This window comes from Zosterops lateralis, assembly GCF_965231275.1.
Source record: "Zosterops lateralis genome assembly, chromosome: 18".
Lineage (NCBI taxonomy): Eukaryota > Metazoa > Chordata > Aves > Passeriformes > Zosteropidae > Zosterops > Zosterops lateralis.
The window spans coordinates 616,589-752,097 of record NC_139778.1 but is presented as its reverse complement, the minus strand read 5'-3'; the positions used below and the strand labels follow the sequence as shown (position 1 = coordinate 752,097).

At 58.6% G+C, this 135,509-nt stretch overlaps 9 protein-coding genes and 1 long non-coding RNA gene across 12 annotated transcripts in view; 7 read left to right on the top strand and 3 right to left on the bottom strand.

Moving 5' to 3' along the window:
- Positions 1-18,235, top strand: part of PIK3R6 (phosphoinositide-3-kinase regulatory subunit 6) — a 20,457-nt gene extending 2,222 nt beyond the window's left edge. The window contains exons 4-19 of the mRNA XM_083874704.1: positions 2,010-2,078; positions 2,600-2,732; positions 4,807-4,876; positions 5,237-5,420; positions 6,218-6,356; positions 7,479-7,565; positions 8,132-8,630; positions 10,146-10,239; positions 10,789-10,905; positions 11,351-11,461; positions 14,553-14,643; positions 15,280-15,350; positions 15,568-15,658; positions 16,034-16,104; positions 16,402-16,514; positions 17,163-18,235. Of these exons, the coding sequence (XP_083730830.1) occupies positions 2,010-2,078; positions 2,600-2,732; positions 4,807-4,876; positions 5,237-5,420; positions 6,218-6,356; positions 7,479-7,565; positions 8,132-8,630; positions 10,146-10,239; positions 10,789-10,905; positions 11,351-11,461; positions 14,553-14,643; positions 15,280-15,350; positions 15,568-15,658; positions 16,034-16,104; positions 16,402-16,514; positions 17,163-17,319 (2,097 nt within the window). The 3' untranslated portion in view covers positions 17,320-18,235. The remainder of the gene's footprint in view (positions 1-2,009; positions 2,079-2,599; positions 2,733-4,806; positions 4,877-5,236; positions 5,421-6,217; positions 6,357-7,478; positions 7,566-8,131; positions 8,631-10,145; positions 10,240-10,788; positions 10,906-11,350; positions 11,462-14,552; positions 14,644-15,279; positions 15,351-15,567; positions 15,659-16,033; positions 16,105-16,401; positions 16,515-17,162) is intronic.
- A 6,182-nt stretch (positions 18,236-24,417) lies between these two features.
- LOC310916964 (bMERB domain-containing protein 1-like) lies at positions 24,418-33,760 on the top strand (the record flags this gene model as incomplete). The annotated part of the gene is made up of 6 exons (XM_083874876.1): positions 24,418-24,493; positions 29,181-29,301; positions 31,246-31,319; positions 32,379-32,493; positions 32,624-32,697; positions 33,642-33,760. The coding sequence occupies 6 exons, from the start codon at positions 24,418-24,420 to the stop codon at positions 33,758-33,760; spliced, it is 579 nt and encodes a 192-aa protein (XP_083731002.1).
- Positions 33,761-36,103: 2,343 nt separating this feature from the next.
- CCDC42 (coiled-coil domain containing 42) lies at positions 36,104-39,536 on the bottom strand (the record flags this gene model as incomplete). The annotated part of the gene is made up of 6 exons (XM_083874703.1): positions 36,104-36,172; positions 36,774-36,932; positions 37,387-37,608; positions 38,280-38,477; positions 38,900-39,233; positions 39,472-39,536. The coding sequence occupies 6 exons, from the start codon at positions 39,534-39,536 to the stop codon at positions 36,104-36,106; spliced, it is 1,047 nt and encodes a 348-aa protein (XP_083730829.1).
- A 5,907-nt stretch (positions 39,537-45,443) lies between these two features.
- On the top strand, positions 45,444-51,934 carry LOC310916963 (TBC1 domain family member 24-like). Of its 2 annotated transcripts, XM_083874875.1 has the most exons (9): positions 45,444-45,529; positions 46,673-47,708; positions 48,723-48,881; positions 49,220-49,283; positions 50,225-50,320; positions 50,410-50,662; positions 51,537-51,695; positions 51,758-51,791; positions 51,902-51,934. In XM_083874875.1, exons 1-7 carry the CDS (start codon positions 45,472-45,474, stop codon positions 51,680-51,682), a joined length of 1,812 nt encoding a protein of 603 aa, XP_083731001.1. In that variant the 5' UTR covers positions 45,444-45,471; the 3' UTR covers positions 51,683-51,695; positions 51,758-51,791; positions 51,902-51,934. The 2 variants fall into 2 exon arrangements, with proteins under 2 accessions (XP_083731001.1, XP_083731000.1); XM_083874874.1 differs by lacking the exons at positions 51,758-51,791; positions 51,902-51,934 and having other exon boundaries at positions 51,537-51,716.
- On the bottom strand, positions 51,582-52,022 carry LOC310916965. Its single transcript, XR_014591374.1, has 3 exons — positions 51,997-52,022; positions 51,784-51,822; positions 51,582-51,686 (listed from the first exon to the last, which is right to left on the bottom strand). It is a non-coding gene; the product is annotated as an uncharacterized lncRNA (long non-coding RNA).
- Positions 52,023-68,433: 16,411 nt separating this feature from the next.
- On the top strand, positions 68,434-78,415 carry USP43 (ubiquitin specific peptidase 43; the record flags this gene model as incomplete). The annotated part of the gene is made up of 15 exons (XM_083874702.1): positions 68,434-68,904; positions 68,950-69,366; positions 70,439-70,579; positions 72,272-72,372; positions 74,316-74,408; positions 74,591-74,726; positions 74,892-75,015; positions 75,537-75,699; positions 75,785-75,896; positions 76,050-76,153; positions 76,495-76,572; positions 76,649-76,778; positions 76,916-77,264; positions 77,500-77,640; positions 77,808-78,415. The coding sequence occupies 15 exons, from the start codon at positions 68,434-68,436 to the stop codon at positions 78,413-78,415; spliced, it is 3,168 nt and encodes a 1,055-aa protein (XP_083730828.1).
- Positions 78,416-80,657: 2,242 nt separating this feature from the next.
- ARHGAP44 (Rho GTPase activating protein 44) lies at positions 80,658-103,745 on the bottom strand (the record flags this gene model as incomplete). Its single annotated transcript, XM_083874701.1, has 21 exons — positions 103,647-103,745; positions 93,656-93,695; positions 92,673-92,777; positions 92,481-92,557; positions 91,122-91,233; positions 90,764-90,840; positions 90,001-90,118; positions 89,352-89,420; positions 89,200-89,281; positions 88,204-88,331; positions 87,886-87,997; positions 86,987-87,068; positions 86,579-86,659; positions 86,365-86,478; positions 85,868-85,959; positions 85,454-85,634; positions 84,823-84,840; positions 84,372-84,593; positions 82,579-82,658; positions 82,134-82,469; positions 80,658-80,812 (listed from the first exon to the last, which is right to left on the bottom strand). The coding sequence occupies exons 1-21, from the start codon at positions 103,697-103,699 to the stop codon at positions 80,658-80,660; spliced, it is 2,334 nt and encodes a 777-aa protein (XP_083730827.1). The 5' UTR covers positions 103,700-103,745.
- Positions 103,746-110,011: 6,266 nt separating this feature from the next.
- On the top strand, positions 110,012-114,945 carry LOC310916870 (cytochrome P450 2C5-like). The gene is made up of 9 exons (XM_083874738.1): positions 110,012-110,436; positions 110,919-111,081; positions 111,417-111,566; positions 112,168-112,328; positions 112,462-112,638; positions 112,725-112,866; positions 113,270-113,457; positions 114,153-114,294; positions 114,407-114,945. Exons 1-9 carry the CDS (start codon positions 110,245-110,247, stop codon positions 114,598-114,600), a joined length of 1,509 nt encoding a protein of 502 aa, XP_083730864.1. The 5' UTR covers positions 110,012-110,244; the 3' UTR covers positions 114,601-114,945.
- A 2,234-nt stretch (positions 114,946-117,179) lies between these two features.
- On the top strand, positions 117,180-125,774 carry LOC310916831 (F-box/WD repeat-containing protein 10-like; the record flags this gene model as incomplete). Its single annotated transcript, XM_083874700.1, has 11 exons — positions 117,180-117,273; positions 117,365-117,492; positions 118,425-118,553; positions 119,050-119,162; positions 119,546-119,746; positions 119,973-120,094; positions 120,590-120,738; positions 121,602-121,744; positions 122,536-122,694; positions 123,559-123,767; positions 124,644-125,774. 11 exons carry the CDS (start codon positions 117,180-117,182, stop codon positions 125,480-125,482), a joined length of 2,286 nt encoding a protein of 761 aa, XP_083730826.1. The 3' UTR covers positions 125,483-125,774.
- Positions 125,775-128,300: 2,526 nt separating this feature from the next.
- On the top strand, positions 128,301-133,232 carry LOC310916749 (Golgi apparatus membrane protein TVP23 homolog B-like). Of its 2 annotated transcripts, XM_083874539.1 has the most exons (7): positions 128,301-128,366; positions 129,099-129,181; positions 129,361-129,505; positions 129,928-130,017; positions 130,592-130,723; positions 130,807-130,935; positions 131,574-133,232. In XM_083874539.1, the coding sequence occupies exons 1-7, from the start codon at positions 128,364-128,366 to the stop codon at positions 131,604-131,606; spliced, it is 615 nt and encodes a 204-aa protein (XP_083730665.1). In that variant the 5' UTR covers positions 128,301-128,363; the 3' UTR covers positions 131,607-133,232. The 2 variants fall into 2 exon arrangements, with proteins under 2 accessions (XP_083730665.1, XP_083730666.1); XM_083874540.1 differs by lacking the exon at positions 129,928-130,017.
- Positions 133,233-135,509: the final 2,277 nt, after the last annotated feature.

Below are 135,509 nucleotides of genomic sequence, written 5' to 3'. Positions count from 1 at the left end.
CATCACCTTCTGGTCTGGTGCCATCCTTCAGCAGCCTCTGCATCCTGCTGTCACCTGGGCTGGGGACATGCCATGAGGAGAAGCAGCCCCTTTGCTTTCTCCTGAGCCTGCCTCAGTTTACCCCAAACCCTTGTCCCCCTCCTGCTCCTCCTCACCCCACAGCTGAACCCCACCCCTTGTCCCCTACTCAGAACCCCCCCTGGACCATTTTCTCTGCATCTTTGCTATTTCTCCTTTGACCTGGGAGGCTGGAGCAGCCCTGCCGAGCCTGTCACCTCCCTGAGGACCCCCCTGTCCTCCACGGGCTGTGCCAGCCCTGCCCAGGTCCCTGTGTGCACACCCAGCACTGATCCCAATTTCAATCCCAATCCCAGTTCCCAGTCCAGGCCCCTGTGCACACACCCAGCAGTGATCCCAGTCCCAGTTCCCAGTCCAGGGCCCTGTGCACACACCCAGCAGTGATCCCAGTCCCAGTTCCCAGTCCAGGCCCCTGTGCACACCCAGCAGTGATCCCAATCCCAGTTCCCAGTCCAGGTCCCTGTGCACACACCCAGCAGTGATCCCAGTTCCCAGTCCAGGGCCCTGTACACACACCCAGCAGTGATCCCAGTTCCCAGTCCAGGTCCCTGTGCACACACCCAGCAGTGATCCCAGTTCCCAGTCCAGGGCCCTGTACACACACCCAGCAGTGATCCCAGTTCCCAGTCCAGGTCCCTGTGCACACACCCAGCAGTGATCCCAGTTCCCAGTCCAGGGCCCTGTACACACACCCAGCAGTGATCCCAATCCCAGTTCCCAGTCCAGGGCCCTGTACACACACCCAGCAGTGATCCCAATCCCAGTTCCCAGTCCAGGTCCCAGTACACACACCCAGCAGTGATCCCAATCCCAGTTCCCAGTCCAGGTCCCAGTACACACACCCAGCAGTGATCCCAGTCCCAGTTCCCAGCCAGCCCTGCTCCCACCCGGTGCTGTGAGCATCCAGCAGTGATCCCAATCCCAGTTCCCAGGCTCTGGAGCAGCTCTGGGGTGATTTGCAGGCTCCCCCTCGTGTTGTGCCAGTTCAGCTCCCCTCAGTGCCTTGGGAAGGGATTTTATCCAGTGGCTTTCACAAATCCAGGCAGGAACAGCCACGTCACCCTTGGCTGTGGGTTCAGGGGTTCTCCCAGAGGGTTTGAGGGCTGTTTTCCTGTGCAGAAGCCAGGCCAGTTCTCCCCTGCAGCTGTTGTCACTCTGTCACTCCTCCCTTCCCTTGCCCAGGAGGGGTGGCAGCCCTCCTGATCCCTTATTCCCTTCATCTCCCTGAAGCTCTTCCAGGAAATCCCTGGCACTTGGGGCCTTTGTGGGTTATTTTTTTTTTTTTCCACTCCTCAGCAGCTCTGAGCCATCAGCACCAAGCAGGGATGATCATCTAGCAATTTCACACCCGAGTTCCTCCAGGGCTGACATCCACTCAGCAGTTCCCTGCTATTCCTTTTATTGATGTTTTCTCAGGCTTCGCTGCCAGCAGCTCCATTTAACTTGGACCCATCAGCCCTGAGGAGGGGGCCAGGATTATCTTTGGAGTGGGAATCTCTTTCCCGGGTTTCTGCAGGGGCATTCCCCAGGCTGATGCTGTTGCTAGAGGCAGAGCAGGCTGCAGGGAGGGGCTGGAGCGTCCCTGGGATTCCCATGGGGACACGGGATGGGAACAGCTCCCTGTTCCCTCTTCTCCCACCCCACCAAACCCAACACAGGCTTTCCCCAGAGGTTTTGAGTCCCCCCAGGAGTGGAAAGGAGCTCTTCAATGAGCTCAGTCAGAAACCTGTGCTTGCTCTCTCCCCCATCCCCTGTGCCCCTCCCCAGGGCCATCCTGCCCACCCTAAAACCCCGGGGAGGGATCCCAAACCAGACTCAGGGATCACCCCCTGAGCCAGGATGAATCCCTGTGGTCAGAGACAGAACCTGCCACACCCTGTGGCTGCTCCTGCCAGAGCCTGAGTGTCCTTCCCTGCCCTCTGCTCCCGCAGGCAGAGCGAGGAGACCTTCGGCACTACATCATCCCCCTGCTGCACACGCTGATGTACACCCTGATACAGGTGAGCTGGGCCTGGGGACAGGTGAGCTGGGGCTGGGGACAGGTGAGCTGGGCCTGGGGACAGGTGAGCTCCAACCTGCCCTGGGCCTCCCTGGGGCAGCATCCAGGGACATCGAGGGGTGGGGTGGTCCAGGGACACCGGGGGCCACAAGAGAAGCCACTCACAATCTGGAACAGCCACTCAGGACCAGAAAAGCCTGGGCTGGGCCTGGGTGGGCTCAGGTGTGCATTTCACATGTCCCTGTGACACCCAGAGTGCCAGGTCCTTCCTCCTGGCCCCTTTTCTGGAGGTCTTTCAGTGTGTGGGGGTGCACAAAGCCACCACCTAGCAAATAAAAAACAAAAAAGGGTCCCTAAGCTCCAGTGGGTGTTGCTGGAGGTTCCCAAACCACTGCAGGCCCTGATTGTGCCCATGTTTTGCATTTAAATCCGTGGTGAATTTGGTGCCCTCCCAGACTGGAGGCTGTACAGGTTGGAGCAGGTTTGGGGGTCACTACCTGTCCCCTCCCTGTCCCCCTGCAGGCTCCGTGCGTCCCTGACGAGCTCTGTGCCAGGATTTATGACTTCTGCAAGAGGCTGCTGACCCTGCCCAAGCCCTTCTGCACCATCGGGCTGGACTATGCCAGCAGGCTGCAGGTGGAGAGGACGGCCCCAGGTGAGGGGGTGCCCCTGCCCCATCCCAGCCTGGCACTGGGAAGGGCTGGGCCCTCCAGTATGGCATTTCTTATCTTTTTTTCTTCTGTTAGAGGCAGGATTAAATGCTCAGGAGATGCAGTTTTTGCGTTCAGCCTCAGATGTTTATTAATAATTATCTACAGTACAGTCTCACAAGCTGTGAGTTCTAGCTAACAAGATGAAAAATGGCTCTGTCTCTATATTTTCCAAGGCCTTTTAAGCACAAATTATCCAGTTATGAAATGACACCTGAATTATTTTTACTTTTAACTCAATACCTAACCACCCGTGGCCCACAATGTGGATTTTTCTACCCAATTACAAAACACCACCCAGACCATGAAGAAGAAGGTGAAAAAGAAGGACTCAGCCTCTGCCCTAAAACCTCAATCTTGCTTTATACATGTATTACTATATTCTAAAACCTTAAACTCTAAATTTTCCACCCTGTGATATCACACAGTTCTATTCAAACCCCACACTCACAACCCCAGTGCTGTCACTCAATTTTGGAAGCCTTTTCCATGGCCTCAGTGTTTGCTTGGAGGTCAGTGCCTGTCAGCACAGAAATTCTCAGTGCCCAGGGCTCCAACACTCGAGGGGTGATGCAGAAATCAGCTCTGCAGCAGCCCCAAGGTGTCAGTGAGACTGCAGGGAACAGCCCCATGTGGGAAGCAAGCCCAAGGACATGTGCTTTCCTTTTGATTTATTAAAAAAACTGTGGATATTGATCTAATACCAATATCCAACTATGACGGACAAAGACTCTCTAACAGTTTAAAGTTAGAAAGTGTATGTTTATTACACACCTCAATTTACAGATGGTCACAGGGTCTTTTATGTCCAGGAGTATTGAATACCCAAAACACAAATGCACATTCATAACTCTGGTACATCCCATTCCCCGCTCCGTATGGTAATTAGCCCAGAAAACCATTAAGCATCCATAGTTTGTTCTTTAAAATGGGTCGGTGGTCTTTTTTATGGGGTGGGGTCCCAAAATGATGAAGTAAGATGGGTCTTCCTCCCTTTGACTTTTTAACCTTTAGTGTTAGTGACAGCTGAATCCTGTTTTTTCCAGGACTGTTTGATTTATGATTGTATTGTATTGTATTGTATTGTATTGTATTGTATTGTATTGCATTGCATTGTATTGTATTGTATTGTATTGTATTGTATTGTATTGCATTGTATTGTATTGTATTGTATTCATGGGGTCTATTGATTATTCAGGATGCAAAAGCCTGGTTTGACAGCTTCCCTGATTTATCAGTTCCTTCTATGATTTATCAGTTCCTTCAGTCTGGCTTCTGTTAGCAAAAGGGAAGTCCTGGCTACATTATCTCAGCACTATCTATTTTGACTACAGTCTTTAATTCTTCTAAATCAATGCCTCACTTTTTTTCCTCTGCGTTCTTTTGCTCTGTTCTCATTAAAGTTCTTCTGGTTAAAGCTTTCTTTGATAGGAGCCCTTCAAAGCAACCCTTCAGAGCAGAGCGAGGTGCAGACACCCCATGAGGGGGAGGTGAGACAGGAGAAACCTCCTGGGGGATTTTGGTGCCGTTTTGAGGAGTCTCAGCCCACCCCAGGCAGCCCAAAAACTCCTCCCCAGCACTCCAAGGGGCACCTTTATCTCCCCTGATTTGGTCCAGGAATGGCTCAGTGAGCAGGATTGTCTCTGAGCCAGGACAGGGGGATTCAGCCTCTTTCCTGATCCAGAGACCCCTGGTGCTCCTCGGCTGCCCCCAAACATTGTCCCCATGTGGCCCTGGGGACAGCGCTCCTCCTGCTGCCTCCAGCTCTGCTCCCGAGCTCAAAGTGCCCTAAAACTAAGGAAGGGAAACACAGGAAATCATCCCAGAATAGAAGGGGATTTCTTTTTCTGGAGCCTGGCCTTTGTTCTTGACTGTTTTTAGCTCTGGCCCAATTCTTGGCTGTTTAACCTTGTCTCAGTGGGTGTTCCCCGGCTTGGCAGAGCCACCTGAGCCTCTGGAGCTGGGAGCAGCCCTGGTTATTCCTGCAGCCCTCACTCGAGGTGTTTGTGCCCTTCCCAGGAACCCTGTACCAGAGGATGGTGATTTCCGAGCACAGCCTGCCCAGCGCCCCGTTCCCGTACCAGGAGAGGTGAGTGCTCCCCTCGGGAGGGGTCGGTGCTTTCATTTCCTGGGCTCCTGGGGAAATCTGTCCTTTTCCAACACTCGGAATTAATCCTGGTTGGAACAGACAGCCTGGGCCTCAGCCACGTGAGGGACGCAGCTGGGTGACATCCAGCACCTCACTAAACTTTGATTTGGGAGGGCACATTCCTCCTGTGCCCGAATTATTCTGGGAGCCAGGGAGCTGCCCTTGGTGGGGAGACAGGGTGAGAAGGGGAACGCCACAGCAGCAATGGAAAAAGTGAAATGTGAGCTGCTCCTGCCAGCCCTGACATGGGTGATGTGGATCTGCATCTCTCCCTTCCCCCCTCCACTGCTGCCCCTGCAGGATTTTCATCTTTGCTGACCCGGAGCTGCTGCCCGAGGCCATCTGCAACGCGCTGCTCACCGACACCGAGGCCGCCCGGCTGTCCCAGAGCCCCGGGGGCTGCATGAGCTGCGTGGTCGCCCACGCCCTGCAGGCGGCCCTGGGTGACTCCTGCGACATCCACGGCCTCAGGGCCCGACTCCAGGTACTGCAGCAGCTGCTCCGGGGCTTTTCCAACGCTCCTGCTGTGGCTGGATGCCTTGGAGAAACAAGAGGTGGTTTGGCAGGTGGAGAAACCCCCCAGGCTCCTCTCCAGCCCCAGCAGCCCCAGGGCTGGGCTGGGCTGGCACTCAAACATCCTTCAAAGGGAAAACAGTGGTACAGCAGAGCCAGAGTTTGGAACCTTTAGTCTGAGTGTTGCTTTTGCCCAGCAGAGCTGAAACAGAGCCTCTGTTACCTCCTCTGTGAGCCCCTGGGCACTGCAGGGGTCTCTCAGGGGAAAGATTTCCATCAGTTTTCTCCAAAACCTCCTGGAAGGAGCTGTGGGGTCACAAATGTCCGGCTCAGAAACTTTGCAGAAGCTCTGGGCGATTTCCACTGCCAGGCCACCTCTGTGTGCCTGCTGTCCCCATCTCCCGAGAGTCACCCCAAGCGCTGAGGGTGCCCCAAGGGACATGGTGCCCATCAGAGGCAAAAGGAGCTTTAAGCAGCCAGCATCTCTCCCGGGGATGAGAGGACGTTCGTGTCCCCATGGAAGCAGTTTTTGCAGGGCTCATTTGCTCTTTCTGCTCGTCCCGCTGCCGTGTCCACGGCACATCCCGTGTCCCCGGGTGCTCACAGCCGTGTCCCCACAGGGCCTGTCCCCGGGTGCTCACAGCAGTGTCCCCACAGGGCCTGTCCCCGGGTGCTCACAGCAGTGTCCCCACAGGGCCTGTCCCCGGGTGCTCACAGCCGTGTCCCCACAGGGCCTGTCCCCGGGTGCTCACAGCCGTGTCCCCACAGGGCCTGTCCCCGGGGGACGTGGAGCGCTGCTTCCAGCAGGTGGTGGCGGCCGTGGAGGGCGCGGGGGGCTCGGAGCGGGGCCAGCACACAGCGAGGCTGGAGAGCATCTACCGCAGCCTCCTGGGCCCCGAGCCTGCAGGTGAGCCCCGGGCAGGTACTGCCACATTCACAGGGAGCTCTTGTGTCCCTGCTGTGTCCCTGCCACCCTGACAGGGAGCTCTCGTGTCCCCGCTGTGTCCCTGCCACCCCCTTTGGCAACAGGAGCAGCCTGAAGTGACCTCGTGGCCAGCAGGGAGAGCTGGCCCTGGCAGATTTCTCACTGAGGAAAGGGATCAGTGGAAATTCCTGCTGTTGGTTCAGCCTGGGCCTGGATGGGCTTTAAGGTCCCTTCATGCCTAAACCTTTCTCTGACGTGCAGGCCGGTGGCACTGCCATCCCTGCCAGGCTCTGTCCCAGCCTGGGGCCACTGGAGCTGCACTATACAAACTATACAACTATATATATATATATATACACACACACACATATATATACACATATACATATATACTATATGTATATATATACACAACTATAACAAAATCCCAAAATCCCAAAATCCCAGTCCTTGACATCTCCCCACACAGATCTGGAATAGCCAGAGGGAAATGGGGTCATGGTTCCTCCCCTGACTCCTTCCTGTGCCCCAACCCCCTCCCCAAAAGGTTGGGGAGTGTACCTGTGCAGGATTTTGGGAGCCGGGAGGGGCGTGGGACCATCACCTTTTGGGGACAATGTGGGGGGTGGGACCATCATCTTTTGGGGGCAGTGAGGACATGAGACCATTGCCTTCTGAGGGCAGTGAGAGGGGTGGGACCGTCACCTTTTGGGGACTGTGAGGGTTAAGATTGTCCCGCTGTTGTCACAGAGCTCTCTGGGGGTAAAAGAGCCGGTGCCGATGGGATCGGAGGGTTCAGATCATTACATTGCAGGCCCACGGCTAGAGGAGTGTTAATTTATTCTGCAATCCCTCTGCTGGCTGAAAGGAGAGGTCCTTCACTCCTGCCCGTGCCTCAGTTTCCCCCTTTTCATTTCTCCCTCCCACCAACGGTGTGGACACCTGGTGACGGCTCCGTTTGTGGGAGGAGAGGCCTCCCAGCCTCACACCTGGCCAGGAGCAGTGGGGTGGGGGAGCCCCAGGGCTGCCTCAGCCAGCACTCAGCTCCTGCTCCCGAGTGGGGAAAGGCTCCCATGTGCTCCATGTGCATCCTTCTTTCCCCAGGGAATGCTCCCCGGGAGGGGCTGCAGGGGACCCCTCTGCCCAACCCCAACATCAGCTTCCACCTGTGGACAGAAGAGGAGCAGCTCTGTGAGTGCCCCGGGGCTGGGGGAGCTGGGTGGCTCCAGTCCCCAAGGGGTCACTCAGCCTGGACCCTTGGGCAGGGGATTTGGGGACCATTGTCCCAGGGCAGGCTGGTGGGGATTTGTGCTGGCTGCCCCCCTCCCCAGGGGCTGCTGGGGCCAGCTGGGGGATTGGGGCTCTGCGGGGGTGAAGGAGAAGCTGGGGCTGCAGCAGGATGTGCCCAGAGTTCCTGACTCGGCTGTGGGTGCCCCTGGAGCCCTGACAGTGCTCTGATGGGCTCTGAGCAGCCTGGCCTGTGGAAGGTGTCCCTCCCCATGGCAGGGGATGGGAACAGGATGATCTTCAATCCCCAGCAGTCCGGGATTCTGGGACTGGAGTGAGCTCTGTCCGTGGGAAATGGGCCCGAGGACCCGCCGGCAGAGATCTCAGTTTGGTGGTTTCCCTGGGAGGAGGGAAGCCGGGGCAGGGCCGGGCAGGGCCAGGCTGAGCCCCGCTGTCCCTGCTGAGCCTGGGGGAGCCCCGCTGTCCCCGCTGAGCCCCGCTGTCCCCGCTGAGCCCGGCCGTGCCCGCAGGGAAGGAGCTGGTGCTGTTCCTCCGCCCGCTGTCGCAGAGCTGCGAGCCCGGCTGCCTGGGGCAGGACCTGGAGATGCAGGACATCCTCGGGGACTGCGAGTGCTGCGGGCAGAGCCGCTTCTCCGTGCTGTCCACCGACAGCGGCATCGAGCGGGACCTGCCCGCGCCGGAGGAGCCCTGCGCCCGCTGCGCCCCCTGCGCCCGCTGCGCCCGCTGCGCCCCCTGCGCCCCCTGCGCCCGCTGCGCCCCCTGCGCCCCCTGCGCCCCCTGCGCCCCCTGCGCCGCCGACACCGAGCGCTCCCGGCTGCACAGGAAGGGCGGCATCAAGAAAAAGCTGTCCCCGCTGGACGGCGTGGCCTTGCTGCAGGCGAAGCCCCCCGGGAAGCCGCCCAGGGGCTCGGGGACGCCCCCGCCGCAGAGGCTGCACACCGCCCGCCTGGTGCTGCTGGGGGACGATCGCATCCTGGGCCGCCTGGCGCGAGCCTTCCACTCCCTCAGGTACCCGCGGCTCTGGGGACAGCGGAGAGTGGGGCTGCCCTGCCCCTGGGGCTGTGGGAGCAGCCAGGGCGGCTGGGGATGGGGTTGGGTGTAGAAACATCCGTGACTTCCAGGGACAAGGGACTCTGCACACCTGAGATATTCTAGAATATGTGGGTTTATTGCAGGGCCGTGGGTAGAAAGGGCTTTGCCTTCAGCCACCAGCCTGGGCTGGAGGGAAGTGCCAGAGAGAGAAGGAGAGAGAGCAAGAGGGTTTGGGCTGAGGAGAGGGGAGAGAGAGAGCAAGGGGCAGGGTCAGAGTGCAGGGGGAAGAGAGCAGAGCTGAGAGCAGGGAAAGGAGAGCCAGGTCCAGAGAGAGAGAGCCAAGAGAGCCAGGTCCTGCTTACAATCCATTCTATCTCCTTTTGTGATGAATATTCTAATTTACAGTGACCAACCAACACAAGACACAAAATCCTATAGAATCTCCATACAGCCTATAAGAACTACTACATTACCATGTGTTATATTTTAAACTCTAAAAACTCCTCTTTAGACTTTTCTGTTTTGCTCCATTGACCTTTGGATCCCTCAGGCAGCAGAAGGGGATTGTTCAATCCAAAGGGATTCTCCTCCAGCTGCCCAGGCTGTTGTCTTCAGGTTATAGAGTGACTAAGGCTCGGTATCCTACAACTCAAAGTGAGCTTCCATTTCTATCTCGATTACAGGTTTCACATTTTCAGAATCTTTTGCCAAGCAATCATATTTATAAGGTTTCCCTGATTCATCTTTCCCAACACTTGGGCTCAGCCTTACCAGGGTGTTTGGCTCCCAAACTCACCCGGCTGTCCCCGGCTGCTCTCCTGGCCCGGGTGACACACACAGAGTCCTCCTGTCTGTCCCTGGGCTCGCTTCAATGAGCCACCAGCGAGGCAGAGTGTTTCCCCGGGCCAAAGGGAAAACTCTGCAGTTTCCCAGCGGCTTCCCCAGGGTCAGTGACAGTGTGGGTAGCCTCAGGAACAGAGCTGGCTGCACAGGTGATATATTTCCTCTCCTGCCCTCCTCCCGGGGGCTTTAGCTAGCTCAGTTATTAGGAGGATTTGGAGAGAATTATATCAAGGACGAGGTGAGAGATCTCAGAAGAGGCCCTTTGTCCCAGGCGTTTATTCTTCGAGTTTCCAGGGGGGAAAGAGGGCGAGCAAAGGAAGGGGAGACAATTTACAGCCTCCCAGCTCAGAGGAGAGACAGCTGGACCACAGCCAGGGGGGTCAGAGAAGGAAGGAAGGGTCACTCTAAGTGGTCAGGGAGTCCAGGGGGTCAGGAGGGAGAAACCATTTCCCTAGAGAATTACAACACACAGGGACACCAGGCCCTGCCAAAATCCCCTCTGAGGGTCCCCATCACCTCCCCTTGCTCCGTTTGGGAGCCTAGGGCACGTCCAGGGGAAGGAGGGCACGTCCAGGGGACAGTGGCCTGGCACTGCCCGGGGGCCACCTCCTGCCCCCTCCCCTGGGGACATCTCCTTTGTCATTTCAGGAAACGAGAGGCCCGGCGGGTGTTCCTGACGGCCAGGCTGGACCTGCAGTTCTACCACATCCCCGTGGTACCGGGCCAGCCCTCGGGCACCGCGGTGAGCGCCTGGCACTGCCGGGGCTGCGGGGGGAGAGCAGGGATGGGATGGGATGGGATGGGATGGGGCGGGATGGATGGGATGGGATGGGGTGGGATGGGATGGGATGGGGTGGGATGGGGTGGGATGGGATGGGGCGGGATGGATGGGATGGGATGGGATGGGATGGGATGGGATGGGATGGGATGGGATGGGGCGGGATGGATGGGATGGGATGGGATGGGATGGGATGGGATGGGATGGGATGGGATGGGATGGGGTGGGATGGGATGGGGTGGGATGGGGTGGGATGGGATGGGATGGGGTGGGGGTATGTCACAGGTCTATCTATCTCCTTATGGCTCCTGATATGGTGAACCCCCCTGTTCCTCCTTGGCTACAGGAAACTTCACAGAAGTGTCAGCCAAGTCCCATAGGAGCTGGATTTAGGGCTGGGAGTAGTTGGGAGGGGTTCTCCAGGAGCTTCTCTTCATGTTTTGGTCAATCCAGGCCCAGGAAAAGCAAACAATCCTCAGGCTGCAGTGAGTGTGAGCTGTGTTTGCCCCACAGGAGCAGGCTGGCCCCGAGGAGCTGTGTGAGGTGGCCGGGTACCTGGGCAGGGCTGACCCCTGGTACGAGAGCAACATCAACACCCTGTGCCACATCATCCCCAAGCTGGCCACCATGGTACGAGGAAAACCTTCCCATTTCCCAAAAACGCCTGCAGCACCTGAGGAGGGCTCTGTGCCCTGCAGGGCTCTCCACCCCCAGACAGAGATTTTCCCCTTCAAACTCTCCCCAGGCCCTGCCAGGAGTGCCCGTGTCTGGCACTGCCCCAGCCCACAAAAGCCATTGCTGTGGTGGGGTTTTTTTTTGACCAATGGGACAGGAAATGGCAGATTTTAAAAAAATACTTTTTCTGAAATCCGCCCCCCCCCAGCTCTCATTTCCCGGCAGTTTGAGCCACCACTGACAGCCCACACAGAAAGGGCTGAGCGTGGGGGCAGCTCCCACTGCCTGTGCCAGGCCAGAGCACAGCTCATCCCTCACCCTGTGCCCAGCGAGGTGTGAGACTTTGTGGCAGGATTTCTGGGAGGTGGCAGGGCTGACCCAGCCTGTGATTTGTCCCCAGCCCTCGTCGCCGAGCAGGGCCCTGGTGACCGACCTGTTCCTCACCGATGTCATCGCCTACTACGCCCGCATGGGCACCCAGCCCGTCCCATTCCAGGTGCACTCTGTCAAGGTGTGTGGCACAGCTGGCACAGCCCCCGGGCCCTCAGTGATCCCACAAGGGCTGGCAGAGCTGTGCAGGGCCAGCAGGGTCTGGGGGCTTCCCACAGATCTGAGCCTGGATCCCCGTTCCCCCAGCCCATCCCTGGATCCCCATTCCCCTCCCCTGGATTCCTGGATCCCCATTCCCCCCTGGATCCCCGTTCCCCCAGCCCATCCCTGGATCCCCATTCCCCTCCCCTGGATTCCTGGATCCGCATTCTCCTCTGGATTCCTGTTCCCCCAGCCTGTCCCTGGATCCCCATTCCCCCCCTGGACCCCCTGGATTCCCCCAGCCCATCTCTGTTCCCCTAGCTGGAGCCCCTGATCCTGGCAAGGCCATTCCAGGATCTCAGCTCAGCAAAGGGAGCTTTGATGTTCCCCCCAGGGTGACAGAATTCCTGCTCTGCTGGGCTCAGGGTCCTCAGGAGCCCCAGTTCCTCCTCCTGCTTTTGCTGCTGGGAGCGAACAGGGCTTTGCTGAACAGCTTTGCCAAAAGCTCCCTGTACCTGCAGGGGCTTTGCAGGGTTTCCTGCAGCATCGTTTGATTTATTTCCTGTCAGCTTTGCTCTGAAATGCAAGACCAAGGCCTGTCCTTTGATAGGAGAGCAAAGAAGGGCTGAATTTGGGCATGCACCACCAGCCCTGCCCTCCCTGCAGCCCCTCCACAGCTCAGGCCGTGCACAGGGCTCCTTTCCATCAGCTCACAGCCACTGTGGCGCCTCTTGCAGCACAGAAGAAGCCCCTGCATGAGCAAACTGGCATGGGAGCTTTGGGAATTCCTGGTGGAGCATCCCCAGGATTTATGTTCACTAATAACCCACGGCCTGTCGGTCTTTGGAGCACCCAAAGGTTGGATCAGAGAGAAACTGCGTCCCCTGGAGCTCAGCAGCATCTCGGCCTGGCCCGGGGGAGGGGCTCGCGGTGGTGTGGGTGGGAGCTGACTCATCTCTGAGGGCACAGTGGCATCCAGTGGCAGGGGGCACTGCCCGTGGCTCGGCTGGACACGTCCCCGGGGCTTCTGGCAAGGTCTGCCACACTCCTGGAGCTCAGGAATTGGAGCCAGGGCAGCTCCCCCATCCCACAGGGGATGTTCTCTCAGGGATGTTCCTGTATGGGATGTGTCTCCCAGGGATGTTCCTGTATGGGATGTTCCTCTCAGGGATGTTCTCTCAGGGATGTGTCCCTCAGGGATGTTCTCTCAGGGATATTCCTGTATGGGATGTGTCTCCCAGGGATGTTCCTCTCAGGGATGTTCTCTCAGGGATGTTCCTGTATGGGATGTGTCTGTCAGGGATGTTCTCCCAGGGATGTTCTCTCAGGGATGTTCTCCCAGGGATGTGTCCCTCAGGGATGTTTTCTAAGGGATGTTCTCTCAGGGATGTTCCTCTCAGGGATGTTCTCTCAGGGATGTTCTCTCAGGGATGTTCTCCCAGGGATGTTCCTGTATGGGATGTGTCTGTCAGGGATGTGTCTCTCAGGGATGTGTCCCTCAGGGATGTTCCTGTATGGGATGTGTCCCTCAGGGATGTGTCCCTCAGGGATGTTCCTGTATGGGATGTGTCCCTCAGGGATGTGTCCCTCAGGGATGTTTCTGTATGGGATGTGTCCCTCAGCGATGTTCTCCCAGGGATGTTCCTGTATGGGATGTGTCTCTCAGGGATGTGTCCCTCAGCGATGTTCTCCCAGGGATGTTCCTGTATGGGATGTTCCTCTCAGGGATGTTCCTCTCAGGGATGTTCTCTCAGGGATGTGTCTGTCAGGGATGTTCTTTCAGGGATGTTCTCCCAGGGATGTTCCTCTCAGGGATGTGTCCCTCAGGGATGTTCTCTCAGGGATGTTCCTGTATAGGATGTGTCTGTCAGGGATGTTCTCTCAGGGATGTTCCCTCAGGGATGTTCTCTCAGGGATGTTCTCTCAGGGATGTGTCCCTCAGGGATGTTCCTCTCAGGGATGTTTTCTAAGGGATGTTCTCTCAGGGATGTTCTCTCAGGGATGTTCCTGTATGGGATGTGTCTGTCAGGGATGTTCTCCCAGGGATGTGTCCCTCAGGGATGTTCCTCTCAGGGATGTTTTCTAAGGGATGTTCTCTCAGGGATGTTCTCTCAGGGATGTTCCTGTATGGGATGTGTCTGTCAGGGATGTTCTCCCAGGGATGTTCTCCCAGGGATGTTCCTCTCAGGGATGTTCTCTCAGGGATGTTCCTCTCAGGGATGTTCTCCCAGGGATGTGTCCCTCAGGGATGTTTTCTAAGGGATGTTCTCTCAGGGATGTTCTCTCAGGGATGTTCCTCTCAGGGATGTTCTCTCAGGGATGTGTCTCTCAGGGATGTTCTCCCAGGGATGTTCCTGTATGGGATGTGTCTGTCAGGGATGTTCTCTCAGGGATGTTCTCTCAGGGATGTTCTCTCAGGGATGTTCTCTCAGGGATGTTCCTATATGGGATGTGTCTGTCAGGGATGTTCTCCCAGGGATGTTCTCCCAGGGATGTTCCTCTCAGGGATGTTCCTCTCAGGGATGTTCCCTCAAGGATGTTCTCTCAGGGATGTTCCTCTCAGGGATGTGTCCCTCAGGGATGTTCCCTCAAGGATGTTCTCTCAGGGATGTTCTCCCAGGGATGTTCTCTCAGGGATGTTCCTCTCAGGGATGTTCCTCTCAGGGATGTTCTCTCAGGGATGTTCTCCCAGGGATGTTCCTGTATGGGATGTGTCTGTCAGGGATGTGTCCCTCAGGGATGTTCTCTCAGGGATGTTCCTCTCAGGGATGTGTCCCTCAGGGATGTTCTCCCAGGGATGTTCCTGTATGGGATGTGTCTCTCAGGGATGTTCTCTCAGGGATGTTCTCCCAGGGATGTTCTCTCAGGGATGTTCCTCTCAGGGATGTTTTCTAAGGGATGTTCTCTCAGGGATGTTCTCTCAGCGATGTTCTCCCAGGGATGTTCCTGTATGGGATGTGTCTCTCAGGGATGTTCCCTCAGGGATGTTCTCTCAGGGATGTTCTCTCAGGGATGTTCCCTCAGGGATGTTCTCTCAGGGATGTGTCCCTCAGCGATGTTCTCTCTTCCAGGTCCTGTTCCAGGACCCAGCACAGGACCCAGCTGAGGACGTGTTCCTCACGGAGCTGCTGACCCAGGTGCAGGACAGCCCCTCTCACAGAGGTGTGTGTGTTCCCCCAGCCGCAGCCTGGACAGAGCTCCTGCCCTCCCCAGCCAGCCCAGCCCATCCCCAGCCTGCAGAGCTCCAGGCCATGGGCAATATTCCTCATTCCTGACAGGATTTCCCCAATGCCTTCATCTCCCTCTGGGCCCAGGAAATCAGGCTCAATGGAAGCCCTGGTGGCCACGGGTTCCTTCAGCCAGAGCTTGCAGTCTGTGCCTTTGGTTGGCCCCAGGGCACTCAGAAGTTGGATCAAAGCCCTGATTTAGTTGAGGAGACAAGCTGGGCTTCACAGCCAGAGTTGTTTCCTGTTAGAAATCCAGTTCCTCGAGTTGCCAGGAATGGAACAAGAGTGCTTGAAGGCTGGGCTGTTCCAGGAGTCCCATCCAGCTCCTCCCTCAGTGCACTCTAGTGTCCAGTCCAGTGGATATTTGTCACTGAGGTTGGGCACGGAGCCTGCAGTGAGTCCATCCCTCTGGCACAGAGCCCCAGCCCCCACGGCAGGGACGGAAGGGACAAAGTTTGACAAAAGGCTCCTGTGTGACCCCGGGGTGGCTCAGCCCGTGGGGGGATCCCTCTCTGCTGAGCACAGACAGTGGGATGAGGGGAATTCATCCCTCCTTGTTCTCTCCTTGCAGAGCTGAACACGGCCAAGAGGAAAGGCACCCTGGATGGCCCTGGCATCGACCTCACTGTCACCTACAGGAAGGTGAGTGGGGCTGCCTGCACCCCAAATCTCTGCTCCCAGGGATGCCCAGCAGGGCACTGATCTAAAAGGAGGCTGACTCTCCCTCTCCTCTGGAACTGCCCTCCAAGCAAGGCCAGAGAGGCTGTTGGCTCACCCTGTATTTGTGACAAGCTGTCTCCAGCCCTGTCCACACCCAGCCCTGCCAGGGGCACTGACAGGACACTGTTCCTGCCCACAGGTTGTGCTCAGTGACAGGCAGAAGGAGCTGGCCCTGTCCCTGCGCTCCACAGGCCTGCTGATGAAGGCCATCCCTGCTGAGGAGGTTCAAGGTGGGTTCTTCCTGCTTTGCTGAGGTTTCTGGTGCTCAGTGGAGTAAATCTGGCCATGGTCCCTGGTGCCTGCTGTGTCTGGGCACTGGGGGTGGAATCAGTGACAGGAATGTTGGTGTCCCCGTGGTCTGGTGGGGTTTTCTCACTCAGGAATGATGTGTCTGAGGCTCAGACAGGATTTAAGCATCTTCCCTCTGCTCCAGCCTTCCTCTTTCACCTGGCCCTTAGCGCAGCCTCTGAGCTTCCCACCCTGGTCACAACCTCACACAATTCCTTTGCCATGGAGCGTGCTGGAGTCCTGTGTGTCCACACACAGTCAGTGCTCCCAAAGGTGGGGCAGGCCCCTGCAGGACCAACCCTCAGCTTCTATCACAGGCCTGGGCTGTCTGAATGTGACCATCACCGAAATCATCAGGACCAACAACCTGGCAGGACGGTCGTTCTCAGTGAGTACCTGTGGGATGCTTGGGGGCCTCAATCCCTTACAGCAGCAGAAAAAGGGGCAGCCCCGTGGGGAGGAGAAGGTTTTGGGGCCACACTGAATCCTGTCTCAGGGGCTCCTGAATGCCTGAGCTGCTGCTGGGCTTACTCTGTGACCACAGAGACCAAGTGGAGCAATAAATCTTGGTCCCACCTGGGTCCCAGGCAGGGTCTCTAGTTCTGCCATCAGCTCCATCAGCTCCACGCCTTCAGCTGCAGTGGGAGAAAGCCCTCAGCAGGCTCTCCGTCATCTCCCCATCCAGGCTGTGGCAAACAGGTTAAAAACACGGAATATCAAAGTCAGGAGCCCAGAGCAGAGACCCTTCACGGTGCGGCTGGACAAGGACAGCAGGAGAACCTACAGGGACGTGATCGGGTGAGAACCCCGGGGCACCAGGCTCTGCATACCCACCCTGCAACCCCTCCTGTCTCCCAGAGAGCCCTGATCCTCACCCAGGACCAAACCCCCACCTTTCTTCTCCAGGGAAAGCAGGGCACACGGGTGCTCCCCTAGATTTGTGTTTTCGGGTGATGGTGGAGGAATAAAACGGTTCTTTACACAAAAGGTGCTGTCATTGAGACAGCAGAAAACCAGGCACCTCCAGGGACAAACAGAGCTTAGATCTCCTCAATTATGAATTGTATCACGATGCTGATGCTCTCTGCACTGACTGCATCCCTCACCTGGGGGTCTCCAGCAGGTGCAGGTGGGGGAGAGGGCCCAGCCCTGTGGGATTAATGTGCCTGGAGCAGCTGCAGGACCTGGGGTGTGCTGATGGTTCAAGGCTCAGCCAACACAACCTGTGAATTCCTGAGTCACACTGAGCCAGGCTCAGGATCCTGGGTTTGTGTCAAGCAGTGACACACAGCAGCTCATCTCTGCAGTCAAACCCGGCTGGAGAAAGCACAAAAGCAGCTGCGGCTCGCAGTGGGAGAGCCTTCCCACAGCAGGGAGCGCAGAGAGCTGGGGTTTGCTGAGAGATCAGATCTACACATGCAGGAAATGTATTCTGTGCTCTTCCAGCCTGGAGGTGTCTCCCTGCCTCGAGCCCAGCTACTGCCTGCAGAAGACCAGGACCATGAAATTCAGCTCTGATGAAACAGAAGATGTGGGGCTCGTGAAATACCTGCCCAAATCTCTGCTGCTGCCCATCAACACCTTTGCAGGAGTCATCCAATGAAGGAAATGGGAAAAGGTGCTGTGAGTTATGGCGTGGGGTCAGCACACAGGACACGGGAAAAGAAGCACACTAAAAGCCACCAGTGGTGACTTTAAATGACAATGGTGTGAAAAGATGCCCCAGGAGAGCTGGATGGTCTTGGAGGGCACAGCCATTGGCCTGAGGGTGACGGTGTGACAGCCCCTGCCAGGGGCACAGCCATGGCCTGCTGGTGACAGTGTGACAGCCCCTGCCAGGGGCACAGCCATGGCCTGAGGTGACAGTGGGACAGCCCCTGCCAGGGGCACAGCCGTGCTGCAGGACTGATCTTTCCCCTTTTACACAACTCAGGGAAAAGCTCCTCCACTCAGGAGGAGGGAGGCAGATCCATGGCAGGTGGTGCTGGCTGTCCTGTGGAGCCCAGTGCAGCCAGCAGCAGCAGCAATATTAATTTTGGAGATGTCCCACAGCCCTGCAGGGATCAGTTTTTCACCTCACATCCCAAACATGGTTGGTGCTCCCTAGTGCCAGACTTGGGCAGGAAACATTCTGTCCCTGAGGGGAGTGGAAGGGAGGCAGGAGGCTCACAGGCATGGCAGGAAACCCCTGCACAAGCAGCTGTTGTTATGTCAATATGGGGTTTAGGGGTGACCCTCTGCCTCTTCGGGGCTTCACTCTGGGGTTTGTACACACAAAGAAAATGCTCAAAAAGCCAAAAGGCTTTGAGCTGGGCTGAAGTGTGGGCTGCGTGTCCAGAGTTTGTTCTGTACAGCTGTAAATGATGTAGATGGATGATAAATTATTTGTAAAGGTGTCATGGGTGACTTGTACCAGAGGGCGCGGCCCTTTTAATGCCAAGTGACAGAAATTAAGACAAAGCCAAGCTGAAACTGCCAGTTGGTTGTGGTTGTGTGTTTGCACAGGGCTGGGGGTGGATGCCCAGGGGTTCCACCTGAAGATGAGGTTCAGTTTCCTCCCTGAGCAGATTGTCCAGAGAGGGTGTGGAGTTTCTTGGAGGACGCGCTGGGCCGTTCCCGTGTCTGTCTGTCCAGGCCGTTCCCGTGTCTGTCTGTCCGGGCCATTCCCGTGTCTGTCTATCCCAGGGCCGTTCCCGTGTCTGTCTGTCCCGGGCTGTTCCCGTGTCTGTCTGTCCCGGGCTGTTCCCGTGTCTGTCTGTCCGGGCCGTTCCCGTGTCTGTCTGTCCCGGGCTGTTCCCGTGTCTGTCTGTCCAGGCCGTTCCCATGTCTGTCCTGGGCCATTCCTGTGTCTGTCTGTCCTGGGCCATTCCTGTGTCTGTCTGTCCAGGCCGTTTCCGTGTCTGTCTGTCCGGGCCATTCCCGTGTCTGTCTATCCCAGGGCCGTTCCCGTGTCTGTCTATCCCAGGGCCGTTCCCGTGTCTGTCTGTCCCGGGCTGTTCCCGTGTCTGTCTGTCCAGGCCGTTCCCGATGGGCACCCCGCTGCCCAGCCCCGGCACAAGAGGTTACAGAGCATTAAATCCGGGTTGAGTGATGCACACAGGAGCTGTGCCAAGGGGAACAGGGACAACTGAGGTGTTGGCAGCTGGCTCAGCCCCATGGGGGTCATCGGCCTCAACAAGTGCACCCCAGGGATATGGCAGAGGGCTTGGGGAAGGGGGTCCAAAGGGAAAAGTCCACTCGGATGGTCCCTCTGGCTGGACGGGGAAAGGCATTGATCAGCAGACACCGGGACCTCCCTTCCCCGGGCTCCAGGAGGAAACTCCAGGCTCTGCTGCACACCATCGTGCTGATAACGCCGAGGAAAGCCTAAACGCTACCGAGAGTAACGAGCCAGCTTTGTTTAAAACAGCTCTTCCCGCTGCTGGAGATGCTCACGTCTCTGAAAACCTGTCAGACTCTCGAGAGGCGGTGCAGGGCATCTCCCAGGACAGAGAGTACCGGGTTTTTCTCCTGGTCCTGGGCGCTGTGGTGCTTTGGGAGCTGCTGGCCGCCTCCCTGGAGTGGAGCATGGATGAGAGAGTCTCCGAGTACCTGGGCTCTGTGGGGGCTGCGGGCAGCTCCGGGAGCCCTGGGCAGTGCAGCTCCTCGGCTATTCCCTGCTCTGGGAGCCCTGGGCAGTGCTGCCCCTGCAGCCCCTCGGCTGTTCCCTGCATCCTCTGCCTCCTAATCGTCCCATGCAAGTTGCCCCAGCAGAGGAAAATGAATTATTCCCAGCTCCTGGCTGCTGACTCCAGTGAAATGAGGGACTCTGAGGAGGAGGAGGAGAAGGACTGGCTGGTAAAGGCCATGGAGGATGAGAGCTTTAACAGGAATTGGATACAGCAACGTGGGATCAGCTAATCTGTGCCTAAATCTCTGGGGTGGAATGGGAACCTGGTATAATGATAATAGCCAGAAATCACTGCCAATTCTAAAGTGTTAATTATATACAGGCTATATCTGACAGGAAAGATTTTTATTTTTGAAAAAACCAACAACATATAAGTCTTTTTTTTTCTTGCTTTATAGCATTCTACCTATTTTTTTTTTCATTTTTTTCCTTTTTAACTTGATGATTTTTGTTTCCAAAATCCCTAAAAGGATATTTCAGGCGTACATTGGCTAACTGAATTTAGCTGAGTTTTTAGTCAAAAACCAGACTTGGATTGTTGGCTGTTTCTGGGGCTGTGAGTGACGGCTGTGAGCTGGGCTGTGACACAACCAAATGGAAATTATTGACATGCCGGCAGCACACAGAACCCTCCCGAGGTTTCTGTGAACTCTTTGCACCTTATAAGGTACAGGAATAATAATTAAAAAAAAAAAAAAAAAAAAAAAAAAAAAAAAAAAAAAAAAAAACCAAAAAACAAAAAACAAAAAAACACAAACCCAAAAAAACCACCCAGTTCATTTGTAAAAGGTTTTGCCAGAGATCATTTGCCGTGTTTGGTGGTCTCAGTGGGGTCAGCCAGGTGGGGACAGCCAGGGAGGGACAGGCAGGTGGGGACAGGCAGACAGGGACAACCATGACCGCAGAAAGAGAAAGGGGGATTTATTTCTGTCCCTGACTAACCAGGGGACCCCCAAAGCAGCACCTGGTGCACAAGCAGAGAGCAGCACTTGGTCCATGCCAGAGGGTCTCCCTCACTCAGAGTTATCCCAGGTTATTCCCAGCTGGAAGTCACTGGTTTCCAGCCTTCCTTTTTTAACCCATACCTGGGTCAAACCTCCTTACCTGCCCTGCCTTCACCTCCAAGGCACAGATTTCACTCCCTCTCCAGGAGATAAGTTTTGCTCATCAAGGAAAAATGAGTGGTCTGGTGTCATCAAAAGATCTTCAGTGGGGTTTAAATGAGCCTTGGAGTCCCTTCAGCTGCCAGCAAAGACTGATCAGGTATTCCTTGGCCAGGGAATCGCACCATTCCTATGTGGAGGGATGGATTTCTGCAACAACTGCCTGGGTGGCTCACAAGCTGTTGTGGTTTGAAAGCAAAACGAATGAGAGGCTCCAAGTCAGAGATATAATTTAATAAGAAGAAAGGTAAAAAGGGAAAAATAAAATAAAATCAATGCAATAACACAAAGGAGCACTGCCAGAGTCAGAACACACCCTGAGCAGGGTGGGGGGAGCAGTCCAGGTGAGGGGCTCTTCCTGAAGCAGTGATCCCACAGAAAGGTCTGGGAGCTCTGCTCCTCTGGGAATCCAGTGGCTCAGGGCTGCTTGTCCTGTCCCAAATCCCAGATTCTCTCCAGGTGGGAATGCTTGGCTCCTCCCCCTGGGCATTGGGAGCATCTCCCAATGGGATGAGGAGTCGTGCAGTGGCTCCTTGATGGCCCATTAAACAGAGAGAGCTCCTGGAGGGAGTTCCCTGTGAGTCCTGGGCAAGGCATTGATGGGCCATGAGCAGAAGAGCCCAAAGGAGGGGCCTGGGAAAACACTGCCCCACCTGGTTCCAACAGTTCATGAAGATGGTGATAGAATAAATATTTTTGTGTACATCCTACACTGCAACCCAGGACACAAGCCCCGAGACAGGCACCTGCAAAAAGTGGAATATTTATGGAAATGCATATTTAACATGGCATATGCAAATGGCCTGGCAGTGTGTCACCCCGCCGCGTTGTGCGCCCGGCAGGAAGCGCTGGAGACGAGGAAAGGACTCCTGGGCAATAATTCCTCTCTCTGTGTGCATCGATCCCGCATTATCTGTGCATCAGCTGCTGTCAGGGTAATTAGCTCCCTCTCTTCCTGCCACCGATGCTCTGCTGGAATGGCTCTATAGATAGAATTGTCCCCATGCCAAGAATAGCTGGAACTTTTTTATTAAGATGTTATCTTCTCCCAGGAATTCAAATTGCGAGCGGAGCAATTTTGATGTCAAGGATTTCTCCCGGTCTTATTATCATATAATACCTGAGGAACAAAGCGTGTTAATGGAGGATCTGCCTGCAGTCAGGCACATCCAGAGCCTTTGTGAGAGGCGCAGAAAGAGCTGGAATGGTTTGAAATGCAGCTGCTGCTTCAGCTGCCAGCGCTGCCCTCGTTAGGAGGCGATTACCTGGGTGAGCTGTGCCCTTTTCCTCTGCCTCAGCACAGCAGCAGCTGCTGGATTCCAGTTCCAGCAGGAGAAGCCTTGGGGTGACGGGTGCCTGGCCATGCTGGAGCTCTGGAGAGGAGTCACTCCCCTCAATCAGCACTGAGTGTGTTTAATGCATTGATAATCTTTAAAAAAAAAAAACAAACCCAACCTTTTTGTGCAAGAACATGGCACTGACTCTGAGCTTTCGGCGTTCCCTGAAATCCTGCCCCAGCACCAGCACATCTCCCTAAGAGGGAGCAGGGGAAGATCCCATTGAAACTCCTCAGCCTCACAATTCCAGGACCGGGCTGAGGGAAGAAGCTCAGGCTGCTCCTGCCCCTGATTTTCACTTCCTTCTGCACAGTGGACTTGCCCACGAGGATTCCATCCAATCCAGCAGATCCAGTGGTGTGTGGATTGTGACTCTGGACTGTGATTTACTCCCGTTCTTTTATCAGGGATAAAGTGAGTGTATAAACTGCATTTAACTCGAGTTCAGCCCCCAGCAGATCTGGCTGCTCGCAGTGAAAATCATCCTGGAGAGGATTTGCCTGCAGAACTGATTAAAATATTTACAGGCTCATTTTCTCTGCGCTCCAGAGTGACCAACACAAGGTGAGTCACTGCAGCCCCGCTGTTCCAGAGCTCATCATTTCACGAGTGAGAGGCAGCCATGTCATGGCTCTCCTTCCTTGCACACCCAAACATCCAAACCCACCCCGGGGTGCCCCTGTCCCTCAGCTGGGAGCCCGGCAGCTCCTGACAGAGCCAAGGCATTCCTGAGCAATTCCCTGGAATGCTGGAACTCCCTGTTTGTCATTCCAGCTCACAGCCCACCTCCATGGCCTGCTGCCCTTGTGCTGCTCCTGGGAGAGGTGCTCCTGCATTTTCAGAGGAGTTCATGGAACTCTGGGAATGAGTGTGCAAGGTGCTGCTGCTGCATTTCCAGCCCATGTCCTGTCTTTTTTTCTCCTGGTTTTTTTTTTTTTTTTTTTTTTTTTTTTTTTTTTTTTTTTTTTACACAGAGACTCTTAGTTTTTGCCTCCTCGTTGTGTTTATATTCCACAGTTATCCTCAAAGAATGAGGCACTATCTCCCTGGCCCCTGTTCTGCTTCAAATCACTCGACTAGGTCAAAAGTCTGGCTGTTGGAAGCGGGAATTCTGAGGTTTTGCTCAGGTTTGGGTTTCAGTGTGTTGTGGTTTGAAAGCAAAACGAATGGGAGGCTCCAAGTCAGAGATACAATTTAATAAGAAGAAAGGTAAAAAGGTTAAAAGAAAATAAAATCAATGCAATAACACAAAGGAGCACTGCCAGAGTCAGAACACACCCTGAGCAGGGTGGGGGGAGCAGTCCAGGTGAGGGGCTCTTCCTGAAGCAGTGATCCCACAGAAAGGTCTGGGAGCTCTGCTCCTCTGGGAATCCAGTGGCTCAGGGCTGCTTGTCCTGTCCCAAATCCCAGATTCTCTCCAGGTGGGAATGCTTGGCTCCTCCCCCTGGGCATTGGGAGCATCTCCCAATGGGATGAGGAGTCGTGCAGTGGCTCCTTGATGGCCCATTAAACAGAGAGAGCTCCTGGAGGGAGTTCCCTGTGAGTCCTGGGCAAGGCATTGATGGGCCATGAGCAGAAGAGCCCAAAGGAGGGGCCTGGGAAAACACTGCCCCACCTGGTTCCAACAGCTCATGAAGATGGTGATAGAATAAATACTTTGTAAACATCCTACACTGCAGCCCAGGACACAGTGGCTGGAGGTGAGGCTGCTGCCAGCAGAGCCCGCAGGCTCTCAGCAGGGGCTGATCCCCCAGACCCCTCCCTGGTGTCCCTGTGCCTCTGCTCTGTGACAGTGGCACCTCCCAAAGTGTCCCTGAGCCCCAGGACCTGTGCGCGGGGACATCAGTGTCACCCACAGGCCCCTCCTGGCTGAGGAGCATCCCAGCAGACACCACCTGTGTGTAATTTGGGGAGAGGGCCCTGAGGTGTGGATTCACAGCTGTGAACCCTCAGCCGGGCGCTCCGGGAGCACAAAGCCCTGCAGGCAGGAGGGTTTGCAGGCCCAGCCATCCCCAGTTCCCCGGGCCCGTCTGCAGGGCTCAGCCCCCAGGACAGTGGCGCTGTCACCACTGTCATCCCTGTCCCAGCCAGAGAGGGGAGAGGCCACCGGGCTCCTGCTCAGGTGGGCGCCCACCCCTGCTGCCCCCCTGCTGGCTTTCAGCCCTCAGGGCATTGCTCAAACTCGCACTGATGGGTTTTTCCATCGGGAAAAGTTGTTTCCACGGGGCTCAGCAGCGGGTTTTGGGGGGCCGCTGGGTGCCGTGTCCCACCCCCGTGTCCCCCAGAGCCCGGGCGCCTTCAGTGGGGTGAAATGGCCCCGAAGGGACGGGGACGAGGCGGGGGCATGGCCCGGGGGAAGCTGCGGGGGTCGGAGGGGAGGGGACGGAGCGGGGGGAGCCCCCGCCCCGGCGGAGAGAGGGAGAAGCGGGCTCGGTGCAGGCGAAGGGAGCGGTGGGAACAGCGGGAGCGGCGCGGAGGGAGCGGCGGAGCCCCCGCCCCGGCGGAGCGGAGCGGAGCGCGCTGGGCTGCGGATGGAGGGCGGCCACGCTTCTCCCCGCTACGGATCCATGGAATCCACCCGCTGGGCGCCGGCCGGAGCGGGGCCAGGTGAGCGCGGGGCATCGGGACCAGGACCGGGACCGGGACCGGCACCGCCCGAGCACAACTTCCCCCGCCCCCGGGGCTCCGGGCAATCCGAGCGGGGAAACGGCGGCTTCATCCAGAAAACACAGCCCGGCCGGGGGTCCCGATGGAGCGGCACCGGCCGAGCCCCGCACGGCGCCACCGGGAGCGGGGATGGATGGAGGGATGGATGGAGGGATGGATGGATGGAGGGATGGATGGAGGGATGGATGGATGGAGGGATGGATGGATGGATGGATGGAGTGCCTGGGGGAGAGAAAGGACGCGGAGAAGGGGCTCTGTGGGAGGAAAGGGGCTGCAGAGGAGGAGGGGAGGCGGGGGGATGCCTGGAGGGACACAGAGGTCCCATCCCGCTGCTGCTGCCCGGCCGGACACGGCGCCCTGCGCTGCCTGGGCGGCCCTGGGGCACAGGAGGGCTCGCCCTGCCCTTCACCGCCCGGGCCCCTCTCTGCCAGCTCCTCCAGTGAGAAGAACGGGGGTGCCGAGCAGGGGAGTTGCCCTGGGCACAGCCCTCGACCTTGGGCTGGGAGGAAAGGTGGCAGTGCCGGGCTGAGCGGAGGGGAGGCGTCTGCAATTCCTCTGCTCTGCCGCCCTTCCCTGGCCCTCTGTGCTCCCCCTCAGCCCCTGGCACGCAACGGGACAGGGGAGGAGGGGTCAGTGCACTCCAGCCTCCTGCTGGGCAGGGCTCGGGGCTGTGTGGTGCCCGTGAAGCTGCTCAGCCCCTGGGTGAGCTGTAGGAAGTTTTGGTCCTTTTCCTTTGTGCCTCCCCTGGCAGTGTGTGTCCTCCCCTTCACCTCCCGTGGGGCTCTGAGCACCCTCATCACCCGGCCCCTCTGCCCCAGGAGCTGGGGGACACCTGAGAGGGCCAGGGGTGGCCTCAGGGTGCTGGCCATGGCCTGGACACCCCCGTGGTGCCTGTGAACAGGGCTGTGGTGGCTGTGATTTTACTGGTTCAGTGCAGCTCTGTGAGCTCCCAGCTCCTGGGGACCTTGGCATGGGGTGAGAACTTTGGGACAGGTGAGAACACGGCAACAATCCCTGTTTGCTCTTTGGATGGTGCTCTGCTGCTCGCTGCCAGCCAGGAGAGCTCAGAGCAAGCCTGTGCAGCCCAGAGCTCCTGGAGCCTCCTGTCCTCCAGGAAAGCTCAGAGCAAGCCTGTGCAGCCCGGAGCTCCTGGAGCCTCCTGTCCTCCAGGAGAGCTCAGCCCAAGCCTGTGCAGCACAGAGCTCCTGGAGCTCCTGGGTGTCCCCTGTCCCTGCTGCTGTCAGGAGCAGAGGAAAACACTCAGCTGAGTTGAGTTAGAGGCTTCTTGGGATGGTGCCCCCACAAAGAGCTCTGACCTCTCCACAGGGGGCTGTCAATCGATTTAATCGTGAAGGAAATTGCCTGAAATTCAGCCTGCACTGCTGGCTGCAGTGACTCATGCCAGGCTGGCTGCTGGCTGTCCAAATGTTTTGCCCAAACCGTCTGGAATGGAAGTCTCTGGCTATCACACTCCTCATTAGTGTAGGCCCCTCCTTGGGCCGGGTGTGATGATCAGAGCCTCTCCAAATTTCTGTCAAAGCTTTCTCCTCCTCCTCGGTTTGCCAGGCTGAAATGGTGCCAGGCAGGATCCCTTTGGCTCAGGCACTGGAGGGTTTTCTCTGTGGGGTTTCCTGTATGGCTGTGCTGCTGTGGGACCCCTGAGCAGTGTGGCCACACTTGGGGCCATCCCTGTCCATCCCCAAAAGGAGATTTGGGGTTTGAGTTTGATCCCAGCTTTAATGAACACCCTGCCTCGGGTGTCCGCTGCTCCAGGTGCTCCCTCCCAGGGTTTGTGGGCTTCATCTTCCGGGAGTTTTCTCCTGGCACTGCCCTCCTTCTGCTTCTGCCCTGAATTCAGCAGCTCCAGGGACACCCAGGTCCTGTCAGAGCTTCTTGTCCAGCACCAGTTGCTTTGGGGAGCAGTTCCCTGGAACTCCTGAGGGAAGCAGAGTGCCAGGAGCAGCTGAAGGCACAGGCTCCAGCTGAGCCCTGTGGCCCTGGCTGGGCTGTGCTGTGACCTTCCCACTGTCCCCATGTCACAGGACACTCCTGGCCTGGTAAGTGTCCCACAGAAAGGTGACTGTGAGCAGTGAGGGCAGGGTGGTGCCAGGGGAACCATCCCAGAGCTGAGCCAGGAGCTTCCCTGCTCCTGCAGGCACTGCCCGGGGGCTGGAATTACATCAGGTGGGGAAAAGCAACTCGGCCCTGCCACCTCCTCCCCTCCCAGCTCTCCTGGGGTGACATTGTGATGCCTGCATCCCAAATAGTCTGTTATGTTTATGCTGTATGTTAAGTTCTGGAGGGACCCTATTTGGAGGTTTTGTCCCAAATTTGCCCTAAACCAGGACCCACCCCATCACCTCCTGCCCTCCCAGCCCTGCCACCTCCTCCCTTTGCCTCCACAGGCGAGGATTCACCTCTCCCCCCAGGGATGGCTGTGCCAATGGCATTCTGGGGTGAGAGGGAGAAGAGGGGATGCTGACAGCTGTTCCAAACCCTGGCACTCCCCCTGAGAAAGCCCTGGCTGAGAACCTGGGCCCGGAGAGTCTCTGGGTCATTCCCCAGCCAGGCAGTGACTGTCCCCTCCCCAGCTCCATCCCCACACTGCCGGGGCTGGGCAGGGTCTCTCTGGGGACGGAGGCAGCCAGAAGCTCCGGGTTGATCTGTCCCCGTGTTTAGTGGCACATGGGGACAGCCACCAGCCTTGTCACTCCCGCCTGGGCACAGAGGGGACGCAGAAATGAGCTACAGCCCCAGGGAGTGGCTGGCGACAGGCACAGCCCAGCTGTGCCGGTGCCTGCACATCTGGCAGCATCTGCCGCGGGACCGTCCCCAGCTGCTCAGCCGGGTGCAGCTGCAGCAAAATATCTCAGGCCAGAGGAGTTTTGGGGGAGCACAGCCCCAGAGCACTCGGGATGAGGGAGCTCAGCATCCTGGTCCCCTAGCAACCGCGCCCTGGTCCCTTAGCAACCGCACCCTGGTCCCTTAGCAACCGCGCCCTGGTCCCTTAGCAACCGCGCGGTGATGCTGTAGCAGCCACAGGCCGGTCCCTTGGCAACCGCGTCAGGAAACGGGGCAAAGGGAGGGGCTGTGCAGAGCCCCTGGAGCTCCATCCGGCCTCACAGCCCGCCCAGCCCAGAGGTTTGTCTTTCCTGATCAACCCCTGGCTCCTGGGAGCAGCACAGGGACAGGGAATGAGGGGGGAGTCAGCTCTGGCATCAGCTGAGCGTGGCCTTTGTGCCTGGGGAGGGGGAGAAAACCTCTGAGAAATCCCCGTGAGTTTCCAAGCCAGAAACAGCAGAAAACTCTTCTCCAAACCACTCACGTTAATCCAAACCATTGGATTTCCACAACAAACCTTCCCTGCTGGAAGTCTTAGAAACATGTCCCACTCCGGGAATGATTTCCTGAGCAGTGTTACATGACAGAGAGAGGACAGAGAGCGTAGAGTGTTTGGTCTTGTGCCTTTGGGTTTGTCTCCTCCTGCCCTGGAACCCTCAGCACTGGCCTGGCTCCTGCTTGGAATGCCCAGATCACACACCCTGACACCTCCCGACATCCCAGCCTGGAGATTCCTGCTCCTGGAGCAGCTCCACGGCTGTGCCTTCCCCTCTCCCTGCACAGGGAAACTCCCAGGGCTGCAGGAAGGCAAAACCTCCCAGGGGAGCTGTGTCTTGTCAGGGTTCAGTTCAGCAGACTGAGCCCCTGAAGGAGCGTTTGGAAGGGTTTGGAATGTTCTCCCACAGCCTGGCTCTGCTGCAGCTCCAGTCCCCAGCACATCCCAGGAATGTCAGATCAGCTGGGATGTGATGAAGGTGCTGCTGCCTGGCACTAGTGACAGTGTCATTTCTGAGAGCCAGGCGGGGCTGGGAGCTGGTCTGGAGCAAATCCTCAGCTACTGCCATAAAACTGGCTGGGAGTCACTGCGGGATCCACGCAGCAGCCACCAGGAAATCCATGGGACAGTCTGGAGCAAAGAAGTGGGATTTGTGTGTGTGAGTCACAGAGGGAAGGCAGAGCTGCTGGTCAGAGCCATGGATGGTGGTGGATGGGTTTTCATCCCAAAATATAAATTATTGCCTCTTTATCCTACATTTCTCTGTGAAGCTCCTGCCTCCCACCCTGAGCAGGTGACCCCCTTTGCCTGCCTCAGTTTCCCCAGGCAGGGGCTGGCTGTGATCCTCAGCACTGGAGAGGGTGAGGGAGCTGAATGGGGGATGTGATGGAAGGGGAGCAGCAGCAGGAATTTCACTGCTCTGAGCTTTGTGTGCCCAGCGTCTGCTCCTGGCCCTGCAGGAGGAGGGTTCTGGGCAGGCTCAGGTCTCTGTGCTGGACATGCTGGAGGCTTCTGTGGCTCTGGAAAAAAAAAAAAAAAAAGGACATTCCCATCCTTCCCTCCAGCAGTTTGCAGTTCCCTCCTGCTGCTCCTGGAGGGAGAGACCCCTGGGGATGTGGAGACCCCTGGGGATGTGGAGACCCCTGGGGACGTGGAGACCCCTGGGGACGTGGAGACCCCTGGGGATGTGGAGCTTTGTCCCAGCACTGGGAGCTGTGCTGCTCTTCCCAAGGCTGCCCTGAGGTCCCTGCTGCTCTCCTGCCGCCTCAGGTGGCTCCGTTCCTTTTCCAGAGGATGAGATCGTGTCCATGGCCGACTCCACCACCACCATCGACGACATCGAGGGGGAGCTGTTCAGGATCGAGCGGATCCGGGAGATCCTGGTGCGCCGGGAGTCGGAGCTGCGCTACATGTGAGTGCCTGTCCCTGCCCAGCTCCCCCTGAGCCAGGCACAGCTCAGCCCTGGGGGTGAACCCGCTCAGGCTGCTCCCCACCTCCTTCCCAACCCAATAATCAGGAAGTTTTGGGATGAGATTCTCCAGGCCTTTCTCCAGACCTCAGCCCCTGTGTGAAAACGGAGCCCACCAGCACCAGGGGGGACACAGGACATTTCCCATGGGTCTGTCAGCAGATTTTGTGTTTGGAGGAAAAGGCCTGACTAATATATTTTTAATATCACTGAAGGATTGTAATTAGCCCAGCCCTCGGATCCCGCCCTGCCAGCCCAGCACAAACTGGGATTTTGGCAAAGGTGACATTTCCTGGGCTGAAGCACTTCCTGTGCTGCCTTTTGTCCCCACTTCTCCCTGCACTGAGGGTCCCAAGGCCTGGAAATCCCTGGGTAAATCCGCTGTGAGTGGGAGCTTTGAGCTGCTTCAGAGGCTTGGATTTGGAGCCCCTTTGAGGCACAGTTTCCCCTGAACTCGTTGTTGAAAAGGATTTCTGGACATCATCAGAACTGTAGCTCTTAAAGGCTTTCCATGGCAACAGTGCCTGATCCTCCCAGGTGCTGTCAAACTCCCAGCCCTGGTGTTTCCTTAACCCTTTGTTTGGTTTCTCTCTTGGGAAATCTGCAGAAACCTCATGGTGGGCTTGGCTGCAGAAACCATCCCGTGGGTGTCGGGACACGCCAGGATTGCCTGGCTGGGAAGTTTTGGGTGCCGTGGGAACTCCACCTCAGCGCTGCAGGGCCCAGGAGGGAGGCTGGGAAGGCTGAGGAGCATCCCAGGGCATTGCTGCTGGGGAAGGGGGGTCCCAGAGCTGGGCTGGCTCAGAGAGGTGGGAAACAGGGGCTGCAAGGCCTCTTCTGATTCCCCAGTGGGGGGGAAAGGAGATGTTCAGGGTGGTTGGACTGCAGGGCTGAGGGAGATGGGAAACTCTTCTGATTCCCCAGTGGGGGGAAAAGGAGATGTTCAGGGTGGTTGGACTGCAGGGCTGAGGGAGATGGGAAACTCCCGGGATGTGCTGCTGAACAGAGCAGTGACCTCCACAAAAACCAGTGTTTGCTCTTTGTTGGAAATGTCAGACTAAACCATTCCAGCATTTCTGTGCTCTGGACAACAGCGATGCACCAAACACTTCTTCACAGGGCCAAAGGAAAGGTCTGGGATTCCTGTGGGAGGTTCAGCTCCACCCTGGTCCCTCAGTGCTCCCTGGAACAGCTGGGGACACCCGGCTCTGGCTGATGCTGCCACAGGTGTCACCAGCAGGGCTGTCACCAGCAGGGGTAGAAGCAATCCCAGCCCCAGCAGGAGCTTCTCCCTGCAACCCCTCCAAATTTTAATTGAAAAGAGAATTTATTATTTTTTATTCTCCCTATCAGTTTGTCCAGAATCAATTTCCATTTAAATGCAATAATCATTCAGCACTCATCTGACTGTTCATTTTCATTTTAATGAGTGTAATTAGTTTAATCCCCAGCCATCTCTGCTGTCCCTGTGGCCCCCTTGGTGCTCTGCAGACCCTCTCTGTTATATTTCATGGTTCTACCTTTATTTAATTCTGCAGGAAGGTAGAATTAAATAAAGGATCGTTCTCTACGGCAGCAGCTTCCACTTCTTTTTGGATTTTGGAGATTATTTGGGGATTCTTTTTGGAGCTTATTTTCTGGGGCCAGGAGAACCACATCAGCTCCTGCCTGCTGGATGAGCCAGGTTTTGATAAGGTTTTGTTATCATGAAGGTAATGAAACTTTCTTTCTGACCCAACAGAACTGATGAAGTGGGCTGGCATTTCCCCAGGGAAGGCAGGGAAAGCTGGGATCCCCAGCACAGGCACTGGCTGGGTGCTGCTCTGGGGCTTTTGAACCTCTTCTCTCCCAGTTTCCCCCTCAGTGGCTCCGTTTGTGTCCCTGCAGGATGGACGACATCCAGCTCTGTAAGGAGATCAGCCGGCTGAAAACAGAGCTGCAGAAACTCCTGGCCCTGCCAGGTGAGGCTTTGGGCAGCTCCCCAAGGGCCAGGGGACACGGGGCCGGCAGGGCTCAGCCGTGTCCCCTCAGGGTGGCCCTGGCAGGTGCCCCAGTGCCACCGTGCTGGCTGTGCCAGGAGCCTTCAGCACGGAGGCAAAGCCCAGGTGCTGCTTGATATTCAGGTGCTGCTCACTTCAGTAAACCTGCCCCAGCATCCAGACGGAGGCTCAGCCTGGGAGGGGAACATCCTGCCATAAAACCAGGAGCTCCTTGCAAAACAGACCCAAATCTCATGGGAGTTTTAAATTCCAACATCTTCCAGTCCATAAACCAAGACTTTCCCTAAGCCGTGGCTCAGAGCAGAGATAATTGGTCTTTTCTGCTACTGAGGAAATGAGCTTGGCTTTCCTTCGTGTGCTCTGGGCTTTCATTTCTTGCCTTTTCAGCACTCCCAGACTCAGCTGAGAGCAGAAAATCTGCTCTTTTTGTCTTCTTTATGAGTTGACTCAGACCAGTCTGTGCTGGAAAAATCCTGCACGTCCCTGTTGTTGTGAGACAGCCACGGGTTTGGATAAAGAGGGGAACACGTCAGTGCTTACTCAGAGCCCAGCCAGGGCTGCAGATGTCCCCAAGACAAGCCAAGGTGCCTTGAGTGAATCAACATCGTCACCGTGGTCATGCTGGGCTCTGACATCAGAAAGGGGCACTGCTTGTCCAGTGGGACCTTAACCCTGGCGGGTTCTTTCTCCTGATTGGGAATAGCTGCTGTTAATTAACCCCAAATAACCCGTGCTCGGGCACAGCTCGAGGCTTCCCTTTTGTTCCTCAGCCAAATGAAGCCCCTGGAAGTGGCCCAGTCCCAGCAGGCAGGCAGGGGCTGCTCAGACACTGCCCAGGTGTCTCTGCACTCATTCGAGGGGTGGGAGATTCCTACTCGTTGAGCAGCTGGAACCTGGATCCAGCTGCTTCCTTTGGGTTGGCCTTGCCCCCAAGCTCAGAGTTGAGCAGAAGAGAGCAGGCCTGGCCCTGGCTGGGGGGAATGGCCCCTGTGGGTGTAAGCTGTGCTCCCTGTGATGCAGAGAACCAGAAATCCAACGAGGAGAAGCAGAGGGAAGAGGAGCTGGTGCAGCAGATCCACAAGCTGGTGGAAACGCGGGATTTCCTGGTGGATGACGTGGAGTTTGAGAGGCTCAGGTAGCTGGTGTCAGCTATTGCTTGTACTGGGGACAGTGCAAACTGTCCTCTGGGCTGTGCCCTGCCTTCCCACAGCTCCTGGGGGCCTTGCTGCTCCTTCCCTGAGCTGTCACCCAGTTCTTTGTCACAGGGAAAGAGAAGAAGACAAGGAAATGGCCGAGTTCCTGCAGAGCAAGCTCTCCAAAAGCTACCTCCAAAGAGCAGGTGGGTGCTGACGGGGTTTATTCCTTGCACTGAACCTCCCTGGCATTTGTCCCCGTGCCCAGCACTCTGCCTCTGAGATTTTACTGGCTCACCTGGAGGAGGGTGGGGAAATGGAACAGAGAATCCTGGTGCTTGAGATCACATCATGGGAACACCCAGAACTGGAGAAATGTCAGGAATCCATCTCCCTCCTGGCCTTTCCCACCATGTCCTGCGAGAACGGGGCTGGGTTCCCTCAGAGCTGACAGGCTTCATCTGCCCCTTCAACATTGGCTCACACCTCAGGTGGGTGCAGGATGGACACCGCGTCCTCTGATCACAGCCACCCCGTTCCCTGGGATCTGTCACCTCTCCAGGGTGCTGGGAGGCATTCCCAGCCCTGGGGACACCCCAGAGCACCCAGGGCAGTGTCCCCATGGTGCAGGAGCTGGGGACACCCCAGAGCACCCAGGGCAGTGTCCCTATGATTCAGGAGCTGGGGACACCCCAGAGCACCCAGGGCAGTGTCCCCATGGTGCAGGAGCTGGGGACACCCCAGAGCACCCAGGGCAGTGTCCCCGTGGTGCAGGAGCTGGGGACACCCCAGAGCACCCAGGGCAGTGTCCCCATGGTGCAGGAGCTGGGGACACCCCAGAGCACCCAGGGCAGTGTCCCCGTGGTGCAGGAGCTGGGGACACCCCAGAGCACCCAGGGCAGTGTCCCCGTGGTGCAGGAGCTGGGGACACCCCAGAGCACCCAGGGCAGTGTCTCCGTGGTGCAGGAGCTGGGGACACCCCAGAGCACCGTCCCTATGATTCAGGAGCTGGGGACACCCCAGAGCACCCAGGGCAGTGTCCCCGTGGTGCAGGAGCTCTGGGGGGCAGCAGCAGCCCCAGAGGAGCTGTGAGCAGCACCCCCAGGCTGTGCCCTGGTCCCCAGGCGGACCCAAACTCCTCTTCCTGCAGCTCCTGTCCAAGAGAAGAAGATGACATCGAGGGGGCAGCAAACCTCAGCTCCCTACATGACCAAGACGGGCCTGACCCTGCTCAAGGAGTGCTGTGGCTTCACCTGCTCCATCATGTAGGGCCCTGCCAGCCCCTGGCACAGGACACAGCTGTGGTAGGGGCACATCCTGGCACTCTGGCACGGGCAGGAGGGGCTCCCTTGGTGCTAGCCCTTCCTTGGAGCTGGTTGGTTGTTCCTGGAGAGCCCTACAGGGATGAGCCATGATTTTGGTGACAGGGATTGCCCAGGGCACTGGCGGTGGCACAGGACAATCCTGTGGAGCCAACCAGGCAGTTTGCATCCTCTGCCCGTGGGTCAGGACATAATTCATCCCGAATTCCATGGGAATGGCAGAGCCACAGAGGTGCTGCCTGCCGGTGCAGCCTGCCCTGGGCTCCCCCAGCTCAGGCCAGAGGAGGCTGAAGGGACCTGACAGAGGAGGGGTGGGATCCCCACTGGAGCAGCTGTGCCTGGCCCTGGCTGCCCCCCTGCCCTGTGCCTGGCTCTGCCAAAACTGGGCTTTGGAGGTGCAGACAAGGCCAGCGAGGCTGAAACAGCCTGGGCAGGGCTTCACCCCGTGGATGATGAGCCCAGAGCAGCAGCCCCCAACTGACCCGTGTGGGACGAGCTCTGTGGGAGGGAAGGTGGCAGTGCCAGAGCTCCAGGGGTTGCAGCCCCTGGGGGAGGATTTGTCTCATGCCAGTGGAGGTTTCGCTGTGGCCAGGGGCAGCAGGAGCTCGTCCCAGGGCAGTGGGTGCTCCAGAAAGCAGGGTTGGCTCCATGGCCCCTGCAGCAAGAGGCACAAGGGGATCTGTGGCTGTGATTCCTGCTTTCCCACCTCCTGCTTTTGCTCCCCAGGTCTGCAGCCAGACTCCACTCCCTGCTCTCCTCCGAGAGATCCAACGTCCATCACTGTCCACAACTCCCCTGCAGCTGCAGCAGCCCCGAGGGCCCCCAGGCTGGCTGGGCAGGTCTGGCTGCTGGCACAGGTCCTGGTGGCCCCACGCTCCCCATGACAGCACAGACACCACATCCCACCTTGGCCTGGAAGCTGTGAGAGCAGCAGGGAGCCCATGGCATAGGATGGAGCCTCCCACACCTGGGCTGATGGAAAAAAAAGTCACTTGGAGCTGCTGTTTGGATTTGGAGAACATCCTGCTCCACCCTGGGAGTGTCCATGGGGTGGTTCCATCCTGGAGCTGATCCTGGCTGGAGCTGAGCCCATCCTGGGCCTCTCTGCTCCTCCAGAGACTCTCCAGGGCTGCTTGGCTCGGCAAATCCACAGGGATTTGCTCTAATCCACACACAGCAAAGGCTCCTCCCAGGGAGCGACCCAGCCAGCGAGTTTGGTCAGGCCGAGAGGGAGCCACAGGCCAGGAAGAGCCCTGGATTCCAGACTTGCCCCCTCTGGACCCAGCCTGGGGAGGAGAATGGGCAGGCTGTGTCTGTGGGTCCCTCCTGTGTGGCCGAGGCTCTTGGAGGAGGCTCAGGCTGCTCTCCTGGGCACAGGGAACTGCTGGAACTGCTGGGAAGGGCACCCAGCCCACAAGAGTGACACTGGTTCATCTGCATTGATCTCAACCCACACCAAAAAACGTCTGTTGGAAGCTCCAGAGGTGTTTTCCCTGCTGGGACCTTGTCAGGAGATGGCTCAGCTGTGACACAGCAGGGTGGGTGAAGAGGGACAGAAACCTGACCCTGAACACTCAGGCTGGGCTTTGCAGCCCCCTGGAGTGCCCAGAGCAGGACCCCCAACCCTTCCATCTCTGCCTCTGACCCACATCTCCCTTCTGCTCCCCCAGGGTCCTCCACCAGCCCCTGGGGACAGCTGTGTCCCCAACTGTCCCTCACAGGGCAGGGGACAGCTGTGTCTCTGACTGTCACTGACTGTTGTGACAGGCAGGAGAACGATAAAAGAAAGGCCTCATAAAATCAGGCCTGCTCTATTAAATTAACAGCTGGCCTGTCATCTCTTCTAAGTGTAATTAAGCAATTTGCAGGTTCCCATGCAAAAACAATCTTGGCATGAAAGGTTCATCAACACAACAGCCTATTCTGGGGCTGAAAAATAATTGCATCTGTGTGAACAGTAAGAGCTGTTCCATGAGAACCCTTAAAGGAAAAATGTGAACAACTTGAATCTTATCATAAATCACCTTCTGACCAAAAAAATTGAGTGGTAAGAAAACTTAACGGGAGCTGCACACGAGGTGTGTGAAAACTGTATGAAATAAGTGACATGAATAAAGAATTGGCTTTTCCCGCATGAAGAAAATTGAGTCTGGGCTGATTTGTTACAAGACTTTAAGAGGTACATTAAAATATTTGCTTTTTTTTTTTTTTTTTTTTTAGTCTGCAATATCTGCAAGGTTCTGTCCTTTTCCTGCCCACTCTGCTGCTCCCTCGCTGGCAGGGCAGGCTCTCACAGAGCTTGGCTGCGCTCCTTCATGTCCTCTGTAAAGTCCTGGAGGTCGTGGATAAACTGCTGGATCTAGGGTGGGAAAGGGAGAGGGCAGGGTCAGGGCAGGAATGGGAACAGGAGGGAGAGTCTGCCTGTCCCTCTTGGAGGGCAGATGTGCCCAAGCTATGTGACAGGACAAGAAAGCAGGTGGAGCACCAGAATGTGCCTCTGTGGGGGAATTAAACCAAACCCTGGCCATGGCTGGAGTGCACTGCTGCACCCCTGGGCTGTGCATGCCATCTCTGCATCCCTGCATCACTTGTCCCTGCACCCCTGGGTGCATGTGTCCCTGCACTCCTGCACGCCCACAGCCCTGCACCCACCCCTCCATCCTACACTCCCTCTTCCTGCACCCCCACTTCCCCAAACCTCTGTCCCTGCACCTTTGCATCCCCACAGCCCCACAGCCCTGTCCCTGCCCGTCTCCCACTCCTCCTGCCCCACAAAGCCTCACTCCCTGCTGCACCTGCTGGGAAGGGGCAGGTTCTCCTGGTGTCCCCAGCATTGCCTGTGCCCAGGCGCCTCAGAGGAGAGGGGAGGGTGTGCTGGGCCTGGGGGCTCCCCGTGGCCTCGGGAGAGCCACTGCTGCTGCTTTTCCTGGGTGGGGAGCAGGGCTGTGCTCTGCCCTTACCATGTCCAGCTGCCTGTGGCTGTCTCCAGCTGCCACCCTGGCCTGAGGCTGCAGCCGAGCGCTGGCGGCCTGGAAGAGGCTGTGGATGGCCATGGTGAGGGACTTCAGCTCCATGGCCTTCCTGGCAGCCCTGTCCTGGGCCTTGGCCCAGCGATCCTCCTGGGGACAGAGACACATCTCAGCAAAGCTGCTCCAGCACTGAGACCTGCCTTGGAGACTCCAAATTCCATCCTCACCCGGGCTGGGAAGGAGCCAGCCTTGCTCAGGTCCAGCCTGGTGTGGTGGCAGCAGATCCAGGAACCAGCCCAGCTGTTTCACAGTCCTCACCCTGGCACGTCCTCCCTGCCAGCCCCCTCAGCAGGGACGGGTCCCTGCAGCAGCACTGCCACTGTCACCTCCCAGAGCTGCTGCTGCCAGCCCTTCCTGGTGACAAACCTGCCCCACACCTGGGCTCTCACTCCTCCTGCTGCAGCCCCTGGAGGGAGAGATCAGGCATCTCCTCCCAACTCAAACTCTGCTGCTGGGCCCTGCCACAAGCCCCTGGGCTGCAGGAGGTGCCACTCCTGACTCTGCCAGGCCTTGAGAGTCCCCTGGTCCCCCCACAGCTCCTTACCCACTGGTGGATGTCACTTTGAACCTGCTCAAGGGATTCTTGGAGCTGCGCCAGGTTGTTCTTGCACTGGAGCATCTCAGCTTCCTTCTCTGCCCTGATCTGCTGCTGCAGGACCTTGCACTGCTCCAGCAGCTGCCGATGCCACCACTGGGACTGCAGCAGGTCCTTGCGTGTCCTCACCAGGGCCTTGTAGTAGGTGATGACGTCGTCGACGTCACGGAACTGCAGCAGAGGGTCCCGGGGTCAGTGACACCCTGCCTTGCCCTCCCCTCATTCCCCTGCCCTGAGCAGAGCCAAGGCCTCTCCAGCTGGAAGATCTTCTCTTCTCCATTATCCCTGCTGGTCCCTGAGCACAGGGGACACGTCATTCCCTGGGTGATGACACGCTCAGTGCCAGGCCTGGGACTGGCAGTGGCACAGGGGAAATGTCACAGCTCTGCCCCGGGGGATCTAGGATGGAACACAACAGCTCCACGTCCCCAGGCCCAGGGAAGCAGCAGAAGCACGGAGGATGCATGGAGAGATGTCCCAGCATCCTGGAGAGGAGGCCCAGCTTTCCTGACAACCGCCTGGGTCCCATTCCTGGGCAGTTTGTTTGCACGCCTCCCACATCATCAGTGTGACCTGGGGTGGTGACACCAAGGGGACCCCGTTCCCCTCAGCACCGAACTGTCTCCCTTTCTCATGATTTTTGTTTGGTTTTCTCAATCCTTCACCTGTTCTGCTTCTCCTCTCTTGGCCCTGCTTGCTGTGGCCCACCTTGGTTGCAAGGGAACCCTTCACACCCCACCTGGAGCCTCTGGGTTTGATCAAGTGTTGATTTCCCTGGCCTTGCCCCATCCCCTGTGGTTCAGACCCAGGTGAGGCCCTCCCTGAGCCACATCCAAGCTCACCTGTGAATTCTCCACCACCTCCACCAGGTACCTCTTGAACAGGGAGTACTTCAGCAATTTCTTGGAGAGTTTCTGGTGCTGTTTTCTGAGGGATTCCAGTTCCCTCCTAGCCCCCAAGAGCTCACTCTCCTTTTTGGAATTCTCCACTTTCTCCTCTTTGGCTTTCTTCAGAGCTTGGGTTCGCAGCCTTTCATTCTCCTGGCGAGGTTTTCCCAGCAGCACACACAGGAGCCAGAGAGGACGGGAGGGAAGGTGGAGCTGGGTCACTGGAGGGCACTGGGAGGAGACACCTCCAGAGAGGAGAGCCCAGCCTGAGCTCCCCCTAGACCATTCCCCCTCCCTGATCTCTCCTGCATTGTCCCTTTGGCCTGGGGGCAGCACCCAGGGTGGGACTGTGCCTTCCACACCTCCTTTACCCGGCCCTGGAGCATTGCTGGGGGTCTGCAGTGGGGCTGAGAGCCTTCCCAGGGACATCCCGGGGCAGGGACAAGCTCTTTCCTACCCAGGGTATAAATCCCTGTTGCTCACAGCTCCTGCCTCAGGAGAGGCTCGGCTGGGGATGCTGATGGAGGGGAGGCTGTGGCTGAGCAGGGGCAGTGTGCTAGGAGTGTCAGGGGTACCTTTACAGTGGTCCCCGATGTCACCACGTGGGCTTTCAGCCGGGCCCTCCTGGCGTGCAGGTCCCTCCAGTGCTCAGCAAGCGCCTCCATCCTCTCGGTGAAGGCCTGGCAGCACCGGAGCCGAGGTGACACGGCTGCCACAGCCAGAGCCACCCCCTGCCTGCTCCTGCCACCCTCCAAACCCTCCCCAGCCACGTCCCAGCACCCTCCCAGCTTCAGCTTCCTCACCTCCTCTGTCTCTTCCACGACCTTCTCCATCAGTCGCATTTCTTTCATCTTCTTCAGGAGGCAGATAAACGAGTTTGTGGAGTCCTCCTCTCTCGGCCGGAGCTCCCTGCCACACATTTCCTGAGGTTTCCCTGGATCCTGGCAGCACGCTGGGCTGCTCTGGGAGCTGAGCTGTCCCCCAGGTGTGGCCAGGACCCCCAGCCCCAGCTCAGAAACCCTCTGGCAGCGTGGCCTCCCCAGCCCTGCCCTGCAGGGACCCCCCAGCACGGCCAGGGCAGCTCCAGGGAACGGCGGGGCACAGGAGGGAAGGGATGAGGGATGGGAGAGAATGGAGGAGCCCTCACCTGAGCAGGGGCAGCAGCCTTTCCTTGTACTGCCCCCGGTAATAGGCCACGTCCTCGTGTGCCATCGCTGCTGCCACCGCCCACCCTGTCCTGTCCTGTGCCCTGTCCTGTCCCCTGTCCTGTGCCATGTCCTGCCTGGCTCTGGCAGCCCAGGGGCTGCTGCCGCACCTGCACAAGCCCTGTGGCTACTCCAGCCTGCCAGGACCGGCCCTCTGGCTCCTCTCAACCCTAGAAAGAGGTGCTATGGCTCCTCCAACCGCCCTGAGAACCACAGTGGCTGCTGCAGGTTCTCTGACAGTTCCAGAGGTTCCTCCACCCATTGTGACAGTTTCCGTAGCTACTCTCGGCTCAGTGACAGCTCCAGTGGCTTCTCCCAGCAGCGTGACCACTCCTGTGAGCCCCTTGGCATCAGGGACACTGATCACTGTGCCCAGGGCATGGAAGTTTTTCATTTGCTTCTCTTCTTTATTCATCTCTGCTTCTTCCTCTGCCCAGATTTGGCCCTTGTGCCCTGTGCTGGGCTGGGGGTCTGTCAGGGCCCCTGGCACCAGGTCCCCCTGTCCTGGTCCCCCTGTCCCCATCTGCCCCATCCCAGCAGGGCCAGGCTCCTTTCCCAAAGCCCAGCTGGGACCCAGAGCAGCCCCATCCTCAAGGAGGAGGGCTGAGCACTGCCCTGCCCAGGGCTCCTCTCCAGCTCAGGCTGAGCTTTACCCATTTGTCAAAGATCAGCTGGTTGAGTTTAATTGATTTAATTCCTTCCTCAGGAGAGGCCCTGTGAGCAAGGAGCATGAGCAGGGCACGGGGGCTGCAGCAGCAGCTTTATGGTGCTTCAATTATAAAATTGACAATTATAAATTTTCAATTTATAAATAATATTTATATTATACATATTTATAATATATTTATATTATTTTATTTAATATTATATTTATAATGACAATTATAAAATAATATAGTAAATTAGCAAAAATTTTTATATTTTAATAAATAAATTATTATTATTTAGAAATAAATCTATAAATAAATAATTAATTTATTTTATATAAATATAGTGAATTAGTGAAAATATAAAAACCTCCCAAGCTGCATTTTCAATATCACCCTTTAAGAAATACTCTAATATTGGTATAACAAATACTAAAGCTAAAATATATCAAATACATATATTTGAATATATAATAATTTATGATAGATTATATATTATACAGTTTAATAGACAATGCATAAAATATATAAAATCTATAGCATAAAAATATCCAAAGAGGCCGATTTGCTGACCTTATAAAACTTTTGCTTGATCTTTCCCAAAGCACTTCTGCAAACGGAAGAAAATGAGAGGATTTTCATTTTCATTCTCAATTCACATTGAGAATTTGAGAGATCCTAAAAACTCTCAAATTCTCAATGTTATTTAATTACACCAAGACCTGGATTTGAATGCTGCAGTTGTTTGGTGAGTTTTGAATTGAGTTTTGAATTGAGTTTTGCATTGCCCAGTGCCCAGACCTGCCGGCCGTGCCGGGGTGGCCAAAGGAGGGGCAGGAGGTCCCTGTGTGTAGAAACATCCGTGACTTACAGGGACAAGGGACTCTGCACACCTGAGATATTCTAGAATATGTGGGTTTATTGCAGGGCCGTGGGTAGAAAGGGCTTTGCCTTCAGCCACCAGCCTGGGCTGGAGGGAAGTGCCAGAGAGAGAAGGAGAGAGAGCAAGAGGGTTTGGGCTGAGGAGAGGGGAGAGAGAGAGCAAGGGGCAGGGTCAGAGTGCAGGGGGAAGAGAGCAGAGGTGAGAGCAGGGAAAGGAGAGCCAGGTCCAGAGAGAGAGAGCCAAGAGAGCCAGGTCCTGCTTACAATCCATTCTATCTCCTTTTGGGATGAATATTCTAATTTACAGTGACCAACCAATACAAGACACAAAATCCTATAGAATCTCCATACAGCCTATAGGAACTACTACATTACCATGTGTTATATTTTAAACTCTAAAAACTCCTCTTTAGACTTTTCTGTCTTGCTGCATTGACCTTTGGATCCCTCAGGCAGCAGAAGGGGATTGTTCAATCCAAAGGGATTCTCCTCCAGCTGCCCAGGCTGTTGTCTTCAGGTTATGGAGTGACTAAGGCTCGGTATCCTACAACTCAAAGTGAGCTCCCATTTCTATCTCGATTACAGGTTTCACATTTTCAGAATCTTTTGCCAAGCAATCATATTTATAAGGTTTCCCTGATGAATCTTTCCCAACAGCTGTGCCCGGGGGGCTCAGGGCCCTGCAGGAATCCCGGGCAGCTGGGGACATCTCCTGGCCGGGGATGGAGCAGCACTGCTGAAAATCCCCCACTCTTCAGCTCCTCTCCCTGGCCACTGGGACCTGAGCACTGCGCTCCACATCAAGGGAACTTGTCTGAAAGAAAAGTAGGAAAAAACCCACTTTTTTTTGCTAAAAGGGACTAAACCCCACTTGTTTAAAACCACATCTCCTTTTACCACCCTGAACACCAAAGCAGAGCCTGCCTGGTGCTCCAGGCCATGTTTTATTTCACAAGTCTGACTTTCCTCTTCAACCCCTCAAAACACACTCTGCAAACGGCATTTCCAGGTGATTCATCCTTCTATCAAATACCAGCGTCCTCTTTCCACACCTCTCCTTGTTTCTGTGCAAGATTCCTTACCAATGTGAGTGACATCCAGAAAGTCAACATTCCTGGCTGCTTTTCCCACTCCTGCCTTTGGAATTGGAGTGAAACCCTGGGAATTCTGCCCCATTGAAGCCCCTGTTCTAACAACCTGCACAGACTCTCCCAAGGAGAAAAGGGGGCAGAAGACACTGAAATTGTTATTAAAACCCAATTAAAGGCAATGTTAACTGGCCCTGCTCAAGGGGAGTCGTGCAAACAGCACAACCTTTCCCTGGAAAATTCCAGCGGCACCTTAATTGAGGCCGGAAGGGGCAGGAATTCTGTCCCCAGGCCATGGAGCGTCCTGCCCGCAGTTGTCACTTGGGATCAACCCTGAGAGCATTAAAGGCCAGCCCTGCAGCCCAGAAACAGCCTCAGAGCAGCTTTCAAAGGATGTAAAACTCACTGAGTGGTGACCAAACGTAAACCAGCTTAATTCCAGGGAAAACCTCCCAGCCCCAGGCCCTGGGACAATAAATATGTGATCAGTGGTGCAGGAAGGTTAATGAAAGGAAGGGCTGCTGGCAAGAGCAGGGCCTGGGCACCGTGGGCTGTCACATCGGGCCTGGATTAGATATGGAAAAGCAGCACAAGCCAGGCAAGTGTCACTGCCCAGCTCCATCAAACTCCAGGTGCTGATTGTTCTAATGCAGGGAAAAGCTGAGTGTCAGCTCCAGGCACATTCCAGGCTGGGCTCTGCCACCCCCAGAACCCCAAAGCTGGGCCAGGACTCTGCAAGGATTTCAGAGGGACCCCGAGCTGGGAAGGGCAGCTGAGCCCTGCAGACCCTGGGGGCTCCGTGCTGACACCAGCTCCTGCCAAGGGCTCTCCAAACTCCTCCCAAGATCCCTCCAAACTCCTTCCAAATTCCATCTAAGATCCCTCCAAATTCCTTCCAAGATCCCTTCAAGAATCTCTTCAAGTTCCTTCCAAACTCCTCCCAAGTTTCTTCCAAGATCCTTCCAAAGTCCTTCCAAACTCCTCCCAAACTCCTTCCAAGCTCTTTCCAAGCCCCTTTGCTCCAGACCCACACACAGCCCAGGCTCAGGCAAGAGAGCAAATTTGGATTTCCTGGCACAAGATCCAGGCCCTGAGTTGTCTCTGCCTGTCCCCCTGAAAACCAGACCCACGTGGAGGATTGGGAAGGAAATTCACCCCACAGAAGGGATTGGCAGAGTCCCTTTGCTGTCCATAGCTGGTTACCAGCTGAGGAGCAAGGCTGGGTTATTGTTGCCCCTTTCCTCCTCTCTCTTCTCCAGGAATTAAGTCACTGGGTGCTTTAAACACATGGAAAGAAAAAAAAAAATTATTCCAAGTCTGTGCCCAGCGTGGTTTGTGTGTTATGGGAGTTTGTGTGTTTTGGGATTGGCTTCCACCAATCCCAAAAATACCCACGTGGAGAACACTGCATTTAACTGACCCCAACAGCACAAAGGGGACACAGGGAAAGAGAGTCACTGAGCACAGACCCCACTGCAGGGAGAGAAGAGAAGATTTCACTACTATTACAGAAAACAAAACAACTCCAAATAAACAACAACAACAACAAAACAAACCCCCCAAACAAACAAACAAAAAATCCCCAATGGAAGTTTTAAGATCAGCTCAATGGAGCAGAGTTCACAGATGGCAAGTGCTGGATTCTAATCTTTCCCTACAGGGTTTTTTTGTTGTTGTAGTTCTATTTTAGATTTTATGCTCTATTTTTGGCTCAGCAACAAGCAAGAAGTTTGTCAGCCATGCTAATGGCAAAATACTGTAAAAATAAAAACCTGTTTACATTCTCCCCACAAGGCCAATGTTGTCCAAAGACATTTTCCTGCATTACAGCATTCAGGAGGCACGGGACACACGACTGCTCAGCCGTGGGTTTCTCAGCAGCATTTCTGTTATGAAAACACCTCTCTCGTTGTTGGAAACTTGTTTGGAGTAGAATCAAGCACTGCCAAATATTCCTCTTTACCTGTTAATGGATTAGAGGAAGCTGGAAAACACAGGGCACGGGACAAATGATTTTATGAAGAGGTCAGTCACCCGTGCAATGTTTCCATAAAACAAAACCTCGGAGAGTTCCAGCCCCAGAAAGGCTCCAAACAACACCAACCCCACGTTTCACTGGGGTTTGGACTCCTCAGAGGTGGCAATAGAGGACTTTGCCCTCTATAAACACAGATTGAGCAGCAACAATACTGATACCTCACCATCCTGAAAGCAGGAATTTAATCTGCACCTCCAAACACTCCAAAGCCAGAGAAAACAACGCTCTCAAATCCCACTTAGGGCAGGGCTGGGGACACGCTGGGCTGGGGACATGTCCTGCTGCTGCCCAGGAGCCCCCGGTGCCAGCAGTGCCCGGGGGGGCTCTGAGCCCCCCACCGGCCCGGGGTGGGCTCTGTCCCCTGGCCCAGGGTGGGCTCCGTCCCCCGGCCCGGCTCTCTGCACACCCGGAGATGCTCCCCCAGCCCATCAAATATTCACGGCCTTGGGCTGCGCTGCTCAGCCGGAGCCCCGCGGCCTCTACATATTTAATATTTCGCCATTAAAAACGCATGAAGAGACATTTCCTTCCGCCCCGTCCCTGATTCACGTCCACCTCCATCTCCGGAGAAGGAGAGAAGGAGATAAAGAGAAGGAGAACTCCCACTGGGAGACCCCCCTGGCCCCCGGCACAGCCCGGGGGTCTTTGCTGCCCCTCGCCGCCCCTGTCCCCGGTGTCCCCTGTCTGTCCCCGGTGTCCCCTGTCCGTCCCCGGTGTCCCCGGTGTCCCCTGTCCGTCCCCGGTGTCCCCTGTCTGCCCCCTGTCCCCCTGTCTGTCCCCGGTGTCCCCTGTCTGTCCCCGGTGTCCCCTGTCCGTCCCCGGTGTCCCCGGTGTCCCCTGTCTGTCCCCGGTGTCCCCTGTCTGTCTCCCCTGTCCCCGGTGTTGCCGTTTGATGCTCTCGCAGCCCCCGGGCCGTTTCCAGCCCCCCGGGCGGGCTCGGGCCGGGATTGGGGCAGGAATGGGGGCAGGGATGGGGGCAGGGATGGGGGCAGGGATGGGGGCCGGGATTGGGGCAGGAATGGGGGCAGGGATTGGGGCAGGGAGGGGGCAGGGATGGGGGCAGGGATGGGGGCAGGGATGGGGGCAGGGATGGGGGCAGGGATGGGGCAGGGATTGGGGCAGGGATTGGGGCAGGGATGGGGGCAGGGATGGGGGCAGGGATGGGGGCGATGCGGGCGCGGAGCTGCTCCACCCCCGCCCGTGTTTACCCCAAACAAAGCCGGGGCCGGGGCTCGCCCTCGCCTTACAAAGCCCGGCGGGGCCAGGGGGAGCCGGCAGGGCTGGGACATGCTGCAGGGGGGGCCGGGCCCGCCCCGCGCCCCCGGGGACTCGGGCCCCGGGCCAGGTGAGTGCGCCCCGCGGGGACAGGGACAGGGACAGGTGAGTGCGCCCAGCGGGGACAGGGACAGGGACAGGTGAGTGCACCCAGCGGGGACAGGGACAGGTGAGTGCACCCAGCGGGGACAGGGACAGGGGCTGGGGCTGGGACAGGGACAGGGGCAGGGCCCGGGGCGGGGGCACAGCCCAGTCCTGCCCCGAGCCCCCCGCTCGGCCCGGGCCGGGCACGGCCGGAGCCCCCGCTCAGCCCCGGGGCCGGGGGGGTCGGGCTGAGGCTCCTCGGGCAGGGCAGGGCGGGGCAGCCCCTGGGGAGAGGACCAGGGGGATTTGGGGTGCGAATGGCCCCCGATTCACCCCCGTTTGGGGTTATCCCGGCCCGGTTTCTGTGGCCAGGAGCCCCCGGGGCTGTGCTGGGCTCGGGCTGTGGCCGGGACAGGGACCCGACAGCTCCTGCCTTGGCCCAGCCCAGCCCAGCCCGGCCCGCGGCTCCTGCTGCTCCCGGGCCAGGCCGGGCTGGGCTGGAGGGGCAGAGGCAGAGCCGGACCCGGCCCGGGCCTCGGGACCCTCCCGAGGTGCCCCAAGTGCTGTCCCCGTGTCCCCTGGGCTCAGGGAGAACCATCCCTGACCCCCCAGCGACTGGGCACAGCCCCGATGTGAACACCCGAGAGTTAATGAGTGCGCTAATTGCCTTTCGCCCTGCCCGGCAATGAGTGCGCTAATTGCCTTTCCCCCTGCCCGGTAATGAGTGCGCTAATTGCCTTTCCCCCTGCCCGGTAATGAGTGCGCTAATTGCCTTTCCCCCTGCCCGGTAATGAGTGCCCAGCAGGGCTCACCCGGGGGGAACAGGCCCCGGGAAATGCCGCTCCCGGCTCTCCAGGAGCAGCTCACACTCTGCTCTCCCCTGCCAAGGAAAGGGCTCCAGGCTTCGCCCTCTCCCATCCCATCGGCTCAGGGCCCTGGGGAAGTGGGGCAGCTCCCAGCTGGGTTTCAGGGTTTCTCCTCACACCGTGGGGGGCTTTTCTCCCCTCCCAAAGCTCCAGAAGGGCTCGGACAGAGGGGAAGAGCAAAGAAACCCAGGAGGTGTCTGTGAGAGTTCAGAGCACCCTCGGGCAGGGTGAAAGGTGGTCAATAAAAGCTCTCTGTCCCGCAGAGGTGGTCGGCTCATCCCCGGTGACCATCGTGGTCACGTCCGAGGCCGACACGTGGGACGTGGACACCTCCTCGTGCCTGGGCCGCGGGCCCTTCGTGGACTGGGAGCAGCTGCCGGAGCCGCAGCCGCCGGCGCCGATCCCGCGGGACGTGCTGGACAGGCCTCTGAAGGAGCTGAAGAGGCTGGCCAGGGAAGGCTGCTGGGCCGGGAGCCACGCGGGCCGGGCCCGGCTCTACCCGCGGCTCATCCGGCAGGTCTCCTGCCGCCTGGTCGCCCCCGACGCGCCGGTCTACAGGGACGTGGCCGCCCGGCTCTTCGGGCAGCGCAGCGTGAGCTCCCACCCCCTGCCCGAGTTCCTGGAGGGCTGCCCCGTGCCCACCTACCGCCTCAACCCGCGCGGGGTGGCCGCCCTGAAGAAGATCCTCATCTGCGTGGGCGCCCTGTTCCCCGACATCACGCACGGGCCCCTGCTGCCGGCCCTGGCCGCGCTGCTGCTGCACTACAGCCGGGACGAGGCCCAGTGCTTCGAGAGCCTCTCGCGCCTCATCGCCAGCAACGCTCCCCACGCCGCCTACGTCGACCAGTCCTTCCTGGCCCACCAGGCCTCCTGCATGACCTTCGGGGACCTGGCCAACAAGCACTGCCCGGCGGCTCACAGGCTGATCGCCGGCGCCGCCGACAACGTCCTCGAGGTCTACTCGGAGTGGCTGTGGTGGCTCTTCCCCGGGCTGCCCTTCGCCTACGCCGTGCGCGTGCTGGACGTGTTCCTGCTGGAGGGCCAGAAGGTGCTCTACCGCATCGCCCTGGCCCTGCTGAAGCTCTTCAGGCTCTCGGTGGGCCCGGCGGGGCTGCAGGGCTCTGACATCAAGGCCGAGCTGCAGGCTTTCGCCGGGAACATCGCCCAGCACGTCAGCGTGGACAAACTCCTGGAGAGAGCCTTCGGCATCCGCCTCTTCTCCCGCAAGGAGATCTGGCTGCTGCAGATGGCCAACAGGAAGGCCTTGATGGAGAGGGGCATCACCGTGGTGCAGAGGAGGTGAGGAGAGCCCTGCGTGCCCCAGCTCTGGGGGCTGAGCAGGCAAAACGTGAATTCCTGTGCAGAACAGCCGGGGGGAGCTGCAGTGTGGCTGTGCTGGGCCCTCCCAGCCCCTGGGGACCCTGCCAGGGGACAGGGCACAGCCAGAGCTGAGGACCCTGTCAGGGGACAGGGCACAGCCAGAACTGGGGACAGGGCACAGCCAGGACTGGGGACCCTGTCAGGGGACAGGGCACAGCCAGGGCTGGGGACCCTGTCAGGGGACAGGGCACAGCCAGAGCCGGGGACAGGGCACAGCCAGGGCTGGGGACTCTGTCAGGGGACAGGGCACAGCCAGGGCTGGGGACCCTGTCAGGGGACAGGGCACAGCCAGGGCTGGGGACCCTGTCAGGGGACAGGGCACAGGCAGGACTGGGGATGCTGTCAGGGGACAGGGCACAGCCAGAGCCAGGGACAGGACACAGCCAGGGCTGGGGACCCTGACAGGGGACAGGGCACAGCCAGAGCCGGGGGCAGGGCACAGCCAGGGCTGGGGACCCTGTCAGGGGACAGGGCACAGCCAGAGCCGGGGACAGGGCACAGCCAGAGCTGGGGGTGTTGGCAGAGAGCTCACAGTGCAAAGAGCAGGACAGAAGCTGCTGCAGGGGCTGTGCCCCCACAAACAGAGGGGTGTCGCTATTTCGGACACATGAAGGACGAGGCAGCAGCAGAAGGTCAGGCAGGAAAGCTCTATTTTAATTTTCTGACTCCATTTTATATACACTTTGATAAGAAGGCAAAAGATTGGCTACACAGGTTTCCACCTCTTTGACCTCGTTGGTGAACATCACTACTAATCATATTGTTCCTCCCAGAGAAGAAATATGCAAACAAAATAGACAAGTTCTAAATATATACACAGTTTACATGAAGCTGCAGAGAATCTCCACTGCAGAGATTCAAACACTCGAAAGCAAGAACACTTAGGGTGACAGAGGGGCCCCAGAGCCCGGCCTGACGTCCCTCCCCTCGCAGGCCGTGCTTCCACCTGGCCGTGGACATGCAGAAGTTCAGCTCCAGCATTGTCACGGCGCAGGAGATGCGCCTGGTCTGGTCCTGGATCCCCGAGCGCTTCTCGCTCTTCCCCCCGCTGCTGCTCTTCTCCACCTCCCAGGACGGCTGCAGCCTGCAGAGGTGAGGCCTCCCCTGCCCAGGGGGGTCGGGGCTGGGGGGACACCCGGGCAGGGCTTGGTGTGGGAGAAAGGAGCAGCACAAGTGACCCGGGGCACCTCTGGGGCTGCTGGGGACCCCGCTGGGCTCGGTTCAGGGCCCTGAGTGTGGCTTAGGGGAGAGGGCAGGGGCCGGGCCAAGGCCTGGGCACTGCCCGGGCACACGGAGCCCCGTGGATGTGCCAGGCAGGGGTGTCCCCGTGTGCCACGCCGTGCCAGGCACGCTGTGAGCGGCCAGGGACAGCCAGCACAGCCTGCCCGGGGCTCCGGCTGCCCCGAGCCCACCCTTGTCCATCTCTGCAGGTTCTACACGTGCTGTGAAGGCTACGAGCCCACGGTGCTGCTCATCAAAACCACCGAGGGGGAGGTGAGCGTTTCCCAGGCAGGGCTGGGGAGGGGGACGGGCTGGGGGAGCCCACGGGCACCTCCTGGAGCACCCACGGGCTGTGTGCCCCCTGCTCTGCCCCGGCCCGGGCCTGTCCCAGCCCCCAGGACAGAACAAAGTGCACCTCTGGCCCCCAGGACACCTCAGCCAGGGCTGCTGGGGGAAACAGGAGCAGCGGGTGAGGGGGAGAGAGGCCACGAGTGAGACTTGGATTGCAAATACAGGGCAGGGGGAGCTGAGCTGGCACAGCAGGGTCGGGGCTCTATTCCCCAGGGGACAGGGCAGGATGGATGGGCACAGCAGGATTGGGGCTCTATTCCCCGGGCACAGGGCACAGCCCCTGCTCTGCTGAGCCCGGGGCTCTGTTCCCCAGGGATGGCAGGGCAGGAGGGATGGGCACAGCAGGTCGGGGCTCTATTCCCCAGTGAGGGCACAGCGGGTTCGGGGCTCTATTCCCCGGGGACAGGGCACAGCAGGATGGATGGGCACAGCAGGTTCAGGGCTCTATTCCCCAGGCACAGCGCACAGCCCCTGCCCTGCCCAGCCCGGGGCTCTGGCGGCGCTCCCGGGGCCGCTCCCGGCCCATCCCCTGAGGCTCCCTGGCTCTCCCGGCCCGTCCCCTGAGGCTCCCCGTCTCTCCCGGCCCGTCCCCTGAGGCTCCCCGTCTCTCCCGGCCCGTCCCCTGAGGCTCCCCGTCTCTCCCGGCCCGTCCCCTGAGGCTCCCCGTCTCTCCCGGCCCATCCCCTGAGGCTCCCTGTCTCTCCCGGCCCATCCCCTGAGGCTCCCTGTCTCTCCCGGCCCGTCCCCTGAGGCTCCCTGTCTCTCCCGGCCCGTCCCCTGAGGCTCCCTGTCTCTCCCGGCCCATCCCCTGAGGCTCCCCGTCTCTCCCGGCCCATCCCCTGAGGCTCCCCGTCTCTCCCGAGGTGTGCGGGGCGTTTCTCTCCTCCGACTGGAGCGAGAGGAAGAAGAGCGGGGGCGCGTCGGGCTTTTTCGGGACGGGGGAGTGCTTTGTGTTCACGGTGAGTCCCGGGCTGTGCCGGCCCGGCCCGGCCCCGGCAGCCCCTTCCCTCCCCCCCGGCCCGGGGCTCACAGGTGTGTCCCCGGCCAGGTGCGCCCCGAGGCGGAGCGCTACGAGTGGGTGCTGGTCCAGCGGCCGGAGCTGGCCAAGGCCGTGCCGCGCCCCCGGCAGCGCTCGCCTTCCCCCGCTGCCCCATCCCCGCCCGGCTCCCCCCGGCACCTGGCCGTGCCCTCGGCGCACGGGAGAGGCCGCCTGTCCCCGTTCCTGGCCGTCAGGCACTTCCTGCTGCCCTCCAAAACCGCCTCCATGTTCATGGCCGGCTCCCGGGACGGCATCGTCATCGGTAAGGGGATCGATATCGGGATCGATATCGGGAACGGGGGATCGATATCGGGATCGATATCGGGAATGGGGGATCGATATCGGTAATGGGGGATCGATATCGGGAACGGGGGATCGATATCGGGATCGATATCGGGAATGGGGGATCGATATCGGGAATGGGGGATCGATATCGGGAATGGGGGATCGATATCGGTAATGGGGATTGATATCGATATCGGTATGGGGGATCGATATCGGGAACGGGGGATCGATATCGGTAATGGGGATCGATATTGGTAATGGGGATCGATATCGGGATCGATATCGGCAATGGGGATCGATATCGGGAACGGGATCAGGAACGGGGGATCGATATCGGGAATGGGGATTGATATGGGGGGATCGATATCGGGAACGGGATCGATATCGATATGGGGATCGATATTGGTAATGGGGATCGATATCGGTATGGGGATGGATATCGGGAATGGGGATCGATATCGGGATCGATATCGGTATGGGGGGATCGATATTGGTAATGGGGGATGGATATCGGGAATGGGGATCGATATCGGTAATGGGGATCGATATGGGTAACGGGATCAATATCGATAAGGGGGGGATGGTTATGGATAAGGGGGGATGGTTATCGATAAGGGATGACCGCTATCGGTGGATGGATCACCATCGATAGGGCAGATCGATAAGCAGTGGCCACTGTTGGGGACCCCTCCGAGAACAGCCCGAGACCCTCCCAGCGCCCCCGGGCCGGGACAAGGGACAGGGGACAGGGGACAAGAGACAAGGGACAGGGCACAGGGGACAGGGGACAAGGGACAGGGGACAGGGGACAAGGCCGGGGGCAGCCGGGCCCGACCCCCGCTCGCCCGCAGGTGGAGGCGGAGGCCAAGCGCTGGCCCTGGACTCGAACCTGCTCTGGGGCCGCACGGAGCGCTGTGAGACCTTCGCCAACCCCCCGCTCTGCCGGGAGAACTTCCAGCTGCAGCTCCTGGAGGTGTGGGGCTTCCAACGGGCCTAGAGCCCTGGGGACAGCCCGGGGACATGGGGACAGCCCTGGGGACATGAGGACAGCCTGGGGACAGCCCTGGGGACATGGGGACATGGGGACAGCCTGGGGACAGCCAGCCCTGGGGACATGGGGACAGACATGGGGACAGCCTGGGGACGTGGGGACAGCCCTGGGGACAGCCAGCCCTGGGGACAGCCCCGGGGACAGCCCCGGGGACAGCCTTGGGACATGGGGACAGCCCTGGGGACAGCCCTGGGGACAGCTCTGGGGACAGCCAGCCCTGGGGATATGGGGACAGCCCTGGGGACAGCCCTGGGGACAGCCCTGGGGACAGACAGCCCTGGGGACAGACAACCCTGGGACAGCCCCGGGCACAGCCCCCCCCCTGGGGACATCCCAGGTCCCCTCCCGCAGTGTCTGTCTGTCCCCACCCGCCCGGTCTGTCCCAGTTTGGGGTCTGGAGTTTCTCACCCCCCCTGGCCCGGCTGCAGCCTGGGGCTCAGCAAACCACTGACACACGGGCAGATTCTCGGGGAATTCTGAGCCCGGGCAAACACCAACCCCGAGCTCCGGAGCGCGGCAGAAACACTCCCAGATTCCCAAGGGCAGCACAGCCCTTGAGCCATCCCGGGGTTGTGCAGCCTCCGGGGGCCCCCAGGACTGCCCGGGACCCACCAGACTCCTCTTGGCCCTGGCTGGAGGTGCTGCCTGCAGTTTGTGGGGTGCCCGAGCTTTGCCGAGCCTTTGCCACGCTGAAGGGAACTCTGAAAGTGATCCTTTCTTCTTGCCCCTTATTCCGTTGCTGAATAAAGTTCAAAACTCTTGGAGAATTAAAAAAAAAAAATCCATCACAAAGACACGGTGGGGGAGCAGCGGGGCTGGGAGGTGGAGGGGATGTGTGATGGGGAATAAAGAGGTCTGTATGTCCTGCTCTCACTTCCTTGCAGAGGGTCGGCACCGCAAACCCTCACCCCACCCATGGCCACACAGCACCCCAGCTCCTCCTGTCACATCCCCACCTTAGCTCCTCACCCTACAGCCCCCCAGACCCCCAGACCCTCACCCTACAGCCTTACAGCACCCCGACCCCTCACCCTGTGTCCCCACAGCCCTTCATCCTGTGTCCCCAGGGCACCCCAGACCCTCACCCTGTGTCCCCACAGCCCCCCAGACCCTCACCCTACAGCCCCACAGCACCCCGACCCCTCACCCTGTGTCCCCACAGCCCTTCATCCTGTGTCCCCAGGGCACCCCAGACCCTCACCCTACAGCCCCAGGGCACCCCAGACCCTCACCCTACAACCCCAGGGCACCCCAGACCCTCACCCTACAGCCCCAGGGCAGCCCAGTTCCTCACCCTACAGCCTTACAGCACCCCAACCCCTCACCCTGTGTCCCCAGGGCACCCCAGCCCCTCACCCTACAGCCCCACTGCCCCCCAGACCCTCACCCCACAGCCCCCCAGCCCCTCACCCTACAGCCCCAGGGCAGCCCAGCCGTGTCACCCTTAGCCCATCTGCCTTGACCACTGAAGTCCAAGGAAACTCCATCTCCTCTGAAAGGAGCTGGGATATCCATCAGCTCCTCCCCTTGGGGCATTTCTGCTCCGTGCCCACACCAAGTGTTCTCAGGGCAGCACAGGGACCCTCCTGGCTCACTGCTGTTCCCTGGGCAGGATTTGGGGCTCCCCTGGAACATGGAGCAGCCCAGGAGTGGCTCTGGACAATGGGGAATTATTGATGGGACAATCCCATCCTGCAGGTCTGGCCCATCCCATGTCCCACCGGAGGTGAGGGACAATTGGCCGCTGACTTGTAACAGAAATTGCTACAAAAACCACATTTTGTGGCGGTTAGAGCTGATTTCCCTGGGGATCTGCCGGGGGCTGGGGATGCCCTTGTCCTCCTGAGGGCTGGGCTTGGCAATTCCTGCACTTTCACAGGAGAGGGGCAGTGCAGAGGTTCTGCCTTGGCCCTCAGTGCAGTTACACTGTAACAGAAAACGGCTCAAAGTGTCCCAAAGCTCCCCTCCTCATCCCAGAACTGCCTCCCACAGGGGCTGTCTCTGGGAAAGGAAATGTCCACGGAGAGTTTGGGGTGAAGGGAGAGAGGAGGAGACACATGGGGTGGAAATAACAGGCAGTGCCTCCAACCTCCTCCTGCTGCTTCCTCAAGCAGACGTTTCTGTCCCAAGGCAGGATTCTGGAGCAGACAGATGCTCACCTTTCCTTCCCTCTCCTCTCCCTTCTCCTCTCCCCGGCCTCTTCCCTCACTCTCACCAAATGCAGCTTCCAGAGCCTTGAAACGGGAAATCCATCAAGCCCAGGGAGAAGGTCCTGGTACATTTTTCTCTCCCATCACTGTCAGATCCATTTCCATCCTTCCCGTTTCCCTTTCCCAGCTCCCTGCAGTGATTCCCCTCCCACCCACCTGCTGCACACACAAACAATTCCTTGTCACCACACTGCCACCAGCTCCTGGTGGAACTCACATCTGACATCTCATGGCAGAAATTTCCAGCTGTGGCAGAGCCTTCAGTGCCACCCCAGGAGGGGTTTTGCAGATGTTTTATTCCCAGTCAAACACACAGCGTTTATCAAAACAAACGTGTTTCCATCTTTGTTTTTGCACAGTTTAGTCCCTGGAATTGCTAACCCTGGGAGAAGGGTTGATTTTGTTTCTCCCCTGCAGAGCTGGGTGATCCCACGAGGCATCTTTGGACTTTTTCTTGGAAATGCAGCAGAACTGGGACTCGTATGGAAAATTCCCCCTTTGGTGCCCTGCAGGGCAGAGCTGCCCTGGGCTCAGCAGGGGATTTGGGGATGGGCACTGCCATCCCAAGAGGGAATTTCCCCTCCCTGAGGGGAGCGGGCCATGCAGCCACCCTGGCCTGTCCCTCCCTCCCTCCATTGGGGGATTGCTTTCAGCACTTTGTTGTGATTTATCTGAAAATACAATCCCGGAATGGTTTGGGTCGGAGAGGACCTCAAAGGTCACCCAGTGCCACCCCTGCCGTGGGCAGGGACACCTTCCACCACCCCAGGCTGCCCCAGGCCCAGCACCCAGCCCGGCCTTGGGCACTGCCAGGGATCCAGGGGCATCCCAAAGAAGAGTTTTAGTGAACAAACATCACCCTTTATCCCTAAAACCTTGTTCACACTGGGAATGATGAGCCCCTGGCTCCCCATGAAACTCCAAACCTGGAACCCACGGCCCCCCCCTGGGAGGAGTTTATCTCTAAAGAAAGGGTTTAGATCTGCTGGGGGAGGGGAAGATGTTTATTGAAAATAAGTCGGGTCAACCTTAAAGAAGCTCCTCCTTTAGATATGGGAGAACGTGTTTATTCCCTCAGCCTGATCTGAAGATTCCTTTGTTTCTGTTTTGAGAAGGAGTGGCAGAACACTTCGGTGGGGCGATGATGATGCTCCTTGTTTTCCACCTACGTGGAATTATCTGTACGTGCCTTTCTGTGAGCTCCAGAAATGCTGGGATAAAACAACAAAACTCATTTGGGTCCCTGTCACAGCCGAGCAGCTCCAAAGCTGCCGAGGCAAAGGGGGATGCACCCCTGCAAATGCATTTCCAGAAAGGCTTGATTTGCACTGAAAGAAAATTAAAAAAACGTATTTAAAGGAGGTGAGCTGGAAGAGGCCACAGGAGATCAGAGCAGGACAAAGAGCAAATATCCCTGCAGGGGAAGGGGTGGGCAGGCAAGGTTTCTGATGGTGTTTTTATTTATAATCACACTTCAAAGCATCGGGTTCTTGCTGTAAGGAGTAAATAATGAATGGAGATATTTTTAACTCCTACACAGACTCTGTGTTTCATCCACGAGAGGTCTGGCAGCAGCCAGAGCATTAATGGAGCTGCCTGGCTGCCGGGATAGCGAGAGCAACCTGAGGATCTCCGTTTGCTCCGGGGGACTCACAGCACAGCCTGGGCAGGGCAGAAGGACAACTGTGGAGTTAATGTGGAAATCAAACCCTGGGGAGCTCTGTGGAGCCAGGCTGGGAGAGCTGGGGGGGCTCACCTGGAGAGGAGAAGCTCCAGGTGAGCTCAGAGCCCTAAAGGGGCTCCAGGAGGGACTGGGGACAAGGGATGGAGGGACAGGACACAGGGAATGGCTTCCCACTGCCAGAGGGCAGGGCTGGGTGGGAGATTGGGCAGGAATTGTTCTCTGGGAGGGTGGGCAGGCCCTGGCACAGCTGGGGCTGCCCCTGGATCCCTGGCAGTGCCCAAGGCCAGGCTGGACACTGGGGCTTGGAGCACCTGGGACAGTGGGAGGTGTCCCTGGGACAGTGGGAGATGTCCCTGCCGTGGCAGGGGTGGGATGGGATAAGCTTTAAGGTCCCTTCCAACCCAACCCAGCCTGGGATTCCATGACTTCATGAGCCTGGCATTGAATCCTGTCCAGTTCGAGGTGGGTTTTTTTCTGTTTTTATAATCCCCTATTCCCTTTCAAAGTGAAGAGCTGAAGATAATTCCTTGGAAAAATCAAAGCAGTCATGGCAATGCTGCAAACCTTCTGATTTATCAGCAGGAGCAGGAAGCTTTAATCAGAGAAATTCCATAGCCAAAGGTTTGATTTCTGATCCCACCACCTGCCCTAAGGCCAATCCCAAAGGTCATGGCAGGGGAAACCTTTTCCAGGGAAAAGTGCAAAGCTCCAGATCAAAAGCAGCTGATGGGGCTGTGATAACAGAGGATTCCCTAAATGCTGCCAACACCTCGTAGGAATTTTTTAAAAGACATTGTTCAGGAAGGGTTTGTTGGTGTATCACGTTCCTGATTAAAGGAATCCCTTTGATCTCCTGCTGTTGCTCAGAGTATCTGCCCGAAGCTGTCCCTGGCTGTGGCACTGAGGCAGAAAATCCCTAATGGGGGCTGTAGTTTCCACAGGGATCCATCCTGACATCACAGAAGACCATAGAAGTGCTGGAGACAGACCAAGGAACAAATCCCACGCAAGGAAATTACAAATCAGGAATTACTTTCTTTCAAAAAAAAAAAAATTTTTTTCCATCCTCATTTATTTTATTCCTGTGTCGTGGATCGCTCCTTGGTGTGTCCCAAAGACTCAAACCCATGGCCAGCAGTGCTGGAGACTCTCCCTGCCTGGCACAGCCTGGAAATCCACATCTTTCCAAAGGAATGAGTGACCCATCTGCAGCTTTGGGTTAATCTGATGCCAACATCCCTGGCTGGTGCATCCCTGCCCCAGAGAACCCCAGAGACTGGGTTTGGAGACACTTGTAAGGGCTGCAGCACCACAGTACGCTCAGGGTTCATTCTTAACCTGTTCTTGGCCAGAGCACATCCCTGCTGGGGAAACACAACCTCAATTTCCCAGTCCTGGCTCATTTCAGGAGACCTGAATTGCTGCTGTTCTTCTTTACAAAGCACTTCACGGGCTGGGCTTGAAAGGGGCCCCCCTTTTGTTGTGCCACTTTTCTCTGCCCTGGTTCATCTTTGTGGCGTTTAGGGGATGTTGAACAAAAGCCTGAGGTTCTTTCTAGATTTCCTTTTCTGTCACATCCCTGGGATTTGTGTGCTTTGGAGCTGATCTGAAAGCATCAGCCCCGTGGCAGCTATTTTTTTATTCCGCCAAATAGAAAAAGTGTGTGTTCCAAGCAGGCTCCTTCCATCCTCCCCACCGCCCTCGGCGATGCTGGGTGGGAACCAGGCAGGGAGGGAGATAAAAAATGACATTTTCAATGTGGAGTTGTGCAGCAGCACCTCCACACCCATCTTGTGTCTGCTGCAGCAACACCCAGGGGGTTTGGAGATTGGGAATGGGAAATGCATCAAATACGGGAAATGGATTCAGTATGGAAATCAATTCACAGCTTCCAGAAAGGGGAACCCATTGGATTAATTTCTCCCTGAACAGAATAAAAAGGGAATTAAACTTTAATGGTTTGTTTGGGAGTCTCTCTCTGTGGGCTCCTTTGCAGAACAGAGGTTTTCATGTGTACACTGGTGGCCTACCAGGGCGGGCCTTATAAAACCTTAATTAAAAAAAAAAAAAAAAAAACTTAATTAACAAAGGGTTCACTGGGAAAGGAAAAAGAGGCGGTGATATGAGGAAGGTCTGTTGGCCTGGGTAATCTGTGTCTTTATGTCCACACATGGCAGGGAATTCCACACCTTGAAAGATGGCCAGTGTGACTGGGAGAGGCAGGAATTGCTGCCCCAGTGGAGATGGATCATTAGTGGGGCAGGTGAAGGGCAGGAAGTTTTTATTTAAACCCCGGAGCAGCTCTGTGCTCCTGTCACAGAATCACAGAATTGTCAGCGACTGCTCAGCCAGGGTGAGCTATTCTTGTTTTCCACTTCAGCGAGGTCTGAGCTCAAAGCCCTGGCTCTGAGAGACAAAAACCTCAGGGCAGGAGGTGAAACAATGCCCTGATCTCTTCAGCCTCGGGAAATCCTTGTAGGGCAGAATCTGCTCTTCATTCTCACTGTCCATTCGTCTCTCCCCTGGATTTGCCCCAGCTGCTTCTGTCACCTCTCCCAAGGCTCCAGCTGTGCTCCAGCTGGGACTTTCTCCCTGTCAGAATCCCAGAGCTCTTTCTCCTGTGCACAGTGACCTGCTTGGATTCATTTCACAGCACAGAGCTCATTTTCAATCTCTGCACTTTCTGTGGGGTGAGTTCCCAGTCTCCTGGGATGGCACTCCCTGTTTAGGTGACAAAGTAAATGATAATAATAATAATATTATCTATATTATATAATATATATAATTATCTATATTATATATAATATATATAATATATATTATATATTATATATTATATATTATATATTATATATTATATATTATATATTATATATTATATATTATATATATATAATTATATATATCTCTAATAATAACAACTCCATTTCCAATACAATACAGAAACATTCCAAATAACAATAAAAACAAAAACCATCTTATAGCCGTCATCATTCAACCACATTTCTCCAGCCATACAAAACAAAATCCGTGTACTTTGGCTGCTTCACAGAGCAGTGGCTCTTTCCAGTCAGTAAAGTGACGCTCCTCTCCTGGCGTTTAAATAATTCTATCACAGGGGGTTATTTATATTCGAAATAAATAATTTGGCTGGGAAGGATCCTGTTGAGTTTCATGCCTCGCTCTGGGCATCCTCCCTGCATCTGCTGAGAGGCAGAGTCAGAATTGAGATGGATTTAACTGTGCTTTATCTCCCTGTGCTCTGTGTGCCCTGAGCTGGAGAGGCCATGGGAAGGCTGGAGGAGTGAGGAATTGGCTTCCAGAGCTCAGACTGATGTCCCAACCACTGGAGCATCATTCCGAGTCACTCTGCCCCCATCCCTCACCAGGGCAGAGCCAGCAGTGCCTCCTCTCCCCCAGCAAAGGCAGCAGAGAGGATGAGCCACTCCAGCCCTTCCTGGGAGCAGCAGAGAAGTGCCTTGGCTGATTAATGCTGGATGAGGCCCTGGATCCCCTTTCCCACAGAGGCTGGCTCAGGCTCTGCTCACTCCATCCCTGAATTGACAAAGGCAGCTGAAACCGAATTACGACGAAAGGTTGGTTAAATAGAAATGAGAACTGCAGGGGAGCACTTGCAGCATTCGCTGGGAACACAAAAAAGCTCCTCTGAAACACTCGTGATTCTGTCCAAACCAGCCCCTCAAAGCTGCCACTTCCACGGGCCCTACCAGGATCTGGATGCTCTGATCATTCTGGCAGTGAGAGCTGGATCCTGTTCCTGGGGTTAACAAAGTGTCCAGCTGGGAAATGGGGGTGATCAGCTCCCTCTGCTTCCCCTGACAGTGTCTGCATTTCCCCACCTTCCCTGGGGTCTGACCTCACTGCAATGTCAGAATGAATGAAGCTGCCACTAGTGACGCAGCAAAGGAGAGGTGCAAGATCAAGCCCTGAAAGCAAAAAAGATTTTTGGTGAAAAGAGGTGCTTTGGGGGCCAGATCTCACACCAGAGGTTTAAAGGCTGTCTTGTGTTTACTGACTGGGGTTGTGTGTGGCACAAACAGCAGCAGCTCCTTCACATTCCGCGTGAGCAGCTCTGCCCTTCGGTCTTTAAAGCACCACTGGAAATGTCTCAGGGTCTGGAGGCTTTTTCCCAGTTGAGGAATGAGTAAAGTGAAGTGTGGCAGAGCACAAACACGGCCTGGACAAGGGCTGGGGTTAACGGCCAGGAATTTGGGAGCCCAGTGGAGTGGACTCAAGGACTCGGGGAAGTGGAATGAGGCAGATGTGTGAACAACCCCAGGAAAACAGAGACACTCGTGGAGATTGAGCTCTGTTTGTGCTCTAAGGAGACTGAAGAGTCCAGGACAGCCCTGGCTGAGCTCAGCCAGCACCAGGAGGGACAGGGGGGTGTCGCTGATCTCCAGCTGAGGGTCTGGGAGGTTGGTGGGAAGAGCCACAACCTGCAGGGAGCTCTGCAGGAGCCTTTGCTGTGCCCTGTGTGCAGATGGAAGGACAACCCAGAGGGCCACAAGAGCCCTGGTGGAATGTGCAGCATCTAGGATCTCATGAGGGACACGGATGAGGATTGCCAAGGATTTAAAGCGCTGAGAATGTCTGTCGGATCACTGTGTTCTTTTTGGGACAGCTTACAGGGAGGAGGAGGGGAAAAGAGCATCTGGAAAGAGAAAGAAACATCCATTTACCAGAAAGAGCCATCAACTCCAGGAGGGAGAACCCCCAGTGCTAGAAATGCTTCAGGAAAGTCAGACAAAGATATATCTCAAGTTGTTTTCCCCATTGGATCCTGCTTGGCCAAGGGGGAGGAGCAGGGGATTTCCTGAGTTTAGGCTCTGTTTTCCAGGGCTTTATGACTCTTGCTGAGTTATCCCAAACCTTCTGCATTGTGATGAGGACCAGGAAGGACCTACAGAACTTCTGGATGGAAAATGTCACTTCCTGTGACACCAGAGCAGAAGTGTCACAGGGCAGCTGTGATGAGTGGGAGAACTGATGACCCCAAAGGCTTCATGGAACCCTGCTCTGAGACCAGCACCTGAAATTGCCCAGATGGAAAAACAAATCTGATGGGCAACACAGGCTGAGATCATCCACTCGAGCTCTGGGGTTTGGCCCTGCTGATTTGCCCTGATTTGGAGGCATTTTGCAGATGTTTTACAGGAAAACACATTTCAGTTCAGGGGTGTGTTCCCATGAAGGGCACCAGAAAACCCCCAGAGGGACAAACAGAAAAGGGAAAGCAAAACTGCAGGAATTCTGTTTGCAGCAACTCCAAAACACAAAGTCTAGGGCTTGTGATGTGGTGAGAGCCCACAGGTTGTGTTCCAAGGCAGGGCTGGAGCCCCTGGGCTCCCCAAGCACAGCTGTGGGGACTGTGGGGTGGCTCTGCAGCCAGGGAGGGGCAGGGGCTCCCCAGGGCCAGCAGGGACGGAGGGACATCACTCACAGAGGAGACACTGTCCTGGGTCAGGGGGCAAAACCAGACAGGAAGAGGTCACAGCAAACCCAGGAAAAGCAAGGAGTTGAGCCCAGGAGGGCAGAATGGAAAGAAAGAACTAAAAGCGGGTCAGCTGAAGTGGAAAACAGAACGAATCTCTGAATGGAAGCACTGGGAGAGGGGCTGTGGGCCAGCCTGGGCAGGCGCTGCACTTCAGCCTGGCAGGTGTGAGGTGCAGGGTGGAGATGAGGGTCAGACATCCCCTGGGGAGTGCAGGGAATAGGGGTAATACAGGGAACAGAGGGAATAGAGGGAATACAGGGAACAGAGGGAGCACAGGGAGCACAGGGAACACAAGGAATAGAGGGAACACAGGGAACAGGGTCTTCCTCCTGTCCTGCTCTTGGTTCAGCTCTGCCGTGCTCTCCTGCCCTCCAGTGTCCCCGTGCCCTGCTCCAGGATCCTGGCAGGCTCCAGGGACAGGTGGGGATGGCTGCAGGCTCCAGCCAGCCCCGGGCTCTCATGTTGCCACTTCTGTGACATCTCCTCTGGGAGCTCCCCAGGCGCAGGGGAGCCCTGTGCACTGCCTGAGGCTAAATCCATGGATTTGCTGTCGTTTCTTTTAGCTTAACCCGGGGAATGGATGCTCGTTAAGAGACTTTTGAGGGCTCTTTGTGTTACTGGCCCAATTTCTGGCCACGGCTCCCTGGGAGCTGCTGCAGGCCCTGGACTCTGCTGGGCACTGACTCTGCTTCAGCTGAAGAGGAGCAGTTGTCAAAATGTCCCCAGTGATTATCCCACCCTGCCAAAACCCAAGGGATATCTGAGTATTCCCCTGCCTGTGGGGAAAACAGCAACAGGCTTAGGCAGAAGAGGGAAGCTTTAGATTAGAAACCAGGAAGATTTTTTTTTACTAGAGGGCTGATGAGACCCTGGAACAGAGAGGTGTGGATTCTCCATTCCTGGCAGTGTCCAAGGCCAGGCTGGATGGGGCTGGGAGCAGCCTGGGACAGTGGAAGGTGTCCCTGCCATGGCAGGTGGTGGCACTGGATGAGCTTTAAGATCCTTTCCAACCCAGACCATCCTGGGGTTCCAGGTGCTGCCAGCCCGGTCTGGAATTCCCCAGGCTTGCTCAAGCAGCTGGAGCAGGAGCTGTGGGGCTCCTGCTCCCTCAGCCACTCCAGCTCATCTTTTTCCTTACAGCTGAGGTAACTTCAAAGCATTTTTACAATTAGAGGAGACTCTATTTTTTTATTATTTCCTGTAATGTATTTACCAGACCTCCCCAAAGCCCCCACAGCACTGAGGAAACACGTCTGACTCCTTCAGGGGGACCAGGAGCTTTCTGTGCCTTTCGGATTGGTGTGAAGGATTCAATTCCTCACTCCTGAGAATCATCTTGGCTGTTGCTATAACACTCCCATGTTGTTGCTGCCACCTTTCCCGAGAGGCTCCCGGCACAGCCTGGCTGGGATCTGCTCCCTTTTGGAGGCTCCTCTCTCCTCCCTCCCCCATTCTGCCCTGCCTTTAATGAATGACTTGTTGTGTAAATTCAGTCTTCTGTGTTTATTTTAATTTGTCTGGTCCTGATTAAGGAAAAAAAGCCCTCAGTTCCAACTCCTGGCATTTACTGGGAAGCTCTTCTGAGCCAAGCTTTTAACCCCACGTCCTCAAAGCAATTCAGGGATGCTGGGGCTGCTTCTTTTTGCAGTGTCCAATTCAAAGCTCTCTTCAGGGAGCTGGTTCTGGAGAGTGCAGTCGCTGCTAAAAACGCCTGGGTGTTTCCAGCCAGACTCGCTCAGATTCCCGGGCACTGGCCTGATTCTTCAAACAGCCTCCGAATTTCCATGGAAGAAGTGCTTATTGCTAACTCAGTATCACAGGCAGGATTAAAAGCACCAGCTCTCGAGTGCTGTTTGTGTAAAGGTCAGTGCAGGCAGCAGCCTGGGGAGGGTTGCAAGGGAAGGATTTCTCTTGCAGGCGTTGGGAGAATTCTGTCATCAAAGTGCAGCAGAATGCTGCAGCCCTTAACGCTGAGGATCTCAGATGTTTTAGTTAATGGAGATGATTTATCTCCACACCTGCACTGACAGCCCTGGAAGGCAGCGGGGGACAGGCATTTAAAGGTATCACTGCTTGTTTCTCCTCGTGTGCCACCAAAAGCATTTCCTGCTCATGGCACGGCAAAGGTGGATCCTTTCAGGCTGTGCCCCTCTGCTGTCCATCAAACACTGAACAAATCCTCTTCCTTCTGCCAGAAAATCCCCTGCTTTCATTCCTGGAGCCTTCAGCACAGCAATTCAGTCATTCCCCCCTCTCTTCCTTTGGAGCCCCTGATGCTCTGAGCAGTGAAGGCTCCAGCAGGTTCCACAGGCTCTGCAGCAATGCTGGCTGGGCTTGGGATCCACAACCCAACCGCTGGAATGTTGGAGAGCTTGGCAAAACCTCTGTGCTTGTGTGGGGGGGTGAGGAGGGCACTGGGGCCTGTCAGAGCCACCCGGGGTCCCAAGGAGCTCTGTCAGCTCCCCGTGGGGCAGAGCCTGGAGGTGCAGAAGGGGCAGGGTTTGGAGATCAGGACTCTGCCCCAGCAGAGCCACTGTGTCCCCACGGGTCACCCCAAAGCTGCCACTGCTGGGGGGGATGCTCCAAGGGCCCACTGCAGAGGCAGGGCCCTGTGCTGGTGTGGTTGCTGCCAGAGCTCTGCACTCTCCTCCTGCCCCAGCTGGCTCTTTGTGCCCGGGAGGGAGCAAAGTGAGATGAATGTCCCCGATTCTGTCACCCTCCAGCCACTGCCACCCTCTGGCTGTTGGGAGGGCAGGAGATGTGGCTCTGAACTCACTGTCTGTCTGTGGCAGCAGCCAGCTGGCTCAGCCCTGGGCCTGCCACCCTGCAGGGGGAAACCTGAGAGCTCAGGTTCCCTGCAGAGGCCTTGTCCTGCCCATCCTGCTCCTCGGCGGGAGCAGCATCCCTGGATGAAACCAGCCCGAATTTTCAGCAGAGGCAGTGACTGAAATCACCTGGAGGAGCCAATGTAGGTCACATCAGCCCTGGCAGCAGCGGCAGCTCCCCTGTCCCCTGGCACAGCTCAGCTGTGTCCCCTGGCACAGCACATCCCTGTCCATCCAGGCACACCCCTGTCCCTGCGGGCACATCCCTGTCCCTATGGGCACATCCCTGTCCCTATGGGCACACCCCTGTCCCTGCAGACACACCCCTGTCCCTGCAGGCACATCCCTGTCCCTGCAGACACACCCCTGTCCATGTCCCTGCAGGCACATCCCTGTCCGTGTCTCTATGGGCACATCCCTGTCCCTGTGGGCACACCCCTGTCCCTGCAGGCACATCCCTGACCCTATGGGCACATCCCTGTCCCTGCAGACACACCCCTGTCCCTGCGGGCACATCCCTGTCCCTATGGGCACATCCCTGTCCCTATGGGCACACCCCTGTCCCTGCAGGCACATCCCTGTCCGTGTCTCTATGGGCACACCCCTGCCCGTGTCCCTGTGGGCACATCCCTGTCTCTGTGGGCACATCCCTGTCCCTGTGGGCACATCCCTGTCCATGTCCCTGCAGGCACACTGTTGTCCCTATGGGCACATCCCTGTCCCTGCAGGCACATCCCTGTCCCTATGGGCACATCCCCGTCCCACCCGAAGCTGGTGCCCAGCCGAGGTCCCAGAGCCTGGCAGAGCTCCCCCAGGCCGGCTGAGCCCCCGGGAGAGGCCGGGCCTGTTTGCAGCACAAGCCCTGCTCAGCACGGGCAGACACAGCTCAGCTCTCCCTCCCCAGGCCCGGGCTCAGCTCCCGCTGCGGGGTCACATCGTCTCAGCTCTCAGGGATAATGGGTGCACAGAGCCTGCAGACACCTGCCCAGCAGAGCAGCCAGGGATGGATGGAGCAGACGCCTTAAAACCCGAGTGAAATTGCTGCAAACAAAGTGCAGGAGCTCCCGCAGCTCGGGGTTATCTGCTGCTTTCCCATTCCGAACCGACGGAGCATGGCCAGCTCTATTCATCAGCCGCAGCCCAGAGCCCTGGAAAAGCAGAATTTCCCTGCCTTGATGCTGTCCCTCCCTCCTCAAAGAGACTCCCAAAAAAGGCAGGCCCCATGCATCTTTCATGGGGCACTAAATAACTCACTCTGCTATCTATAATTCAATCCCAGCTGCAGAGGCTGAGGAGGGGGAGAGACTTGGAGGGGGGAGATTTCTCTGCCTGCCTCGAGCCCTAAAGCTGCTGCAGGCAGAGGGAGGGCAGGGAGGGTGCAGCCCCAGCCCAGGCCGGGGCTGTTGAAAGCACATTTCCACTCCACAGCACAGATGTTCCCACCTCGTGCCAAGAGAGCGGGAGAGGCTCAAAGAAAGCAAACATTGTCCCAGGGCAGAGCGCAGTGAGCGGGGAGGAAGGTTTCTCTGGTTTTGCTGTTGTTGTTATTATTATCACAATGATTTGGCAGCGTAGAAATGGATTTCTCTCGGGCCTGAGTCAGTTCAGCTCAGATCCAGGCAGGATTTTATCCCAAAATCCAAGTCCCTCCATGGCACAGGGACTCCTGCTCAGCCAGAGGGAACATTTCTAGTGCTCTCCTGTCCCCGTGTCCTCCTAATCCCACCCAAACTCTCCGTGTTTTTATACGGCCCCGGCTGTCTGGTGACCCGGGCAGTTCGTGCTGTAAAAACAAGGAATTTTCCATCATAGTGACCAAACCTTTCCATCCTTTCTTTGTATCTGACACTCAGATTTTGCCCACCCCACGTTTGCTCTGAAGCTGAAGCAGGAAATGAGAGAGGCAGGAGCTGGAGGGAGCCAGGAGATCCCAAAAAAGGCATTTTAGGGAGAAAGTGCTGACGCAATCCAGCAGTGCCGGATGCTGCAGCGATGATAAATATTTGATTTAGCCTGAATAGGAAGGCATCACGTTCAGAACGACCTGAAAAAGAGGGAAGATGACAAATACAATCCCACTGAAAGGCAGATTCACACGGTGAGCATTCCAGAGGCTCACTCTGGTGTGCAAATTGCCTTAAATTGGAATGAACTGGAGTTACCTGTGGAGTTACACCTGCCTGCTCCAGGCCGGCTGGGAGGCACTGACAGCCACGGGATGCCTCTACCTGTGCTTGGAAAGGCACTGATTCACTTTTCAGTGGTGTGCTCTCAGAATTCCTGCACTGGCATCTCAGGGGGCAGCTGGGGAGGGGATGACAGGATCCCAGAAAAATACTTTCCCTACCCAGTACTTGCTAATCCTGGCATGTTTGGGGTTTCTGACACACCTGGGTGTCACTGTCTCGTTTCCTTTGGCTGTGTTTGTCAGCTCTCCCTTCCCATCCATCCCCCCCTCAACAAACACCAGGTTCTGATCGCAGCCTCAGCTCCTGCCTCTGGACTCTCCACTCCCTTCGCTTTCCTTCAGGCTTTCCCCCACCTTCCTTAAGGATTTGCTGTGGAGTTTTGGTTCCCCCCAGCCCAGCAGGAGCCCTGCCCGGGTTCCCTCTCTCCCTCCCGCAGCTCTGGCTCGCATGGGATGCTCCAGGCACGAGTGTCCAGCCAAAACCGGCCAGAAAGAAACAAGGAGCACTTTTCTCTCCAGTGAGCGTGGAGCTGCTCTAGATAAACCCATTCTTCCCACGCTGCAGGCAGCACAACCTGCCCTTGTTAGAGAATCCGGAGAGGAAAAGCCCCTCTGGAGGATCCCAGTTTCCATCTCCTCGGGGTCTGCAGTGGGGTTTGCAGTGGGTGGTGCTGGAGCAGGGCCAGGAACCTGCCAGGCGTCCCAGGGAACACTCAGAGCTCTGCTCCATGGATTGTCACCTTTGGGCAGGAAAAGGGAGCCTGGTATTAAGGATGTCTTTCCCAAAGAAGCATTTTATCCGTTGGCTTTGTAATGATGGATTTCACAGCTCTGGCCAGGAGGGTTCTGAGAAATGAACTTCAGCAGTGGATGCAGAGACAGCTCAGGAGTCAAACCTCTGAGCTTGGGGGGGATTGTAGCCGGAATTTCAGCTCAGCCCAGACTTCCCTGGGTGTCTGGGCCAGCAGGAGCCTCGGCAGTGCCGGCAGCTTTCCTCAGGCAGGCTGGGAGCCCCCACGGTGCTGGGGGGCTCAGCAGGGCCGGGACTGCCCTGGGCCCTGCACGGCAATCCCCAGCCCAGGGCGGCTCCCCGGGCACAGCAGGGTGGGACCATTCCCCTCTCCAGGAGGAAAGGCTGGGTGCCCAGGGTGGCCCCGGCTGGGAGCTGCAGACCCCACAAGGCGGCTGCTCGCTCGAGGGGCTGCAGGGGGCAGGGGGCGACCCCGGCCAGGCCCTCAGGGGACACCCCGTGCCAGTCAGTGCTGGCTGTCGGTGGGAGGAAACTTGGGCTGGGCTCAGTCCTCTCACCCCTCTGGATAAGCCTCTCCCGAGCCCGGGGCCACTTGCGGTGGAGCCGTCCCTGGGGATCCGCGGGAGGCTGATCCCCGTCCATCTGCTCAGGATCACAGCACGGGCTGGATTCAGCCTGAGATCACTGCAGGGAGAGCCCTGTGCCCGAGCCGTGCCCGCCACACCGCTGGCTGCCAGCCTGGGGGGTCACCGCCCTGTCACCGCCCCCGACTGTTCCTCTGTCACCCAGCTCCATCTCCCTAACCCCGAACAGACACCAGGTGTGGTGCCGAGCAGTGTGGGGTGGGCAGGAGCTGGCTCTGGACTCTGCCAGCGCTGGGTGCCAACCCCCGGTTTTGCGACTGGAACTGTCATTGTGTCCCCAAAGCTCAGCAGGGAAAGTGCAGAGGTGACCATTGTCCCGCTATTCCAGCTGGCCGAGCTGGAGCATCTCCCGGTGACCTTGTGACACCCTGAGGTGACGCTGTGACATCCTGAGGTGACGCCGAGGGCAGCAATGGCGGAGCAGGGATGGCACTGCCGGGGAAGCCGCGAGGCCGGGGATGGCCCAGCCCGGTGAGGATGGGAATGGCCCGGGTGAGGATGGGGATGGCTCAGCCCGGGTGAGGATGAGGATGGGGATGGCCCGGCCCGGGTGAGGATGAGGATGGGGATGGCCCAGCCCGGGTAAGGATGGGGATGGGGATAAGGAAGGCTCAGCCCGGGTGAGGATGGGGATGGGGATGGCCCAGCCCGGTGAGGATGGGGATAGGGATGGCCCGGCCCGGTGAGGCCGGGGATGGCTCAGCCCGGGTGAGGATGGGGATGGGGATGGCCCGGCCCGGGTGAGGATGAGGATGGGGATGGCCCAGCCCGGTGAGGATGAGGATGAGGATGGGCCGGGGCACTCTGGGGCGCTGTCGGGACAGAGGGTGGCTCAGCCCCGGTGATCCCGGCCGTGGAGAGCTGGGGCAGCGGGCTGATGCGGCGGTGCCCGGGGCGATGCCGGGGACACCGGGGCGATGCCGGGGACACCGGGGCGGGCGGGGCACGGCCGCTCGTGCCGCCAGCGGCGCCTCCCCGCTCCCCCGCCTCCTCCGCTCCGTCTTCCTCCTCCTCCTCCCTTCTCCCTCTCCCGAGCCAGCCCGGCCGGGGGAGGAGCCGGGCGCGCACAAAACCTCCCGCCCGGCCCCTCCGGGCCCCGCACCGGCACCGGCACCGGCGGCGCCCAACGCCCGCCCGGGGCCATGAGCGTCGCGCCGGGGCCGGGGCCAGCGGGGCCAGCGGGGCCAGCGGGGCCAGCGGGGCGCGGGGAGGGCGGCGGCCGCCCGCGGCCATGAGCGCGCCGGGGCCAGCGGGGCCGGGACAGGGACAGGGACAGGGACAGGGCGGCGGCCCCGGGCGGCGGCGGCGGGCGGGCGGTGGCGGGCACAGCCCGGCGGGGCGGCCGCGGGCAGGGGCCGGGGCCGGGGCAGGGGCAGGGGCCGGGGCCGGGGCAGGGGCCGGGCGGCGGCGGCGGGCGCTGCGCTCTCTGGGCAGCCTGGCCGGGCGGCTGCTCCGCTCCTGGGCGCGCCTGGCCGGGGGCCGCGGGGGGCGCCGCGCCGCTCCCGAGGATGACGAGGGCGGGTTCCGGGGGGGCTCCCGGCGGCGGCTCCAAGGCTCGGCCCCGGCCCCGGCCCCGGGGGGCGATGCGGGCGGCGGGGAGCGGCCGCCGGGCGCGCAGGGGCTGCGGAACCACGGCAACACCTGCTTCATGAACGCCGTGGTGCAGTGCCTGAGCAACACGGCGCCGCTGGCCGAGCGCCTGGCGCTGGGCCGGTCCCGCGCCCGCGGCGAGGTCACCCAGCGGCTCGCGGCCCTGGTCCGAGCGCTCTGGACCCGCGACTACACCCCGCAGCTCTCGGCGGAGTTCAAGGTACCGAGCGGCCCCGCCCCGCGGCCCCCGGTGACCCCGGCCCCTGGTGACATCCCCGGCCCATGGTGACATCCCCGGCCCCCGGTGACATCCCCGGCCCCCGGCGGCACACCCGGCTTACGGCACCCACCGCCCGGCACGCCCCGCTCACAGCTCCCTCCAGCCCCCGGGAATCCACTGACACCTTCCTAAACCCCCCGGGAATCCACCGACACCTTCCCAGCCCCCCGGGAACCCACTGACACCTTCCCAGCCCCCCGGGAACCCACTGACACCTTCCCAGCCCCCCGGGAATCCACCGACACCTTCCCAGCCCCCCGGGAACCCACTGACACCTGCCCAGCTCACGGCACCTGCTCCCCACCTCATCCTCCCCCTGACCCTGCCCTGCCGCACTCCCGGCCCTGTTGCCGTCGCCTCCCCGTGGCCTGGCCGCTGTCCCCTGAGCTCCCGGCCGTGTCACAGAGCCCTGAGGGTGAGCTGCTGCTGGCTGTGAGCACGGCTAAGGCAGGATGTTGTCCCGGGCGCCAAATCCAGCGGGCTCAGGCTCTGTCCCCAAGCGGGTGTCACAGCCCTGCAGGCACAGGGGAGTGGGGCAGGAGACAGGGGCACCACGGCGTGTCCAGCCCGGCCTGGCAGCTCCCCACGCTCAGGGACACTGTCCCCTGCCCCAGTGACAGTCCCTCGGGGCTGCCAATAAACCGCTGCTGCCATTGAACTTTGCGAAGTGCCCGGGGGAGCCCCCGGGAAGACAAGCCCTGCCCTGGGATGGGCCACACTGAGTCGGTGCCATGGGAGTGCACGGGGCAGGGGCCACCTGAGCGTCCCCATGGCTGGACTCGCCCATCTGGAGCTCACTGCGGCTGTCCCTGTGTCCCCTCCTGGGAGCTGGGACACCACAGAGCTCAGTCTCAGCTGGTGGGCTCCTTGTCCCCTCTGCTCTGCTGGCCTGGGGGTGGCCGGGATGTCCCTGCAGAGGCAGGACGAGGGCAGAGGCTGTTGTGGGGATGGAGCAGGGATGGTGTTGGGGGTTCACCCATTCATCGGCACCCGCCCCGCCCGTGCCTTGCAGAACACCGTCTCCAAGCACAGCTCGCAATTCCGGGGCAACGCTCAGCACGACGCGCTGGAATTCCTGCTCTGGCTGCTGGACCGAATGCACGAGGACCTGGGCGCTGCCTCCCCCGCGCAGCAGAGCCGCGGCCCCGCGCAGGTGGGTGGCCCCGCGGGGTGGCCCTGGCTCGGCTCAGGGGGGATGTTCGGGCTGGGGCTGGGCCCAGGGACACCGGGATGTGGGGCGAGGCGCCAGGATGGAGCGCGGCCCCGCCCCGCCGGGATGGGGATGCTGTGGTTTGGTGGGTGGCTGGGCAGGGTTTGGGGCGCTGGGACAGTAGGAGGTGTGGGCAGAGCCCTCCAGCCGAGCATCCCGGCTCTGGGGACATCCTGCTCCTCGGTGAGGAGGAGCTGCAGCCCCCCCGCACCTCCCTGCCTCCAGCTAAGTCCGCTGTAATTACAGCTCGGCGGCTTTGCTGCTGGCGAAATGAGTAATTAAGTCTTCTTCAATCCATCTGCGCTCGGGCATTGCCCTGGCCCTGCTCCTCCCCAACTCCTCCTGCCTCCTCCTGCCTCCTCCCTGCTCCTTCCCCACCTCCTGCTGTCCATCGGGCACTGCCTGTTGCAAGGGGATGGATTTGAGCTGTTGGCATTTGACATTTGAGTTCAGCCCAGCAGCGTGCTGTCCCTGCTTTGGGGTGACCCCTGGCCCAGCAGCGTGCTGTCCCTGCTTTGGGGTGACCCCTGGCCCAGCAGCGTGCTGTCCCTGCTTTGGGGTGACCCCTGGCCCAGCAGCGTGCTGTCCCTGCTTTGGGGTGACCCCTGGCCCAGCAGTGTGCTGTCCCTGCTTTGTCCCACAGGGAGAGCTTGGCTGTGCTGCCCATCCCCAGAGCCTCTGCCTGCCCAGGTTCCTGCACCATCCCTGCACTGACCTGAGCTGTCCTCAGCCCTGCTCCATTTCCTGGGAGGCCTTTGGCTGCCCCAGGCTTTTTGGGGAAGCCTGGCAGCTCCTGTTAAATGTCAGGTGCTCAGGTGTGCCATGAGCTGTGCTATGACACCGCCTGTGCCACCTGGACATGGGGATGAGACCCTTCGTGTGTCCCTCAGCATCCGTGGTTCTGCCTGGCATCCCCCAGCCTTGGCCCCTTTTGGTGATGCCACCTGAGTGGCACCCACGTGCCCCTGTCCTTGGGGAGAGATGCCTGGCAGGGGTGAGACCCTCAATAAATGGCTGGGAAGTGTCTGGAGGGAGCTGTGGGGTAGGAGGAGGGACCAAGGCTTGGCTGCCCCAGAGGGCTGGAGAAGGAGGAGGCATCCCTTTGGATTCTTGGGGAATTCTGGGGGTCCTGTAGGGCACAGACACCATCCAGGTCCCCTCTCAGCCACAGCAGATGGACCCCAGTGCCAGGCAGACCATAAGGACACGTCAGGCTCAGCAGGACGTGGTGCCAGCAGATGGCAGTAAGGAAAATCCACCTCCCGGACAAAATCCTCAGTGATTTTCAATTTTACTCTTTGAGACACCAGAAAGTCGCTGTCTTACCCCAAAACAGCTCAGGTTCTTTTACTGACACTCCTTTCTGCAGCATCTCTTCTGCCATCAGGCTCCAGGGGTGAAGCTCCTGTCCCCAGTGTGGGCACTGGCAGGTCCCAGGGCAGGGGCAGGCAGGGACACGTCCCCTAAGCTGTGTCACACGGTCACATCCTCTGTCCCCAAAGGAGTGGAGCAGGAGACCCAGGTGCTCTGGCTGACCAAAGCTGGGCTTGGCTCACTAGGACGTGTCCCTGACACCCTGAAGGACACGTCCCTCACCCTGTCACCTCCCTCACCACTTGTCTCTTGCCCCTGCAGCCTGGCAAGGATGGGAGCGGCGGTGCCAGCAGGTCCCCCCCAGGCACCCAGCACGCCCATGGGCAGAGCTTCGTGCAGAGCCACTTCCAGGCCCAGTACAGGTCAGTGGGGGACAGATCCTGCCCACAGGGGACTTTGCCCTTCTGTGAGCCCGGGGTGGGCACGGTGAGCCCAGGGAAGGGATGAAACGGGGAGGATCTCCATCCATCCCTCCTCCACCCCTCCACCTCTCCATCCTTCCCTCTATCCCTCCATCCGTCCCTCCATCCATCCACCCATCCCTCCATCCATCCCTCCATCCATCCACCCATCCCTCCATCCATCCCTCCATCCATCCACCCATCCCTCCATCCATCCCTCCATCCATCCACCCATCCCTCCATCCATCCCTCCATCCATCCACCCATCCCTCCATCCATCCCTCCATCCATCCACCCATCCCTCCATCCATCCCTCCATCCATCCACCCATCCCTCCATCCATCCCTCCATCCATCCATCCCTCCATCCATCCCTCCATCCATCCATCCATCCATCCCTCCATCCCTCCATCCATCCATCCATCCATCCATCCATCCATCCATCCATCCATCCATCCCTCCATCCATCCATCCATCCATCCATCCATCCATCCATCCCTCCATCCATCCCTCCATCCATCCATCCATCCATCCATCCCTCCATCCATCCATCCATCCATCCATCCATCCATCCATCCCTCCATCCATCCATCCCTCCATCCCTCCATCCATCCCTCCATCCATCCCACCCACCCACTCCAGCCATGGGAGCTCCTTACCCTACAAGCACTTGGAAGTGTCCAAGGCCAGGTTGGACAGGGCTCTCAGTGACCTGGTCCAGTGGCAGTGTCCCTGCCCATGGCAGGGGGGCTGCACACGGTGCTCTTGGAAGATCCCTCACAGCCCAAACCACGCTGTGCTTCTGTCACGGGACTCAGGACTGTCCCAGCAGTCCAGCACGAGGGTGCCCCTCTATGGGACACCCCACATGTTCATCTGCCTGGGACTGGTGGGATGCTCAGGCCACCCTGTCCCCAAGCCATGGCACTGCAGGCAGCAGGAGACACATCTGGCATCACAAGCCCTTCCTCCTATTTCAATTAATCCGTTGCCCTATATATGAAAAAAGGCGCTTTAATTATCCCTGTTCCACATGCCAGAGCTGTCTGTGTGCTAAAGGATTTATTAATTTGTGTGGCTGTTTCCCAGGGAGCTCAGTGGCTCTTCAAGGTAACAAATAACGAGGAGTCAGGATTTTGGTTTGGATTTTAATTTATTTTTTCCCCTTTTTGTTGAACAAAAAGGCAGGGAAAAAAAAAAGATATTTAAAAAATCCAAACCAAAACCACAACACCTCCCCCCAGCACTAAAACAAACCAACCAAACAAACAAACAAAAAACCCCCACCAAAGCAAAACAAAAAAAACCCACCAAATCAGAACTAAGAAGAATCAGCAGTAGGTGGCTGTTGGTGCCAGGGTGGGCAGGGGACCAGCAGTGCCTCCGCAAGGCCACCCTGGGGTCGGTCACAGGCAGATGTCCTCCTGCTGTCCATCTCTGCTCCTCCCGCAGCCAGGCACGGCCCTGTTCCCCCACAGCACCCGGGCGCTGTCCCTGGAGTCACCTCAAAACCTCCAGGAGCTGTCCCAGGTTCTGCCAGCCCTTGGAGGGAGAGCAGGACTTGGGAGGGCTGAGAGGCCACATGAGGGATGCGAGTGGGAGACTCCCAGTGCTGGCATTTCACTCTGGCGTCCTGTGCACTGCAGGAGCCCCTCTTGGTGTTCAGAGTGCACAGACCTTGGGCTGGCCAGGCAGGACAGTCTGCGGGCCCGCCTCTGCCAGGAGCTCATGACAACCCCAGGGATGCTGGGGCCACCTGAGCCCCGTGGGACGCGGTACCCAGGGAGTAGTACCCAAGATGTGCTAGCTGGGATGATGGATTTGGGACCAGCACCGGTGCCAGGGCGCTGCAGCCACAGGGTGTGCACTGTGCCCGCTCTGGTAACACTCCCCATCCATTCCCAGGTCCTCCCTGACGTGCCCTCACTGCCTGAAGCAGAGCAACACCTTCGACCCCTTCCTGTGCATCTCCCTGCCCATCCCGCTGCGCCAGACCAGGTGAGCCCCACATCCACCCCCAGGCGGGACGGCAGCTCCAACCACAGCAATTCACTTATCAGGGGTAAATAATGGCCACGGGCGGTAGCGGCAGCACCGGGGACAAGTGACAGCCCCAGGGCTGTGTCCCTCGGGAGCCGCCGTGCCGGCTGTGCTGAGCCGTGTCCCCGCGCTGTCCCCAGGGCCCTGAACGTCACTCTGGTGCTGCAGTGCGAGCGCTGGCGCTTCGTGCGGGTGGGGCTGGCCGTGCCACTGCTGGGCACCGTGGCCGACCTGCGGGAGATGGTGGCGCGGGAGGGCCGCGTCTCCCCGGAGCAGGTAATGGGCGGGGCAGGGGCGGGGCAGGGTGGGGCAGGGCAGGGCGAGGCAGGGTGGGGCAGGGCAGGGCGAGGCAGGGTGGGGCAGGGAGGGGCAGGGCGGGGCAGGGCGGGGCAGGGCGGGGAGCACCCATGGGATACTGAGGGACCGTCCTGTGCCACACAGGTGATCCTGGCCGAGCTGTCCCCGCGGGGATTCCTGCGCTCACTGGCTGACCCCGAGGCTCTGGCAGCGGCCGGGGAGGCCGGGCCTGTCTACGCCTTCCAGCCGCCCCCCGCCCGCCGAGCAGGTATCGCCCCCTGCTCTGATTGGCTGCGGCTGAGAGCTGCCCCACGCTGATTGGCTGCAAGCGCCTGGGCTGTGCTGGGATTGGTGCTGGGCAGGGAGGTGGGAACGGCCCCAGGATTGGCGGGAGAGAGTGGATCCCTCACTGTGATTGGTGGGAGGGAGTGGATCCCTTGCTGTGATTAGTGGGAGGGGCTGGATCCTTCACTGTGATTGGTGGGAGGGAGTGGATCCTTCACTGTGATTGGTGGGAGGAATGGATCCTTCACTGCGATTGGTGGGAGGGAGTGGATCCCTTCATTGGGATTGGTGGGGCAGTCTGCTGTGATTGGTCAGAGGCAGCTGCACCCCACCAGGATTGGGGGAGGCAGTCTCTGCTGGGATTGGTGGGAAATGGAGCTATTTGGCTGGGATTTGTGGGGACAGGCATGCTGCACTGTGATTGGTGGAAGGATGGTGGTGGGCAGGGCCACGGCACTAATTAACCCAGCGCTAACGAGACCCCCTCATTTCCCCGCCCCGCAGGGTGTCCCCGCAGCCTCCCCACATCCCCTGCAGCACCACGGCCGGAGGGGCCGCGCCTGCTGCCCAGCACTGCCCGCTCCTCTGACTGCCTGCACCGCGCGCCCGGAGGCCGCATCCTGCTGCTGCTCTGCAACACAGCAGGGACAGGCCCGCAGCTCGCCAGGTACCTGTCACCTGCCTGTCACCCTGCCCTGCCCATTCACCACCTGTGTGACACCCCGCCACGTGTCCCTGCTGCCTGTCCCCAGGTTCGGGCCGCCGCTGGTGCTGCGGGAGGAGCGCGGCGTCTCCTGGGAGCAGCTCCAGCAGAACATCCTGGCCCAGCTGAGGGGGGTCCTGAGGGGAGAGGTCCGGCCACAGGTGAGCCCAGGGAATAACCCTGGCCCCTCAAAGCCAGCAGGTTTTGGAGGCTGTTGTTGCCCGGTGTCCCCAAGCCTGGCTTGTCCAGGTGCTGCTGCTGGGCAGGGGATCCTGGTCCCCTGGTAGACTCCACAGTCTCCTCTCCCCTCACAGGGCTCGGGAGCGCTTTTCCGGATCCGCCTGGCCGGGGGCTCAGCCCCCTGCACCTACCTGTCCCCTCAGGATCCCCGTCCTCTCTGCCACCCTGCCATCGACAGGTAAGGGGCCTGGGGACAGGACTGTCCCCAAGACATCCCCTCAACCCCTGGGGTGGCCAGTGGCATCACCATGAGCAGGCAGTGTCCCTGTGTGTGACCGTGTTGTCACCATGGGTGGCCAAAGGTGTTCCTGTGGCTGGCCAGTGTCCCCATGGGGGCGCAGTGGTGACGCCTTGGGTAGCCACAGTGGTGGTCACTCTGCTTCCCCAGCACTGTGTCCCTGGCCCCACATTCCCACTGTGGGAGGTAGTGGCTGTCCCTGCCTGCCACCATGGGCTGGCACGGAGGTGTCCCCACGGTGACAGAGCTTCTGGAGACATCTCACCCTGTCCTCCCCTCAGGGCCCTGCAGCTGAGTGGGGCCGGGGGCCCTCCCCACGTGAGGCTGACGGTGGAGTGGGACATGAGCACCAAAGAGCGGTGAGTGCCCCCGGGCCGGGGCTGGGGGGACACCCCGGCACGCGGGTCACCCCCGCTGGTGATGAGTGCCCCCCAGGCTGTTCGGGAGCATCCAGGAGGAGGCGGTGCAGGACGCGGAGAGCGTGCGGCGGCAGCAGCAGGCGCACGGGCAGCAGCACAGCTGCACCCTGGACGAGTGCTTCCAGCTCTACACCAAGGAGGAGCAGGTACGGGCACCCCCGGGCACTGCCCACGCCCTGCCCACCCCTGGCACGGGGGCTGTTGGTGCCTGAGGTGCCGGGGGTGCCCGTGGAGGCGGCGGGGGGTGACAGGGAGTGAGGTGGCCGTGACGCGGTGTCCCCAGCTGGCTCCGGACGATGCCTGGCGCTGCCCGCACTGCAAGGTGCCCCAGCAGGGCACGGTGAAGCTCAGCCTGTGGACGCTGCCCGACATCCTCATCATCCACCTGAAGCGCTTCCGGCAGGTGGCCGAGCAGCGGCACAAGCTGACCACGCTGGTCAGGTTCCCGCTGCGGGGGCTGGACATGGCCCCGCACGTGGCGCAGCGGGGACAGCCCGGGGGACAGCTCCTGGGGCGCTGGGCGCCCTGGCAGCCCCCGCTGCGCCTGCCCCCGGCCTGCCCCCGCGACCACCTCTACGACCTGTACGCGGTGTGCAACCACCACGGCAGCATGCAGGGCGGCCACTACACCGGTGAGCGGGGACACCGGGGACAGGGGTGTGCCATGGGGGTGCCGTGGGGAGGGCAGAGAGGAGCCGGGGTGCATTGCAGCCACCCCAGGGCACACAGGGCACCGGGATGCGCCCCCCAGCACCATCCCACCGCCCCAGTGTGTCCCTGCACCGTGCGGCTCCTGCTCTTCCCGTGGCTTGGGGCATCCCGGGGCGGAGGCTCCGTCCCCCCTCACCACCTGCCCCTCACCCCCAGCGTTCTGCTGCAACGCCCTGGACGGGCGCTGGTACAGCTACGACGACAGCCGTGTGGAGGGGGTGCGGGAGGCCGAGGTGAGCACCCGCAGCGCCTACATCCTCTTCTACCAGCGCCGCCGCGCCGCCGGCTCCGGCACGGGTGAGCCCCCGGCCCCCGCTCACCTGCCGCGGGGCACGGCCGTGTGATGGCACACGTGAGCCGCACCTGTGTGCGCGCACCTGCCTCTGCCCCCCGCGCACACAGAGCTGCTGCCCCTCCCCACGGCTGTGCGCCCCCCAAAACCCACCCCCGGCCCACCCCCGCAGGCTCCGCCGCCGCCGCGGGGCACTGGCTGTTCCGCCTGGCCCCCTCCGAGCCCCGCGCCGACCCCCGCGCCGACCCTGACCCCTCGGGCCCTGCCGCCGCCGCGGAGAACGGTGAGGCTCGGGACGCTCAGCCCCCGGTCCCGCCCGCGCCCCCCGCCCGCGCTGACCGAGGTTCCCCCGCAGGCGGGTTCGAGGCGCGGCCCCCGGTGCGGGGTCTGCAGGGGCTGCACGGCCGCAGCCTCAGCGTCCGGACTGTCCCCGCCGGAGCCCCGGGACAGGGGGAGCCGGGCCCCCCGCGGGCCTCCCGCAGGCTCCGCCGGGCCGCCAGCGCCGAGGGGACCCCGCGCCGGCCGCCCCCGGGCCCCGGCAGCCTCGGGGCGCCGCAGGGGGACGCGTGTGTCCCCCCGGGCCGCCGCCCCCCCGGGCCCCCGACGCTGGGGCGGTCGCGGAGCTCGGCCAGCCTCCCCCCCCGGGCCGAGGGGGGGCTGCGCAGATCCGCCTCGCTGGGCAGGGGCGCGGGGGGGCCGCCCCCCGGGGCCACCCTCCAGCGGGGCCGGCAGCCCCCTGCGCCCCTGTGCCCCTCGGCCGTGCCCGAGTCCAGCTTCTGAGCCACGGATGGGGGGACAGCACCCCCAGCAGGGCACTGCACGTCTCGAGCGGATCAGGAGCTCCCCAGCCGCACCACCCAAGGGTGCCTGAATCAGGGATCCCAACCGGGGCATCCCAACGGGAACATCCCGGCCGGGGACATCCCCATCTGGGGCTCCCAGCGCAGGGACTGCTGGGCCAGGGGAAAACCAACCCGACCCCGAGGCTCCCAAATGGAATCCTGCCATGGGGCTCCTGCCTGACGCGGGGCACCCCAGATCCTGATCCAGAAGTGTTCCAAACCGTGACCATCTCCAGCTGGGCGTTTCAGAGCTGGGCTCGTCCTAAACTGGGCTCATCCCAAAGTGGTGGCCCTGAACCCGGGGGTCTCCCAGGCGGGGCCATCCCAACAGGGCAGGTGGGTGCAGGGCCCCCGGCTCTGCAGCACTAGAGTATTTATTGTACCAGGAGAGTTTTATTCAGAGACGCTTTTTGTTTTCTAAAAGGCGACTATTTGGGGGTGGGAGGTCCCCCCCACCTCGGTCTATGCAATCCCCGATTCCTGCAGCCAGCTTTTGTACGGGGCTCCACCCCACCGCCGGCGGTTTCTATTAAAGACACGTGAAAAAAGCCCAGTGTCCATCCCAGGGGAGGGGACGTGGCCGAGGGGACAAGGGCTCTGTGTCCCTTGGGGGTGCTCCTGGCCCTGCAGTGGGGTCAGCCCGAGATCAGGGTCAGTCCAGGCTGGATCCTGCTGTGTCTGGGGCAGCTCTGGGAGCAGGGCGGCAGCACCAGAAGTGTTGGAATCCTGGAGCTGAGCCCAGCCAGCCACCAGTGGGATGTGTGGGGAAAGCTGGTGCAGCCACAGGGAGAGAAGGAGGTGATGGGGTCGGGGGGAGATGGAGGAGAGGGACAAAGGGGTGGAGGAGGAAGGGGGGGCTGGTAGACATGGAGGTGGGACTGGGGTGGAAACAGATGTGTGTGGAGGAGGTGGGACTGGGGTGGGAGTGGAGGAAGTCAGGGTGGATGAGGTGGGACGGAGGTGATGGAGGTGGTGGGCAGAGATGGAAGCGGTGGAGATGGAAACAGGGCCAGGTCCAAGGAGAGGAGGAAGGTGGAGGAGACTGACCCTTGCTGCAGGCTGCTCCAGGCCAAGGCCCTGCTGTGCCACTGCTGCTGCCCTGGCTGTGGCCCTTCTCGGGGTAGGGGACATGTGGGATTGTCACTCCCAGGCACCCACCGGCCCTGGGTGTGGCAGTTTCCCTGGAGCACCCATGGGTGCTGGCAGTGAAAAGGACAGGACTCCCCTCCCAACTGCAGCTGGAAGAGGGCGGTGACCCCCCACGCCTGCCCCTGCCCCACCCCACGGCACCAGACTCGTAACATTCCCTATAAAACACCAATCCACCATCTTATCACCCCAACCCTCTGCACCTCCAAGTCCTCCCCCCAGGCCAGGGCAGGAAGCAAAGGCCGGCGCCTCCGGGCAGTTCTCAGCGAGTGGCACACGGATTTATTGGATTTATTGATTGCTTTGGGGTGCTGGTGCCCCCCCAGTGCCCACCTGGGGCAGGGGGCATGGCGCGAGCGGGACGGGGGCGAAGCGCTGCCATTTCCATCCTCCCTCTCACCCCGGCCGGGCTGGAATGGCTCCAGATAAAACAAATCTCTCTATAATTTCTCTCTCTATATATACAAATATAGAATATATATATATATATATATATCTGCTGATATATATATATAGATAGATCTTCTCTCTCTGGAAAGGGTAGAAGGTTAATTTGTCTGTGCATGCACGACCAAAGCCACCAACCCCCGGGCACAGAGGGTGCTGAGGGACGTGCAGCTCCCCCGCCAGCGCCCCGAGAGCTGGGGGGGCACATCCTGCATCCCCAGGTTATTGCTGGTCAGGTCCCATCCTGCTCCCAAACAAGCGGAGGGGGAAGAAGCCGAAAAAAGGAAATCCCACTGCAAAGCACCAGTGAGCTCCTCGTCACCTGGCCAGCACCCAGTGGCACCCGCCTCGGGGCACGGGGGGTGTGGTGGCACCACCCCAGGGTGGTGGGTGCTGCGGGGTGGGGGGGCAGGCACCCGCTTCAAAGGCAAAGTCTGGATAAGGCGAACAAAAATGAACTAAAGAATGGCGGCCGCCCCCAAACCAGGCGCTTTGCCCCCCGGAACTGGCCCGTGGCCCTCGGTGCCGGTGGCCAGTGCTGGCCCCTGGGTGCCGCGTGGATGAGCTGGGGGACAGGGACACTGTCATAGGGCCGTGCTCTCCGATTCCTCCTCCTCCTCCTCCTCCTGCCGCGGGCTCAGGCTGGGCCCCGAGAGTCTCTGCGCGGCCTCGAGCGGCTCCCGGCACGGCGCGGCCTCCGGGGACACGTGCAGGGAGGGGACCTCAAAACGGAGCAGACCTGCGGGAGGGCACCGTGATGGGGACAGCCAGCGCCGTGTCAGTGCCACCAGCAGGGCTGGCACCACCGCCCTGTGCTCTGGGGACCCCACCCGAGGCAGGGTGGTGACACCAGCTGTCCCCACGCACTGCTCGTGTCCCGCGGAGCTCTGTCTCAAAGGGAGCAGTGACACTGCTGTCCCCTCTGCCAGGGGAGCCGGAGGGTGAGGCCGCACCCCTGAAGTGGCAGGGTGAGCACAGCCACAGACAGGTGCTGTCACCGTGTCCCTTGCTGAGAGCAGAGGAACCCACTCGGGTGGGAAAAGCACTTCAGCCGCTCCTGCCCAGCTCAGGGACATTCCAAGGGGCATTCCCAGGGATATTTCTAAAGGATGTTGCTCAGAGATATTTTTCAGGGATATTGCTCAGGGATGTCGCTCAGGATCTTGTCCCACAGTGGGCCAGGGGAGCTGGATCTGAGCCAGGGGTGATGCCAAAGGTGACGCCAGGGGTGCACCCGTGCCAGGGTGCCCTGCCAGGCCCACGGCCGTGCATTGGCGCAGCAACACCGATGCCAACACCACCCAAAGGCAGGTGGGGCCGGCCTTTGTCCAGCCCCTGGGGACACTGTGACCAGCCCCTCACTGCCACTCATGGCACAGAGCCCTGTGCCCTGCCAGCTCCTGTGGAAAGGACATTGGGACAGTCCCCCAGCCTGTGTGTCTTCCATGGTCCCTAAAGCCACCTGGCCCTTCCACAAAGCCTTCCCCTGGCTGTCCCCCCCTCCAGCAGGGCAGGGACCCCGGGGGACACGGCCCCAGCACAGCCCCGGGCCAGGGAGTGCAGAGCAGCGGGGACAGCAGCACAGCTCCCAGGGATGTCACATCCCTGGTGACACTGCCACCCCGCAGGGAACACAGCCAGCTTCTCCATGCATTGCCACCTCCCCGGCTCGTCATCATCGCCCTGGGGACAGTTCTGCCTTTCCAGGGGCATCACCGCCTTACCGAGGGCACGGCCACCCTCGGGGGATGTGGGCACCGTCCTGGGCCAGCGCCACCTCGCTGGGGCCAGTTCTACCTTGCCTGGACTATTGTCACTGTTCTGGGGACATCACCGACTTCCCGGGGCCAGATCTGCCTTTCCAGGGACACTGGGGAACACCGCCACCTCCCGGGGAACACCGCCACCTCCCGGGGCACAGTTTAGCCTTTCAAAGGGACAGCTTCACCTCTCCGGGGAGAGTGTCACCTTCCTGGGGACATCACCACCTCCTCAGGGCCATTGTCCCCGTCCTGGGGGACCGGGCCCCCCCCCCGGGAGCCCCCCCCCGGCGGGGTTACCTGTGAGCGCGCCGTCCCCGGGGCCCGCGGTGTCCGTGCGGGGCGGCTCCGGGGGCTGGGGGGGCGCGGGCGCGGCCGGGGGCGGCTGCGGCGGGGGGGGCAGAGCGGGGCGCGGCCGCGCTTTGGGGGCGGCCCGGGCGCGGGGGGCGGCGACGGCGGCGGCGGGGGACGGCAGCGGCGGGGGCGGCCCGGCCCCGGCCCCGGGGGAGGCTCCGGGGGGCGGCCCGGGGGGGCCGTACGGGGACGGGGTGCTGGGCGGGGTGGGGGACAGGCTGGCCGGGGACGGCTGCTCCCCCGCCGCCGCCCGGGCCGGGATGGGCGCCGGCTTCTTGGCCCCTGCGGGACGAGACAAGCGACGGGGGCGTCAGGCCGGGGGCACCGGGGGAGCCCCCAGCGCAGCCCCCAGCGCAGCCCCCAGCGCAGCCCCCGGCCCAGCCGCTCCTACCTTTGCGCAGCGAGTGCGGGCTCTGCTCGGCCGCGGGGGCGGGGGGCGGGCACGGGGACACCTCCGGGGGCTTCAAAGTGCTGGGGGGGCACGGGGGGGGGAGAGCAACAGGGGAAAGGGAAAGGAAAGGGAAATGCAAGGAACAGGGGAAAAAAAAAAAGAAAAAACTCGCAAAATGGGGATGGGGAGGAAGAAAAAAGGAAAGATGAAAAGGGAAGGGGAAAAGGGAAAGAAAAGGGGGAGAGGGGGAAAGGGAAAACCCCGCAAAATCAGGAAAAAGGGAAGGGAAGGGAAGGGAAGGGAAGGGAAGGGAAGGGAAGGGAAGGGAAGGGAAGGGAAGGAAAGGAAAGGAAAGGAAAGGAAAGGAAAGGAAAGGAAAGGAGAAACGAAAACACCAAAGGGAAAGGAAAAGTTTCAAGCATAAAAAGGCAAAGAATAAACAAAATAAAATTAAAACCAAAAAAATTAAATAAATTAGATGAAAATAAATGAAAAATAGGAATAAAACAATGAAAATCAAAGATTAAACATTCAAATAATAACAAATAAAATTAAAACCAAAAAAAATACAGGATCATTAAATTATAACGGTAAACGAAAAAAAAAAATAAAAAAGTAAAGAAAAGATCATTAAATTATAACGGTAAACGAAAAGAAAAAAAGTAACGAAAAGATAATTAAATTATAACCGTAAACACACAAAAAAAAAAAAAAAAAAAAGTGAAGAAAACTCAAAAACCATGAAAAATATTATTTAAAAAAAAATAAAGAAGGAAATAAAAGGGAAACGTAAAAGATGAGCCATAACAATTAAAAGAAGAAGAAGAAGAGGAAGAAGAAGAAGAAGAAGGAGGAGGAGAAGAAGGAGAAGAAGAAGGAGAAGAAGGAGAAGGAGAAGGAGAAGGAGAAGAAGAAGAAGAAGAGGGAGAAGAAGAAGAGGGAGAGCCGTGAGCTCCTTCCCGCGGCCCGCACCGGGTGTCCCCTCCCGCCCCCCGGGGTTCCTCAGCCCCCGCCGCCCCAGGCAGTGCCGGGCCGGGCCGGCTGCAAAGGTACAGAAGCACCGTAAAAACCGGCAGAAGCGAGGGAGAATTCGTAAAAGAGCAGAAGAAGCGCTGGCGGGTGCGGGGGAGCGGCGCGGGACCCTCCCGGGGCTGCCCCTCCCCAGGGGTGAGCGCCCTGCCCCGGCTCCGCTTCCCTTCTGGGGCAGGTGTGAGCGCCCCGCCCCGGCTCTGCTTCCCTTCTGGGGCAGAAAAGGGGCATTTAGGCGTTTTCTCCTAAAGCTGGATTCAGACTGGGCAGGCGAAGGTCTCAGAGGGCCCTGGGCTCCCTGAGGGATTTCTCTGCCCCTTCCTGCAGCACCTGCAGCCCAAATTCTGCTCCAGCCCAGTGACACTGGGGCAAGGGGCCCCCAAGAAAATCCCCGAAGGCAGCGCGGTTCTCATGGGAATAGCAGGAAGGGGATGTGGTGGTGGCTGTGAGGACGCTGAGCGTCCTGTCCTGCTGCCCCAGGACTCTGCTCCTCTCCCAGGGGCGCTGAGCATCCCCTCCTGCTGCCCCAGGACTGTGCTCCTCTCCTGCTGCCCCAGGACTGTGCTCCTCTCCTGCTGCCCCTGGACTGTGCTCCTCCCCCGGGGATGCTGAGCATCCTCTCCTGCTGCCCCAGGACTCTGCTCCTCTCCTGCTGCCCCCGGGACTCTGCTCCTCCCCCAGGGATGCTGAGCATCCTCTCCGGCAGGTGAGGCTGTTTCCTGCCGGCCTCCCCGGCTCGGGGACAGGGGTGCCGGTGGCCTTACCTTGTCCGCTCGGCTGCCGTGGGGAAGCCGAAGCTGACGGGAGGCGTGGAGGGCGTTGCTGAACTGTCCGGCGGCTGCTCGGGAATGGGCGAGTGCGGCGTGGGCGGGAGCTCGGCGGGCGGCGCCGGGGGCTGCGCGCTCGGGGGGGCCGAGCTCGCCTTGCGCCCCGCGGAGGGGCCTCGGCGAGCCACCCACGAGGTGTCCATCACCCTGACACCCATGCTGGGGACACAGACAGGGGGGTCAGCACTCCTTGGCCGCTCCTGCCGGCTCCCTAAAAATGCCTCTTCCACCGGGAAACTGCTGGGAATGAAACTACGGGGGGATAGGGCAGGGGGGGAAGTGTGGGATGGGTTTGTGCCACCCCCCGGCAGCCTCTCCCCTCCCCAGGAAGCAGCAGGCACCGGCAGCCACCCAGCAACCTCCCAGCAGCCTGCGGAGGATACAGTACCTTTGGATTTTCCTAAGGCTGCATGGGCAGAAACAAAGGATTATTAACATGAAAACCCCCTAAAACTGGAGAGTGCACAGGGGAGAGGTCACTGCCGGGCAAAGGAGCCGTGAGGGGCTTTGAGAGAGGGGCAGGTGGGCTGAGCAGGGACCAGACTGTGCCACTGGTGGGACAGCTGGGATATCTTCTGGAAATGGGGACACTTTTGGGCTGGGCGGAGTCCTGGGGTCATTTCTGGAGCCCAACTCGACTCTTTGAGGTCCCTGTGAGATGTCAGGGAGGGGGGACATGCACAGGCTGGAAATGGGAAATGGAAATTTCCCCCCCAGCAAATCCTGGAGACCTTGAGGACACCAGGACACCTGTCCCTGGCATGGCACAGCCCCAGCAGCAGCCCGTGGGCCGACCCACTCCCAACTGAATGGGCTGGGGGCAGGCCTGGAGCCCTGGGCTCCACCCTGAGCCCCCCCAAGAGCCTGGCACGGAAAGCAGAGGGTCCCTCCACCCTGCGACCACCCAACCTCCCCCAGCTCAGTGCCATCCCACGGGGACTCTGAGCATCCTCTCCTGCTGCCCCTGGGGCGGTGTCAAAGCCAGCCCACCCTCTCCCCGAGGCCGTCAGCATCCCTACCCATCCTTCTTGCAGAATTCCAGCATCATGTTGTCGGTGGCCACGCTGAGGGGCCGCCGGGCCTGCTCGTGCTGCCGGCGCTCGCCGTGCTCCATGTCCGGGGAGGGCATGGAGCTGTAGTTGGCGTTGTGGTTCACGTGCAGGGGGCTGCCGTAGTTCCCTGTCACGTTGAACTCGATGTCTGGGGGGACACAGGACATTGGGTGTCCTCAGGGAGGGGAGGGACTGCGGGTGTTGGCGTTGTAGGGATGCTCAGGGGGTGCTGGAGAAGCTGGGCTGGGATCAGTGCTGTGCTGAGTCTGGCCAGAGCCCTGCCTGAGCTCCAGCAAAACCAAACCTGGGAGCTCTGAGCCCCGTCCCCAGGAGGTGTCAGGAGGCACCAGGAGGCCCAGGTGTCCCCGGGGCACGCCCTACCTCCTGGGAAGAACCAGTCGGCGTGCTGGATGAGCGGCTCGATGATGCCCACGATTTGCAGTGACAGTGTTGTCATCATCTCTGTCATGTTCCTGCAGGGGGACGGCAGCTCAGCAACTCCTGCTGGCCAGCGGGGCTCCCAACAGGGCTCCCAGAAGGATTCCCAGCAGGATTCCCGGTAGGATTCCCAGCAGGATTCCCAAGAGGGTTCCATTCCTGGTAGGATTCCCAGCAGGATTCCCGGTAGGATTCCCAGCAGGATTCCCAAGAGGGTTCCATTCCTGGTAGGATTCCCAGCAGGATTCCCAAGAGGGTTCCATTCCCGGTACGATTCTCAGCAGGATTCCCAAGAGAGTTCCATTCCCGTTAGGATTCCCAGCAGGATCCCAGCAGGATTCCCAGTATTCCCAGCAGGATCTGCCCCTCAGCCGCCCCCAGCACTCACCCCAACAGGATTCCCAGCAGGATCTGCCCCTCAGCCCCCCCCCAGCACTCACCCCTCAGCCTGTGGCCACAGCAGGTTGGGCCCCAGCACGATGGCCACATTGCTCGGGGTCATTTTGTTCATGTCCTGGTACTCGGTCAGCTTGGCCAGGAATTTGATCACGTACCTGGAGAGCAGACCCCAAAGGGGTCAGTGCCTGGGTCACCCCCTCCGGGTGGTCACCCCCTCGGTGTCCCCTCCCCGTGCCCTGCTGGCCCCAGGCTCACCTGATGTTGCTGTAGTTGGCTTTGGGCAGCTTCTCGCAGGCGTTCCAGAGAGCCTGCAGCCGCTTCTCCTGCTCCGGGATGCTGCAGGGAGGTGGGACAGGGCCTTACTCCCATCCCCACCCTGCCCCGGGGCTGTGGACCCCCCCCCAGCCCCACCCCTGGGGACCCTGTGAGACCCTCAGGCTGCCACCAACATTTTGTAAGTAAATTAAAAAATTTGTCCCAAAACTTGTCCCAAGGAGAAGGAAACCCTTTGGATGCTGGACCTCTCACCCCTCCACGGCTCTCAGAGCCCACAGGAAACATCCCAAATGCTGTGAACTGTGCCAGAAAACCCCCAAACCATCCACGGGGGAGCCAGGCTGTCCCACCTGTGCCACAGAGCAATGGGGGGATGTCCAGACTCACTTGGAGGCCTGGATCCACTCCTCGTACAGCTCGAAGGTCATCAGGGGCTCGGGCAGCTCCCGCAGGTAGGACTTGAGGGCTCCTGTGGCACACAGGGGACACGGGGATTGGCACTGTGGGCAGCACCAGCTGTTGGGCACCAGGTGGGTTTTGCTCCTGGGCACTTGGACTCACATCCCCCCAGCCTTCCCACCCAGCACACCCCAGAGCACCCACTGGGCTCCCCGGCTTGGGGCAGCCTGGGGCACCCCCAGTGCTCACCTTGTCACCCCCTAGTCCCTTCCAGAACCTGCCCAGTTCCCTCCCCCAGGTGTTTCCCCAGGTCTCCATCCCTCATTTTTGCCTGGGACATTCCCAGCTCCCTGTGCTGGGCTCCCCTTGGGAAGCCAGGGTTCAATCCTGTGCCTGCCAGAGCCCCATTCCCCGAGGGGAGCAGAGAGGCTGTGGAGACCCAGCCAACACTCCAGAGAAGCCCCAGGGGTTGGGATCTGTGCTTAAGGAGGGCATTCTCCCCCAGAAAAGGTGAGAGAAGATGGGAAGTTTGATGTTAACGTGAATCTTCCTGACCTCCTCAGTGTCACCCTCATTAGTGTGACTGGATGATGGTTGCGTCCCTGTTTTCTTCACCTCCAGCCTGGCCAGGTCCCTCTGGATGGCAGCACCTCTCTGGGGCTGCCACTGTCCCAGGCTGTGTCACCTGCCTGCTCCCTGAGGGGGCACTCTGCCCTATCAGCCAGGCTCTTAATTAATGAAAAAATTAACTGGACAAAATCAGACCCAGAAACAGCCCTGGACTGCACCACTGGTTCCTGGTGTCCAGCTGGACTTGGTGCCACTTCTGCCCCTCAGGGTGCCCTTGGGGGTGCCTGGAGCAGCCCCCCCGCCCCGAGGAGCCCCACCTGCAATGGCATGGGGGTCAGCTGAGTACTCCTGCACGTCCACCACGCAGCAGTCCAGGGCAGCCTTGAGCTTCTTCAGCTTGGAGGCCGAGGGAGCCACTCGGAAGAGACCCTGGGCCGAGGGCACAGAGAGTGTTGGACAAGGCTTGGGGCTGGGGATGTCCCTGGAGCCCCCCAGTTCCTCACCCTGGCCCTGGGGACACCCGGGACCCCTTCCATCGTGTCCAGCAAGGATGGGGCATGGGACTCACTCCTCCTGTCCCCTCCTCCAGCAGGGACTCTCCTGTTCCTGCATCCTTCCTTCCAGCAGGGACTCACCTCCTCCTGCATCCCGCATTCCAGCAGCATGGTCACACAGGCCTCCACGGGGAAGGCAATCTCCCGCCCGCTGACAGCCAGGTGCTCCTCCAGGGGCTTCCCAAAGGAGGGCTTCTCCACCCACGCCTCTGTCATGGGCACAGGGGGCACAGGAGAGGGAGGGTGGTGCCAGATCTGGCAGCCCCTCCCCAAAAGGCCCTTGGGTCACAGTTTTGGCAGCAAAATACTCTGTATGGGTGATGTTAGAAGAACAGAACCCTGCATCTCTGGCCTGGGCAGCTTGGGAAGTGCTTTTTTTTAAAATCCAAGCAATGTGTTTTTGAGCTGTCACAGGATTTCAAAGGAGCTGGATAACATTTTTCACAGGGGTAGCAACAGGCAAACCTTTGCAATATTCTCACCTTCTTCCATCACAGTTTAAGGCAGGAATATTTAATGGGATAGAGAGAAAAATAAAATAGGAAATCCCTCCCTGCCCTGCTGCAGTGACAGCAGCACCAGGAGCCCTGGCCTGGGGAGTTGCTGCTTTTGGGGCCATTGCCTGGGGCTCACCCCAACCTGGGGCTCCCAGCCCAGAGCCTCTGGATGCTGCACCCCCAGAGAGACCCCACCAAACCCCCACTCAGGGATGAGATTCCAGCTGCATTCAATGGGGATCTCCACAGAATCCCAGAATAGTTTGGATTGGAAGGGACCTTAAAGCCCACCCGGTGCCCCCTGCCATGGCCTGGCCTTGGGCACTGCCAGGGATCCAGGGGCAGCCCCAGCTGCTCTGGGCACCCTGTGCCAGGGCCTGCCCACCCTCAACGCCTTGGGGCAGGTTTTTCCCTGCCCATGCAGATGGATCCTGTCCCCCAGCCCAGTGGGATGGGATCCTCTCCCAGCACTGGGACAGGTGGGTACAGGCAGGGCAAGCAAAGGGAGGCTGCTCGGCTGCCCCTGTGGGGTCACAGAGCCTGTCACAGGCAGGAGTGGGACAGAGCTGTGGGCACTCACCCTGCTGGGCTTTGATCTGTGGCAGGAAGTTCTGCAGGAGCGCCAGGGATTTGCGATGGTACTCGGCCTGCACCTCGATCAGCTGCAGGGACATGGCACTGGGTCACCGTGCTGCGGGGACAGGGACAGCCCCGGGGCTGGGGAGCACTTACAGTTTGAAAATAGTTTGCATAGTCGACTTCTTTGGCCACAAAATTGTACATGTCAGCCGAGAGCTGGTCCTGCGGGGGCAGAGATCCATCACTGTCCCTCCCCTGCTGCCCCAGGGCCACCAGCACGGCCCTGCCCCGGCCATCAGGAGGGAGCTCCAGGCCCAGGAAAAAGCCAGAGTGACACGGGGTGAAGGTTAGGGTGTCAGGGGAGGTTCAGGAGCCACCCCCACTGCAACCTGAGCCCCCAGAGTGCACAAAGAAGGAAGATCAGACTCCCTCTTATCCCATGGAAAGGGGATGAAAGTCCCTCAGTGCTTGAAAATGATGGAAATAAACCCAGCACAGAGAAGGTTGAGAAATGTCCCCACCAGTGCCAGGATCGGTGCTGAGCTCTGCCAGGAGGTGTTCCCAGGGAATGGGAGCCCCTCCAGCTCCCGGGGATGTGGAGGATGGGGACAGAGCAACTGGGGACATCCTGCTTGGCTGGGGAGCATCACCCACAGCCACTGCCTTTGGGGGGCAGCCAGAGGAGGGGGCAGCACACGCAGGGGGGGAAGGAAGATGCGGAGCAGGGTGAGAGGAGAGGCTGCAGCTTTCCCCAGGGACTGGGAGCCCACAGACGCCCCTGGGCCAGAAGGAGCCCCAGTACCCTGCAGATCTCCACTCTGTTGGCTGCCTCCTCCATCTCCTCCCTGAGAGCGTCGGCTTTGGCGCCCGAGGGCTGCAGGTTGCTGGCCAGCCCCGAGGACTTCACCGACTGCTGCCACCTGTGGGAGGGACAGGGACGCTCAGAGCAGTGGCCACATCCCGGAGGCCCTGCAGGGTCATCAGGAGATGATCCCAGTGCGGCTGGGATTTGGCACCCCAACCATGCCTGTCCCCACAGCACTGCACACGCGGGGCTCCAGGGAAGGAATTCCTTTCAGCAGGATATGGAGCCATGTGCAGGTGGGAAGAGAGGGGAAGGGGATGGGAGAGCCGGGACATCATGCTGGGGACTTTGGACACCTCTCAGACCTCTCCCAGGACATGCTGGAGTGGGGGCTTGGACAACTCAACGGTGCCATGGGACAATCCCGAGTCATCCCAGCTCCCCTCGGTGTCACTGCAACAGAACTCACCAAGGCAGGGAAAAAAGTACAAAATAACCCTTTCTGACAGAAAAAAAAAAAAAAAAAAAAAATACACTTTTGCTGCAGAGGACAGGCAAGGAAAAGGAATCTGTGGGTTCTGCAGACAGGAGCAGAAGTGATGGCTCACTGCAGAGCTTGACTCAAGGCTCATGGAGACACAGCCAGGACTCCTTGTCCCAAGGGAACTGCAGTGCCAGGGGCCCAGGAGCTGCTCTCCTGGGAGCTACCCACAGCTTGGGAATGTTCATTTTCTATGAAACACTTGAAGGCACTTCCTACCTCGTCCTGGAGGAGTCCATATCCAGCACGAGCTTCGCCAAGTGCTTCCTCTGCTTTTGGATATTTGGGATTTCCACCTGCAACAACACAGGGAGGAGGAGGAGGTGAGCACCCCTGGAGAGGTGTCCAGGGATGGGTCACAACCCGGCAGTTTGGGCTGGGGCAGGCTGGGTGGGTAAGGATGCAACTCTTGAATTTAACATCCTCAGGGAAATGGCCCTGCTGATCCCTCCAAGGAGCGTGACACACCTCGACAGCCCCAGCTCCAGAACCCGAGAGAAGCAGCCTTGGGGGATCAAAACTTCCTGGGGAGCTGGATGAGGGCAGGAAAAGGGTTCCCTGGGGACCCCCAGCTCACCTCAGCAAGCACAAAGAGCGGCTCGATGACATCCCTCTCCACCTGCAGCTCAAAGTGGATCAGCTCCTGCGCCAGTTTGTCCTCGGCCTCCCCGCACAGCCGCAGCATCTTCCTGCAGGGACAGGCACGGCTGGGGCTGGGGACAGCGGGACTGTCCTGCCCCAGGGCGGGGACAGGGGCACCCAGTACCCCCAGGGCTCCAGGACTGGCACCCAGCACCCCCGGGGCTCCAGGACTGGCACCCAGTACCCCTGGGGCTCCAGGACTGGCACCCAGTACCCCCGGGGCTCCAGGACTGGCACCCAGCACCCCTGGGGCTCCAGGACTGGCACCCAGTACCCCTGGGGCTCCAGGACTGGCACCCAGCACCCCCGGGGCTCCAGGACTGGCACCCAGCACCCCCAGAGCTCCAGGACTGGCACCCAGTACCCCTGGTAAATATAAATATTATAAATATCATGTTATGACATATTATTAGCTATATTATGTTGTTATATATTATTGTGTATTGTGTTATGTATCAGAGTTATATTATACATTATTATTAGGCCAGTCTGAAATTGTATGGACTTGAAATATATAAATAAATAAATAAATAAATAAATCAAATATAGAAATAATAATAAATCACATACAAATATTTGTAAAATATAGCTAACTATATAAATTATAATACATATATATATAATGTACATATATATATAAAAATAAGGATAAACCACATATAAGAATATAAACAGTAATAGCTCAAATATAAATGCACACCATATATTTAAAAAGTGTTTTAAAAATAAAGATAAATGTATGCAGATTTTATTGCATGCTCACAGGACCTCAGCCTGTACAAGGAGGAGAAGAATTAACTACCGAGATCCCCCCAGCCCCTCCATTATCTGGCACTGGAGACAGGGAACAGCAACATTCCCAGCACATTCCCAGCACATTCCCAGCACATTCCCAGCACGTTCCCAGCACATTCCCAGCACATTCCCAGCACATTCCCAACAGCATTCCCAGCACATTCCCAGCACATTCCCAGCAGCATTCCCAGCAGCATTCCCAGCACATTCCTGGCACATTCCCAGCACATTCCCAGCAGCATTCCCAGCACATTCCCAGCACATTCCCAGCACATTCCCAGCACGTTCCCAGCACATTCCCAGCACATTCCCAGCAGCATTCCCAGCAGCATTCCTAGCACATTCCCAACAGCATTCCCAGCACATTCCCAGCAGCATTCCCAGCACATTCCCAGCACATTCCCAGCACATTCCCAACAGCATTCCCAGCACATTCCCAGTACATTCCCAGCACATTCCTGGCACATTCCCGGCACATTCCCGCCCCAGTCCCCCTTACCCCAGCAGGGAGTCATCCCCCAGCACTGCTGATCCCTCCATCAGACACTGAGCCAGTGTCGTCAGCGGCAGCTTCTTCTGCAAAGAGAGAGGGGCTGTGCTCCGACCCGAATCCCTGGATCCCCTGGATCCCCCAGATCCAGTGGATCCCCAGATCCCTGGACCCCAGAGCCCCCAGCCCCGCCGCTCTCACCGAGCGCTTGTCAGTGTCCAGGCCCTGCTGGCCCTGCAGACAGGCTGTCAGCTTCTTGTGGGTGCTGTGGGACACCTGCTTCACCAGCTCCAGCCGCTTCTCCACCTGCAGAAGTGATGGAGCCCATCACCAGAGGATGCTGTCACTCAGGGATCCCATCACCCAGGGATCCCATCACTGGAGGATCCCATCACTCATCACCAGGGATCCGATCACCGGGGATCCCCTTACTGGAACATCCCATCACTGGAGTATCCCATCACTGGAGCATCCCATCACCCATCACCGGGGATCCGATCACCCAGGGATCCCATCACCCAGGGATCCCATCACTGGAGGATCCCAACACCCATCACCCAGGGATCCCATCACTGGAGTATCCCATCACCCATCACCAGGGATCCCATCACCCTGGGATCTCACCACCAGAGTATCCCATCACTCATCATCTGGGGATCCCATCACCCCAGGATCCCATCACTGGAGGATCCCATCACCAGAGTGTCGCCCTGAATTTTCTTGCCTGTGAAGTTCTGTACCTTTGCAGCAGCTTTCCCCACGCCGCTTCACATAAACAATATTGTTTTCTTACAACTTATCTCTGTGTTTACATATTTCTTCTCTAGGAAGAGGAATGTGATTGATGGTCCAGTCCACCAATGATGTTCATAAGGTGGTGACCCTTTTGGCCAATCTTTGGCCTTCTGTACAAAATGTATATAAGGATGGAGTCAGACATTAAATTAGAACCTTTGCTGCTTGACCTGCTGCTGCCTGCACGTCTTTTGTGTGTCCGACACAGCGACACCAGAGTATCCCATCACTGCAGGATCACTATCCCCCAGGGATCCCATTACCAGAGTATCCCATCTCCCAGGAATCCCATCCCCTGGGATCTCTGGGCCACTGTGGCACCACCAGGGAGCTGCTGGTGGATGCAGCCTCCACAGGAGGTGTCTGGGATGGCTCCGAGGGAACCTCACCTGCAGTAGATCTTCACTCAACACCTCGGTCTTCTCTGCTCTGCAACACAAGAGAGGAGAGGAGCCATTGGTGAAGGGTGTGGGGTGTGTGCAGCACCCCGTGTGCCCCATGGAGCCCGGGATGGGTTTTTCCATTGGGATGCTGGGTGGATTTAAGGATCTCTGCTCCCACCAGCCATCCCCTCATCTCCTAAAGAAGGAACTGATGGAGCATCTCCATGGCTCACTGCCAGGTACCAATCCAGAGCCCGTGGCAGCGGCTGCCTTCCCGAGGGAGGAATACCGGGCTGCAGGAGACACAACCCGTCGTCCCCGGCCCGTGGACCTGCAGCATCCAGAGCCCGGGGCCCCTGCACCACAGCTGCTTGGGCTCATTTAAACCATCACATCCGTGTAATTTATTCCTTTTCCCAGGGTTTTTAACAAATTCAGTGCATCCTTTCACTTGGAAAAACGAGCTCTGTCAATTTGAGCTGGGGCTGAGGGGTGATTCAGCCAACTGGTCCCTAAATGTTCAACAGGGGACAGCAAGAGCTTGCTGCTGTCACCCTGAAAACAACACCTTTATTTCCTGTGTCTGGTCCCTCCCTGCCATCCAAGCTGGATTCTCAGCTTGAAGAGAGCGAGGGGAGTGTTGGCACAGTGGAAATAAGGAGCAAACATAGAGAAAGGTTCAGACAGTGAGCGTGGCACAAGAGTGGCCCAAATACACCTCACCCAAAGCCTTGCAGAAAGTCACAGAATCATGGAATGGTTCGGGTTGGAAGGGACCTCAAAGCTCCTCCAGTGCCACCCCTGCCACAGCAGGGACACCTCCCACTGTCCCAGGGACACCTCCCACTGTCCCAGGCTGCTCCAAGCCCCAATGTCCAGCCTGGCCTTGGGCACTGCCAGGGATCCAGGGGCAGCCACAGCTGCTCTGGGCACCCTGTGCCAGGACCTCCCCAAACCAACTGCGTTAAATCTGCTTTGGGCATGAAAGATGTTCCAGCACCTGATTTAGGGTGGTTTAAAAATAAATTTCAAAAGAAATTAAACTAAACAAAGCCTGTTTATTTTAATTTTTAGATTGGATTATTGAAACGAACAGATCAGAACCTCTCTGAGGAGGACTGCCCACCTGGGAGCAAGAGCTTCTCCTCCTCCTCTGGGAATCACCTTCACTCTCATTTAGACAGGATTGGAAGTGACACAGAATTAGCACAAACAGGGAAAAAAGCAGCAAATATTCACGGGCACAGCCACAACGTCCGGCCCGGCTTGGGATATTTTTAGCATTCTGAAGGAGTGGGAGGTGGCAGAGAGTGAGGCACCGCTGGCACATCCCTGCTGCTCACTCCCCAGGAATCACTTCCTCACTTGAACAGAAAAAGGGATTTTTTTTCCTGCACTCTCTCCTCTCCCAGCCAGGAGGTGGGTGGGATTTGCACATCCCAGGCCCCACGGGCAGATCCCTCTCCCAGCAGCCACACCGTGCTGTACTCTGAGGTGTGCTTGGGAAGCAGAAAACAACATTTCAAAGAGAATAACAAAAAATATGGCCTTGATCTGTTTTAAAGCACATCCTCAGTGTGAGAAACCCCTGTGGTTTCACCGGAGAGCAACCCTCTGTGCCAGCCCTGCACATCCTGGGATGCTCCAGCGGGCTGGGAGGAATTTGGCTTTCAAAAGGGAGAACAAGCAGTTGAAGCATTTTATGGATTGGGATAAGCAAAGGGGCTGCTCCAATCAATCCCCCTTAAGGATGAGTGATGAGAGGGGTGCAGAGACCCCCAATTTCCCTGTCTGGTCCCTAATTTCCCAGAACTTCATTCCATATGAGTTACACGCATCCTGAGGGAGCATCCCTTGGAGAGGCAGCCAGCATTCCCAGCTTTGCCTCTTTCCTTTTGGCAAACAAAATCCTGCTCCTCCCCTTCCCCTCCAGATTTCCACCCCGAGCTGTTTTTCCCAGCACAAACCCAGGCCCTGCTCAGACAGCAGCAGACTCTGTCCCTGCAGGCAGCTGGGGAAAGGGACAAAAAGGGACAATGACCACGGAGAGCCAAAGCCAATGAGTGGAGACACAGCCATGGTGTGCTCAGGCTTTTGCTGCTGCACAAGCTCATTGCTGCCAGCAGAAATCAACATCAGTCAGGCAAATTCTGTTGATTCCCAAATAAACACACGAGTTTCCAAAGCCTTGACCTGGGGAGGGGCAGCAGAGCCTGTGTGTCCCTGGAGCATCTCCTGGTGCCAGCCACCTCTGCCTGGCTGCACCATCCACCACTGTCCCCCTCTGCTGCTCCAGCCACGCACCACAGGGAGCTGCTGGCCTTGGATTTGTCCCTGAGCCAGCAAAACTCTGAGCACAGCAAGGATTGCAAGGCAATTTGTCTCTGAGTAGGAAAGCATCACACCTGGTGTGGGGACAGCAGGAGCAGGGATGAACCTCCGGAGGCAGAGCACGTCCACGGTGCCCCAAAAATCCCCTCACTCCATCTCCTGCCCAAAACCCCTTTTGACCCCAGCCTCAGCCACCCCTCGCTGCAGCCTGCTCATAAATATTTAATCGCTATTTAATTACCAGCGCTGATTCCCTGATTTCTCCTCGCTCCAGCCTAAAAGTAGCTCCAGTGCTGGAGAGGGTGGCACAAACAGCCAGCCAAGGCCCTGGGGCGGGGCTGTCCCACATCCCACACGGACACACGGACAGTGCCCGGCTCCATCCCGCTCCTGCTTTTTCCGAGAGAAAATTCCAGGTGCTGGAGCCCCTCAAGCCCGGAGGGGAGGGAGGTTCACCCGCAGCCCCCTGGTAAAGCACTGGGCCATCCATCCCCTGCCTTTGCCAGAGGGAAGAGGAAGAGGAGGAAGGCCCTCAGTGCCACCCACGGCCCTGGAAGCGCCGGGCTCCGTGATCCAGACTGGATTCTGTCCCCTCCTTGTGCCGCCACCTGCGCCCTCCCGGCCGCCCTGGGGACACCAATCCCGGCGGCTCAAACCCGCCACTCCCCGAGCCCCAGCGGATTTTTCCCAGCGCCTTTTCAGCAGGCGAGAAGCAAAACATCAAATATTGATCTCCTCAAATCGCTGCTCAGCTCCCCCGGGAAACGGCTCCGACTGCAACATCCAGCCCGACGTGGGGACACGGCCCCGCCGGCGCCTCCTCCGGTGCCACAGCCCGGGTGACACAGCCCTGGTGACACGGTGCCACAGGCCGGGTGACACAGCCCGGGTGACACAGCCCGGGTGACACAGCCCTGGTGACACGGTGCGACACCCCGGGTGACACAGCCCGGGTGACACAGCCCGGGTGGCACAGCCTGGGTGGCACAGCCCAGGTGACACAGGCCGGGTGACACAGCCCGGGTGACACAGCCCGGGTGACACAGCCCAGGTGACACGGTGCCACAGCCCGGGTGGCACAGCCCGGGTGACACAGCCCGGGTGACACGGTGCCACAGCCCGGGTGGCACAGCCTGGGTGCCACGGTGACACAGCCCGGGTGACACAGCCCGGGTGACACAGCCCGGGTGACACGGTGACACAGCCCGGGTGACACAGCCCGGGTGACACAGCCCGGGTGACACGGTGGCACAGGCCGGGTGACACAGCCCTGGTGACACAGCCACGCCACGGGGAGCGCTGCCCACCCAGCCGAGCCAGGCTGGAGCAGCAGGAGGAACAGGCAGGGAGGGCTGGAGCGGCCTCCTTCCATCCTGCCCACGGCTGGGAGCAAAGCAAAACGGGAGACAGAGTCTGCGAGGCAGGAAAGGGTTTGATCCTCGTCTCCTGCCCCTTTCCCGGCAGCGAGCTCAGTGCTGGCATCCCCATGGCTGGGGATGCTCAGGGCCCTCTGCTCCTCCTCCATCCCCATTTAGAAACCCTGCTGAAGGCCCTGCAGAGCCCTGAGGCTGCAGGAGCGGGGACAGGGCCCTCAGCCCGCTCCAGGAATATTCCAGGTTGTCAGCGCTGCCTCTTTGCGAGGAGGATAAAAATATCCCCGGGGCTGGCGGGATGTGCCGGCTCCGGAGCCAAGATCCCGGGGGGTTCTGCTGGCAGCGAGTCACCCCCAAGTCCAGATGGGGAACCCAGCCATTTACAGGGTGTTGTTCCCTCCCTCAAACCCCACTGGGAAAATCTCAGGCAGTGCTTTTATTTCCCTCTGCCCTTATTTCGTGCAAGCAGAAGAAAATGTCCTTCTTGCTTTGCCGGATATTCCTGCAGCAGGAATAAACCCTCGCTGTTTAAAGGCCTTGTCTGGATGCGCGGCCGTCCTGGGGCTTGGAAAAGCATCTCCCTGTGAGCCACCGAGGTGACATCCAGCCCCAGGTGCCACCACTGCCCCCGGGGTGGGGGACACGGCGTGAGATGCTCAGAAAGGCCGAGGAGGAAAAACCCAATGCCCCTGAGGTGACACCCCGGTGCCACTGTCCCTCTGCCCGGAGTGCCTGAGGTGACACCCCGGTGCCACTGTCCCCCTGCCTGAGGTGACACCCCGGTGCCACTGTCTCTGTGCCTGGAGTGGCCGAGGTGACACCTCGGTGCCACTGTCCCTGTGCCTGGAGTGGCTGAGGTGACACCCCAGTGTCACTGTCCCTGTGCCTGGAGTGCCTGAGGTGACACCCCGGTGCCACTGTCCCTGTGCCTGGAGTGGCTGAGGTGACACCCCAGTGTCACTGTCCCTGTGCCTGGAGTGCCTGAGGTGACACCCCGGTGCCACTGTCCCTGTGCCTGGAGTGGCTGAGGTGACACCCCAGTGTCACTGTCCCTGTGCCTGGAGTGCCTGAGGTGACACCCCGGTGCCACTGTCCCTGTGCCTGGAGTGGCTGAGGTGACACCCCGGTGCCACTGTCCCTGTGCCTGGGGTGGCTGAGGTGACACCCCGGTGTCACTGTCCCTCTGCCTGGAGTGGCTGAGGTGACACCCCGGTGCCACTGTCCCTGTTCCTGGAGTGCCTGAGGTGACACCCCGGTGCCACTGTCCCTCTGCCTGGAGTGGCTGAGGTGACACCCCGGTGCCACTGTCCCTGTGCCTGGAGTGCCTGAGGTGACACCCCGGTGCCACTGTCCCCGTGCCTGGGGTGGCTGAGGTGACACCCCGGTGCCACTGTCCCTCTGTCCGCAGCCAGGGTGGGACCTCCCGATGGGATGGACAGACACAAATAAAGGTAAAAGCACTTGGCAGGGAACCTCCTCAGGATGTTCTACAGCCACCCGCTGGATTCTCCTCCCCTTTTCCACCCCACAAAGATAAATATTCTTGCCCCTCACAGACCGGCGCAGAAATTCTTCCCAAGGTTGGGTACCGAGTGTGGGGCTGGGCTGGGCTGAGCATCCCCAGCTCTTTCTGTCAAGTGAAATGACCAAAAAAAAAAAAAAATTTAAAAAAAAAAAAAAAAATCCCCAAACCCAAAGGAAATTAAATAAACAAATTCAAAATACAACATAACACAACAAAACAAAACTAAGCAAAACAAAACAAAAAACAAAACAAAACAAAACAAAACAAAACAAAACAATACAAAAAAATAAAATAAAATAAATAAAATAAACCCCATGCTCAGGGCCCAGCAGAGGTTCCAACCTCCCACTCCAGCTCCTGTGGGAGCTGCTGCTCTCCCCACGGAGAAAGGGGCTCCCTGCTGGCCCTCAGTGCCCAAGTGGAGCCAAGAAGGTCCCAGTGATGGCACCTGGGACACGGAGCTCCAGACCAGATTTGGAAAGGACACAGTCCTCACCTGACCCTGGCTCTAACCCTGAGCTTGATCCTACCCTGACCCAGCTATTCCCTGGTTCTGATCCTTATCCTGAACTGATACTGGCCTTAACCCTGACCTTAACCCTAAGCCTGACCCTAAGCCTGACCCTAACCCTAAATACAACCCAGCCCTGATGCCGACCTTGGCCCTGGCCCTGCCCCTGACCTTGACCCTGCCCCCAGTCCTGGCCCAGCCCTGAGTGTCCTGCTCAGCCTGGCCCTGTCCCTCAGCCCCTCTGTGTGACCTCCTCTCAGGGACAAGGACTGCCCCCAGCTGTCCCCTCTGGCTCCTGCTGACCCACAGAGAGGGGTTTCTCTTCAGTCCCCTCTCTCCTTCCTTTTTTTATGGAAACCACATCACCTAAAACAGGAAAGGTCATCAGGGGCTGGGACACCTCTGTGCACATCCTGCAGGGGGGCTGGGCAGCTGTCCCTGCTGTCCCTGCTGTGCCTGCTGTCCCTGCTGTGCCTGCTGTCCCTGCTGTCCCTGCTGTCCCCGCTGTCCTGGGATGAAGCAATGCCCCCAGGAGACAACTCCCATGTGAGCACAGCCCTCAGCCCAGGGTAGGACCCATCCCGGTGATCCCCATTCCCAGACTGGGGCTGTCCCATTCCCTGGCACCACAGGGGGACCCCACTGGGGTTCAGTGACAAGGAGGGGACAGAGCCCCAAAGGCTGTAGTGTTTGTCCCCCAGCGAGCCTCTTGCAGGGAGACAAAGCACCAAGGTTCTACTCTTATTCCTTATTTCCACTAATTATTCCTTATTTCCATTAATTATGCCTCAGTTCCATTAATCATCCCTCATTTCTATGTATTATTCCACATTTCCGTGTATTATTTCCCCACTTCCTTTCATTTTTCCCTGTTTTCCTCTATTATTCCTTATTTCCACCTGTGATTCTCTGTTTTCATCTCTCGATCCTCTCTATTACTCCTGATTCCCGGCTGTCTGGAGAGGACTCCTCAGGACCCCACAGCAGGAAGGATGAACACGTTGAGGAGGGGACCAGGAGAGCCGGGATGAGAACAAGGATGCTCTGCCAGCTCCAGCCAAACCTCGAGGATGCTCCAGGTGCCCCATCCCAGGGAAGAGGGGCTGCATCCCCCCGCTGGCCTCGGGTACCTCCAGAGCCCCTCGGCTGCCCAGCACGTGGCCTAAGAGGATTATTGGGGGTTTATCCGAGCCCCCGGGCCATTCCCAGGGCTGCGGGAGGGCACAGCAGGATGCTCGGGTGGGATGTGGGAAGGAGGACGCTCCTGGCCCTGTCACAAGCACCATTTTGGAGCAGGGATGGGAGCAGTGCCTGGCTCAGGGCCCCCACGCCGTGCCAGGGACCTGGGGACATCCCAGCCCCCATTCCCAGAGGGTGGGAACGTGTCCAACTCCTCCGGAGGGTCCGGAGAAGGAACCGGGCCCAGCGCGAATGCCGCGGGAAAATCCCACCTTCTGTCCCCAGAACAGCCTCCCCCACATCCCCCGCGGGAGGCACTGCCAGCTCCCAGCGCTCCTGACCACATTCCCACAGCATTCCCTGTGCCACCTGCCCTGTGCCACCACCCCACAGCACGGTCCCTGTGCCTCCTGCCCTGTGCCACAACCCCACAGCATTCCCTGTGCCACCTGCCCTGTGCCATGACTCCACAGCATTCCCTGTGCCACGACCCCACAGCAGGGTCCCTGTGCCTCCTGCCCCGTGCCACCACCCCACAGCAGGGTCCCTGTGCCACCTGCCCTGTGCCACCACCCCACAGCACGGTCCCTGTGCCACCTGCCCCGTGTCACCACCCCACAGCACGGTCCCTGTGCCACCTGCCCTGTGCCACAACCCCACAGCATTCCCTGTGCCACGACCCCACAGCATCCCCTGTGCCACCTGCCCCGTGCCACCACCCCACAGCATTCCCTGTGCCACCTGCCCCGTGCCACAACCCCACAGAACGGTCCCTGTGCCACCTGCCCCGTGTCACCACCCCACAGCAGGGTCCCTGTGCCACCTGCCCCGTGCCATGACCCCACAGCAGGGTCCCTGTGCCACCTGCCCTGTGCCATGACCCCACACACATCCCTGTGCCTCCTGCCCTATGCCACCACCCCACAGCATTCCCTGTGCCACCTGCCCTGTGCCATGATCCCACAGCATTCCCTGTGCCACAACCCCACAGCATTCCCTGTGCCTCCTGCCCTGTGCCATGATCCCACAGCACGGTCCTGCACCGTGTTCCCGCGCATTCCCTGTGCCACAATCCCACAGCACGCTCTGGCACCACACACATCCCCTGCTCACACATCCCCTGCTCACACACCACATTCCCGCACCACCCCTGTGCCGATTCCCACAGCAGCCCCCGGAGGTCCCAAGCCGTGTTTCCCCACACATTCCCGTTCCTCCCCACATTCCTGTTCCTGCCCAGCATTCCCACAGCCCCAGGCCCGGGCCGCTGCCATCCCAGGCCGTGCTCGCTCCGGGCAGCCCGAGGCAGCAGGATGAGCCCCCGGTGCTGTGGGGGACATGGGGGCACACGGGGGGACACAGGGGGTGCTGGCAGGAGCCCCGGGGATGCCAAGGGGATGCGGCTCCAGCTGTGCCAGTGCCCCAGTGCTGCCAAGGGAAGGGAAAATAAATAAATCCTCTTTCCTCCCCCCTCCCCTTGCCCGCTGCAAAATCTCCAGGAATTACACAACAGCCACCATCAAAGGCAGGCCTGGCCATGCACAGGCACACACGGCATTCCCGTGGGCATTCCCGTGGGCATTCCCAGAGTGCCCCCGGCCCCACAGCCAGCAGGGCCACCCAGGGGTGCTGGGGGGCAGGGCAGTGGGGCACCCCACAGCAGCGGGGCCGTCCCCACAGCCCTGGGACAGAGGGGATGGGCAGGACAGGGGGACAGGCAGGGGACAGCGGGTAAAGGGTGCAGGGAGTGGGGCAGGTGTAGGGGGACAGGCAGGGCTTAACGGGCAGGGAATGGGCAGGAAGGACATAAAGGGTGTGGGGGGGGGGCAGTGGGGCAGGGACAGGGACACGCAGAGGGGCAGGGAGTGGGCAGGGAGCGGGGCAAGGGCCATACAGGGGGCAGGAGGGCTGTGGGGTGAGCAGGGAGCGGGCAGGGAGGGGGAATTGGGCCAGTGGGGTAAGCAGGGCTCAGGCAGGGAGGCGCGCACGGAGCAGGAGCGCTGGGGCAGGCAGGACACACAGAGCGGCCTCTGTGGGGCAGGTGCAGCATCAGGGACCGGGGCAGGAACGGGGGAGCGGGCGGAGTGTGGGGTGAGGGCAGTGAGGCCGCCACAGTGCAGGCACAGAGAGGAGCAGTGGGGCAGGAAGGGAAGGGGGACAATCAGGGCAGTGGGGCAGGCGGGACACACAGATTGGGGCGCTGGGGACGGGCAGGTGCGGGCGCGGCCGGGCGGGGCGGGCGGGAGGAGGCAGAGTGAGGGATGGGGCTGCGGGCAGGGCAGGGCAGGGCAGGGCAGGGCAGGGCAGGGCAGGGCACAGGGCTGGGCAGGGCAGGGCTGGGCTGGGCTGGGCTGGGCAGGGCAGGGATGGGCAGGGCAGGGCAGGACAGGGCACAGGGCTGGGCAGGGCAGGGCTGGGATGGGCAGGGCAGGGCAGGGCTGGGCAGGGCAGGGCAGGGATGGGCAGGGATGGGCAGGGATGGGCAGGGCAGGGCAGGGCAGGGCAGGGCAGGGCTGGGCAGGGCAGGGATGGGCAGGGCAGGGCAGGGCAGGGGCAGGGCAGGGCAGGGCAGGGATGGGCAGGGCAGGGATGGGCAGGGCAGGGCAGGGCAGGGGCAGGGCAGGGCAGGGATGGGCTGGGCTGGGCAGGGCAGGGCAGGACAGGGCAGGGCAGGGATGGGCAGGGCAGGGATGGGCAGGGGCAGGGCAGGGCAGGGCAGGGATGGGCAGGGCAGGGATGGGCAGGGCTGGGATGGGCAGGGCAGGGATGGGCAGGGCTGGGCAGGGCAGGGCAGGGCAGGGCAGGGATGGGCAGGGCAGGGCAGGGCAGGGCAGGGCAGGGCAGGGCAGGGCAGGGCAGGGATGGGCAGGGCAGGGATGGGCAGGGCTGGGCAGGGCAGGGCAGGGCAGGGCAGGGATGGGCAGGGCAGGGATGGGCAGGGCAGGGATGGGCAGGGCTGGGCAGGGCAGGGCAGGGCAGGGCAGGGATGGGCAGGGCAGGGCAGGGCAGGGCAGGGCAGGGCAGGGATGGGCAGGGCAGGGTCCCTCCCCACCCTCATCCCATCGCATCCATCCCTACCTGCCCACGGTCTGGTTGGCGAGCTGGCGCATGCGGTTGAATTGCTTCTTCATGGTGGCGGCGGTGCGGGCGGGCAGCGGGGCCGCCCCTCCCGCATCCCCGCCCGGCGCCGAGCCGGGCCGGGCCGAGCCGAGCCGAGCCGGGCCGGGCCGAGCCGAGCCGAGCCGGGCCGAGCGGGCCCCGCCGCCCCTGCGCCTCCCCGCGCCTCCGCCTGCGCTCCGCGCCCCCCGCGCCGCCCCGCGCCGCCCCCGCTCCCGGCGGCCATGGGAAATGTAGTCCGGGGCCGCCCGCCCCGCCGGGCTCTCCGGCCCGGGGGAGGGTCTTGGAGCGAGCCCGGAGCCGAGCGTCCCCCCCGGCATCCCTGGGCGTGGCCCCGGCATCCCCCCGGCATCCTCCGGCCTCCCTGGACACGGCCTCGGCATCACCTGGCGTCCCCCCGGCATCCCCCCGGCACGCCCGGCGTCACCTGCATCCCCTCGGGTCCCGTGACACCCGCCCGACATCCCCTCGCCGCCCTCGGCCCGGCCCCGCATCCCCCGGCATCTCCTGCATCCTTTGGCAGCGCCCCCGGATTCCCGCGGCCCCCCCAGCCCCGGCACCCCCAGCTCTGCCCCCCCAGCCCCCGGGATTGGGGACACTCGGGACTGGGGCGGCTTTGAAGGGCCGGGGCAGCTCGGGCAGAGGCGGACCAGGGCCCGGGCAGGACGGCAGGAGCCTGGCCCAGCCGGGGGACTCCTCTGCCCGGCCGCTCCTGCCCCCCGGGCCCCCCGAGCCCCCCGAGCCCCGCAGAGCCGGGGTGATGCTCCTCCTCTGCCCGGGGCGCTGAGCCCCCACAGCCCCCCGAGCCCCCCGAGCCCCGCAGAGCCGGGGTGATGCTCCTCCTCTGCCCGGGGCGCTGAGCCCCCACAGCCCCCTCTGCCCGCCCCGGCACCGCCCGGGTTGGAAAGGCGCTCTATTGATTTAATCGATTCAATCGTCCTGGAGCATCTCGGTGTGGAATGAACAGAACCTACTGATCCTCCTGAGGATGTGAACCCCGCTCAGGGCACACCTGAGGGCGGGGGCTTCCCCCCCATCCCGGGCTCCATGTCCCGGCTCTGGACCCACCCGGGGGACACGGGCAGGGCTGTGAGCGGCCCAGAGCCCCAGGGCAGCCCCTGGTCGGGGGAGCCGCCCTCGCTGCTGGATCCCGCCAAGCTCCCGCTCCTTCGCGGCCCCGCAGCCGTTGTTCTGCCTTCCCAGATGGAAAAACGGGCTCGGAAGGTGCCCCAGGATTTTTTCAGCCCGAGCAGCTGAATGCAGAGGGATGGGGGTGAGGGGTGGGCTCCTGCTGCAGGAACCCAAAGCCTCTGCTGATGCCCAGTGTGAACCCTTTCCTGCCTGTGGCACTGTTGCTGCAGCACAGCCCCAGCCTCTCTGAGGATCTGGGAGTGTTTCACAGCCGGGCAGCTCCTGGCATCTCCCCTGGCATCAGCTGGTGCAGGCTCAGCACTTCCTCTCCCCGTTTTTCCATTCTAAATTGCACCATTACTGCGGGATGGAAAAGGCAGATCTTTTATGTGGTGTCTGGGGGGGAGACAGGGAATTATGGCTCCTTTGAGGGGGGACAGGGGCACGGCTCAGAGCTGGGCTTCCCACCATGGCACCTTTGGGATGTTCCTTCCAGAGGGGCGGGAAGGGTGGTACTCATGGAGAACACCCAGAAAACCCCTGTAGGACACAGTAACTGTGCCCAGCTTCTCCTGGCCCACAGGCATCTCCAAACCTTCGCCAGCGCAGTGGTGCCAATAAGGTCACTCTGAGCACCCGACCTCTCTGGCTCCTTCACACAGTGACAGGGCTGTCCCTTCCGTCCACCCCTGAGCATCCTGGGGCTGCTCGACCTCCAGGGTCCGATAGTGTCGGCCCAGATGGGTCAAAGCCAATTAATGTCAGAGCAGCATTTCAGTGGCAGAGCATCTGAGAGAGCAGCGCTGACGGAGGCCCGGTGCTGGCCCCGTCCACAGGTGCAGTGCGGGCTCCTCCTGCCCCACATCCTTCCCTCCTGCCCCACATCCTTCCCTCTTGCCCCACATCCCTCCCTCCTGCCCCACATCCCTCCCTCCTGCCCCACATCCCTCCCTCCTGCCCCACATCCCTCCCTCCTGCCCCCATCCCTCCCTCCTGCCCCCATCCCTCCCTCCTGCCCCACATCCCTCCTTCCCATCCCACATCCCCCCTCCTGCCCCCCAGACACTCCAGGTGGTGTCACATCCCCCCAGCCTCTCCTCGGGCCCTGGTGGGCACCGTGGGCTGGAGGGGCCGCAGCCCCATGAGCTGCTGACAGCCTGGCAGCACCAGGGATGCTCTCTGGGCAGGAGGGAGCTCACGACCTCTCCACAGGCTGATAAGCTCCCTGCGAGATGGGTTTTAATCACATTTCCCTGTTTGCTGCTCCAGGAGACAGAGATAATGAAGGGTGGGAAGGGAGCAGTGTCCGTGCAATCCCTGCAGCAGGAAAACGGGGAGAGGAGGAGGGGAGCAGGGGGCACAGCTGGGGAGCTGCTCCCACCCCTTGCCCCCAGGCTGGTGGGGACAAGTGACCGCCACCAAAGCCCTGCTCTGTCCTGCATGAGCTGTGCTGGAGCAGGAGCCTTCAGCCACTACAGGATCCCATCCCATCCCATCCCATCCCCAGGCCCCAGGCTCTGCACTCGATGTTTCAGTCCCTGTGCAGGGTCAGTGACCGTGCTCAGGACAGCGGGGCTCACTGCCCGGGGCCTGCAGCATCCCTCTCCTCCCCTCCCCTCCCCTCTCCCGGCTGGAACTGGCCGCGGTGCCTGGCCCTGCTCCACCTGCCATCTGTCACCTGGCCCGGCGGTGTCCCCCACCGGGTGACAGATGGCACCGGGGCTGCCGCTCCCGGCCGGGACAGGGCTGACGCTGCAGGGGTTCAATCCTCCGGGACAGGGCACCCGGCCCATGAGGAGGAGGAGGCGTAGAGCCGGCCAGAGCCTCTTGTCCCCAGGGCGGGGTCCGAGGGTGGTTTGTAGGGACGCACAAGGCACCCTGAGGCCCACTGTGCCCTTGGGGGCTCCAGGCCCAGAGCCCAGGCCCGGTACTGGTCACAGAAATGCGGAGGAAGGGTTTGCAGCCCCAGTGGGGAGGAACAGCTCCCGGTGCCACGGGCAGGGACACGGTGCCAGCCCCAGGTCACAGCCCTGCTCAGGAGCAAAGGAGCGCCGTGTCCAGTGTAAGGACCGGGGTGTTGGCAAGGCAGCAGGGGACAAGGAGGGATTCTTTCTCCTCTCCATAATTATGGCAGGAAGGCGAACAGCAGGACGGGAAGGTTTCAGGGCAGTGCAGCTGTTCTAAAAAATCCCATGTATTTCACCTCTTTTGGATGATTCTCCCAGCAGCTCCCGGACATCCTGCTGGGATCCATCACACCACCAGGGAAAAGGGAGCGTGGCAAGGCTGGGCTTGTTTTCCACGAACACAGGGCAGGATTTGCCCTCTCCAGACACTGCTCAGGAATAAAGCCATGCTCATGGAGAAGTGGGAGCAGGGCCCTGCTCCTGTGAGGAGAGAGCTGCAGGCTCTTTTCCTGGAATTGCACCCATAATAATGCAGGGCCACCACAAGCCTTTGCTGCAGCCAGAGCCTTGCTCTCCAGGGAATTACAGGAGGGATAAATGAATGAATGAATGCTGGCTAACGAAGCCATTAATTACTGCTCTATGGGCAGTGCTTGGTGCAGCTGCAAACCTCCCAGAGCCACCCCTCAATCCTCACACCTAACACCCCTCGGACGGGCAGCAGGGCAAGCAAGGGGGGGATTAGAAATTAAAACACTATTGGAAAGTTTAATTATATCTCCACAATTTGTCATGCCAGGCACAGGAGATGGTTCCCTGCACTGGGAAGGATTTCTGGCTGTGGTTCTCTGTGCTGGGAAGGATTTCTGGCTGTGGTTGGTTCTCTGTGCTGGGAAGGATTTCTGGCTGTGGTTGGTTCTCTGTGCTGGGAAGGATTTCTGGCTGTAGTTGGTTCTCTGTGCTGGGAGGAATTTCTGTCTGGTGCCCCGGGTGGCAGAGGGGCAGGAGACCTGCAGGAGCCGCTCCAGTGGCACATTCCCAGGTGTCAGCGGATGTTTGGGATCCCCTGTGCTCACAGCGGTCACTGACCTGCCGTTGGTGTGCGCGGCTCTGGAGCGCGATGGATCCCGCAGGCGCCGCAGACAGAGCTGGCCTTGCTCTGCCTTCTGTGCAGACTCTGATTAACGGGCACGGCGTCTGGCTCTGGTTTCTCCAGCCACGGAAGGATCCAAATGAAGGCTGGCTGCCTCTGATTAACCATTATCCTTCCCACGCCTGTTCCCAATGTCAGGACTGTAGTCTGCTCTGCTTTGCCACCCCTGTACGGATCACAGTCATCCATTACAATTCAAACCAGGAGCGGGTGTTTGATGATATTTATTGAGGGAAAGTGAGGCTTGCTTCCTCTTCTGCTTGAATTGGGTTTTCCTGCTTGGGAAGAGCAGACACAGAACCACCTGACTGCCTCTCACACCCACCCCTGGTGTCCCACAGGGCTCTCAGAGACCTTTGGGATGTCTCATGAACCAGGGGAACCACGCTGGCACTGGGGAAAGCCTCGTGCTGTTCCTGGGATGAGCACGCCTTGGAAAGCCTGGCCAGGCTGTCTGCTTGGTTTAGCTGGGACATGGGGATGGCTGAAGGGAGGGCCCAGCACTGCTGTGCTGAGCCCCCACAGGCACCAAAGCCCAGAGCCTGCTCAGTGCCCAGGGCTGTCACCAGAGCTGGGACACCACACCCCGGTGGGATCCATCTCCAGCCAGCTCCCAGCACAGCTCCAGCACCGAGCCACCACAGCACTGCTGATGGTCTCTGTTCACCCTGAGCTGGCTGCTGGCTGCCTTCTGGCTCTTCCCTGGGCACCAAGGGTGCCATGCTGGCCACCCTGTTGGCCACTGCTTTGTCTGTGTCCCACCAGGAGAAAGCCCTGAGACCATGCAAACCATACTTTGTATCAGGGATAAATCACACTGTGCCTCCCCCTCGCCCCAGGGCTTGGTTAACAGTGCACACAACTGGATTTTCTGCAGGCACCCCCCTAGAAATGACGCCAGGGGTGTGACAGGGCCGTTGGCACCCCCGTGGAGCTCCCTCACAGCCAGCAGGGCGACAGTCATGACAAATGACACTGGCCCTGTAATTACAGCCAGGCTTCACTCACCCAGCGCTGCTGCATTATTGAGAGTGACCAAAAATACTCCCAGCTCAGTCATTAACCGCTCTGTGCCTCCTAGTGAGTGGCTGCCAGGGCTGCCTCAGCCTGGGCTGGCACAGGGGACAGCCTGGAATGTGCTACAGAGGCGTTTGCACATCCTCCATTCCACAGGGAGGAGGCCCTGGGGGAGCAGAGCACCTCGCAGGGTCGGGATACCGACGGGCTTTAGGATAAAGTGGCATTAGGACAACATTAATTGCCTTAGTGTCACTGCTGAGCTGAGCTGAGCTGAGCTGAGCTGAGCAGGGGATCAGGGGAACCCCTGGGAGCAGCTTGGTTCCAAGCCCACGCTGGGATCTGGAAATCAGCTGGAAATGGCTGGGATGGGAAGGGTGTGAGGAGGAGAGCAGGGAGGCTGGGGAGCCTCATGCCACGGCTGCTCTGGGAGATGCTCTGCTCCAGGGGAGTGGAGCAGGGTGGGCTCCTCCCTGCCAGCACCACTGAGTTCCCTCTGCTGAGGGGAATTCCCTCTCTCTGCAGGGACCAGCATGGACCCGAACTCCTCCCCTTCTCCTTCAGGAGGAATTCCGTCCTTTCCTGGGAGCTGGCCTGTGCCCAGCCTGCTCAGCCGGGAGCTGTGAGTGCTCTCCTCCAGAGCTGGGGTGGCTGTGCCCGTGCCAGATGTGCTCATGTGCAGCCACATCTGCAGGTGCTCAGAGCAAGAGGAGTTAACACACACCTGCAACAACCACAACGCCTTGGGCGGGTGTTCCTCCAAAGCCCAAGAGGAATCCCAAAAGATACCAGAAAAAAAAAATTGGGTTTTCCATTTTCTGAGCCGTTTTCCATCAGAAAGGAGTTTGAAGGAACACTGTCACCCCCCAGGCGTGTGGCCAGGCACGGTGCACCCCTTGGAAGGTGTTCCTGCTTTACCAGAACATCCTCTCCGGGGTCACTGTCCTGGCAAGCAAGGCAGTGACCAGCAGGGCAGTGACTGCAGGGGACATCAGAGGCTTGGCTGGGACAGTGGCAGTGACCTCTCCCTCTGCCGTGTGCCACCACAGGGGAGCACCGAGCAAAGGTGACTCAGGAGGGCGGGCAGAGGACAGTCACATCTCCCCAGTGCTCCCCCGGGCTGTGACAGAGCTCGCAGTGCCCAGGCCGGCTCAGAAAGCTCTGTGACAGCACAGCGGTCACAGGTGTGGCCTGGCAGGGACAGAGCGGTGCCTCGGTGTCCCCGAGCAGCCCCTGGGCCTGCAGCGAGCAGGGGAGAACAGGCACACAGCTTTGGGCTCCGTTTTGCTCTCTGCTCACTCTCCTCCCTGGAATTCCTTCATTTCTCTCCCTGCTCGGCAGCGCGGTGAGGATGGACGCCGGATCCACCGGGCTGCTCCTCACCCTCCTCCTCCTCACTCTCCTGCTCCTCTCCGTGCTGTGGCTCCTGGGCTGGAGGAGTGACACCAAGAGGAGCCGGCTGCCTCCTGGCCCGGCCCCGTGGCCCATCCTGGGCAACCTGTGGCAGAAAGATGTCCTGCCCCTCTACAGGCACTACGAGAAGGTAAGGGACAAGCAGCTGTGCTGGGCCCACGGGCAGCCCCAGCAGGACAGACAGCGGGGAAGTCCCGTGCCAGGATGAAAGGGGAATCCCGCAGGTGACTCTTCCCACCTTTTTTTCTCTTCCTCCTTCCCTCATCTCTTGCTCGACCAGAATTGCCTAAATGCCTTCTGCTGGGAGCAGAACCAACACTGTCCCTGAAGCCTTTCTCCTCCTGTGAGGGACCCATGTGGTGACAGTGCCCCTCAAGGGCTGCAGTGCTGCTGCTGTCCAGAGCTGCTCCCAGAGATGATGCTTTGAACTCCCCAAAATGGCACAGGGATAAAACCCCCAGGGATGGGGACAGGGATGGGGCTGGGAGTGGGATGAGGTCACAGATTTGAGGGAGGCACCTCCTGTCCCTGCCGTGGGCTTGAGTCCCAGTTTGAAATGAAGTGACTGAACTGGTGTGGAAGGCTGGCTCACAGAGCTTCCTGTCCCCCCAGCTCAGCAGCACCTATGGTCCCATCTTCACCGTGTGGCTGGGGCTGAAGCCTGTGGTGGTGCTCTGTGGGTATGAGGCGGTGAAGGACGCCCTGGTGGGACACTCTGAGGAGTTTGGGGGCAGACCCCAGATCCCCCTCCTGATGCAGCTCAACAAAGACTATGGTGAGTGCCTGGATCTCTCCTGGATGTCTCGGGGTGAGCAGATGGCTGTGCCCAAGTCTAGGGAAGGGCGCAGCACCCAAGACCTCCAACACCCATTTCCTGCTCTGCAAGACCCTTAAACTCCTACACCCTTGTAAAGGACAGTATTAATTTGAGTTAGGCAGTTCCAGCTTTGTTCTGGATGGCTGTAGAGCTCCTCATCCTTTCATGGACACTGCACACCCCCATGGTTCCCATCCTGTTGCCCTGTTGCTCCTCAGCCTGGCCCAAAGCAGGGTTCCCACTCTTGGGGAGCAGCAGGGTGGGCAGCAGCTGATCTCCTCTGTGTCCCTCAGGATTTGTCTCCAACAATGAGAAGAAGTGGCGGGAGCTGCGGAGGTTCACGCTCAGCACCCTGCGGGACTTTGGGATGGGGAAGAGCTCCATGTCCCAGAAGGTGCAGCAGGAGGCCCAGCACCTGGTGGAGCTGCTGGCAAAGCTCAAAGGTGATGTGGCTGCTGTCCTTGCTGGCCCTGTGGCAGGCAGAGGACACACAAGCGCCCCACGAATCATGTGTGGCCCCACAGCTGTTTGCAGGGTCTGGTGTGGGTGATCCCTGCAGAGAAGGGCTGAGATCCAGCCCCAGCACAGCCAGGGCTGCAGGGATGTGCTACAGCCATGGCTGAAGGACCAGGAGGCAGCTCCTGCTCTGAGCTGGTGCAGAGGCTGCCACAAGTGAGGCGCATTCCCTGCTTGGAACAGGAACAGGGAACAGAGCTGTGTGGGCCAGGACACTGCCCCGGTGACTCAGGGGTTATCAGGGTGATTTCCTCCTCTCCAGCAGTACCCAGCTCCTGCCAGTGCCAACACACCTGCTGGGGCTTCCGGCAGCTGTCCCTGCTCCCCTCAGTCCAGCTGGGGGAAGGGTTTTAGGGGCAGGAGGTGGCTGGAGGAGCCCAGAGCTCAGCAGGGCTCTTTGCTGTGGCGCAGCAGATCAGCGAGGGCTCAATGCAGGGGCTGGGAGCGAGGGGGAAGGCTGTTTTCTGTCTTGAAGCAGATTAATAACTGGTGACTTTTGGATACTTTTCTCCCCTTTTGTGGCTGCAGGCAATGCCTTTGAGCCCATGACCATGTTCAGACACGCCGTTGCCAATGTGATCTGCTCCGTGGTGTTTGGGAGCCGCTACAGCTACAGCGACGCGGCTTTCCTGGAGCTGCTCAACGCCATCGGCAACTACATCAGCTTCTTCCTGTCCCCCGTGGCCAAGGTGGGAGCCCGCTGTGCTCAGCCCCTCTGCCTGCTGCCCTCGGGGGCTGAGGATGCTCCCTGCCTTTGGGAGGGTCTGGGAGGCTCCGGGCACAGGCCAGGAGCCTGAGCCCCGCCATGCCCACCCTCTGCAGGTGTACAACACCTTCCCCAGCATCATGCACCGCCTCCCGGGGCCCCACAAGAAAGTCCTGGCCGACTGCCAGAAGCTGAAGGATCACATCCAGGAGAAGGTGCAGTTCCACCAGCTGACTCTGGACTCCAGCTGCCCCCGGGACTACATTGACTGTTTCCTGATGAGAGCAGAGAAGGTAGAGGGGGGCTGCCCTCCGGCCTGGCTGCAGCCTGCAGCATCACCCCAACCACTCTGAATCCCACTCCTCAAACCTTCTTGCAGGAGAAGGGCAGCCCAGAGACCATGTACAGCCATGAAGACCTGGTCATGTCAGTGTTCAACCTCTTCGGTGCCGGGACGGTGACGACGAGCAACACCCTGGTGTTCTTCCTGCTGATGCTGGCAAAGCACCCCCACATCCAAGGTCAGGCAGAAAACACAGCTGCTCCTGTGCCTGGGGTGCTCACAGGGTGCCAGCTCTGGTGGGTCCTGTTTGGGGGCAGGCCCAAATCATCCTGTGGGGTGACCCAAGGGTGGCAGCTGTTAGACACAGACTCCCACAGCCCAGGGGATCCAGATGCTTCTCCCTGGGCTCCACCCCTGCCTGTGCAGATGGCCCCGGACTGGCCTGTGGGAGATATTCTGAGCTGGCCTGATGCAGGCAGGGATGAGGGCAGAGATTCTGTCTCTGGCTCTATATGGGATTAGGCCAGGTTGCTCCCCGTCCAGCCCATTCTCAGGTTTAGGATAAATTCCATGGAGGCCGGTGAGAAACTCTGGGGTGGTTGCACAGTTGGGTGCCTACCCAGCCCCCCTGCTGTCCCCAGCCAAGGTGCAGGAGGAGATCGACGCTGTGGTGGGCACTGGCCGTGCCCCCTGCACGGAGGACAAGCTGCGGATGCCCTACACCAACGCCGTAATCCATGAGCTGCAGCGCTTCCACAAGACCCGCATCGAGAACTTCCCGCGCATGACGACGCAGGACGTCCTCTTCAGGGGCTACATCATCCCCAAGGTACACAGCACGGCCCGGAGCCTCTGCCCCTGAGGGAGAGGCGACAGTGGGGCTTGACTGACATTTGCCTTTGTCCCTGGACTGTTTGCACACGTGTGAAGGTCCCGGGTCTTTCCCAATCCTTGTAGTGATGACATTTCAGAGGGGAGCAGAGGCAGGTGAATGTCACTGCCTGTCCTGTCCACACCCCCTGTCCCTTCCTTGCCCATCCTGGCAAACAGCTCTTCCCACCACAGCGCCATTCAGGGCTGGGGGGCTGTAGCAGGAGCCCATTCTGGCATGAGGCCAGGCCAGAGCCCCCCCAGCAGCCCTCAGCAGATCTGGGGACAGGCACCACTCCTGGTTTGACCACGAGCCTTGTGTGCAAAACCCACCCTGAGGGAACATCTCCTGCCTTTGGATCTGGGGCAGTGAGAGGGGCTTCAGCAGATATCCATGGGAATAACTCAGTGATTTGTGTCTCATGAGCTGCACAGAGACTGGCACATGACCATGGGAACAGCAGAGCCCCATGTCAGCTGTCCCCGTGGCACAGAGCCACCATTCCAAGCTGCCTCCCCATGGGAAGCTGCTTGGGCATTGGGGTGCACATCCAGCCTCCCCCGGGTGCTCCCCCATGACTAATCCCCCCAGCAGAGCCCACACCATGGTGCTGATGTCCCTCCTCACCTCTCTGCCTCATCCCTTTCCCACAGGGCACTCCCGTTATCCCGGTAATTTCCTCTGTGCACTCGGATCCAACCCAGTGGGAGAACCCCAAGAAAGTGGACCCCGCTCACTTCTTGGACGAGAAGGGCGAGTTCAGGAAGCGCGAGGCCTTCATGGCGTTCTCAGCAGGTCAGTGCTCCACGCCCAGGAGTGCCAGCACAGACACCCCGGGGCACCACGGGCTGCCTGCACCTTCCTGTCCCTTTGGTCCCCACTGGGATCACCCCTCTCTCCTGCCCAGGGAAGCGGATGTGCCCGGGGGAGGCGCTGGCCCGCATCGAGCTCTTCCTCTTCCTCACCACGCTGCTGCAGAGCTTCACCTTCCAGCTGGCCACGGAGCACAGAGACCTGGATTTGTTCTCCTTGTGGCTTGAGATTGAGAGGAGGGCAATCCCAGGCAAGTTCTTCGCTCTCCCACGCTCGCTGTCCTCCTGAGCTGGGAGACCAGGACAAGGAAAGGCTCTTCAGGGGTCTCCACCCTGCCCCAGAGCGAGCCCTGAGGCCACCAGGGCACAGCCACCACAGGAGGGGCAGTTTGGGCTTGGAGCTTCTCCTCTGAGACCTTCAGGCACCTCTGGCAGCAGCTCCACGAGCAGCCTGCTCCCAGCCCTTCTCTCCCCATGGCAGGAACAGGAGGAAGGCAGCACTGCTCTTCCTTCCCCATCCCCTTCCATGCTGGGTGAGCTCCTCATGGCAGGGCTGTCTGGGGCTCCCTCCATTTGGTGAAGGATTCAGAGAGCTCAGCAATAAAAATAACCATCAGAACCAGATGCTGGTGTTTATAAGAACACTTGTGGTGCCTCTTGCATCCTGTTCTTCCCAGGGCAAACCTCCCAGACACAGGATTTCACCTCCATGTCCCTTCCCGGGGTGTCTTCACCTTTCCCAGAACAGCTGGAGCCAGGAAATCACCCAGGCATCAATCCAGTGCCACTCCTGCCATGGCAGGGACACCTCCCACTGTCCCAGGCTGCTCCAAACTCCATCCAGCCTGGCCTTGGGCACTGCCAGCGATCCAGGGGCAGCCACAGCTGCTCTGGGCACCCTGTGCCAGGCCTGCCCACCCTCACGGGAAGGAATTTCTTCCCAATATCCCATCCAACCCTGCCCTGCAACCGTTTGAATTCACCCCCCTTTGACCTGTCACTTCAGTTCCTTGTCCCAAGTCCCTCTCAGCTCTCTTGGAGCCCCTTCAGGTGCTGGAAAGGGCTCTAAGGTCTCCCTGGAATTTCTTCTCCAGGCTGAACGATTCCAGTTCTCTCATCTTCCAAAAACACACACTTGTTATCTCAGTGCTGGGCTGTGCTTCCCTGATTCCTTCCCATCAATACTGAACTCCAGACAGTGCCCTCAGGTGCCAGTTGAACTCCGTGTGCAGCTGCTGGAGTCATTCTGGAGGTCCTGAAGAGGGGAGCTGGCGGGGTGAGATGTGGTTCCCCCTGCCTGGGGTGAGGGTGCTGCAGGGGGGTTGTGTCAGCAGAGGGGCCTGGGGGGCCTATGAGCCCCGGGATTCAGGGCACGGGGGAAATTGGGGTTTTCAGGGGTGCTGGAGGTGGTTGTGGTGGGGTTTGCCCTGCCAGGGTGCTCCTGCAGACACGGACAGGGCACAGCAGGGACTCTGCCCTGGGGGAGGTGGCTGTGCCCTGCTGGAGGGAGGTGACATCAGGGTCCTGGTTAATGCTCCTGCCTTGTCCCAAATGATGCATAAAGCAGCCTTTACTCTGACTCTAAGTGCATTTGTGACTCTCAGATCACTAAATCAGCTCTTTTCTTCACCCGGGGAAGCTCAGGCAGGCAGAGCCAAAAACGTGTGTGACCAAAACCTTTGCTCTGTCTCTCCCTGAAGCTCTGGGTCAGCACCGTGCCTGTGACCACGGTAACCTCTGGGTTTCTGTGTCTAAAAGCAAACACCGGCGTCCAAAGGCCACCCGTGCTCCACTTCCCGGGGCGTTCTGTGCCCGTTTGTGTAATTTCCCAGCCCAGCCATGCTCGGGGCTGGCACGGTGCCCTGTCCCCATCCAGGAGGGGCTGCTGGCACCCAAACCTCCCCTGGCACCCCAATATCCCCTGAGACCTCAATATCCACTGGCACCTCCCATCAGCCCCACATCCCCCAGCACCGTGACATCCCCCGGCACCCCAATATCCCCTGGCACCTTCCATCATCACCCAGCCATCCCCCAGCACCCTGACACCTCCCAGCACCCCAATATCCCCTGAGACCTCAATATCCCCTGGCACCTCCCATCATCACCCAGCCATCCCCTGGCGCCCTGACACCCACCAGCACCCCGACATCCCTCAACATCCCCCAACATCCCCCGGCCCTCGACATCCCCCGGCGGCGGTTGGAATTGCGGTAACTGTCGCCAGGCGGTGGCAGGGAGGGGAGGGCAGCCCTGGGCAGGTGAGCAGCTCCTTTCCTTCTGCAATGTCACCGCTCCGCTCGTGGCACACGCTCCTACTGCTGAAAATGGAGCGGCTGAAAGCTGGGAAGGTTTTCCCCCCCGTTCTCAGAAAAGCGGCGCAATGTCCCTGCCGTGAGTGGCCCTGCCGTGTCCCCCGGGAGCCTGGGCTGTCACCTTCCCGTGCTCTGGCTGCTGGGGCCGGAGGGTGCAAGGCACAGAGCACAGTGCTGCGTCCCCCCAGCCCGTGGCCTCCTGATCTTTCCATAAGGGACGAGCCCTCGCCAATGGCCAGGGCAGGGGTGAGGGGGAAGAGGTGTCACCCTGTCCCTCGGCCCCGCCTCACACCAGGAGAGTTCCCAGCATTTTCCTGTCACTTGCACAGGGCCAAAGTGATGAGTTAGAGACCACCCAGCTCCTCCAGGGCAGTGCTGACATCGGTGCTGCCCGTGCCACCCAAACCCGAGCACTTCCAGGACTGAAAATTCCGTTTCCCAGGAGATCAAGCGCCAGAAGGTGCTGTTGGCCCCGGAACACCAAGTGCTCTGTCAGGAGGGTCCCGATGCAGGGGACAGCTGGCCTTTGTCCTTAGCTGATGCAGATGCCACCATGGCCCCTGTGTCCCTGCAGTCACATTCCAATGACGGCCAAGCCAAGGATTTCACTCGTGTCCTGCCGTTCCAGCTCTCCGTGACCATCCTGGGTAAAGCTGCTCTGATTTCCCACTGGTTTCCCCTAAGGGCCAGGAATGGTCTCCAGTGGGGATTAGCCAACCTGTCCCTTTAACTCCCCAGGGTTTTTGGATCAGAAATCCCTGAATGCTTGTTCTGCTGTGAATAGCCACTGGGAATTCCTGGTCAGGCAGCTCCGGGAGGACCAGGAGTGTCGCAGCACAGCGCAGAAGAACCTGCTGCGCCTGAAGGTGGGATACCTGCGCTCCTGCCATTATCATGCAGTTTAAAAAGAGCAGGTTTTGGTGCTGCCCAAGATGCTAAATGGAAATTCCTGTGCCAGAGGCTGCCCCCACCTCTGCCATGGCCCTTCCACCTCCAGGTGCAGGGCAATGCCAGGTCACATTTCACACTGCCAGAAGAGGGAGCACCAGAGAACGGCTTTTATTCTCCTGTAGAGAGCCTGTGACTCTAGAAACGGATCCAAATATGCTTCAAGAGAGCAGAGTTTGGTCTCAATGAAAATTTCCAGCGGTAGTGGAGGTTGGGCAGAGCTACAGCAGCTCCCAAGGCAGCTCAGGAATGAGCTCCACTTGCTCCACACAGGGCAGGGGAACGCAAGTGAGGAGCTGGGGGCCGTGGTTGGAACTTGCAAATGCAGAAATCCTGGGACAGGCCTGGCCTGGCCTGGCCAGCAGCACCTGCCACAGACCAGTGAGAGTGAAGGAACCTCCCCCAAGAGACAGCCTGGAGCCTCTGCTGCTGTGGGTTGTGAAGGGAGCACAGGAACTCAGCTCTGTGCTGGCCTCCACAAAAGGCTTCAGGGAAGGTTTCACAGGCTAGAAATGAATCTTGAGTGTTCACCAAGGTGTTTTGAGAGCCTCTCATCCCAAGTCAGTTTGGATTCTGAATCAGCTGAGTGCCTGCCAAAGATGAGACGAGCTCAACATTTTGCACCTTAGTAAAAGCTTAAGACTAGAGTTTGGGAAAATAATAAAAAGGAAATCTTTTTCACCAGAAGTTAAACCTTAGATAGACAAAGTGCTAAATGTAAGCCAGGTCTCATAAAGAAGGCAGAGTGTGCAGCTGAGCTTTGCAGGAGCCTCAGCACCCCGAGGAGATGAGCAGCACCCCCTGCCTGCCTGGACTCTCCACAACTGTTGCCTCTCTTGATTTATTTCAGGAGTTGTGTCCTAGAAAAGCCATCCCAAACTACGCTAAAAGAGTCGATGTGCAAATTCCCCAGTTAAATGATGAGGGTGAGGTGATTGAAGTGAAGGAGAAGGAGCAGAAGAAGAGACGTAGATCAAAGGTTTGTTGGAGGCTCTTTGCCTGCCATGGGTGCTGCATGCCAGCGTTTGGGGATGAGAGACGACAGTTCTTGGCAGACAGCACAGGGAATTTGGAATTGCTCTGTTCTGTCCCACTCCCACTTTTGGATTGCCCCACAGTGAGCAGTTTGTAGGGCTCAGGGCTTGCTCAGCACCTTCCCACGTGGGAGGGAGTTTGGGAGGCATTCCCAAACCTCTGCCCCATCCTCGTGTGCCCCCAGTCATGGAACAATCCTGGGGCCAGGGGCCTTCTTCCCACAGAATAAAGGGTGCAGCTCTCAGGGCTTCCATTTCTGCCACAAAACACAGCCTGGGAACAGCCCTGGACTAAGCAGAGCCTTGCTGCTCTCTGGTTTTCCTCACCAACACCCTGAGTCTGTGCTGGGCTCATCCCTAGGGCTGATATGCTCAGTGCTATGGAATAATGCTGCACTCCTGCCTCCCTGAGTTGCTTTTCCTTGTTTCTCTTGCCATCAGACAGAGGATTTCAGTCTGCACGAAGCCTACCAGGGACTGAAAACTCACAAGATTGAGCTGGAGGAGAGGAATGTCTTCTGTGGCCCCTACAAGACCCATGTCCTCCTGGAGCAGTGAGTGGAGTGCCCAGCAGTGGGGCCAAGAGCAGCTTTAGGAAAGCTGTTCCATTCCCTGTGATCCTCCTGGAGGCTGGAGAAGGGTCCCTCCATGTCACTGTTAAGAAATCTCCATTTTTTAAAAAAAGATACCGAGATAAGCTGTTTTTAAAGAAATAAGGGTTAGTGATCCCTGGTGTATCCCATGGGATATGGGGCAGGGAGGAGCCCTCGCCCCTCTGCCCACCCTGATACAAAGGGAAATGTGCAGATTTAGGGACTGTGGTGGTGCCCTGCAAAGGATTCAGGGTGCTGCCCACCCTGCTCAGTGAAACGCAGCAAAATGCTGAGCCAGGGCTGGCAGCTGGCTAAAGCTCACCCCAGGCACTGCTTGTGTGCAGGTCAGACAGGAGGAGGAGAGCCCACTACAGTGGAGGGGACTGGGTGGCTGCTGCCAGCAGGAGGGTGAGGCTGCTGGGGGTGCCAGCAGGGCAGGACATGCCCCTGCTGCTCCACGGCCACACCGGGCCCTGCAGGGCTCTGTGCCTCCGTGAGGACAAGGGGCTCCTGCTCAGCACCACCAGCTGGGACCTCAGCATCAGGTGAGCTGGGCTGTGCCTGGGACACACAGCCCCTGGAAAACCAGGGGTAAAACCTCCGTGCTGAGCCTGACTCGATCACTACAATTTCTCTGACGGCTCAGCGCAACAGCTGCTGGTTGTAACCTGGTGTGTGGGAGAAGAGCTGGGCACATTAAATAGGAAATAATAATAGAATCACCTCTTAAAATTCATCTGGTTTCTCCTCTCTTGGGATGGTTCTCTGTAGGTGCTGGGACATTCACAGTGGTGCCTGTGTGAGAACCTTCTCGGGTCATTATGCCACAGTCACCTGCCTGCATTCCCACCAGGAGCACTTTGTGTCGGGAGCTGGGGATGGCGTGGTGAAAGGTGAGGGCAGCCCGGGGAATCTCTGCAGGAAACAGGCAGAGGGCAGGGGGCTGGAAGCTGAGGGAGTGGGACACGGATGGGGTGGAAGGAAGGCTGTGACTCAGAGGGTGTTTCACAAGAGCCTAAGCTGAGGACATGCACACACAGCCTCTGATTGTGTCAGGGACTAAATTCTTGTTATTTCTGCTTTGAATCAGAATTAATTGCTTTGTGGCGGTGAAGCCATCCCAACCCTTGGGCATGTGGTACCAGCTTTGAGCTCTGCCAGATGTTTCCTTATGGAATAAAGGTGGAAAAGATGTGCTTTTTCTGGACTTCACATTTAAATTTTTTTGCCTTACAATTATGCTTTTTAAGCCAACACTCAGCTCCTCACAGAGCTGCAGGTACAAGGTGTGAGTGTAACCCAACAGTATTTTTTAATGCACGTTGTACTCCCAAAACTCATCCTTGGGGCAGATGTATTTTTAACTCTCCTCCCTTTTGCCCCAACAGTGTGGAGCTTGAAGAGTGGGAAATGTCTGAAGACCCTGATGCACAGCAGCCCTGTGTGTGCAGTGAGGATGGACGGGACCCACGTGGTCAGTGGGGGTCACCGAGGGCTGGTGAAGGTCTGGAGTGCTGAGTCAGGGGCTCTGATCAAGGTGAGTTTCCTCTTGGGTGGATAATTCTGTGCTAAATGGTCAAAACACTCTGCTAGTTCATGACGGCTTTTTGCACTTGCTGCAGACTTTCTCAAAAAGAAAATAAACCTTCCTAAACAACCCCCAAGCAGTCTAAACCAGTCAAAGAAACTGCAGATAATTAAAAAACTGGCTTGCAGCCAGCTGCTGATTTTAAGGCAGGGTGTGATTTGCTTCACCCCCTTCACTGCTTGGTCTCTGTAGATTTGTTCATCTCTGCTCCCTCAGAAACCTTTTGAACCAGAGAAGATGATGGGAGAGCTTCAGTACCCTGGGGGTGGAGGCACCAGGGGTCAGGGTTCCCAAAATGGGAACCTTGCTCTCAGGAGCAGATTCTGGAGCTGAAGCAGCTGGGCAGCTGTGGGAGCACTGAGCCCATGAATTCTCTGATCAGGTGTCCAGGATCAGTGTCAGTCCATTCCTGGGAGAGGAGGGAAGCTCTTTACCTGTGCAGAAATGGAGGGATAGCCCAGATATCTCAGATATCCCAGCTCCAGATGAGCCCTTTCCCCCACAGACATGGCAGCCCCCTCTTCCCTCCTGGGACAACATTCTAGAGACCACAAAGGTCTTGGTGGAGTGACACCTCTTTATCGCATGTAATAAAGATGGAAAAGGGATGTTATTCCATGCCAGGAGCTCAGCAGCAGCACCAAGCCCAGAACGTTTCACTGACTATAAAACAGAGTTATCCATAGGGTGCACTGGTGCAATAACACCCTGTAAAACCATATCAGTCTGGTCTCCTGAAAGCCATAGGACACCTCAGACAGACTTATATCCAGATTACTGACAGTGCTGCACCTTCTTCTTTTACTTTGCAGACATTAGAGAGGCACCAAGGCCCAGTTCTCTGCCTGTCCTTTGACCAGTGGCACCTTGTCACAGGGAGCAGTGATGGATATGCCCTGGGATGGAGCATGTTGGGGAAATTTAGGAGATGCCTGATAGCTTTCTTCCATCCCAAGTAGGAATCAGATGTGTTTCGAGTTGTGTTCAACAGTGGACTGAACCTGTAAAGAAAATGTGCCCCTTACAGGACCAGAAAATGTCTTAATTACTACTCTGAGGATTTGAAATATCCCCACTTTCACCAACCTTTATTCCAAAGGCTCTGTCAGGCACCACATGGTCAGCACAAGCAGCATTTTCAGTAAAGACCTGGAACAACCTGAAATGCAAACCCACAACACTTTATCACTACCAGGGATGACTAGAGAGAGACAGAGCACAGCCCAGTATTCCAAGTAACCTTTGCTGTGCGGCACAGAGTGTCACATCACCTGGGCAGGAGTAGAGGTGGCCCAGTTTCATGCTGACCAACTTTGTGTTGTGCCATTCTCTCAAACTTTAATTGTCTCTAGAACTGTGAAAACTGGAGAATCATATGGTTTTCATTGGTTTTCCTGGACAAAACCCTGAAATTTCAAATGCAGCAGATGGCCATGACCATATGGTTGCTATGGGGAGCATGGAATCACAGAATCCCAGAATGGTTTGGGTTGGAAGGGACCTTAAAGATCACCTCATTCCAACCCCCTGCCAAGGGCAGGGACACCTTCCAGTGGAAGGATGCACTGGGCTGTTGGTTTGGCCGTGGAGTGATCTGAGACTTCTCTGTCAGACCTTTGCAATGTCCACATCAGCTCCGCAGTGCAGCCACAGCTCTGCTTCTCCTCCAGGCCACAAGAGCTCTCTGACCATTTCTCCTTGTGCGAGCACCATGGAAGTGCCAACCCTCACCTGGTGTGTTTTCAGGGAAGTGCTGTCCCTGGAGTTCCTGTACCTCAGAGTCATCAGTGGCTGTGCTGATGGACACATTCGGATATTCAGCTTCCTGACTGGAGCCTGCCTCCAAGTGCTGGAGCCCAGCAGCAGCGGGGACCCCGTGTCTGCTCTCTATGTGGCAGGAAACAGGTGGGTGACGGCAGCTGCCAGTAGGCTCTGACCCAGATTTGCTAGATCACACTGAAATTTAAGGATCTGTGTGCTTTTCCTTCTCACAAATAACTTTTAAAGGGCTCCACTATTTATTAACTGCTTCAATAATCTGGTTTAGTTCACAATGACTGAAGAGATTTCCTTAGTCTTTTCAAAAATGTACAATTTCTTGTTTCTTTATAGCTGAAGATACAGACCCAACTGGACAGCTAAATTCAGAAATTTTGGGGAGATTGGAGAATCAAACCAATACCTGACAGTCTCTGTCTGTTCCCTGACCTACAGCCTCCTTATAAATGCCAATAATGAAAAATTCTTCCAGGTTCATTTACTTTTGCACTTCTAACTAAAGGTGGCTCCCAGCTTCTGTGGAAGCAATGGGTAAAACCCTGCTGTGGTTTCAAGGGTGGGTTGGCCACGCTCTAAAACACAGCAATAAATGGGCAGCTATGGAGATGTTAACTTCATCCCAACCAGACCAGCACAGTTCTTAAATCCTCACTTAGATGTCCCTGACAATAAGGTATTTGTAATTAGGTGCTTCCATCCTTTAGCACTGCTTTGATGTAGCTATGTCCACTGCTGGAAATTTTCATCCTGATTATTTTTAAATTAATTTTGCCTTGGAGCTGGATGAAAAGAACCCCAGAGACTCAGACAGAGCATGAGTTAAGATGTGCAGTGTGTGATTGCTGGGGTTAACTGCTCCTCCAAGGAAAGGTGATGATCTTGGATCTGTGTGAGGCCCTGCGGGTTGTGTTGCACAGGAGCCCCTCACACAGGACCTGCCGTATCTGTGATTCCTCCTGTGCTTTTGTGGCTCTTCCCTCCCTGCTGCAGGGTGGTGACCAATTCCCCCAGCAGACTGCTGCTGCTCCAGTTCGAGGCTGTGCTGTGGGACTATTCCCTGCCTGCCGACAGAGAGGTGCTGAAGAAGGAGAAGAAGTCCCAGAAGGGGAAGCACGAGGGCTCCAGTGCAGAGCAGCAGCGAGCTCAGGACAAATCCCCGAGACCTCGGCAGCCACCAAAGAGCCGTGGAAGACCCAAAAGTATCACACTGAGCCTCTGTTTTCCTGGCTTTTCTAATCTGAGTTACAAACCAAGCAGCCACTGCTTTCAGCCCAGCAAATATTCAGACTCTCCTGTTGTCAAGAGCAGATGTGCTGTTCCATTTCAATGGTTCTGTCATTTTCTAGGCTTATGTGAAACCTTTCTGCCTCTTTACAAGGCTTTGGTGTAAATTCAACGCATTTTTCAAGACAGGCACTGTCATTTTCCAACTGAGTAAGACAGAAATCAGTAGTAGTATTCATATTCACACAGCTGGTGGGCTTGGAAACACGCTGCTGATTCAGGGCTTGAATTATTCATTACAAACATCCGAGAAAGTGAGAGAACACCTACATCCAGGATCTGCCATCACTGGGAAAGGCAACTGCACAGAAACAGGCACCTTTTCAATTGTAACACAGTGATGTTATTTTGTTTTTAGTCAGAGCTATTAAACACAGTGTGATGACAAATCCTTCAGCTCCACAAACTGAGTATTTCAGATGAACTGATGGGCTGGGAAAAGGTTCCTGCTTTTCAGGCCAGCAGATGCCAACTGATGCTCTGGTTGACAAAAGACAGGACCCAGGGAATGGCTGGGGTTGGATTTAGGGCAAGGTTCTTCCCCCAGAGGGTGCTGGACACTGCCCATTCTCCCCAGGGAATGGGCACGGCCCCAGAGCTGCGGGAGCCTTTGGACAGCACTGCCAGGGATGCCCAGGGTGAGATTGTTGGGGGGTCTATGCAGGGACAGGAACTGCACTGGCTGATCCCTGTGGCTTCCTCTCAGCTCAGCTTATTCTGTGATTCTCTGTCTCTTTGCTCTGCCTGGGAAAACCTCTGAACCCCAAATATGTTTTTGTTTTTGGCTACAGGTGATGAAGCCGAACAGGGCCCTGCTCCTCCTGCACCTGCAGAGCCAGAGGCCACTGTGGAGTACGAGCTGCCCCAGACAGACCCAAGCCGTCCCATGTCCCCTGACAAGTTCCTCCTGACAATTGGCACCCTGCAGAACTCCTGCAAGGCAGCCCCAGGCAGCGCCAGCCTCGAGCTCTCTGGAAAAGCCAGAGGGGCGCAGCAGCAGCGCCCTGGGAAGGTGCCCATGTCCAGAACGCCCCTGCAGCACCAGGAGGAGCAGGCAGCTCAGCTGCAGCGTGCCAGGCTGCACAGGCATTCTCTGACCATGACAAGGATCTCAACTCCCTTTGAAACCAAAATGCTGTGGCTCAGGCTGGAGAACTCCTTGTATGGCCCCGCTGTGAAATCCTCCATCCCTGCTCCCTGTGTTGTACGTCCCAAGTTTTGTGGCTCACTGGGAGAAAGGAAAATTCCCAGTGGCCCTGTGAAAGACACTGCTGGCCCCAAAGATGGGCATCAGCTCACTGATCTCTGCACGATCTCAGCTTCTTTGGAGCTGGTCCAGCCAACACCTGGCACAGCTGCACAGAGCAATGAAGCTCCCAGGAGAATAAAGCCATTCTGCCCCTCCAGTTCCCGCAGGGACAGTGGGTTCAGACTCCTGACAGCAGAGCAGGAGGTGCAGGAGGCAGCTGTGGCAGCTCAGCATCAGGCACAGCAGGCAAAGCCCACGGAAGATAAAGAAAGAGCCAGAAGGAAAGCCTGGCTGAGGAAAATTAGAGGCCTACCTGTGGATTCTTTTACTGGGGAGAGGAAAACACCTGCTCCAGAACTTGGGCCTAACACATTTATCTGAGGTGATCTCTGAGTCCAGCCAACAGCCACCACCTGGCATTCTGGAGTCCAGCTGAGTCTGCCACGTGGATTTAAATTTAAAATACAGATATATTCATTTATATATATTTAAGTATATTTGGTATAGTTAAGTATACTCCCTGTGGTTTTAAGTGTAAAGCACACCCCCACTGTAATTCCTAAGAAATACTGCTGGTATATTCAGCTATTTCTCAAGGCAGTGAATGGACTGAGCCCTCTCCTGGATTTAACTCCCTAAACCTGCTGACCTTACTGACATGGCACTGTCTGACACCTCAGGACAGGCCAACCCTGTGAGAATAATAATAATAAAAACATCTTAGCAGAGCTTCTGCGGATTGATTAGGCTGTAGGAGCTGAGGATGTGTGGACCGAAAGCTGATGGATCAGTGGCACAAAGCCTGCATGGAGGCCAGTAACTGGGGGTTGAGCCTGGGTCTGATTTTGTTTCACATCACCATTAATTAAAGCTCTGGACCATGGGCAGGGTGCCCTGAGGTGCCACCAGCCCCAGAGAGGAGCTGCCATTTAGAGGGACCCAGCCAGGCTGGACAGAGCTGAGAGAGCCCTTGGCAAGTTCAGCAGAGGAGGCTCCAGTGCTGAACTGGGGAGGAACAGCCCCAAGACCTGTGGAAAGCAGCTTAAACTTCATTTCTGTGAAATGCAAAATAGGGTAAAGGGCTCAACTTCCCCATTTTTGTGGATAAATGCCTACATGTACTGGATTGTGGATTGTCCTGTCCATGGCAGGGGGATGGAACTGGATGGTCTTTAAGCATTCTTCCAACCCCAACCATTCTGTGATCCTGTGATTTTGTGGTTTCCACTAATGCTGGGCACTTAACAGGAGGACAAAGACCTTTCTAGTATTTGAAAAAAGCTGTTTATCTAGCTTTGTGTACCAAAAACCTGTGGCACAAGAGGTTTGAGACAGGCCAATTCTGCCCATGGTCACGTCCAGGCGCTTTCAGCAGCAGTTCTAGTCTGAAATAAATGAAAGTCTCTGAATTCAATGCCACCTTCGGCTCGCAACGCCTGGGATTGTAGCAATTTTTTTCCGTGGATGGCAGGGACAAGGAACTCTGCAGAGCTGAGATGTTCTAGAGACACGGGGGTTTATTATTCCAAGGGTGGTGGGTAAAGAGGGCTTTGCCTTCAGCCACCAGCCTGGACTGGAGCAAAGCCCTAAAGAGAGAATGGGGAGAGAGAGAGAGAAGAGAGCTCAGGGGGAAAAACGGGGCAGGAGCAGGGGAAAAACGTGGGGAGAAAACAGGAGCAAGTGAGGTGAGAGAGAGGAGAGGGGATGGGCCAAGAGAGGTGAGGGAAGAGGGTGAGAGGGCCAGAGGAGAGAGGTGAGGGCAAAAGGGAGGAGAGCCAGGACAAGAGAGCGATCCTTTTGTTACAATACATTATATCCTTTTTTCTGTTGAATATTCTAATTTACAGTGACCAACCGGCGTGAGATACAAAACCTACAGACTTTGCATGCAGACTGTGAGAACTACTACATCACCATGTCATTTTATATTCTAAACTCTACAGACTCCTTTCTCATGCCCTTGTTCCCTGATGTCTTTGCCAAGGTGGAAAGGCAACATTCTTGTCTTTTGTTTTCCTGTCTCCAGCTCATCCCCGTCTTCCTGCCTGCCATGCTCACATCTCCAAACTGGCTTTCATTCCTATTTCACTCAGGTTTTACATCTACAGTATTTCTTACCATGCAGTCATATTCCTGTCCCATCTTTCCCAACATGGGACGAAGCCGGGGCAGAGTGACCGCAGGGCGGCCGGCACTGTGTGCACGGCACAGGGCCTGTCACCGCGGGGTGGCCGAGCCCTGGGGTGTCACATCCCGCCACAGGATGGCAGCTCCTCCCAGGGAACGAGGAGCCCGCCCTGCCGCGGCCGAGGAAACACGAGCCCCGGGGAACGCGGCTCTGGGGAGAACCTGATGGAGAAACGTAGCGCTGCCGGCTCCCTGGGATGGCCGGGTGTCCCCCGTGCCCTCAGGCGGTGCCGGTTCCCTGAGATCTCTCCACTCCCCTCAGGCGGTGCCGGTTCCCCGGGCTCTCCCCGCTCCCTCAGGCGGTGCCGGTTCCCGGGATCCCCTCAGGCAGTGCTGGTTCTCCGGGCTCTCCCCGCTCCCCTCAGGCGGTGCCGGTTCCTGGGGATCTCCCTGTTCCCCTCAGGCGGTGCCGGATCCCCGGGCTCTCCCCGCTCCCCTCAGGCGGTGCCGGTTCCCGGGATCCCCTCAGGCGGTGCCGGTTCCTGGGGATCTCCCTGTTCCCCTCAGGCGGTGCCGGATCCCCGGGATCTCCCCGCTCCCCTCAGGCGGTGCCGGTTCCCGGGATCTCCCCGCTCCCCTCAGGCGGTGCCGGATCCCCGGGATCTCCCCGCTCCCCTCAGGCGGTGCCGGTTCCTGGGGATCTCCCTGTTCCCCTCAGGCGGTGCCGGTTCCCCGGGATCTCCCCGCTCCCCTCAGGCGGTGCCGGTTCCCGGGATCTCCCCGCTCCCCTCAGGCGGTGCCGGATCCCCGGGTCCCCCCGGGATCCCCTCAGGCGGTGCCGGTTCCCCGGGCTCTCCCCGCTCCCCTCAGGCGGTGCCGGTTCCCCAGTTCCCCGGCTCCCCTCAGGCGGTGCCGGTTCCCGGGGTCCCCCCGGCCCCCCCCCGCTCCCTCAGGGCCGTTGGCAGACCCGACGCGCGGCCCCGGCCACGTCGCGTCCGCGCGGGGTCACGGATCGCGCCGTGATTGGTCCGCGGCCGTGACGCACAGAGGGGTGGGCGGGATGATAGAGAGGAGCGCGTCGCGATTGGTCCAGGGCCGTGACCCGCTCGGCGGGGCGGAAGTGGCGGCTCCGACCATGGTACGGGACCGGGACCCGGATCGGGATCGGGACCGGGGCCTTGGACATGGGGCACAGGACCGGGATCGGGAGCAGCATTCGGACTCCGGCTGGGATCAGGGGTTTGGACATGGGGCATGGGGCCGGGATCTCGGGATCGGGACTGGGACTGGAGCAGAGGCCCGGGCACGGACTGTGGGATCGGGACTGGAGCAGAGGCCTAGGCACGGACTGTGGGATCGGGACCGGGAGCCGGAGCGGGAGCCCCTTTCCGCAGGCCCCGGAGGCTCAGAGGGGCACAGAGGCCGCACCCGGAGCCCCGCCGGGCCCACCGCCGGTGCCCAGCGCTGTCCCGCACACACCGGGCTCCGGGGAACCCGCAGCTCCCGGGAACCCGCAGCTCCCGGGCTCACTCTGCACCGCTGCCCATGGAGCGGCTCTTCTCACAGCAGTTTTCCACCCTGGCCACAGCCCCGGGCAGTGACTCTCGTGGAGGGCTCAGGAACAAAACTCCTGTCCCACCCGGACTGTTATTCAGGCAGGAGAACACGTAAGGGGCTGTGTGTGTTAGAGCTCAGCACGCCGAGCCATAATGGTCATTTCTCACATCACAGTGTAGGCTTGTGTGTGATTAAATCTTCATGTTCTTCCCAAATTCTGATGCTGAGGTGCCTCTGTGGTTTTCTGGACAATGAACTCTGTCTCAGGTTTCATTTTTCTCCTGTAACCCTTTGCCTCTGCTCCCCACCTCAGGACAGCAGCGATGACATTGAAGATGTGTCTCTCTTTGACGCAGATGATGATGTATCCAGGAGATCAAAAAAGTCAAAGATCAGGTCAGTGGCGACAGAGGGAATCTCTGGAATGTCTCTTTTTTGTCTCAGCTTACAGGCAGTTATTTCCCATGTTTCCAGAACACTGGAACATGCTGCCCCTTATCCCGTGCATTGCTGGGAGATCCCTTGGCAACGCCACTTGTCTGCAGGAGCTGTGACTGTCCTGTCCTTCATTCCAGGCACCCAGTGGCATCGTTTTTCCACTTATTCTTCCGAGTCAGTGCCATCGTTGTTTACCTGCTCTGTGAGCTCTTAACCAACAGCTTCATTGCCTGCATGGTGACCATCATCCTCCTCCTGTCCTGTGATTTCTGGGCTGTAAAGGTGGGTTCCCCTTGTGCTTTCTGTTATCTTTGCTTTGCAGTGTAAAAATGACTGACAGTGATATTCACGTCTCTAAAAAGTAATTTTGTCCCACAAAATGGTACCCCAAAACATCCTGAGGTACTGTGGTGGGTTGCAGATTGTTATGAAATAAACTCTCACACCTCTGTGTACTCTGTGTCTTTTGAAAGTCAAGTGGGGGACATTTATCAGGCTCCCTTTTGAGGCAGCACAGGCTTTCTTATCAGCTCAGAGTCACCACAGATCTGCCCCTTGTGCTGGATCTCTGAGAAAACGGGGTTGTTGTGGATCTTGCTCTCCCAGGTGTGAGGCAGAGGGGCACTGTGGGAAGCAGCAGAGAGCCTTGGCAGGAGGTTAATTTGGCAGAGGACACAGAGCTCATGTGTTCCCATCTCTCCCAGAACGTCACAGGGCGGCTCATGGTTGGCCTGCGCTGGTGGAACCAGGTGGATGATGATGGCAGAAGTCACTGGGTGTTTGAAGCCAGGAAGGTAAATGATTCTGTTCTAATCCTGTGCTTGTGTCTGCCTCATGAAGCCCCTGATAACTGGTGGTTCTGCTTGTGAGGGGAGATTGCACAGGGAACGTTCACTTGCAGGCACAGGTCTGTGGCCTTGTTTTGTGATGGCTGCTGGATGGGCTTTTTGATTGCTGAGTTGTTCAAAAATTCTCATGATGTATTGATCTAGCTTCATAGAAGTAATGTAAGTCTGTGGTTTTTGGAGGTAGGAGACAACTCCTCTGGCTGTTTCTAAGCTTTGTAACTGAACCATGCAGGAAATGTCATTTTCCCCAAACTTACCCTTCTAGCCCCAAGCATTCCAAGAGATTTTGATGCTGCTGCCTGCAGTGATTCTGAGAGAAAATGGAGAAGCTTCTCTTAAATGGAAACACTTTCTGTTGCAGAGATGTCTTTGTGTGATGTAGAAATTAAGTCTTGGAAGCACCCAGTGCTGTTGTGTGAAGGGAAATCCCAGGGAGTGTGTGGATTCTGCCTTGATTTTAAGGACATGGGATCTGTAGGATGGAGCAGCCTGATCCCTTCCATTTCCTTTCTGTTTCTAGGTGTCAGCACAAGGGGGTAAAATCTCATCTGAAGCAGAGTCCCGAATTTTCTGGCTAGGCCTGATCACCTGCCCCATGATTTGGGTGATCTTTGCCTTCAGTGCTCTCTTCTCCTTCAAAGTGAAGTGGTTGGTGAGTGCCCCGCTGACCCCACATGGCCCTGGCCCTGTCTGAGGCACGAGGGGACAGCTGCTGACCTTCTGTCCCTGTCACAGGCCGTGGTGATGATGGGGGTGGTGCTGCAGGGAGCCAACCTCTATGGCTACATCAGGTGTAAAGTTGGCAGCAGGAAGAACCTGACCAGCATGGCAACCAGCTACCTGGGGAAGCAGTTCCTGCGGCAGGTGAGTGCCCAGGGCCTCGGAGGGCCTGGGGAAAACAAGAGTGCCCATGGAAAAGAGTTGGTGGTTTGATCTGTGCAGTGGGACCGTCCCCACAGTGCTGCCCCGGGAACCTGAGCCCTGTTAATTAAGGCACAGAGCTAATTACTGGGGTATGAGTGGTTGGTGGACATGACACTGCTGGCCAAAAAGGCTGCCACTGCTCTTTGTGTTCTGTCCCACTTCCACCCAGCTCTTCCCAGCAGCTCCTGTTCTCCCTCAGCTCTGGGCTCCCTCCCTCCAGTGAAGGGAACAAATGTTCCAGCAGGAACAACCACCCCAGTGCCACGTCACTGCTGCTGGACTCTTTTTTCTGGCTGTGTTGATGACTCTGCCAGAGGTGTTTTGGCTGCCACAGGTTCACAAATATTTGGAATTATTGCCATTAGTCCGATCAGAAGCTCAGACACTGATGGACCTTTCCTGGCACTCTGTGCTGGTCCCATCCCCTTCTAGGTTTGCTCCTGAGTTCTTGTACCCTGTCAGGGCTTACCCAGGTGCTCAGGCCAGTCTCAGGCTCTGGCAGAAATGAATGTTTTGCCCCAAAATCCCAGCAGTGAATGACAGAGTTCTCTGGCCCTCTTTGATCTTGCCTCCTGCAGACCATGGCTACAGAGGAGCAAGCAGCATCCTGAGCGTGGTGGGAGGCTCCAGCCAGGCTGCATTCCCAGCAGTGACCAGCAGGGAAGGTTGCTCTGACCAATTTGGGAGCTGCACACAAGGTGTGAATCAAAAGAAGTAAATAAATTGTGCAAGACTTGAGGTTAACACTCCTGGCAACTTATATTCCATTTTCCACTAGCAGTTTGTGTTTAGGTCCTCTCTTTAGTTTGATTAATGAGAATTAATTTGCTTAAACTTTAAATTAAAAGCCTGAAGGAGTTTCATACAGGTTTAGAACTACTGGATGAGTTAAGAGAAAATTGCTGGAGATTCTTCAGAAAAGCCATGTACAAGCTGAGCCTTGGGATCTCTCCTGCTCCTTCAGCATTTGGTGCCTGGGTACTTTCAGCTGTGGACAGATTTTGCTCTTGGAGGTTGTTGCTGCTTCTGATGCAATTCAGGGAGTGATTTTTGGCCCTGCATCCCTCACTGTGTGACTGGAATGGCACTGGGTGCTCGCAGTGAGGGGCATCTGAAGGAAGTGGAGCTGCTGGGAAGGTCCCTGAAGTCTCATGGCAGCTGCAGACAGTGACCTGTGAACTGGCCCTGGCTTTCTGAAGCATTCACACCTGGGGAACATCCTAAACCCTGATCTGTGGGAATCCCTGCAGGCCTGGGCCTGTCTGAGAGAGAGGCAAGAGCAGAAGCAGTTTCCAGGGAGGGCTTCAGCCCCATGGCAGCCAGGGGCTGTGAGAGCAGCCCTTGTCTGCCTGGCCTGTCACACTGAGGCCAGGGGCTGTCCTGGAGGGGACACTGGGGCTGTTCCTCAGGCCAGGAGGGTGTGGGGATGTGCCCTGGCACAGGGGTGGGATGGGCAGGGTGTCACTTCCTGCAGTCCCTGCTCTCTCTGCGCTGTCTCTGAGCTCCCCAAGGAGTCAGCTGGGGAAAGAAAGCCCTGTGTGGGATCCTGGCACAGTGCCCAGTGGGGTGGCAGTGCTCAGTGGGATGGCAGTGCCCAGAGGGGTGGCAGTGCTCAGTGGGATGGCAGTGCCCAGTGGGGTGGCAGTGCCCAGTGGGGTGGCAGTGCTCTGTAGGATGGCAGTGCCCAGTGGAGTGGCAGTGCTCAGTGGGATGGCAGTGCCCAGTGAGGTGGCAGTGCTCTGTAGGATGGCAGTGCCCAGTGGGGTGGCAGTGCCCAGAGGGGTGGCAGTGCTCTGTAGGATGGCAGTGCCCAGTGGGGTGGCAGTGCCCAGTGGGGTGGCAGTGCTCAGTGGGATGGCAGTGCCCAGAGGGGTGGCAGTGCTCTGTAGGATGGCAGTGCCCAGTGGGGTGGCAGTGCCCAGTGGGGTGGCAGTGCTGTGTTCTCAGCTCATCTCTGCAGAGGGATCAGTTCCTTCCCCAAGGGTTCTGTCCCTGGAGCTTGTGCTTCCACAGCAGCAGGTGCTGAACGTTCTGGGTGAAGAACTGTAAATGAAGAACATGGTTTCTTTTTGCCTCCTGGGTGCTGTGAATTGTGGGGGTTTGTTAACCTGGTTCCTGTCCCTGTGCTCTGCAGCACTGGCAGCTGTACATTTGTTTAACTCTTTGGATTGATACCTTCCTTTTGTAAATGCATATTTATAAAATCTTGAAATTAAAATACTGCTTTGTTTAACCAGCCCAGATGTCTCTTCTGTGCTTCATGGCTCAGCCTCATTTCTGCCCCATGTCCTTGTTAGGCACCTTTAGCAGGAGTTTATTGTCCATTCAAACAGGGCTGTTCCTCCAGCTCTGGCACAGTTCCTGTCACCCAGGGCTCTGCAGAGTTTTCCCTGGGCAGACACTGCCCAAGCTGCTGGAGTTGTCACCATGCAGAGCTGAAATCTTTTCTCTCCAGGGCTCCTCTCCTTTTAAGGGCACCCACAGGTGCCCTCCTGTCCATACCCTGCTCAGTGTCCCCACCAGAGGAACTTCAGTCCCTGTTTACATGGAAGGGATCAGTTATTTCTAGGGAATCAAGATAAAAAGGCCAAATTCAGTCAATCCCCGAGGTAAAGACCCTTCAGCAGCCACAGGGGTGTGGGCAGGTCCTGCAGGGAGGAGTGGGAATCCTTCCCTGCTGGGCCAAGGGGCTGGCACAGCTCCAGCCACGAGCTGCTGCTTTTAAAATGTGTTTAAAGGTTTGGACTTAATGTTTATTCACCTGCTGCCAAAACTCCCCCCAGACTACTGGAAAACAGGGCTTTTCTGGAAGCTGCAGTTTATTTAACCAAGGACAGAGGCATTTCTTAGTAGGTGCCTTTAAATAGAGCCTTCTTTGGGTTATTTTTAGCCCTTGGCAAACATTCAGGCTTTTGGCTTCTGAGAAACTGGCAGTTTATTGCATTTCTGTCATGGATCTGAACCAAATTTCTTATCTCTGCTGCAGTTGGGTGTGAGTCTGGTTTGATTCTCACTCGCTGTGTGCTGGGGTTTCCTGGGGAGCAGGAAGTGGGAGTTGCCTCAGAGCAGAGAAATTCTCTGAATGTGCTTTTTTCCACCACCCCCAGGACTCCACACTGAGCCAGCTTCTTGAGAATGAGCTGGGTAATGCTGGCCCCACCTCAGACCAGGGTGGGGCTGAACTTGGAGGGTTTACAGAGCAGAAATACTCCAGGAGCAATAGTAATAGTAGTAATAATAATAATAATGAAGAATAAATACTCTCTGCTCTGAAATAGCAAAATAGGGTGGGATGGTGCCAGCACAGCTGGAAGGTGGGCTTGGGATTATCCTCATTTCACAGGCAGAGCCCCTCTTGGGGTCCTTGAAATTCAGAGCAGCAAGGGAGGAGCTGGGGTGGGCCAGGCCCTGGAGCACTCTGGCTGCCCCGGGTGCTCACACCAACCCCTGCTGTCACTGTTTGGTGACAGTGGGGACCTGTCCCTTCCCTCCCTCCACCTGTGCAGGTGCTGGCTGCCCGGGGAAGGTGTGGCTTGAGGCACAGAGGCAGTGCTTGCTCTGGCCCTGTGCTTTAGCATTCCTGGGATCCATTGGGACATTCCAACCCCAAAGACCTCCCCGGGCAGTTTTTCCCCGTTCCCTTCCCTCAGCGCTGCCCATGGTGCTGTGGGCACCAGGCAGCCAGGTCTGGGCACTTGGAGCCTGCAGAAAATCCCCTCTGGCTGCACCCTGGGGGTGTTCAGTGAGGACATCTGAAATCCAGAGCTGGGGGAGGATGGTGGCTTTGCCTCTCATGCAGCCTGGGAAGGGGAGCGTCCTGCTTTTGAGAGAAGGAGACAGGATTTAAAGCCCAGGAAGCAAACCCATGGAGCTGCAGCCTCCTGAGGTCATGTCAGGTACTGAATTCATCCTTGCCCAGAAATCCTCTCCCAACAGCTGAGTTTGCTGCTATGGAAATGGCCCCTGTGAACATGCCAAAGGCCCCTCTAACCCAAACTCCCCTTTCTGAGACTGCTTTATGCTGCTGAGGAATTGCTGAAATCTGAAAATGATGGTGCCCCGCTGACACCTGCAGCCTGTGACAGCCTGAGCAGGAGCCCAAGGCTGTGTCTGCACCTCCAGCTCTGACAGGGCTGGAGCTGGCCCAGGAATTGCTGGCATGGAAACCCTCCCGTGGCAGTGAATTCCACATGAAAGTCCTGTGTTCCTGGGGAACCCCTCTGGTGACCTTCCTCGGGGACAGGAACTCCCACACTTTTGTTTTATTCCAATCCTTTTTATGGATTTCCTCCCCTCAACTATTAATTTGTAAATTACCCAATTAATGGCTGTTAATGCCACGTCAGCCCGTCCCCCGTTTGCTGCACATTTCCAGGAGTTTTAATATTTGCCAGAATATTTGCCAAAGCCACGCTGAGGTTCTTCAGCTGATTCTGCTGTGAACCCTGGTCTGTACAAGTCCTAACAGTTTGCTCCACATGGGAGTTGGACTTTCTGCTCTCTTGTTCCTCACA

Excerpts from the sequence above, each read along its gene's own strand:
- LOC310916963 (XM_083874875.1), top strand. The coding sequence starts at position 45,472 with ATGCTGCAGGGGGGGCCGGGCCCGCCCCGCGCCCCCGGGGACTCGGGC. Across the intron at positions 48,882-49,219 it reads GACGGCTGCAGCCTGCAGAG|GTTCTACACGTGCTGTGAAG; the intron begins GTGAGGCCTCCC and ends CCATCTCTGCAG. Across the intron at positions 49,284-50,224 it reads TCAAAACCACCGAGGGGGAG|GTGTGCGGGGCGTTTCTCTC; the intron begins GTGAGCGTTTCC and ends GTCTCTCCCGAG.
- LOC310916870 (XM_083874738.1), top strand. The coding sequence starts at position 110,245 with ATGGACGCCGGATCCACCGGGCTGCTCCTCACCCTCCTCCTCCTCACT. Across the intron at positions 112,639-112,724 it reads TCCTGATGAGAGCAGAGAAG|GAGAAGGGCAGCCCAGAGAC; the intron begins GTAGAGGGGGGC and ends ACCTTCTTGCAG. Across the intron at positions 113,458-114,152 it reads GGGGCTACATCATCCCCAAG|GGCACTCCCGTTATCCCGGT; the intron begins GTACACAGCACG and ends CCTTTCCCACAG.
- LOC310916749 (XM_083874539.1), top strand. Across the intron at positions 129,506-129,927 it reads GTGATTTCTGGGCTGTAAAG|AACGTCACAGGGCGGCTCAT; the intron begins GTGGGTTCCCCT and ends CATCTCTCCCAG. Across the intron at positions 130,018-130,591 it reads GGGTGTTTGAAGCCAGGAAG|GTGTCAGCACAAGGGGGTAA; the intron begins GTAAATGATTCT and ends TTCTGTTTCTAG.